The sequence below is a fragment of the Periplaneta americana genome, chromosome 11 (genome assembly GCF_040183065.1).
Source record: "Periplaneta americana isolate PAMFEO1 chromosome 11, P.americana_PAMFEO1_priV1, whole genome shotgun sequence".
In the NCBI taxonomy this organism is placed as follows: Eukaryota; Metazoa; Arthropoda; class Insecta; order Blattodea; family Blattidae; genus Periplaneta; species Periplaneta americana.
In genome coordinates, this window is record NC_091127.1 from 98,437,371 (window position 1) to 98,581,549 (window position 144,179).

Consider the following 144,179-nt stretch of genomic DNA (forward strand, 5'->3'; position numbering starts at 1 on the left):
CTCCAGTTTAACATGGGATAGGCACATCGAATACATATGCACAAAGCTATCAAGAGATTTATATTTGTTAAAGAAATTAACGACTTGCGTTTTTCAAAATTATTTAAGATGTGCCTACTTTTCTTTTTTTCAGTCGATAACCCGATTTGCCCTAATTGTCTGGGCAAATGGAACCAAAATTGGAAGCGTCTTGATTTTGCAAAAAAAAAAAAAAAAAAAGCCATTAGAATTTTATGTAAATCAAACTATCTGGAACATTATCGGCCACTTTTCAGACCATCACGGACTTTAACAGTCATAAATTTGTATATATATGATCTAGTACTTTACACTCGACAAAATATCGACAATTACTCATTAGTGGCCTATATATAGGATCATGAAATTAGAAATAATGAACAAATTAATATTCCATATTGTAGATTACACAAAGTTTCAATTATGGGGATGAAATTGTATAATAAGCTCCCCAGACAATATTATAAATTACCAATCAATAGCTTCAAAACTATATTTTACAATTGGTTATTAAATAATCCTTTTCGATTCTGTTGCTGAGTTTTTCAACACAAACTTGTATGAAATTGTTTTTTAATAAATAAGTTGAATTGCAATTTAGTTAGTTTTCTTTAATTTAAATGTTTCTAATTATTTCATGTTTTCATTGTATTATTTAAATGTTAGTATTTCTTTTATTAGTGTTTTTATTAATTTAGTTATTTGTTTTTCAATGTATTCTAACGAAGCCTGAAACTGTATGTCTAATGGCCAAAATAAATTGAATTGAATTGAATTGACTTCATAGAATTCATTCATAGTTCTCTGTCTATAATATTGCTAACATAAACCTTTGGGGAAGCCGAGACGTAGATGGGAGGACAACATTAAAATTGATTTGAGGAAGGTGGGATATGATAATAGAGACTGGATTAATCTTGCTCAGGATAGGAAGCGATGACAGGCTTATGGAGGGCGGCAATAAACCTCCGGGTTCTTTAAAAGCCATAAGTAAGTAAGTAAGTAAATATTGCTTATATAATACGACAAATATATTAGAGATTGCAACTGAATCATTCCAAAATTACTTTGAGTTGTCAGCGTATAACTTTTTATTGTCCTAAATTAATAGTTCATTATGTGAAATTGAAACTGGTTAATTATATCTATCTTAAACGATAAATTGCTTCCAGTGAAGAATGCTTACAAATTTTCATGTCAATATAAATCAAATGTAGGAATCAAAATGATTAACGAATAATGATCGACTTTCTCTTTGGAATATTAGTAACTTATAAGCTGAGTTTGCAATGAAATACCTACCCTTGGGCAGAACACTACGAATGAATTAGAGGGAAGGCTAATTGGTGAATTATTTAACAATTAATTACTACACCAGTTTTGTCAATATTGTTACAACAGGAAACGGGAGATTTAGCATTAATAGTTTAGAGTACGTGATATCAATACGGTATTTGACTGACTGTCTTTTTTTTAAGCTGCATGTTAACAGTATCCGCGTCCAAGTGAATTTAAAAATGAATAATTTTATAGTAAAAAATTAGACTTAGCTGACCAGTGATTTAGTATTGCCATGTTAGCAGTTTTCCCGCTAGATTTATTTTTGTTTGTCGGGATTTCAAGAATGGACATGACAACACTGAAAGTGAAAGAGAACCCGAAAGTAAAGAATAGGGTTCGGATATCTAGGAGTTTTAAAGGTCCATTTTAGCCTTTCTGTATACAGACATTATCCTTTCTTATTAGTTCGTTTATAAAAATGGTAGTACATGGTATTAAAAAAATAATGAAACCATTATTAATGAAAATGATGACAACTTACTTTTTTACTAGTGCTGTTGATCGATCAAAATATTTAATCGATTAACTATTTGAATTTGATCGGTTTGAAAATTGTTTTAATATACTGTAATACACAATTATTGTTAAATTTAACTTGTGTTCGGTGATATTAAATTTTGTATATCTGTATATATTCTATCGTTATATTATAAACAACTATTTTAATTATTTACTAAAAGATTTATTATGAGGCTTATAATTTATTGTGTCAAATTCTCCGGGAATTTTTTAGACAAACATAAATAACAAAAAGTATGAAGATTCCTTTAGTTAATACTGCTTCATCCATGATTTCAAACATGTGAGTGGATTCGCATGCTCCGAATTAAGTGCCGCTCTACGCTTAGTAACAATGTTTGCTGCATCACTAAACACGAAAAAACTTTTTTTCTTTCAAGCACTTTTCCACGATCGTTTATTTTAAATCAAAACCATTCACCGAGTTTAGCTCTCAAATTCTCATATGACATAATGGAGTTTACACTTTTCACAGACCACAGAACTGATTTTTTTCTTTATCAAACTAAACACACATCTTCGTATACAAACTCAGTACAGAAACTGCAACTGCAAAAGTACAGCAGCCGAAACAGAAGACTGGCCCCTATTGTAATCGAATTACCAGATTTTAGAAAGCGAAGAAGATAGTAACGCTCTCACTTCGACACAGTGGCTATTTTATAAGGAATAAGGGGGACAAATCCCAGAAAAGTATGTATTTCATATACTAGGAAGATGAGCTGACAACAAGGTGGAAGTTTTCTTGGAAAACCATAAAACTTAATAAGAATTTCGCTTTGTATTTCAATTTCTAATAGAGGTAGACTACATAACTGTCCTCATATCTCCATCTCTTTCTGAAGTGATTGTGCAAAGATTTTCCCTGCGCTACCTACTTTGCAGTTAGAAAATAACAGTACTATTGTGCTTTTAAGTAAGCAATTTCCGAGAGAGGAAAATTTTCGGAATTTTTAGTATGGGTTTGCGTTAACAAAATAATAATTAATACTACTACAACCGATTAATGTTAATCGACTCAATTATTAGATTAAATATTTTTGATCGATTAATCTTACAACAGAAATTGATCGATTAATCGATTAGATTAATGAATTAAATCCCACAACACTATTTTTTTGCTAACAGTGAACTGAAATACATGACACTTTTATATGTGTGTTGATTACAATATAAGAAAAGACACATGTCTAAATTTTCTATATTGTGTGTCAACAGTGCTTTGTATGTTTAAAATGTCCTTTAAACAATACACAACGTCAAGGGAGAAAATTTCATCGCTGCCACGGTGAAACCCGATATTAGACTCTCAATTAAATAAAACATAAAAAGGGAAAAAAATCGTCTCGAAAATATGCTCAACTCCAAAATAATTGTGGATATAAGTAAAATCGGATGATCAGCATAAATATTGAATAATTCAATTTGAAGAAGAAAGTTCTACTGTGGACTGGAATTTCAACTCGAGTCTGCTAGCTTCAAGTGGTGGTGTTTTAACCATTGCGCTATCCGGGTTTAACTCTCAGTCCATGATAAAGATTCTCTCTTTCAGTTATTGAAACGATCCAACAGAAGACCATGTTCGATAGCTGATATTTACTCGACTGCTTGTTATAATAAGCCCCACCTTATATAATTATGTAAGGTGGGGTAAAATGAACTCATGATTTTGAAATCTTTATTGGTACGCAGTAACCCGCCATTAACATTTATTGAAATACCTATCAATTATCAGGCACAAGTTTTCCATTTTTACAGAGCACAAATTCAAAGTTAATTCGTGAAAATAACGCCCGCCAGGTGTCGACACTGACGCACAATCTCACCCGAGTCGTGATACTTTCCATGTACATGCAGTGGCATGTCTGGAGGAATTTCATAAATTTGTTCCCTAATTCTCTGCTTCATGATATTTAAATATGCTGGACGATTTTCGTACACATTGCTCTTTAGATAACACTACAAAAAAGTCACAAGCACTCATATCAGGTTAACGAGCTAGCCAAGAGATAACACCAAAGCTGGAGGTGATCCTGTGTCCAAACACGGTTCGTAGAGTCTACATCGAATTCCGAGCCGTGTGTGATGTCGCCCCTTCGCACAGTGTGCAATAATGCAAATCTAGGTGCACAAAAATCTCCTCTGCAATCTGGTGAATTTCAGTGAAACTTTATACAGACCCTATAGGTAGCACATAGTTTTTGTCTACAAACTCTGACTACGTTTGTGTAAGAGGAACTACCCCTTTATAGAAGGTGGTTTTAGACAAAAATAATAGCTTCTCTCCTATCTAACAGATTTTTATGAAACATTGTGCGGAAGTTACCGGTAGAATATATTTTTGTTTACAAACTATATTTACGGTTTCATAAGAGGAAGTACATCTTTACAGGAGATGCATTTACACAAATTTAACTTCTCTCCTACATAACAGATATTTATCAAACTTTGTACAGGAGTAACAGGTAGCATATATTTTTGTGTAAAAATTCTGATTACATTTGTATGCTACCTGAAAGCCTAATTGTTGTACAGAGTTTCATAAAAATATATTATATAGGAGAGAAGTTATTAACCCTGCTGTTCTGTTACATTTTACTATACGAATGTGCTGTTCGGGTCAATATGACCCGACCTCTTATAATTGCATATAAAATTACAAAATCATGTTTGTGAACATTTTCATGACTACAGTAACATAGTTTATCATTATTGTTATTATTAATTAATATTACTGTTATTAATTTTTTATTTTATTGCAATCTTACATTATTTTGCTTTTTTTACTATTATTCGTTTGTGATATTTTATTTTGCTATATTATTAATTTGCTTTTTTCTACATTCTTATTAAAAATTAATAACAACAAAGTGAAGAAACATACTTCTTTGAATGAAATGTTTAACTTATAACAATAGGCCTTGAAAAATAATAGATTGAACTAAATGCTTGTGCTATGTTATAATGCTTAATTCTGTCTTATGTTCTGTGTAACGCACATGATATACATAATCACAATTATTTCTCATTGCTTACAATTATGTGACACAAATATATGACATGACCTTTACAATATGTTTGCTGTAGTTTCCATACAACATGTTCGTTTTATTGTCATTGCTTGATGGACAGAACGTACAGAGTACACGTTTTTCAGTTTTTCCTCTTGTAGACTCTGATACCGGTACTGATCCACACCTATGGAGTAACGGCTAGCGCGTCTGGCTGCGAAACCAGGTGGCCCGGGTTCGATTCCCGGTCGGGACAAGTTACCTGGTTGAGGTTTTTTCCAGGGTTTTCTCGGTTTTCCCTCAACCCAATATGACTGGGTAACTTTCGGTGTTGGACCACGGACTCATTTCACCGGAATTATCACCTTCATCTCATTCAGACGCTAAATAACCTTAGATGTTGATAAAGCGTCGTAAAATAACCTACTAAAAATAATAACCTACTACCGGTACTGTAGTCACAATTTTAGGTTTTTGAATGTTCTTGATAATTCTGATTGCTTCCTCTGTTCTTAAAAGTGCTTTTTTGATGAAATCTGTTCCTTTATCAGTGATTTTTCAAGCTCCTCTTAAGAATAATCTGCTTCCAGTCAATTTATTTGCATTCCAATTTGGGTCTATCGAAGTCCACAAGACATACGCATTGTAAGCAGATACATTAAGAATGTTGTAGAAAAATATCACTGGCCATCTGTTTGTTTTTCTTTTGCAAGTATATGTATATGTTACTTGGTCGTGTGTCTACAGCCTCCTTGGATGCATTATAATCTAAAATCATTTGAGGTTTCTTATCATTCCTGTTGCTGACTTAATTGACATGATGCAGTGTACTCATTAGTACAACATTTTTGTTTTTCTTTGGGACACAATTCACCACAGTAGTATCATTTGTGAAGTAGAATGAAGAACTATGTATTTCCTTTTTGTTCATTTGCTGTGGAAGTTCTGACTTATTTTTCCGTATAGTCCCCAACATTGTCATTTTTTTTTTTCAAAAGTATTGTTCCAAATTGTAAGAATTGAAAAATTTGTCACAGTTACATTTTGACCCCTTAGGTTACTGGAAAGATCACACACTACCCTCATACCCTGACTTTTTTCTGATAGTCCATATTCTTTCCCTGCATAAACTTGTGCTACCAATGTATATGAAATTTTGCTGTCACAAAGCGTCCATATTTTTATTCCGTATTTCGAAGGTTTGCTTGGAATATACACCTTGAATTGACAGCGACTTCAAAATCCTACTAACTGTTTGACAGTTATATTTTCTCTAGGATTGAAGAATTTAGGAAGGACCTCCAGACATTTCTCCCAAATGCAACGAATAGCAGCAAGTTTATCAGTGCATGTTCGTTATTCTCTATTAGATTTCTTATTAAATCGAAAGACACGCGATATCTTGCAAAAGGTTTCAAGTGACATAGTTGCCCGCAAAATGTTTCTGCCCGTTTTCTGATCCCACAAACTTTATGTTGACTCCCCATGAGATCGAGTAACACCAGCAAGAAGCAAGAGTCCTACGTAAGCCTGGTAAACAATACAGTCGATATTTGTCCATTGCTGGCCATAAACTTGCCGTCCTTCTATGTTGGCATCTACATTATTTCATTATGGTGGCATACCTTGTAAATCCTGGTGTAATCTTGATGAGGTTCGAGGCAGAAAGATGGCCCTGTTGTGGAGGTGGATTCAACTTCCATTCTATCTGTTAGGAAGGAAGTTATTAATTCTGTCTCAATGCACCCGCTATAAAGCTGCAGTTTTTCTTTGCAAACGTAATCAGAGTTTGTACAGAAAACATATGTGATACCTGTAAGGCATGTACGAAGTTTCACAACAATTCGTTAGGATGCAGAGAAGTTTTTTTTAATTTTGTCCAGCTAGTGATTTGCGTTCTGATTCGCTGCGCGTTTGTTCAGTTAGATAAAAATGTTCCAATGTATTTTTAACCTGATATTCGATGTCATGTGAGTAATTTCGCAGTCCTAAAACACTCAAAGTGATTAAAAACTTTCTTATTCCATGATCCTTTTCTGCTGTTATCCTAACGTGGAACAGATACCGTAAGCCCCACCAATGAAAAAATTAATTACTGATAAATGCGCAACAGCGCCAAAACATTAAAACAATTGGCTCTTTTTCACCCACATAGTAAGCCTCTCTTTCTACAACTCAACAGGAGTGAGAAGTGTTAGGAAGAACTCATTATTTATACGCTTTTAAATATAGCTTGCTTGCAGCTGATAAAATAGTGAAAGCTATTACTCACGACATTCTTCATATTGATCTAGGCCTAACTATACAAGTCGTCGAGTTGATACCAAATTTTGGCGATGTCAGTATTACGACGACGTAAAAATGGAAAGAAGAATCGGTCAGCATAGTAAAGTATCGATCAGATGTGAAAGTGATCACATGACCATTTGTATCCTCAAAGAAATAAGGACCAATTATATGTCAATATCCCGCACAAAACTTTCACCTTCTGGCTATGAAGTGGTTTCATATGCAATTCACGAGAATTCTTAGCGCGCCTCTATCGCATTTTGTGTTTATTTACACTACCGAACAATTCAAAGTGTGCTTCGTCTGAGATTATTAAATGACGAATATCCTCTGTATCTTCGTTCATAAATTGCAAAATTCCATTCTTGAGATCAAGTGAAGGTCCGAAAACTCTTGCACTATTTGAATTTTTTACGAATGGTAATTTAAGTCTATGTGCAATATCCGAAGAAGAGAGCTGTTGGATATGTTAAGAGCAACGGCTTGTCGACGTTCAGATCGTTTTGGACTGCTAATGACAGCAGCACTCACTCTTTCGATATTCTTCGGTGTACACTTGGTCAACATGAAAGTGGCCGGTCTCTTGAGCAGCGAAAATTTTCTAAGTCCCTTTGGGTGAGCGCGCAGTTCACTACCGTTAACCTCCGTGCGCCGCTTTAGTTAACTCCATAATACAAGGCGCTGATTTGTGCTTCCTCCACAGCATGCTTCGAGTTGCCGTAGTGAAGTTTTTGTTTTCTCCTTTCTATTATTTTTACAACTCCTTTTAGTAAAATATAATCAAATAAATTTGCTTATGTTAATTCATGTTACCTACAGATAATTACAAATTGTTGAAAATTTATGGTTATAATTTCACCAAATCTGAATATAGTGTGTCACCAGAATTATGTTTTTCCTTTTTTTTTTTACAATTACTACGTTTAGGCCTTGGTGATCACGCAATCATATTTCCTGTAGCACAACTTGCAAATTAATCATTGTGAATTATTTAACCGTCAAAATATTTACTGAATGTTACATAGGCAATAGAGTGCAAAGCAACAGGGATTAAGAAAATAATTAACACAGCATTTAATATGAAAGTCCCTAATTGTCGTCTTTAGTGTTACTTCCATCTAGCGTCAAAACTTTCTATTGACACGAAAAAAAATAATAAAACGAAAAGTATTCTAAGGATAAAAAAATGACGAAAACCTGTTATATTTTCACTGATGCATTTAAAAGGCAACAAAAAAGAGGTTCGTAACTCCACGAAGATTTGAACTAGCAACCTCACTAAATCTTAGCTATCACTCTAAAAACTACGCGAAGAGTTTTACTGCATACAGAATGGCATTGTAAAGAGCAATAGTAGTACTCCACTTGAGAACCTGTTATACAGTATATACTGTTTGTGTTACAATATTCACTGTTTAAACACTCTGAACGATCTGTCTGTTTTAAATCTCGTGTATGAATTATTTTCTCGGAAGATTTTAGTGATTAATAGTTGTGTTCCCCATTATAACTACTAGAAGAATATACGCAATCTTTTGAACAAAGGCTGGCTGTCCCGAGCACTTACGGAAATACCCGATTCGAACTTTGTCTCTCAGACGCGAGCCCTTTCATTTTGACCAAATGTACGCACAGTTCGAGCTCTGCCTGCTGGTTTGACATCTCTTGCAGGAACTGTCGTTCGTAGTTTTTCAGTCCGACTACTGATTGTGTTGCGACCCAGAACTCTTCCATGTCTTGCTGTGATGATAATGAAGACAATGAATGTGGATTACTGGAATGGTATAATAAGCTCAATAACAGAGTAAGTGGAAAGAATGTTTCAAAGTTCTTGATAATCATTAAGGCAAATTGCCTACATGTGATTAGTCAGTATCAGTGTGTGCAGATAGTGTTCCAAGAATTGTTGGCTCAAAGATTGATGTGGCATTTTATAAAGGCCGAAAATTCAGAGACGCGGAACTACTGCATCAGACACAGGCAAGCACTCATAATGAAACGAATGGCTGACGATTTGAACGATGTATTACAAACTGATGTTAAAGTGTGAACGTAATTAAAAGCCTTGCTCTGAACTCGCGCTTGTTTCCTGAATTGTGCCGTGACAAGGGATCATAGCATATCACTTTGATACTGCACGCTGAGGTACATTGGCTGTCCCGGGGTAACATGCTAACACGACTGTTTGAATTCTGTAATGAATTGGCAATTTTTATATACTGTAGACGTAATGTCAGAATTTGCAGTGTATTTTCAAGACAAACGTTGAACATACTTGAATCATATTTTAGATAAAATAAATATGGATTTGAACTTCAGACAAGAAACAACAAAGAAAATATATTTAGGATAAAATTGTGTTCTTTCAAGGCATCCTTTCAGATAACTACATTTCCTTTTCCCCAATTTATGCAGTTCACATACAAAAACGACATTACCTTGCCTGAATCCACATGAAATATTGTGGAATAGCTCGACCATAAGAAATAAAAATTTGATAATGCATTCATTAACAGTGTTCTTCCCAAGAGCATATCTTTCACTGCAAAACCCAGCATTCTCCAATCTTTCCTCTTCTGCATATGATTCATATATCTTAATTTTGCCCATCGTTTGATATCTTCTTCAGCCACGAACTTTCCTCCCGTTCGCCATGCCTTCCAGTGCACATTTCAGAAGGCAGTTTTTTCTCAACCAGTGACCCACCAATTTCTTTTTCTCTTCTTGAGCAGTTTCAGCATCTTTCTTTTTTCACCTACTCTTTCCAACACAACTTCGTTTTTATTTTGTCTTTTCATTTCACACGCTCCATCCTTCTCCATATCAAAATTTCAAATACTTACAGTTGGTTCTTTCCATTTCGTCGTAATTCTAAGTTTCTACCCCATGCAGTGCCGCACTAAAGCACTTAGTTTTTTTTTTTTCAGAGATCCGCGGAAGATGCCTTTTTTCTCTATTAAAAGCCTCCTTTGATATTCCTGTGCTCCTTTTGACTTCCAGACAACAGCTCATGTTACTCGTACTATACCTGAAGTATTTGAAGCTGTCGACTTGTACTTTCTGATTTCGAATTCGAACGTATACTTTCTTTTATTCTTCTTCCGATAGTCATGGTCTTTGTCTAGTTTATATGTGTTTTCATTCCGTACTGCTCACAATTGTCATTTAGCTCCAGTATTATATCCCTTAAGGGATTAAGTACAGCTCACAGCAGTAAAATTTTGGAAGTATTAAACATTTTTTTCCTCCATTACTGTATCTTGTACAATAATAGCAATTATTATGTGCAAAACACTGTCCTTCTGCTATACGAAAAAAAATTACATTAAAAAAAAATATGTAACTTTTTTTTTCAAAATTCAATTCACTAGGCAGTGATGAAGCGTTTCCCACATAACTAAAAAACTATCCAACATTCTGTGATGAAATTTTTTGTGTGTATTTATGCATGTCATATCTACAATATGATGCAAGATCACTTATCTACCGTCCACACCTATGGAGTAACGGTCAGCGCGTTTGGCCGGGAAACCAGGTGGCCCGGGTTCGAATCCCGGTCGGGGCAAGTTACCTCGTTGAGGTTTTTTCCAGGGTTTTTCCTCAACCCAATACGAGCAAATGCTGGGTAACTTTCGGTGCTGGACCCCGGACTCATTTCACCGGCATTATCACCTTCATTTCATTCAAACGCTAAATAATCTAGATGTTGATACAGCGTCGTAAAATGACCCAATTAAATAAAAATCACTCATCTGCCTTTGATAGATTCTGTGATAAAAATTAAATTCATTTAAAATTGGTCAAATATCAGTATTTTCTTCTAACACAAAATAATAAAATTATAATTTATTAAGGAATGTAGTTGAAAGAGCATGATATTATGAACATGAGTTTCAGCAATAAAGTAAAAGATAGAGAACATGAAAAAGTTAACAAGTGTATGATATAAATATTTTTTTTAAATCGTAAAATATTTTTTTCATGTAACAGAAGGATAGTGCTTTACACATATCAATTTTCATTATTGTACAAGATGCAGTAATGGAGGGAAAAAATGTTGAATATTTCCAAATATTGTACTGCTGTAAGCTGTACCTAACCCCTTAATATCAACTCCTCTTCTGCTAACAACTCCGTATCATCAAAAAATCTTATACACTTTATTTTTCTTTCTCGTATTATCACCTCGTCTATATTCTGAAAACTGTTCTTCACTAAATTCTCCAAGTTGAGTAGGGTAGGTGATAAAGATCATCCTTGTAACACTTCTCCCCTTATTCGACTTTCTTGTGGAATTTCTTTTCATATTCTGACTTTCATTATATATTTCGTAAAAATGAAAATCGAGGATGCGAATAAAACATTTGGCTAAAAAACCCATTTTCAGGAAGGACAATTGAAAAGCCAATGTTTAGGTCTGTCTGAAAGGATAACACCTCGCAATATTCGGCGATCCTACTGTAGAGAGAGTAGCAGAGTGGAAGTCTAAAATATGTCTACCTTCTGGCAAAACGATACAAGTGAATATTTAATCTCTCCGGATATATAACTTTGACTAAACTTCTTCCCTTTAAACCTACATACTCGTATTTGTGTCAGCCCGGTATTTTACATGTAACTGAAGTAAAAATAATGTATTAAACCGCGTGTGTATGTGAATCTAATGCCTACGCACATCACTTACGTGATTCAGGTTCCGCATATTGGCGATAGATGGCATAACTGTGGCCCATTTTTAAGTTGCACACCACTTCAGCGGACCACGCTATGCATGCTGTGTATTTGTGGAGAGTTATGTCGTGTACTAGGATGAGATGAGGAAGGGAGAAGGGGAAACCCGGTGCCGGCACGTAGCCTGCTCCTGTCGAATATCACCAAAGGGGCTGCCTGGCTCAACGTCCCCGTCCGACGGACGAATTACTATCAACAGTGACATACACCTTTCCTTCATATGCATTGCGAAGAGATTTGTTATTTAACTGAGGTGTATTGGTTCACATACTGCCAGGACTCGCGTTACGGAATGCGCGCTGGTTACAGTTCTAATGGGGAAAGAAATTTTCTCAAATTTCGGCCAGTGTATGGGACCGGTGCCTACCCAGCATCCTGATGTACTTGGGGAGCTACAATATGTAGTAAAATCCGGTTAAGAAAGCCAGCTATAACGGCTGGGGGATCATCGTCCTAACCACATGATACCTCCATTCTGGTTGGATGATCGTCCACCTCTACTTCGGCATGTGAATGCGAGTCCAGCAACCGGCTGGTCGGTCATGGTCCATCATGAGCTGTCGTTCCTCGGATTATTATTATTTACATTGGTGCACAATCTAGTGATCAGAAGATATGCAACGCCACCTATCCTAGTCCCGAGATAGAAAATTACACGAAATGCTCAGACCCCGCCGGGAATCGAACCCGGGCCGGCTAGTGTGAAGGCAGACACACTATCACGGCGGACATGTGTGAAACCGTTTAATCAAATTTACGCTATAAGGACACACAGTTAAGCCAAAAAATTCAAATTTAGATTTCCTATTAAGGCAACATCGAATATTGTACAGTCTTCCGTGGTTGGATTATACTTTCTTTCTTTTTGCTTTGTAATTGGTTATTTTACGACTCTTTATCAACTGCTGTCGTTATCTAGCGTTTGAATGAAATGAAGCAGATAATGCTAGCGAAATGAGTCCAGGGTCCAGAGCCGAACGTTACCCAGCATTTCTTCATGATGGGTTGAGAGAAAACTCGGGAAAAACCTCTAATAGTTAACTTTTCCTAACCAGAATTTGAACCCGGGCCCGCTTGTTTCATGTTCAGACGTGCTAACCGTTACTCTACAGCGCTGTATTGATAATGTTTTGAGGATTTAAATTTGAATTAGTTTCTTGGAGAAATATGAATGATTTAGTTTTTAATTCTTATTTATTTTGTGTTGTTTCAGCAGCATGTAAACTTTGTTAGTATTCATTGCGTTGATTCCTGCTGTACTAGAACATAAGTAACATAAGCACAGTAATTATTATTATACAATTATTTTGATAATGGTTATTCTAGGGCGCGGATTTTGATGATATGTAATCTTCTTTTTTCTTTACATCCCACAGTGTTATCGATCACCTCAAAACCTGGCCAAAAATATTTAATGCTAACATGCATTCTTTAATTTTTTATACTACATTGGCTTATGTAAGTCACAAAAAACAAAAAGACTTCATTACATTATTTATAGATAGCATTTAATTTAAAATTATGAATTTTGACGTTTTCATTTTAAAATATTACATATAACTTACATGAAGGTCACATTCTACTTACAGGAAATTACGACGGGTTGGTGTTTTAAAATCCATCCGTTTCTTAACTGCTTCTTTATTTTGATTTTCTCTTACTTGCCATTGTTTAACTTTCAGTATATGAAGCAAGCATTCGAAAAACGAATCCAAGCGTATAATGACGAAAGACCAACTCAAAATGCTGATGTATCTATAGGTTTCGCAACCAAAGCCTCCAGTTGGTTCATAATTTGCGGGTTAGCTCCACAAACATAAAAGTTCTATGAAGAAGTTGAGCTTATAGCGTTACACACTGTGCCATCACCATAGTGAAGGTTAATTGTTGAGTCACTTGTGCCTGTTTTGCCTTGATGTTACATTAATTTTATCTCAGATGTTTTATTTGACTATCCACATTGAAAACTTCTTCTTTTACAAGGTCTTTTGTTTTTTTAACCGAAATTTTATTGGTCGACAAAATAGAGTAGAAGAAGGTTTAGAATTCTGCCACAACACTACTTTTTCAGTTTTTCATGAGTAAAGTAAAGTTTTAGTGGTACGAAGAACGTGAACATTATATCTCAGTCAGAAAAATACTCTCCTTTTGCTCATTGTTTATATTGTGACTGTCCACTGATTCCATCGAATTTCCATTTAGACATAGTATTAAAAATTATAGGTGGTTTTCATCTATCATGGACAATACTGGTTCTTGCAGATGCATCAATCCCACTGCTGTTTGTTCTACTAAATCTTGAAGTTTAACTTCCACATTATCTTGTGATACAACATTTTACGGGTAAAACTTTTTTAGCAGTTAAATTTTTTTTATATGATGGGTTATGTTGGCAATAAGCTGTTCTGCTCCATGTCTACGCAAAAGCTAAGAATTTTTGGCATCACCAGATTCTTGAAAGAGAGCTAAAGCATTATCATTGATATATCTGTCAACGAAATTAGTGATAGTTGATGCTGACGGCCAGGTTTTTCGTATATTTGTTGGTCATGTTTGTTTTTTTTTGCATTTCAGCTAGCGATTGTGCCGAATCAGTGTTCCCAGTTTCCCTGTATATCATTTCCGCTGCGAAAGTTAATGATTCCACAAATTCCTGACTTATTAGTGTTTCTGCTTTCCTTCGCTTTGTCCTCACACTACTCTTTTCAACAAAATCCGTGTCTGGTCTTCCCCTCTTTTAAGTTGAAGGAAGACTGGCATCAATGTCGGAAATTAATTCACTGCTAGGCCAGATTTTGTTATCTTGAAAAAAATTTATCTTCTTCTCTACCAGCTGTCTTATTGTTCAAAAACTCGCTAGAAAATCGGAAAACAGACCGTTTTAATATTTTCGATTTTTCTTCAGAGCTTTCTATTCCCGCTTCTGCTATCATACAGTATGATTCAACAAACTGTCTATTGTTCCTTTCTGGGAACGGATTTTTGTTGCAATATCGCAAATAATGTTTCTCGTCTCCGTCTAAATGCTATCTTGGACCCTATCATTAAACAAAACATCCTAAAAAGACGGCTTTTTAAACAATACAATACTAATTTTTAGTGATATTTCATAACGGTAGATTTAAATAATAATCATTATTTATAATCTAAAATCACAGTTCGATTTTTCGTTTAGTATAAACTAGTAATTGTAATTATCAAATTATCAGCATTTTTACGTTCTAACCTATTCCTTCAGTAGCAAGATTTACTTGATAATTCATCAAAAGGCGCAAGAAGACGCAATTTTATCTTTTAGAATCTAAAATTAGAACTGTCAGATAATATTTTACAACATAAATCAGAATCGGAGAGCTTCGGGAAAATTTTTTAGGTCTGCGTAAACATTTTTTCAATTACCGGCAGAACATATTTACTACGATATTAAATACTTAAAAATATAACTACTATTAACATAATATGATTAAAACATTACTGTGTCAGAATAATATAGACATAAACAAAATCATAAAATACATTACTCGTCATGTAACAAAAGAATAAAGTCCCAGAAACTTGTCTTGAAATAAACTTAGCGGGAAGAGATCAAGCACACACTCAAACTCTCACTGTCAACTCTCACCACTAACTGAGAAGGGTGTAAGTGTAGTCATCGTCTGCGGTTTTATGACCCACAAACATAATAGAATAATAATATTTGGGGTACATCCTGTCATTCGCACTTTGAGAAATCGATTTTTGGCCGGGTTTTGAGGTGATCGGTACCACTGTGCATCCTTTGAAACGCCAGTAAATACATAAATCCTAGATACGAGCTGCTGGTCGCTATTTTAATCTTTGAAGCCGTTTTTTAAATTAGAGGCCATTTTTTAAATTTCAATGTGATTTTTTAGTAATTTTAATTCAATGACGAACTCAAATTTCCCAATATAAGAAAACTCGCAAAATTAATACTGATGCTACCCGATTCAAATGCGAAATCTGAAAGGATTCTCTCGATAGCAAATGATGTCAAAAGGAAGAAGAGAAATAGGTAGGAGATAAAGTTGTCGGCTGAGTTGTTCTACGCTCTGCCTTCCAAACAAAAGAATTGAACTGCAGCTCCTTTGAAGTTACCAACGTCCATTTTAATCTCCACTAGTGAGATACACTATGCTAGATATGGAAGAGATTTGGTGAGTAATACATCTACTCACGCGGTCGCGTGTATATAGGTGATACGAGCACAAGTACAATTTCAAACAATGCCTAATAGATAAATCAAGAATAGTACGACACAGCTTTGAATACGGACACAAAATAAAGTGGGAAAATACTTCAATTCTACAAACTGAGCGTTCTCTGACACAGAGGAAATACAAAGAAGCCGCTCATATAAGTTTCTCGGACAATGCCATTAGTCATCCTAGTCTAATTCTTCCGGATATTTGGTTACCCATAGTTGAACAAGACGTCAGAAATATTCAATGCAAGGGGAAGAATGCTATCACCAACATCACATAGACCATCTGGGGTCATCTCCACCATCAGACAACGGCAACCTAGTGTTGCAGCTTAGTAGTTAGTAGTAGTGTCTGCTACCGCTAGGTGGCAGTAGTAGTTTTTATAATGTCCTTTGTCACTAGTTTTTTCCTTTTTATCTTTCTTTTATTTTCTACCGCGGTATCATAACACTTGTTCTTTTTTTTTTTAGTTCCCCACCCCCTTTTTTGTTTGCCTTTCATCAAATTTTTAGCCATTTCACGCCCATCTTCTTCATTCCGTTAGGTTTACTGCCAACATACTGCTAATGACTTCGGGTCTTTCTTAATTATAATCTGCACCGAAGCCAGGAATCAACGATCAGTCATACAGAATAGCCGTACGTAACCATACCAAGAGTAGGTTTTTTTCCTCTTCTCTTCTCTCCTTCCTTCCTTCCTTCCTTCCACCTGAAGACGAAGGGAGAACCATCCTTTGAAACGTTGTGTCTTAATTTTTGATTGTGACAACCAGCAATGGAAAAAGTCCAAACCCCTCACCTAAACAATACATTTACCCTTATCTTTTATTGTAGTTAAACATTTCATTATTACCTAATAGAGATGGGAAAAGTTATTTTCTTGTAACAGTTCCAACTGTTCCAGTTCCATGAAAATACTAGGTTCCAAATAACAGTTCCAAAATAACAGTACCACTATATATTATATAGCCTACGCCGAAGTTCGCTCCACAACACCGGATCGAATCCCTCCTCCAGTGTTTTTCCCTTTGTGGCCTAACTCCATGTTGTTACCATAACAGATAAATTCTGTAGGATCAGAAATTAATTTTTACATTTTATATATATATATATATATATATATATATATATATATATATATATATAGTCCAGAAGTCATACTGACAGTATTGACACCACGAAACCAGTTACGTTATATTTATGCACGACGCCAGTTCAGGATTAAAAGTTGGTATTGATTTTGTCCCTGAAAATTGTTAAAAGTAACCAGATCTAGTGACAAAGTCGCTAAATTAATAACTAGACATCGGATTTTTAGGCACTAAAAATTGCAGTTTTAGGCGCCTAAAATAAGCTCAAAATTTGTAAAATTAGGCTCTATTTTAATGAAAATAGGCATTTTAGGCACATCAAGGTATCATACTTATTTCTTTCACTGAAAATTTTAGTTATACACTAAAATACGCACAAAAAAGTATGTTTAAACATTAAAAAAGAATACTATATTATATTTATCAACAGAGCTGCACAAATTTAATATATTGAAACTAATGAAATAATGATTATTGATATCAAGATTACTCATTTTAAGTTATTGAAATTCAGTTCCATGCTCAGACTTTATTATAATTATCTGCACAGTACACCACCAGAATTTTTTCTAAATTCTCCACAGTTAACCTTTGCCTTTTGTCACTGAGAATCATTTTGAAAGCAGAAAAACTTATTTCAACCGAAACTGATGTGAGAGGCGCAAATTTTAAATTAGGTACAATAGAAACATCAATACTTACTGGAACATTTACACTTTCCCCCGATATCACTCTTAATACTTTTTCCAACAATGAAAATCCTACATTCTTATTTAATACGTTGTCCCACTTATTTTTAACTTTTTTCCCAGTTTCGCCCAAAGCAGAATGTATGTTCACTTGAGCTTCCTTTACTATTGCTATTTGGCTACAAAGAGATTGTTTTTCACGTTCTAATTGTTCAATGCTTGCAGGTATGAAAGAAAAGTTTGATGTTATGTAGGCAATATCGTTTTTCACTCGTGAGTCATTCAGACAATCTTTCACTGCTTTCACACACGCTGCACTATCAGTTTCAGGTAATTTATCAATAACTGTGACCACTTCTTTAAAATACTTAGAATAATACACCACTGACTGAATCCAGGTTCCCCATCGTCTAACAACCGGCTGACGTGGGAGTGGGATATCTGGAAAGTTCTCTCTGAATATTGAAATCCTGGATGGGGCTTTACAAAAACATTTTTTTGTGTTAGAAATAAACGAATTGACAAGAGGAAATTCATTCCGGATTGTTTCAGAAACCCTGTGAAGGCCATGTGCTAGACAGGTTACATGCGTGAGGTTAGGATAAAATGTTTTAAGAAGTGGAGCTGCAGCAACCATGTATGAGGCAGCATCAGTACAAAACAACAGAACTTTAGAATCGTCTATATTACCTGAGTATAAAGACTGTAGGCCTTTATTTACAAAATAAGCAATGGCTTGGCTATTCACTTTCGAAAGTTCCTTAACACATACGAGGTGTGGAATCGAAGGTCCATCAGGACTAATTTTCCTACTACCATATTTGCTATATACCTATTCATAGGATCTGAGGTTTCATCCACAGAGACCCATGTGTAAGAATCACCTATATCCTCCCGAATGGAAGCTAAAGTTTCATTTTATATTCTGTCTAAGTAATTTTTTCTTAGGGTCGACTCAGATGGGATATTTTGTTTGCAGTATTTTTTGTAAAAACTGTCTTAAAACCGGATTTTCAATTGCATTCCAGGGAATGTTAGCAGCAACAAACGCTCTGGTTAAATCAGCATAGAAATTGCTGCTGAGATTGGATGAAGTAGGCTGTGTTAGTAAAGTTTGTTGCAGTTGATTTTTCTGCTGAGCTTTAGCCTTATGAGCCGCTCCTTGCACATGCTGCTTTAGGTGGCACTTCTTTTCTTGCGAAATCTAAAAATGTAAAGTAAACTGAATTAAAATAAAATCCTAATTGTTGTATCGCCATATTTCTATCACAAAGTTAGTGGGTTCGAACAATCAAAATTTTAATGACCTGCAAATACTTTAACTATCAGAATTTAAAAGGTTAAAGTGTAGTGGTCTTAAAAAGAATTATACCTCAGGATAGCTCAGTCAATTTATAAATATTATAGACCTACTCATTAAAATTAATAGAATTTATATATTTCAACTATTGTTACATACCTGTTTGCTACAAATCTTGCAGAATATTATTTTTCCATCATAAGTGAATTCTGAATATTCCGTTAGCCATTGCCGGATCAATGTAGATTTTGCACTTATATTTTTCGGCATTATCGCGTTAAACTTCACAGGAAAACACAAATAAGGTGAGGGAAAGAGCAACTGTTAACGAGCATTCAAATGAACCGTTGTTATTGAGATTCAATTGGACAAAAATACAAAGTTCCACTTATTGTTGCATTTCCTGGTAGTGTTAACACTAGGAGGGCCATTCTTTTAAATATTTTGTAACGGTTTACCCTACTAATTCGCAGTTTTACGACTTTTCATAAATATTTCAAAAACACTCTTTCTCCAAAAATTGTGATTTTATGACACTCTGAAGGGCAGTACAGCTAATCGGTTTCAGACCGAAAACAGTCATTTTTATAGTATAGTATATCTCTGAATCGGTAGCAGCACATGTTGTGATTGTTGCCTGCTTCAAAACTAAGGTTGGTTCTTTGTCGGCATTTATGCCTCCAAACATGTTAAATTCGGTGAAATCTATTGCGAGTGTCGTGAGATTCAAAACATTTTGTTTCCTTTATCAATGGTTTCATGGCCGGTGTGAAGCAAACTTTCCACTTTTTAATGCCTTAAATTTCGCAGTGAATGCATGTATAAATTATAAAAAGTAAGAGTAAAATGCGAAACTTTACAGTGAGTTAGGCATTTTTAGGCGAATATTAACAAATTAGGCTCTAATAACCGTTTTAGGGCATTTTAGGGCACTATAAAACTCTTTGAATACCTTTCAATTTCCATGAAACACAAATATTAATAATTATTTTTACTTTTCTCTTAAAGAAACAAAATAGGCATTTGCCCTAGAATCCGATGTCTGTCACAGCAGCAACGGTTGTCAACGTCTTTGGTTGTCATATTGTAGTTCCATACACGGCTAACTTGATGCTAGCTTCGCCTACCTTTGAAAGCGAAGGGAGCATCAAGTCGGCCGTGTTCCATAACATCGAGTATATTGTAACATGTAACAGCAAGTATTTTGTATAACAGGTACAGTACTACTAGTATGTAATGTAACAGTGATGGTTTGGAACAGGCCTGACTCATAATGCAGTTCCATAATAGCGAGTATTTTTTGTAACAGCGAGTTATTTTTTGTAACAGCAAGTATTTTTTGTAACAGGAGTATTTAATTTAACAGTGGAAGAGCCACGTACTACTAGTACGTAACGTAACAGTGGTATTTAGGAACATGTACGGACGCTAAATGATCACATACTTCCCTGTATGGCATGTGATGCAGTACGATGTCATAATGAGTCGAAGATGTGAATTCCTGGAAATGAAATCTTTTCTAATGCTAAATTGAATTCGTAGATCAGGTTTGTTCGAAGCAGGATATGTAATGTAATTTTAAATTATTTGTAAATTGGTCACGAAATCGAAATGGATCCCAGTGGTAAATAAAACCTAACCTATTCTTCCTCTTCTGCTTAGCTGAAGGTCACAGTAGTGTTCAATTTCTCCAAAAATGCGTAAATAAAAGCTATAATCATTTCGGCCGTGCTAAAATTCATATTAATAATGTTCCGTCATGAAGAATAATTATCTCATTGTAATGAAATATGAAAATTTACCGTTGTACTCTTTTTTAAACAAAAGAACTTCAATAATAGTCATGTTTCAACAGATTTTAATTTAATTTCAAGAATTGGTAATGAAACTAAAACTGTAAAATATTTGGAAATAAAACATAACCTATATATTTACATCTCCCTTGATAAAATTCACAATGTAGTTACTATAATACAGGCATTATATTATTTGATAGAATCCTATACTTAATTAACATAAGTTCCAAGATAATGTGTACATTTTTTAAAAACTATCTTCGTATCTTTACTATTTATCTTTTACTTCAGTTTCCAACATTTTTTTCAGTACGACGAAAGGATTCGCAATTCTGATTTCAAACAGTGGCGCCAACTTATATGGGCTCGTGGAAGCCGAGCCCACCCAATAATTTATCGTGTTGTGACACGTTGTGAGATTTATTTAACTTAAGGCTCGTCAAATGTTTGAGCCCACGCACTGTTTTCCAAAAGTTGGCGTCACTGCTTTGAATAGTACCAAACATGTTCCGTTCTGTGGAACAGGCGTTGTCATAATGTAGTTCCAAAGTGAAACGAGTATTTGTAACCGCAAGTATTTCGTACTAGCTCAGAGCAACACTGTTATTTTGGAACATAGTGTTCCAAGGTGCTGTTACTTTTTGGAACAGTTCCAAACAAGGAACGGTTCCAAAATAACTGTTACGTTATTTTTCCCCCACCTCTATTACCTAATTAATTATTATTAATTGTAGCATAATATTAAAATGGATTTGAGGGAGTGGGATATGATGATAGAGACTGGATTAATCTTGCTTAGGATAGGGACCAATGGCGGGCTTATGTGAGGGCGGCAATGAACCCGCGGGTTCCTTAAAAGCCAGTAAGTAAGTAAGCTCATACTGTAGGTTGTGAGATAATTTGTATTCGTATGGGAAATATTAGCTATACTTTTATATGGGAATACCATACTAGACAGTCTGGAGAATTGTTAATTTAAGGTAGGATTTTTACTACTTATGCAGGGTAAAGTTGCCTAATTCCGTGATACGTTTTTTTCACTGACTGTCACGGGATTGGGTATCTTGCTAGGAAGTTCACCGATGTCTCCAAAGTAGGCAAAAGATGCATTCTTTCGAGAAAGATGTCTGGCGCTATGGTCGAACCGCAAAGCTTTGACTGACTTTCAATTTTAAAAAAGTATCGCGGGATTAGGGGTATCACGCAAATAGGCAACTTTACCCTATAGCATTGTTTAATTTTTTATCATTTTTTCAGGATTTGAGGTCATTTTCTAAAATTTTTTCGTCATTTTATAGGTCATTTTAAGAGCTTTTTAAGGTCATCATAATCTGCGTCCTGGTTATTACATATTACAATTAGCTTATATCAGAGAGTCCAACTGCAAAACTCACATTCTCTACGTTGGAGTAAAATGAGTTGCTGGCATACAGTTCCCAAAAAAGGAATGAGACCACTCTTGGTCGTCGAAAGTTGAAGTTCTACAGCGCGGTTCACGCGATATCGACGTAGCCGGGAAAACATCTGGTCGTGCATGCGTAGTCCTATTTTCATCCTACTCCAAAGTACACACAGTGCAAAATGTTATAAGTTAGATGTCTTTTCTGGTGTAGGTATTTTTTACGTCCTTCATCGTTTACCTTTTATGAAAGTTTTAAATATACCGTGTAACACGAAAGTCATTCGCCAAAGTGGAAGAACAATATTAATTTTGAAATGACAAATGTAGACCACGGCAAACACAACAAGGACTAAGTACCGTCTTAAAATAACTGTGTGACGCGCTCATTCCATCTGATCCCAGCCACTTAGTCACTCGTAATAAGTGCACCTCCACATATTAGTATGTTGTACATTGAGCCAAGGTCACACATCTGTGACACAGTGCATGAGGGTTGGTCAGTAAAGGGAAGCTAAGAGGTGGAGATTAAACTTAGAAGATTCAATCCAACATCGAAATTGGAATCCGGCGTGGCTTAGTGGATAGAGAGTCAGTACGTAGGATAGAGCGTCAGCACGTAGAGCTAAAACCCGGGTTCGGATCCCGATGCCAGAGAGAGAATTTTTCTCCGCTCAACCGATCCTTCATCATATGATAACGCAGAATTTCAGCACGGAAATATCATATGTACTTCGGTACATCGCAATAATAAGAAATTGAAGTCTTAAAAAAATGTTGAACCCAATAAAAAAAACTCACACGCCACATAAATATTTTTAGTCATCATACTTACCTCATGTGGTCTCGAAAAAGCTGAAAGTTATAATTTATAAAACAGTTATATTACCAGTAGTTCTGTATAGTTTGAAACTTGGACTCTCACTTTGAGAGAGGAACAGAGATTAAAGATTTTCGAGAATAAGATGCTTAGGAAATATTTGGAGCTAAGTGGGATGAAGTTACAGTAGATTGGAGAAAGTTACACCACGCAGATCTGCATGCATTGTATTCTTCACCTAACATAATGAGGAACATTAAATCCAGACGTTTCAGATGGTTACGGCATGTAAGAACGTATGGGCGAATCCAGAAATGCATATAGAGTACTAGTTGGAAGGCCGGGGGAAAAAGATTTTTGGGGAGGCCTAGATTTAGACAGGAGGATAATATTTAAATGAATTTGAGGGAAATGGGATATGATGGTAGGGACTGCATTAATCTTGTTGAGGATGGGACCGGTGACGGGCTTATGTGAGAGAGGCAATGAACCTCCGTGATCTTTAAAAGCCTATGTTAGTAACTAGGTATTATTATTATTATTGTTATTATTATTATTATTATTATTATTATTATTATTGTTATTATTATTATTATTATTATTATATAGGGGCCTAAGTTACTACAGAAGGCTCTGTCTGGAAAAGATGCCTAAGAGATCCCTCTCTTGTACAGACTCAGCAGAATGCTTGGATCTATACATGTAGCCTACATGTCATACTACATTTCCGGATAAAGCATCAATACCCGGAGCTATTCTATAATTTTGTTGCCTTGCAAGAAAGTATTTCAACTTCCAACTCACTGAATGGGATGTCATCTGGAGTGTTGGGGAACTTAGCAACATTTGGCGTATTTCGGCTCTGTTGAAGTTGTCAGGCGTTTCAGACAGAAAAAGAAAGAATCAACTGCAGTGTTCACAGTCGCCACTGGTGATTTAGTAAACCATTTCCCGGTGTCAATTTTAGTTATGGTTTGGTTAAGATTTTCTTCCTTACTGCATATTGTATAGACCACAATTCATGCGTATATTCTTTTAATGATAACACATTTGTATTAATCCTTCAAATAGCTGCATATAATTTCATGGATTTGGCATATGCTAAACATTTAGTTTTTCTACTGCTTCTAACTCAACGAGTACAGACCGATTATTATTTAGTCAGCTGACAGCTCGACGACGCGAAAGAGGGGAATTAATACGAGTACTGGGGAGAGCTCCAGAGTAGAGATAAGGGCGAGCGTTCAGTAAAGGAATACAATACAGCTTAACTTAATGGATACATACAGCTCTACCTCACGCATGACATCCGATCGCTCTGAAGGCAAGCGACTGACAAACCCAAACACCCCTTGGCGTAACTAAATGGACTCGCCTGATCCAGGCGCACATTGCCAGTGACTGTCAGGAGTAAATAATAGGGTATGTACTGGAATTCTAATAGAGTATGTTTATTCAGAAGAATTAATATTGTAATAAATTCATACAGTAACTACTATGCATCGCACTGATTTCTGTTTTTGATCCATTCCAACTTTGTATCACGAGAATTGCAAATTAATTAGTAATTCTTAAGTTGTATAATATCAGTTAACTTTACTTGGTTATTAGCGACATTTTATCATCTATTGGGTTTATTTAGCGTCGATTTAATTGATGATAGCGAGATTGTATTTGACGAGATGAGGCCGAAGATCAACATACATTAGCTTTACGGTTGGAGAAAACCTAGGAAAAACCCAAGCCAGTTAATCTGCCAAAGCGTGAATGGAACCCACACAGGAGTGAAACTCTGGATTAGTAACGCGCCACAACCTGAGCTACGCCGATGGCTCGGATAACTTGGATAGGATGGGAAGTTGTTAGAGAGAAATCAAGTCACAAAATATCAATACAAGTATTCTAGTACGAATAGGAGGAAAGAAAATTTCCACTGTCATATGAAGAATATATCCTGAATCAATTAATTATTTAACTAGGACTACTTTTACTAAAGCCAAATAAATTATTTGTACACATTGATTACTTCATTACAATATTTAATTTTGAATTCCTTTTATATTTCTATGCAAATCCATTTTGAAACTTATTCATCAATATTAAGAAATGTGAAATGTAAACTATTATTTCAATCAACTAAACTATAATTGTGAAATAAATTTACTCGATTAAATGGCGGTTATTAGAAACATTAAATCCAGACATTTGAGATGGGCAGGGCATGTACCACGTATGGGTAAATCCAGACATGCATATACAGTGTTAGTTTGGAGACCTAGTGAAAAAAGACTTTTAGGGAGGCCGAGACGTAGATGAGAGGGTAATAATAAAATGAATTTTAAGGAGGTGAAATATTATGCTAGATATTATATTAATCTTACTCATAATAGGGACCGATGGCGGGCTTACGTGAGGGCGGCAATGAAAGCCTTTTGTAAATAAGTAAGTAATGGCGGTTATACTTAGCGAATGCTGTTTGATTTACGTGTTCTGCTGCTAAGCTGTTGCCAAAATGTAGCCTAAATTGGAAATGTTTCGAAAATATAACTAAGTTAATTTTATTGTTTAATCTCAGATAAACTACAATACTTTGTTCACTAAAATATTGGATGCAATTGTGTAAAAGCCAGTAAAATAGTTCTTCTGGATTTTAAAATATGAAGTAGGAAGCAAAATAATATATTTTTTCACCAACACTGTGACGTGCGATCTGAGTTATTCATTACATAAACAACTAACTTATACGTATATAAGGGAAATTCTATTAAATGAATGAGACCTTTCGTGCATACGTATTAAATATGTATAAAGAGACAAGGAGAGTGAATGAAAAACAAACCAGTAAAGAACAACTAAGAAGGCAGAAGTGAGGAGCTATTTCTGCACCTTAGTGATGTCTTTGGAATAGGTCTCGATCAAGCTTCTGAACTTGCATGCCAGTGAGGTTACCGGGGAAATTCACCACTTGCTGAGGCTTTGATTCTACGTGTGACCACGCATACCAATGAGTACTGAGCATAAATTGTGGTGATAATTCAATATCGGAGGAAGGGGGTGGGGGGCCACAAGAAGTTCCAGCACATTCTCTGGAGCTTCAGGATAGAGAATTTAAATCCGATAGAACCTTAAAGAACTGAATAGATGCAATCAACTGAAGCAGCCGCCAGTGAATTCCAAAGTTTGTAGTCACGAAATATTTTATGTACTAGTATATAGTCCTAAACGCCTGAACAAATAAGCTCCATTGGGGGCAGACACGCGCGGAGCTCGATGTACGTGATGTCATGCAAGCAATTAACGAAAGGAACATTTTTATTTTATTAATAAACCAAAAACATTAGGAAAAACTTTATACAAACAATTTTACGGCACAAAACTACGTTTTCATATTCCAAATTCATTTCACAAAAATAAAATCCTTCTTTCTTTCTACCTTCGCAGTATTTTTTTCTTTTCATTATGTATGTATGTATGTATGTATGTATGTATGTATGTATGTATGTATGTATGTATGTATGTATGTATGTATGTATGTATGTATGTATGTATGTATGTGTGTATGCATGCATGCATGTATGTATGTAATGTAATGTTATGTATGTATGTACAGGGACATCATTTTATTTTTACTTCAATTTTTATTGTACCTGAGTTTTTAATGTACAGTAGTGGCAAAAAAAACTGGACCGTCCCTTGTAGCTGATTTCAGAGTCTTGTTCATAGTGACAGCACGATAGACTGGATAGACTGGTAACTAAGACTTTTGTGTTTCGAATCCAGCCTAGGAAGGAGACTTTTTTTTGTTCCTTATTCAAATTTATTCCCAATACTTTTTTTTGCAGCGATATTTTACTATTTAATTAACTTATTATTCCCAGAAAATGATTTTTACCAGCTTATTTTCTAATAGCTTTCGAAATGGGCTACGTCAGCAGTTGAAACTGCAAACATTTTAATAGATTACTCGCTATCTTGTGAATGCAGGCGTTGCATGCCCAGTGGCTCATTTCGGGGACTTTGATTATTCCGTCGGTCCGGTTTTTTTTCCACTACTGTACTTCACTCCCACCCCTTCTACTCATGATGTTCCAACCGTCCTCCACACAGAACCAAGTCCGTATATGCAGTCAAAGTCGCCTTACGGCCTTAGTAAACAGTATTGAGTTAGTGAGTATAGTACGTTCCAGAAATATGGTTCCGTTTTGCAGTGAAGAAAGAACTTTCAATTCTGAATCATATTTTCGCACAGATACTGTGCGTCTGTTTGCTTACGTCGTATCTCGGTTTCCCCCATCTGCTTCTGCTCGTCTCTCTGTAAAGGCTGATGGTTGGGCTGTCTTAGCGCTTTTCTAAAAACATTTTCTGCTACGAATTGGACGTCTATGTAATATTATGCAACTGTTTCAAATAACTTAAATAAAAGGACTTCGTTAAGTATTTAACTGTCTTGTGATTTCCCACCTTTCTACGATCCTGCGACATAACCACTTGGACGGACAGTTGATAGCATGTCTGAGTAATTTTATCTTTTCCGACGGATAGAAGTGAAGATTGAATTTACAATATATAAGGTACGTGCTCTTTTATAGAATAGGTACACAAATAATTCAATATGAGTTACTGGTACGAAGGACGAAACTGGTAATTGGAATTTGGTATAATAGGCTACAGTGCGATAACATGTACAACAGAACTGAAGCCTGTATCGAAATGAACAGCCATAATTTTCAAAACTGTGTTTAAATATTCACATTATAATTATTTTCAATTTAAATTCACTCTCTATATTGTATGCCAGTGTGCTGTAGATGGTATAATATACACTGCATAATGAATACGTCCGCATAGGTAGCTCAGTTCGTGAGTAAAAACACTTATTGTTAATACTGTACTGTATTTTCATTAAAGAAAAACCTAAAGAAATTTATCAAACTCAAAATCGCGGTTTTTCCTAGTTTACTAGTGAACTACTTTTCTTCCCTCCTACACGCAGTAAAGTGATTTGTTTGTATTTGAAGCCAGTATAATCGAACTCCAGTCTTGGAAGTGAGTAGCAAACGGAATTTTCGGTTCTCAACCGTTAATCCAAAGGTATAGCCAGGTTAATATTAGAAATTTTAGTAAAAATAAAATGATGTCCCTGTATGTGGTATCCCAGAAGTGCGCGCATTATTAAATTTAGGGGATGGTCGGCATCGCGCCCTTTGATCGTTAGACAACGTTAGATTTGAGAGCTCTATTTTTGCTTGTAACTTTCCACTCAGTCATTTCCGGACCAGGGTTCCTTATCTCAAATTGATACATGTGCCCTTCCCCATCATCCCAGAAAGTTTGTAAATTAGCCCGGAAACACCCTGTAGACCTATATACCGGATGTCCGAGAATTCCATATAGGGCCTACCAGTACATTCTAATTATATTTTTTAATCCTTTCCAATGAAACACAGGTTTATGGGGGGGGCAGATGAATATTTACTTACCTATGGCTTTTAAGGTACCCGGAGGTTCATTTCCGCCCTCACATAAGCCCGCCATCGATCTCTGTCCTGTGCAAGATTAATCCAGTCTCTACCATCATATTCCACCTCCCTCAAATCCATTTTAATATTATCCTCCCATTTACGTCTCGGCATCCCCAAAAATCTTTTACTCTTCGGCTCCCAAGCTAACACTCTATAGGGATTTCTTGATTCGCCCATACATACTACATACCCTGCCCATCTCAAACGTCTGGTTTTAATGTTCCTCATTATGTCAGGTGAAGAATGCAATGCGTGCAGTTCTGCATTGTGTACCTTTCTCCATTCTCCTCTAACTTCATATCTCTTAGCTTCTAATATTTTCCTAAGAACCTCATTCTCAAACATCCTTAATCTCTGTTCCTCTCTGAAAGTGAGAGTCCAAATTTCACGACCATACAGCACAACTGGTAGGTAATATAACTGTTTTATAAATTGTAACTTTCAAATTTGATGACAGCAGACTAGATGACAGAAGCTTCTCAACCGAATAATAATAGGTATTTTGAATGCCACTTGTAGCTGTAGTCGGGTGGTCCGGCGATAGTAAGATATTTTTTCTCCTATATAAGTTATAGTATAGTTTCAGTTTAGATATTTCTTTATTTCTTTGAGATGTTTGTTTAACCTACGCCACGGGGATCAGTGAAGCGCGTAATAGGCTCTTTATTCACTCAGTCTGACAGGCGCCTAACGCATTTAAAACCAGTAGACGCGAGGTAGGTTACTGAACTTTAGTATAGCATAAAGGGGTTTTTCCTGTCTAGGAACGCGCTGGTAGCGTTGTTTGAATCTGGCAAACAATAGTAGCGTCTGGTGAGCGCGTCACCTTAGTGAGTATTTAAAAGGACGTGAGCCGAGAGAGAACTTACGTCAGATGACATTAATGCATCCACGACAATTCGGGAAGCACGCCCGATACCAAACTCCACCAACCGCCACTCTCCTCGGACCTTGGGAATTACCAGGCCACCCATCCCATCCCTCCTCCACCCCACCCCACTCTCTATTGAACAGTGAACCTTCTTCTTCTTCTTCTTCTTCTGAGGAAGAAGTAGAGGCCACTTCCAATCCACAAGAGGGGCCCTCAGAAGGGCCGACTCCAAAACCTAGAGCAGAGAGGTCTCCTGTCACAGCAGAGAAGTCCCCCAACGGACCACCTCCCAGCTCTGAGGCGTCGTCTCACGATTCCTCAGAAGGGAAGCGGTCCAAAAGGCGCAATCCTATTCCCACAAATGTATCCGGTTCGACTCCGGCAAGCCCCACTTCTCCCACTCCCTCTAATACCGCACAAGGACCCAAGACAAGGACTGTACTGAAAATACTCAATCACACAAAAAACGGCAACAACCCACTATACATAGAGCGACTAATGAAACAGTACCGACTCGACATCCAAACCCCACGACAGTTCTGGGCACACACTACCAAGACAACAACACTCACATTCCCCACGATTGACGACGCGGAGAAGTTCGCTAGGGCAATTCCCCTGTACAACTTCGGCCCGTCCGCAGAAATCAACATTACGTCGCCCAGTGAAACAAGACAGAAACAGACGAGAAATAAAGAGATCAGTGTCGTCATGAAAAATGTCGACACGCTGATCTCTGAGGACGAACTAATGCAGATCCTGGCTGTAATACATCCAGGCATCACACGCATTAAGAGAATTATCTCCGCACAGACAGACAAACCCACCAACTTAGTTAGAATTTTCACAAATGACATCACCACAGCAGACAAATTACTAGAAGGAATTAAACTTGCAGGACGGTACTACAGAGTAGAGCCATCACACGAGACAATCTTCCACCGACCGTGCCTTAACTGTGCACAATACGGCCACACAAGGACAAACTGTGACAAGCCCAAGACTTGTTTTAAGTGCGGCAAAAATCCCGACCTCTGCAACCACAACCGCCTATCCCAGATCAAGTACTGCGCCACGTGCAACAGCGACACCCATTATACGGGCCAAGCTCGCTGTCCAAAATATCCAAGGACTAATATCATTACATCCACCGATCCCACGCATGTCCCCATAGACACCCACAAACCAATACCGAAACCTATACCCAAACCATCACAGTCCGTCTTCAACCCAACACTTCCCAAACCCGAATTGTCTTATGCGGATGCAGCTAAGACTACGACAACCAAGACAACCACTACAGACGACCCACAGACAGACAAAACAACCACGGAACAGCTGGTCGAGGGGGTTCTACGTTCTGCTATGCAGAAAATAGAATCCTACATTGACCGGCAACTAAACAGACTACAGGACGAAATAGTGACATTCACTATTTCCCTACTCACTACTGACACAAACCCTACGAAACGACACACGACACTTGCCACAGCCAACCAGGCAGCCAGACGGCTTCTACGGAAACGAGTAGCCCACCACTTTGTTGGTAACAGGTTACGAGTTTCCCTAGCGCCACTACAAAAACGTGACTAGGACAGAACTGACCAGAGCACTGGACTCTCCACCTCTCATTAACATCTGCGAGGCATGGTGCTCACTTCACTTCATTCATTTCATTCACAATTCAACTGATAACGTGTACATGTTCATAAAATCATTCACAGGGGAAATACACTACTGTTAGATGAGAGGGCAAACGGCTTATAGCTGGGTACCTCGATCTAAAGTTAGCGAATTGCTTGTCGAGGAACCAATGGAGGCATGGGATGCTTACCCTGCCTGCCATTATAAACATCATTCATTCTTTCTTCGTCCCCATTCATTCGTTCGCGTGTGCCCCCCAGACGATTACCGGCCTGTGAGCCGAGCGTGTATTTTCTCAGAATATTACCGGCCAGTGTGTTTGGTCAGAAGACTGCCGGCCAGTGGCGTGTTTACTCACTTATATAGTCTACGGCCTGTGAGCCGATCGCGGGAGTATTAATAATATCTCCGGTACTTGTTCCGATCGTGTATATCTTATCATTCTCCGTTTTCCAGCCGATCGAAGTGATAAAGTGTAGATTTCGCACTTTTTAGCTTTGTGTTTTACTCAAAAAGTGACAGCAGCGATTTTAAACTGGCGTTAGACGAGAAGCCGAAATCACACGGAAGACAACAGCCAGTATTCCGTCGCTTGGACTCAAGCAAGGGAAGTGAGCCGAATAAATACACTTAGTGGAACTCTACTCCTTGGTTTCTTTTCGTGAGAACGACGAACATCACATTATATCCTACGCCCACAAAACCACAAGGTCCCTGAGAAGAGATCTCCTCTACCGGGGGACAAGATCTTCCAGCATCCGTCCATCGACTTCTCCTCTGCCGGCGGCGCGACAGAGAGGAAGATAAACAACAACAACGTGTGCCACCAGGTAAAACCCGTCGCACACTGATAATTGCTTATCTCTTTCATTTTCTACCATAGAAGTCTTACTATTATTTATATATTACATTTACCATAGCACGCAGTTCTAACAAAAAATTCTTTGTTCAGAATAATAAATTATTTCATATAAAATATCAGAAGTAATGAGGGAATTAGACATCACTGCGGAAAGAGTTCAGTTTTTGGTAATTTTGCCTCTAGTGAAATGAGGTGCGTTCTTTTTGAATGAAGGAAAAAATTTATTTAATTCGTAGCACAGGCAGGCATTATGAGTTTTGCAAAACAAAACATACTCTGTGATTGCCGTGAAGTCAGGCTACCCCCAAGCGAAAAACAAAACCAACCGTAGACAACAGTGCTGTATTTCTTGTTCTCCCTACCTTATTTTGTTTGTACGCTGCATCAATTTCCCCTTACATATTGCTCGCCTCTGATTTACAGGATAGGCAGACTCGTGTAAAAACTCATTCATAGTTAATTTAACCACGAGTATCCGTATGTGATCTGTGATTAATTTAGAACAAATGCGAAGCGATATCTGATCATTAATTCTGATACACTTGCGTTATACACAGTTTTTACAAAATGGTCAAATATAGAAATAGTTTATAAATTATTGAATCCGTCTTCACATATGTTACTAGTCAGCGATGTATGCAATGGAGATGGAAAGGAACTGGCCACCTTACCCCATTGCTTCCTGGCTTAATTCCCTCATGTGTCATGCCTTATTGGTGTCACTTATGAGTAGAGCTAGGAACTCCGTACCGATCTCGTTATTCAGGGAGCGAGCAGCCAGGAAATGGGCATACAAAACAAGCGGCCTGCGCGACCAGCGGCCGCCTTGGAGTGCATCATGTTTATGTTAACAACCTTTACTGCATGCAATAGGGCCACATCGGCAGCATGGAAGACGTTTGAGTAGCAACATATTGTTCAATTGCAAATGTGAGTGAGATTCATTCCCTGTATAAACACAGTAAGTTTCCTAGCACTGTGTGTGTCTGTGTGTATACAGTTTATTTCCTTCTTTGGGTTTTACTTAGTAAACGTTTCAAGATATTTACGAACTGTATTATTTTGTTATGAATCTATTGTTTTGCATGATTTCTGTAAATGTTACACCCTCTGTTACATTTTATAGGTGTAAATGATGTAAATATTCAAATAACGATATTGTATCAGTGTAAATCTATATATAGCCTATGTAACAATTTGTTTAGTTGTACATAAACATAATTATGTAACTAGCTGTGCATTTACGAATGTTCCATAGGTCTTTCTTTTCCTGAAACGGGAATATTGTCTTCACGAGAGTTTGTTTTCCTTTCCACTGTACCTTCCTATTTCTAAGTAGCTGTTTTGATGCGTTGATGACGTCGCATCTGGCTCACCGTACCCTGCGTAGGACGATAGAGATCGGTACGAAGTTCCTAGATATGCTTATGAGATTCAAAACTGTCTTCGAACAGTTGACTAAATAACAAAAACAATAACATATGAGAATATTTTCGAAATCGCTCCGAATATTTGTAATTGACTTTACTATATAATATGAAATAATTTTGTTATCAATTTTTTTTTCCATCTGTATTAAGCCTATATGAACATTTCATTGAGGAGACACCGTCCTACACATATAGACCAACATTTAGTTTTTTTGTGTTATGTTTAATATATCCGGCAATTACACAATGCCCCTTCCTTATGAAGGTCATTATTTTCAAATCTTTATTTATCTTTTAAATTAAGTTAGGACCAGTTAGCATTATTGTTATAATCTTATCTTCTTCGTAAACTTTATGGAAAAAACTGTATGTTTCAGTACGTTCATTCATCTTTTCTTTTCCGATGGACCACATTTACATACATACATATATACACATACATACATACATACATACACACGTACACACGTACATACGTACATACATACATACATTCACATTACATACATACATAAATACATACATACATAAATACATACATACATACATACATACATACATACATACATACATACATACATACATACATACATACATACATACATACATACATACGAGTATTCTGCCCATGGGCAAGTCTTTCCCTGCAAAACCAGAATTCTCCAATCTTTCCTATTTTCTGCCTTCCTCTTAGTCTCCGCACATGATCCACATATCTTAATGATGTCTATCATGTGATATCTTCTTCTGCCCCGAACTGTTCTCCCGTTCATCATTCCTTCTAGTGCATCCTTCAGTAGGTAGTTTCTTCTGAGCTAGTGACCCAACCAATTCGTTTTTCTCTTTCTGATCAGTTTCAGCATTATTCTTTCTTTACCCACTCTTTCCAACACAACTTCACACCTAATGTGATGAAAATGTATGAAAATCCTGTTTACGAATAATGAAATTAATGATACATTGGAAAGAAAGTTTTACATTATTTTTTAAGTTTCATATTCATACACATAACCGAAAAGGAGCTATGTCTAACCACCCAATGTGCTAATGAGAAATATCATCCTGTGCAACTCATAGGCCTAATGAAGTAGGCTACATAGATTCCTAGTGTAACATTCCTTCCTTTGCTTCCCATTAGCCCCATATAATTTTACCATAACTATTATTAAAAGTTCTTGTTAAATTAATTTTGCCCTTCACTTTTCGTGAAAGGTCTGGAATTCTCTGAATTTTCAGAATTTTTATTTTTATAATACGACTAATTTGCACACATATTTTGTGAATAAAGTAAGACCCTGTCACCTCGATGATTTCCACATTATCTCCTTTTCGATATCATTAACGTGTAAGAGAAGTTATTACTCGGTTCATCATTAACTTCTGGAGTTATTTTCAGATTGAAAGAGAACAGGAGATGAAAGGGGGAAGAAGAATAATAAGGGCTAGGACAACCATTACGCTCTGAAAAGGACGTAGATTATAAAGATGAATAGGAAAAGAGCTGTGGAAACTGGACGTTCCTAATCCGTGGTCCACGAGTCGTCAAAATTGTTTAATATCTCCTATTTGACTCCTTGTCTTTTACAGAGAATCTCCCCTCTCATTGTTCGAAGCTATGAGATATAGAGCATCACAAAATATCTCTGAGTACTCCACATTCACCAATGCCCAACTTGAATAACATAAAACGTTTTACGTTATAATAAACGCTTCAAAATTTAAGTTAATAAAGATATAAATAAACTGAATAGCATCAGTCTAAAATATATTCAGCTCAATCTATATTATGAGGGATCTAGAGCTGTGGTATTCAACCTTTCTTGTTTCGTGTAATCCCAGATAAAATTCCGTATCAACTTTGTATCCCCAAACTTTCGGTGCTTCATTTTATTTATAAATAATTATATATTAACTAAACAAATTCCATGCAAAATAACTAATTAAATTACAAATATTTAATGACAAAAATTATAATGAAGTTGCAAAAAAACAAATTTATTATTCTCTGTTATATATTAACAATACGACACCTATTATACGAAAACAGAGTTATTTGATTGAATAAATGTTATATATAGACCTGTATTATTAATTGATATAATTCTGATCTGTTAATACGATGATTGACTTTGTTTCCAGCATGCTAGAACCTAAATTTGTGGAATAATATTAATGAACACAACGATCACAACTGAATCTACATTAAAGCAATATCTGTGCTTTGAATTGATTGAATTTAGTGTGGAGAAATTCCGCTGACAATAATATACTTTGGCAAGAGTGATAGGTGTGTAATAAAATCAATGAGTTCCTCCAACTTTTTTCGAGTAGAAATCCAAAAGTCGCAGATCGACATATTTTCCAATTTTATTTCCTGTGAACCGTCAATGAAAATTTTCAGCCGGATTTATTTTTAATTTTAAGTTCAGAAAAATTTATGACGACGGTGCAAAGAAGAAATGTAATAATTGTTAGTTATGTTCTCTTTAATTGCCATTTGATTACTTACAAAAAAAAGGCAATTAATTTCTTACGTCCAGGTCTCTTGTGGCTAACCCCATGAATCTGGCCCTGATTATTCGGTGTTTATTATGAAGTAGCATATGTATCCTTTCAAAATTTTACGTACCCCCTAGCACAACTCTGCGAACCCCTGGTCGAATACCACTGGTCTAGAGCACAAGGGATATAAGATACATAAACCTAATGTGAAGGAAATGAATTTAAAGTTAAGTTCCAAAGAAAAATTGTACGCATATCTACGAGGTCTGCTTTGTGCTTAAATATTGATATTTGGTCTTTTTTTCTCTTGTACGGAGGAGGGACACGAAGTCTTGCACTGCAGCCTGAGGCTTATTGTGCTTACCATTCCTATTCTGTGAATCATTGGGTAGCCGAACGACCGCAATCTTGTACAAGTACAGTACGCTGTACCATGAACTTAATCCGGGCTAATGTATAGATGATGATGATGATGATGATGATGATGATGATGATGATGATGATGATGATGGTGACGATGATGTCTGAATTAATAATGGCGAAATTGAGTCCGAGGCCCAACACCGAAAGTTACCGAACAATTCTGCTTCAAATGGTTGAGGAAAATTCCAGGAAAATCCCAACCAGATAACTTGTGTCAACCAGGTTTTGAACCCGGGCTCTCTCGTTTAACAGTCAGACGCGCTGACCGCTATTCCACAGCGGTGGACAGGATTTGGTATTAATGTCAAATAGGTCACTGCAGATTTTGAACTTGTACTTCTTTTGTTCCAAACTATTTTGCAGACTGCATAAGGGTTCAAACTAAATGTAAAAAAATTTAATATGTAAATTACAAAATACATTCTAAATTCAAACAGTCTTATAAATACGTATGGAAAAAGTGAAGTCTTTGAAATAGACAGAATGTCACATTCATTTTTCTCACCAATGATAGTCTTTTCTGTTCAAGCCCCAAATGGAAAACTGTTTAAAAAAATTTGTTTAAATATAATGGGGAACTAATACCACAGTCTAGTATACTTATACAATCGCGAAGCTTGAGTTGTGAGGTTGCTAGAAACAATACACTATGCCGGTACTATTTCACATTGTCTGTAATGAGGCGATATTAGCGATCCTAGTGGTTAGCAACTACCTATGGATTCATATTTACTACGTATTGAGCTTCGTGACTGTATATACTTGTTTTTAGTAGATTATTTTACGACGCTTTATCAACATCTTAGATTACTTAGGTTCTGAATGAGATGAAGGTGATAATGCCGGTGAAATGAGTTCGATGTCCAGCACCGAAAGTAACCCAGAATTTGCTCTTATTTGGTTGAGGGAAAACCCTGAAAAAAATCTCAACTAGGTAACTTGCCCCAACCGGGAATCGAACCCGGTCACCAGGTTTCGCGGCCAGACGCGTTAGCCGTTACTCTACAGGTGTGGACCTGTATGTACTAGACTGTGTTAATACTATGGGTACATATTCATTTTATCCATGTTTATCAAGGAAATACGAGTAGGTTAATGATTCACTGTTTAAAGGCGCCAATGACTTTTTATTCGATTATTCATTTGAGCCTTTAAGGCCTGTCAAAAATGTATCACAATGTACCATTCTAATAAACAAAACACCGAGGGGTGCAAAAAATATGGAAGTCCGAAATAAAATGACACTTTGTAGGACTGTAATAGGCCTACAGTTATTCGGCCTTGTTTCATAAATCATACCCTAAATGGCAGGTGATATTTCAGATTCTTAAGAACCATTCTTCCCGATCTTTTGAAGGCCACACTGGTACCCTTGAGAAACAATTGTTATGTGGTACGAGCATGACGGATGCCCATCCCCTAGCGCGTTAAGAGCCCGACGTAATCTGGACCGAAAATAACGTAGTAAATGCATTTGACGTGGTTATTTTTTACTTAATTTCTTTACCTCAGTAATTTATGTAGAAGTGCTATGTGAACTATACACCTTAGTAAATACCAAACATATATATTAAACTTCATTGTTGTACCTTTGAATCGTTAATATAAAGTGTGTTAAAAAAAAAGTATCCAATATTTTAGGAGGTGATAGTATAAATCAAAACAAGAAAAAAGTCTAATAAACATGGGTCCTACAATTCATACTTTCTGACATTTGAACACTTGTTCATAGGAGGTACTCAATGTGACGTCCATTCATGGCAATGCATTTTTTGCCCTACAATGCAGCAAGGTACCAGATAATCATACCGTAGTTAACACCCCTAGCATGGAATACTGGTACGTCGCAAGAAATACTGAAAACAAAAGTTTGGTTGTGGATATGAGCGGGGATCAGCAGAGATGTTGTTGTGAATTTTCGTAATCAGCATTTGTGGGCTGATGAAAATTCCCATGCAGTTGAAGAAATAGGGCATCAGCACCGATTCTCAATCAACGTATTGACAGGCGTTCTTGGTGCTAGATTAATAGGGCCATACGTGCTACCACAGAGTTTCACTGGGGCTCGTTATCTGGACTTTCTTATTAACGTAGTGCCTACCTTGCTGGAGTATGTGCCATGTCAGCAAAGACTACAGATGTGGTTCATGCATGTTGGCACACCAGCACATTTTTTTCGCAATGAGCGTGAACACCTGACGCTGTCATTTCAGGACCGCTGGATTGATTGCGGAGCCCCACACCTTGTCCTGCTCGTTCCCCAAACCTAAATCCCCTAGACTTTCGGTTATCAAGAACAACCAGGACAATTTCAAAGAGTGCATGATTCCTTACGCCGAAGGACAGAGGAATGCATTACCATGAATGGACCTAACATTGAGCACCTCTTATGAACAAGTGTTCAGATCTCAGAAAGTATGTATTGTAGGACCCATGTTTATTATATCTTATTTTCTTGTTTTGATGCATACTAGCACCTCTTAAAAATTTGATTCTTTTTTTAACATCCTGTATTAACAGAATGATTGGTAAATGAATTTCTGTCTATTCCATAATTTTCTAGATAATATTTGCCTTAGATTGCAGTATTTTTTGCAATACTGCTTTCTAATATGTGTTGTAATTTAATAAAATAATAAAACTAATTAATAAAACAAAGCAGAATTACTTTCACTTACTGGCTCTTTTATGTACAATTTGAGATACACCTAATTTGCTAAGCATATCAATATCTGGAATAATTAATATTAATACTTAGTGAGTTAGACATATCTCAAATTGTACATAACATGTACGCTAATGAGTCTAAAAATTGTATTCTATATATTTTGAATATATTTCAATAATGAACATGTTGAAATTTCCAATAAATTAACTTTAAAAGCTTTGATCATTCACAAAATCCTCAATACTGAAAAATATACAAGTTTTCAGATACGCCCTTGTGGCTTAGGAGGGCAGTATAATAGTTCAATAGACTAACACATATCAGTGATACAGGATGTTTCAGAATTCAACCAAAGAAATTTATCTGGTTATATAGGGTTATATATTATGTAGGGGTTGAACACAAGGAATTTGATATAAGAGTTCCTGAGTCTCCGACGAAAAATATCTGACTTGTTAAAACTGTTCACATTTTTTAGTAGGTCATTTTACGACGCTGTCTCAACATTTCAGGTTATTTAGCGTCTCGATGAAGTGAAAGTGTGCCAGTGAAATGAGTCCGAAATCTAACACTGATAGTTGCTCAACAGTTACTTAAATTGGGTTGAGAGAAACCCCCGGAAAGAACTTCAACAGGTAACTTGTCCGGACCGGGATTCAAACCCGGGCCACTGGTTTCGCGGCCAGACGCGCTAGCAGTTACCCCACAGGTGTGAACTGTTTACATTTGATACTCATATTCCAGTATTAAAATGAAATAGATTTATGGAATGGTATGCGATGATTTCGGAACTTATTAGGGATTACACGAAGCCCAACTGTTAAGAATTAATCAACCGCGTTTTTTAAATTTAGGCTTCAGAAAATCTGTAAAATTGCCGTTAATGAGATAACACGCCACTACACTGTTTGTTTCATCCTCATTCGTTTCCGTTTTTGAACATGTTTTATAATAAAATTATCCAGATGAGGTTCTGGTGAAACAAACAATACATGACATCTAACTCTTAAAGGTAGTATGTTCGAGTCTGACCACGGTATTTATTTTTAAATCCCAATGCCTGTTATTTTATTGATGAGATATTTGAATTATTTCTTTTGAGCCACCAAAATAAGCATTGTAGTATTTATTTAATCTACTTTCAGCAAGAATATACTCGTACTGTATAGGCTAGTTCTAGCCATTGGTTCATTACAGTTAACTTGAGATGAAGTCAGTCGTATTGGGATCCTATGGCGCTCAGTTATTTGTTAGAAACGCTCTGGCCTTTGGTTGCAAATGTGACGAATGCATGACCTTTTTCTGTTCTGTATTATTATTTTAATGCATTTATGTCCCATTTTAATCTTTACGTTGTATGAAATTGGTTGTACGTAGTTTCTAATGGTTAAGCTAGAATAATTAATAAATTTCAAAAAAATATATTTAATTTGTTACAGGAAAATACTGTGTTTAAGGCGTAAATCGTTACTTCGAATAATTCCTGTAACTTGTTTTCCAAGTGACAGTGAGTAGTGAAAGAATAATTTGTTTTCCTTTATTTTCGTTTTTATTCATTTATTTAACTAGCTAGCCAGTCAGTACAAATTACATTTATAAAACAAAAAATTTTCTGGCCACTACCGTAAGAGCCAGGTTCGTGTACGGTGTGATCTTAGTCACTAATATAACATAAAATTTACAAGGACAGTTTACTAAATACAGTAGGTAACTTAATTCAAACCAATAAATACAACACAAGAGCAAGAATAAAGAAGAAAGCGAAAAACAGACAAAAATACACATTTAATATAAATTGACAATCCTACAGAAGCCAGTGATATTCAATAAAAACATGAATATAGTCGACAGAAATAAACGATAAAAAATATATTTGTTAATATTATATATCATGGATAATTTTACAAATCTCTTATTTAAAAGCTTCAATTTTAAAATATTTCAAATTTGGAAAATGGTTTCTAATTTTATTATAATGCCTTGGGGCGAAACAAGCACCATGTTTAAGAGCTACACTTGTATGAAATTTAGGCTAAATTAATGGGAAAGTAGACTTTTGTCTTCGAGTACGATATTCATGTGGATTAGATTTATGTTTATTTGATTTCTGTGGTAGTAAGTTAGTAAACTATATTTATAAATTTCTTCAATAAACAATATATTAAAATCTGTATACATTTAATTTGTTGCGTAATCCATATTTTTGGTCAGACAAATTTTTATTAATCTTAATAAAATAAAATTAATGGATTAAGTACAGATGATGCTACTCCACCGCAATTTATTATACCATATTGTATTAATGATTGTACCAAAGCTAAAAACATTATTCTCAATGCCTCCTTAGTGATAAATTTTCGAAGTATTATGAATTTATAAATTGTCTTTCTTATACTTGTACACATGAAATCAATTTGTTTATCCCAACGTAAATGCTGGTCTATAATAATTCCTAAATATTTAACTTTTGTGGAAGGTGTTAGATGTGGGTAATTGTACAAATACATACTGTACAGTAATTCCTGAATACTTCTAACTTTCTCCTCTAAGAACGACGAAAAGGGAAGATTCATTCTTTTCTCATTTATTCATTTTGTTAAGATATTTTCTATAAAACAGAATACTGGTATACACAACTTGTGTACACTACAAGTTAACTAATAAACGTACTGCGACTTGTCCAGAGTAATGGGTATGTATCCCTGAAACTACATTCCTTCTTCACTCTTCTAAACAATTATTGTCATTATTACATACATTACAAAAGAACTAGAACTGGTGTTTTTAATGATACAACACTAGGTTGAAGTTACATACCTTAAGTTAAAAAAAATACCTGCTGAATTTTTAACTGTCGACCTCATCCTCTGACAGAAACCGTTTATAATGTTAACCATTGTGCCACAGAGACATAATAATACTGTATCCCACACATTACCAAATATATCGCTTTGCCACTTGCAGGTTCAATCACTGACACTGGCCCAAAAACGTATTTCACGCCATTACATGTAAGCTTAAACACGTACACCCCTAGTTCCCCATCTAAAAATACTTACCTAGAACCCCTCTACAACTTCTTAAATTTCTGTGGTTGAGTTCTGAAACATTCTGTATATCGGACGAAGAAAAGTTTTAAATTCACTTGTCTGGCTTATCTACCTCTGAATATTTAGTCTTTCTGAGCTAGTAAATAATTTTCGGCAAGTAAATATGGATGGGACGGATAGAGGAAGGAGGGTAATCTCTTTATTTCTACATGATGTGTAAAATTCTTCTAACAGTTTACATCGATGATGTGTATCTGTAGGGAAAATAAAATTGAAAAATTAATTCCAATTCTTTCTTTAGCCTCATTTTTCTCATGTTATTGGTGAATGAATAAAAAGAAAAGACATGCTTCCGACTGCAGTTGACAAGACTTAACAGAGAGTTTTTATTGCACATGAAGTCGAGGAAACATGATCCCCTGCACATTTCAAGGCATTTTTACTGCTATCATGCAGTCTCATTTCATACAGGGCATAACTGTAGCGGCCCTGATATGACCACTTCTTGCTAAATCGACCCTTTTATCTACCATACACCGGTGCAGTTCCCTCACCCCAACAAACCACTCTTTGTTCGATAGAGAAATGGACAATGCTAGTGGATAGAGTATATAAAAGGAGGCACGGGGAGTCACTGAAACAAGCGGAAATGTAATGCGGTTTGCGTTACGCCACAATTCCTTCACGTCTAGAAGATTGTGTTGCTTTTTCTTTAGACGTCTTCATGTTTCTGTAGCAACAATTTAGCAGGAAACCCTTTAAGACTGGAGATGAAAGTAATATTGCTCTTGATCTGTGGCCAAATATCCCCTCACTTTGTTTAAAGCAAAAGCATTGACACTTAGGAAAATAAAGTAAATTTATCTTTCAATGAAAGTGGTAGTCATTTTTGGAAATGTGCTTCGTGACTGAAATCAAGGGGATTCAGACTCACTAATGTCGACCAAATGTAAGTATACCAAAAACTTAGCTAGAAAAAGTTAGTCACGGAGGAAAGAACTGGCCTTACTTACTTACATTCTTACTTACTTGCTTACTTACTTGCTTGCTTGCTTGCTTGCTTCCTTATTTGCTTACGTACTTACTTACTTATGGCTTTTAAGGAACCCGCAGGTTCATCGCCGCCTTCACATAAGCCTGCCATCAATCCCTACCTTGTGTAAGATTAATCAAATCTCTCCATCATACCCCACCTCCCTCAAATCCATTTTTACACTAAACTCCCATCCACGACTCGGCCTTCCCAAAGTCTTTTTCTCTCCGGCTTCCCAATTAACACTCTATATGCATTTATGGTTTCGCCCATACATACTACATGCCCTCCCCATCTCAAATGTCTGGATTTAATGTTCCTAATTATGTCAGGTGAAGAATACAATGCGTGCAATTCTATGTTCTGTAACTTTCTCCATTCTCCTGTAACTTCATCCCTCTTAGCTGCAAATATTTTCCTAAGCATCTTATTCTCAAATACCTTTAACCTCTGTTCCTCTCTCAAAGTGACAGTTCAAGTTTCACAACCATACAAAACAACAAGTAATATAACTGTTTTATAAATTCTAACTTTCATCATTTTTGAGAGCAGACTTGACGACAAAAGCTTCTGAACCGAATAATAACAGACATTTCCCATATTTGTTCTGCATTTAATTTCCTCCCGAGTGTCGTTTATATTTGTTACTGTTACTCTAAGATATTTGAATTTTTCCACCTCTTCAAACAAATTTACAATTCATATATTTCCATTTCCTACAATATTCTGATCATGATACATAATTATATACTTTGTCTTTTCGGGATTTACTTCCTAATCTATTGATTTACTTGCTTCAAGTGAAATTTCCGTGTTTTCTCTAATCGTTTGTGGATTTTACCCTAACATATTCACGTCAACCGCATAGACAATAAGCTGATGTAACCTGTTCAATTCCAAACCATTTCTGTTATCCTGAACTTTCCTAATGGCTATTCTAGAGCGAAGCTAAAAAGTAAAGTTGAGAGTGCATCTCCTTGCTTAGACCCGCACTGAATTGAAGAAACATTTGACAGAAGCTGACCTATACGGCCTCTGCTGTACGTTTCACTGAGACACATTTTAATAAATCAAACTAGTTTCTTCGGAATACCAACTTCTATAGGAATATCATATAAAACTTCCCTCTTAACAGAGTCGTATGCCTTTTTTTTTAATATAAGAATAACTTATGTACTGTACCTTTATACTTCTATTTTTTCCCAATGTATGTTTAATAGAAAAAAATCTTATCAATAGTCGATCTATTATGCCTGAGACCATACTGATAATCCCGAATAATTTCATCTACATACGGAGTTAATCTTCTCAAAAGAGTATTGGAATAAATAACGGATCTATAGGAAGAAAATATTACACTGAAATTTGGGAAGGAAAGAAAATGACAAAAGAAAGGTACAATAGACTTGAAGCAATAAATGTAGGAAAGAATGAATTGGGATATTAAATAAAGCAGAAAGAGTACTATATACAAAATAAAAGTAACGAGTTAATTAAATTAGCACGGGAAAAGGAAGTGATTAAAAATTAAAATAAAACCATTTGGATGGAATAAAATATAGATAGAAAGTGAGAGAATTAAACAAATATATTATATCAGATATAAGAAAGAAATAATATAAATTTGAAAACGAAAAAACATAATATCCTCAGGATAATATAAACTGTGAAAGAAAAAAAAGGTACAGTACAAGGATTAAGATTATACAAGCAATCAAAGATCATGAAATGAAATAATCAAAAGAAGGTGAAATAAAATAAAATATATAAGTGGAAATAAAGAGTAAGAATTACTAAAACTAGGACGAAGAGAGGAAAATGAATAGGAAATTGTAAGGAATAAAATCAGAATAGTATGTATAAATGCACCTTCAAAATGAAAGAAGAAAGGAAAAGTCCATTCTTGAAAAGAAATTATTAGAATGAATCAATTAGAAAGTGCGAGATCACATGTAAAGTAGGAATAAAACAATTAAAATAATCAACAATATAAAATTGGCGGAAAATAAGTGTGTATAAATAACTAAAAATAGAAAGAAAAGGAGAAAATAACGAAAAGGAACGTGGTAGGAAAAAAATTAATAGGAATAATATTGCAACCAAAACAAAGAAAAATCTCATAAATAAACAAAAGAAGAACCAAAAGGAAGAAAGTGAAAATATGAAAGACTAGTCTACACGAAAGTGAAACAAAGTAAGTGCCGATGTCGTACAAAATAAAAGAAAGGAATAAGAAGAATGAAGACTGAATGAGAATGAAAGAAATCAAAAAGGAAGATGTGAGAAATAAAAAATAAAAAGAGAGATGTAAAACTTTGAAGTACAGATAAACAGGAAGGATATGAAACGGCAGAAAAACAGAAAAAAAAATAATGCAACGAAATTAAACAGGATGGGGATTAAAAGAACGCAAGAAATAAATTAAAGAGAAAAAAGATCATAGGTTAAAGAGGAATATGGTGAAAATGAAATATAAATTCTGAATTCGTTGCATACTAGTCAATGATTTAAATGTCCTGATTGATAATAATGTACGAGAAAGAATTAACAGTCCAAACAAAAGCTGGTGGTGATGTCTTTTGTTTACAGAGGTTGGTATGACTGCGAGGGCAGTTGTAACCACTTGAACCTCAATGTACAATATGTTACTGTGGCAACCATTGTTTGCCTTCAGCTTGTGTTAATTACAAATACTTGTTCGGTACCGCAGCGAAATGTTAGGGGGCAGCTCTCGTTTGTAATATGCATTATGGAGTCCATTCTGCTCAGTCGAATAACAATAAAGAGATGGGGGCCGGCGCCCATAAATGATGTTCCTGCAGGTTGGGCAGTAATAATGTGACAGCGTGAATGAAAGATCGTCCCCAAAATGGGAAATCGCTCCAGAGTAAAATACACACTTCACTCCTAAATAAACAAGGCATACACCAGGTTGGAACGTGTCTTGTTTCTATTCACCTTTCCACCAAGATTTTCGAATACCAAGAAATTATAGCATGGCGTAAGTGTCTGTGTGAGTGTATATGTGTATGAGATAGTCTTCCAACATCCTATTGCCTGGGGAAAAAAAAAAAAAAAAAAAAAAAAAAAAAAAAAAAAAAAAAAAAAAAAAAAAAAAAAAAAAAAAATTCACTGGATAAAATTTTCAATAAAATTAGTCAATGAATTCCGTACGTCACAAATTTAATGTTACAATCTATTGGAAGGAACTGCACAAGATGACATAAAATTCAAAGAAGGAAAAATTTGTCGTAATAAAAATTTGGTGTCGTAAAGCCACATAGCCTACATCTTGTTATTACATGCAAAATGTAAATAATATAAAATATGTTACCAAATTATTCTTGATTACATTCATACTGATCTTTTATTATTTAAATATCGCAAATTCTCCTATTTCAGGGCTCTACGCACTCTAAATACTTTTCCAGGAAATATAACACAAAATAACGATAAAACGTTCCATGTTCCTGGACGTTCCCTGGAGAATAGCTTGTAAATACCGTTCATTTGGCGTATAATGTTTCAAATAGTTCAAAGTTAGTACGATGTGTACTGTCGAATGGCCAATTTTTGCGAGCATCCATTCTATATTATATTACCAGTACTTTGATATTACTACATTGGATAATGTTCGCCAAAACTGTAACTAAATAAGGTTGCTCCTAAATCTGTTTCTAACAATTTCAAGAATTTTCCGATACATTTCCTATACAGTACACTTCCTTAGTTACTTACTTAATTACTCACTTACTTACTTACTTACTTACTTACTTATAAATGGCTTTTAGAGAACCCGAGGGTTTATTATCGCCCTGACATAAGCCCGCCATCGGTTCCTCTCCTGTACAAGATTAATCCAGTATCTATTATCATATCCCATCTTCCTCATCCATTTTTATATTATTCTCCTTCTACGTCTCGGCCTCCCCAAAGGAATTTTTCCCTTTGTCCTCCCAAGTAACACTCTTTGCGCATTTCTGGATTCACCCTTACGTGCTACATACCCTGCCCATCAAATGTATGGATTTAATGTTTCTGATTAGGCCTATGTTAGGTGAAGAATACACTGCGTGCAGTTCTGCGTTCTGTAACTTTCTCCATTTTCCAGTAACTTCATTCATCTTACTCCAAAATATTTTCCTATCATCTTATTCTCAAATACCCTTAATCTCTCTTCCTCTCTCAAAGTGAGAGTCCAAGTTTCATAACCATACAGAACAATCGGTAATATAACTGTTTTATAACTTCTAACTTTCAGCCTTTTTGATAGTAGACAGGATGACAAAAATTTCTCAACGGAATAATAACAGTCATATTCCATATTTATTATGTGTTTAATTTCCTCCCAAGTGTCATTTATATTTCTTACTGTTGCTCCAAGATATTTGAATTTTTCTACCTCTTCAAAGGCTTAATTTTCAATTCATATATTTCCATTTCGTACAATATTTTGATCATGATACACAATCACATGCCTTGTCTTTACGGGATTTACTTGAAACCTATCGCTTTACTTGTTTCAAGTAAAATTTCCGTGTTGTCCCTAATCGTTTGAGGATTTTCTCCTAACATATTCACGTCATTCGCATAGACAAGAAGCTGATGTAACCCGTTCAATTCCAAACCCTCTCTGTTATCCTGAACATTCCTAATGGCATATTCTCGAGCGAATTAAGAAAGTAAAGGTGATAGTGCATCTCCTTGCTTTAGCCCCGGTGAATTGGAAAACCATCTGACAGAAACTACTGTACGTTTCACTGAGACATATGTAAATAAATCTAACTAGTTTCTTCGGAATTCCAAATACATTAAAACTATTTTATAACACTTCACTCTGAACATTAATTGCCTTTTTTAAATAAATGGATAACTCATGTATTGTGCCCTTATACTTCCATTTTTTTTCCAGTGTCTGTCGAATACAAGAAATCTGATCAATAATCGATCTATTACGTCTAGAACCACATTGATGATCTCCAATAATTTCATCTACATATGGAGTCAATCTTCTCAAAAGTATATTAGACAAAATTTGTAAACGTCAACAAAAGTTATATTTCTCGAACGTTACTACAATTAGTTTTCAATTTCCTTTTCGCAAATAGGAAGTACAAGCTTATAAATTTCGCTATAAAATGCGTTTACACCATCTTGCATTAATTCAGCTGGAATTTTGACTTACATTAATTTATTCATTACTTCTCACTGCCAGATTTTCTTTATAATGTATCTAGAGTGATAACATTATTTCCGGATATATCTTGATCTACTTCTCAGCCGATTTCGCAGTATCAATAATTGCTTACCGGTTTGACGAACGTTACTCTACATTAAATTACCTATTTATGTTTTAACATGTCCCTTTTTATGGTAGAGTACGAAGCTCATAGTTTCTATATAATATGCGTGCAGGTTTTATGCGTTTGCAAGCGTATGCAAAAGTCTGTGATAAGCAGAATCATAATAACATGAAATCATTGAATATTGATAATAATGAAATATAGAAGAAAAGAAACAACTGCAGCATATATGTTCTAAACCAGGACCTCATTTATATAAGTAAGTCTTTAAAATTATCAAGGGTTACAAATCAGCTGTTGGTATACAACAGCGATGACCAAAACTCGAACAGCAGTGATTACACGCGAGAGACAGTCCAGGAAGTAAAGAGACGGGGGAGAGGTACTTGGCATGAAAACTACAACCAGTGGTGGTTCGTGCACTGAGTTCATCAACCTGCTAATAAAAATCGCAAGCTTTGCTGTATCAGTAATGTCACTACTGTCATCAAAAGCCAATAATATATATATATATATATATATATATATATATATATATATATATATATATATATATATATGTGTGTGTGTGTGTGTGTGTGTGAATTTGCTTGCATTTTTTTTTTTTAATATTCCTCATGAATACAATTAGAAATCTCCTGAATTCTCTTCTGGATATTTAGTCGAGAAATGCGCTGTTTTAAAAATTAATTAACAACTTAAATTGGACAAATTATTTCAGCCACCTTTCTCATTACTAGGGCTAGGATTTTGATGACCTATAAATTATGAAAAAATGTCCTAAAACAATGCATTTATGACCTAAAAATCTTTCAAAATGCCCTTAAAAATGCCCTAAAAATTGATCTTACATATTTGGCTTAGTAGGAAAAGAGTTTTTGTACTACTTAATATCTAGACTAGTAATTAAATTAAATTCTTGTACCAACATTTAAGTTTATTTAATTTTACATAATTTTTTCTAAGTGGTACACTTTAATTATTTTACGTGATGTAGTTTCCATGTAGTCCACCACAAGGCCACTCTTATCCGAAATTAGCCGGTATAGAGGAGTCTAATGTATATTGAAGGGGTGGTTGGTGTGTATCACGTTAAAATGCCAATATTTCTGTAGAAAAACGATTAAAGTATTACACAAAATAACGAATATTAGCCACCGGCGTAGCTTGGTCGGTTAAGGCGTTTGCTTGCCTATCCGGAGTTGCGCTCGGGTGCGGGTTCGATTCCCGCTTGGGCTGATTATCTGGTTGGGTTTTTTCAGAGTTTTTTCCCAACCGTAAGACAAATGTCAAGTAATCTATGGCGTATCCTCGACCTCATCTTGCCAAATATATCGCTATCACCAATTCCATCAGCGCTAAATAATCTCGTAGTTGATATAGCGTCGTTAAATAACCAAGTAAAAAAATAATGGGGATTTATGGCCAAAATTAAATGACAATGCCTAAAAAATGTCCGAAAAAAGAAAAGATGCTCTTATGAGTTTAAACAGGCAAAAAATGCAAAAAAAAATGCACTAACAAATATGTCGTAAAACACACAGTTTATCACATAACATATAAATACTAAAGCAGCTATGTTTCTGGCTTACTGGAAAAAAGATGCAATTTCATCAAAATCCTAGCCCTACTCATTACTCTTTTAAAAAAACTCTCCTCCGTTGGCAGGCTTAAGAGAACGAGCTATTTTGTGCGCCACTAGATAGGTGGCTTCGTTACATTTTATTTATGTCATCTTTCTCTTCATGACGATGATTTATGGCTGATATCAATTATTCTTGGAGTTTAATAGCTCGTTTCAATATTGCACTAGCACTACATGTTCAATCTGTTTATATTATTATTATTATTATTATTATTATCATTATTATTATTATTATTAAATCAATAACTAGTAAATAACTGATAATAGTCATCTAAAGATTAAAAAAATATATATATTATTTTATCCTTCAAGGGAAGATATAGGCCTATACTACATTCAGGCACGTATATAAGAATTAAGGTAACACTTGCTGATAAATAATAATAATAATAATAATAATAATAATAATAATAATACCTGTTATGCCTGTGTATTCAGCATACTACCCTGTAATGTCGCTTCTACTACTAGTATTTGAATCGTTGAGCAAAGCAACATATTACATTTTCTCCGACAGAACAGCGAATCAATTCCTCTTCTCATTCTGTACGAAACCTTCTGTTCCTGCTCGTAGAGACAAAAGGTTTGTAGAGCGACATGGTACCGACACTCCTTACCTTCAGTAAGTGAGCAAGACAGAGAACAATGTACAGGACACTCCCCTTACCAGTATGAATGTCTTTGATTACAAGATGTAATCACGATACCCAGTTTGGCCACCGCTGGTGTACAATCTGCAAATGGTGCATAGTCGATAAACGAAGAACAGCACCGTTTTAAAATAATATTTTAGTCCTTAGGAAAACGGCTGCCCATTATGTACGCTTAGTCCCAGGTGAGTCGGGTTATACGCCAGACCTCGTTATGGTTTTACATTGAAATATGGCGGTTGCAGGTCGAAGCCTCCCTTCCTGCAATAATTTGTAGATAAATTCGGAAAATGTTGCTGAACCAATTTTACGACCGACTGATTAATTGAATAGTTCACGTAGCATAAAAATATCATTACTAGTGTCATTTACTCTTATATATATATATATATATATATATATATATATATATTTATATATATATATATATATATATTTAAGTTATTATTTTAATTTTGTTGTTCGTCTACAAATTCAATTTTTACTAAAGAAACTATGGTGTAATATAGGCTACCTAATTTTAAAATTCAAAAGGAGAACAGCGATTACTCTTAAAGTATATTACAAGTTTAATTCATTTATATTGACTATTACACTTTTACTACGTCATACTACTTTTGACCAATGAAACGGTAAGGAAGGACTTATTTCAATAAATCATGGGTGTTTATCGCTATAATTTTATCAGTTCCTCCAGCATTTGTTCGTTTTTATCACTTCCCTAGCATTCGTTTCTGTGTTTCTCAACATTTCAAACTGCAAATTCTTTACGGTATTATAAAATATGCTTTGTGATCGTCATTTGTTTCCTGCAAAGATAGTCAACTGAAAATGGCGGCTCCGTTCAAACGGTTTTGTGAAGCTAACATTAGTGAAATCGAATTTTAGTAAGTCAACTAATACTATTTCATTGCATTAGAGTAATTTACTTCTTCTAATCTTTATATACTTCTAATCATGTAATAGTCAATTAAATCCTACCCGAGTTTTGATCTTCTCTAGATAAATGAAAGCCACTACTGATTACTGTTGATAAACTTTAATTACTAATCCTAACAACTATGTTTTTTAAACTTCGCTTCATCGTCTCGGATTTATTTAAACTACGACGGCATATTTTGTAGTTTCTGCTTTCTAGCGATGCAGTCAGTTTTCATCTTCGAAATTAATTTGGTATCTCTCATCGTTCTTTCTACTAAGATTAACAAAATTACATATTTTAGTTTAATTGTCTACTTTTCACCTGTATTTTATTTTCCTTTCACAACAATTTTGTATTCTCAATAATTATTCCTTGTGTTTCAATTATTTATAAAATTACCTTATTATTATTATTATTATTATTATTATTATTATTATTATTATTATTATTTATTAATTCTTAAATTTTAGCTCCTAGTTCACATTTCAATTTGCCTCATCTATTTTACTGTAATCGTTACTATTCTTATATGTGTGTTATTCTGTGTTTTTGGCAACCCAGGATGCCTGGGCAGACTTAAAAAAAAGGAAGTTGATACATTACACAGGTGGTTCCTCATTATCCAATTTAAGAATTTTAATTATTTAAATTGACTCCTTAGTGAAGACACGTATACTCTGGGATGAGTCATGTGGCTGACAAGCTTGGATCCCACATAAATATTCTATCAGTTTCAAAACACCACGTGTACTATTAGGACTGTTAGAATTTTCACAATTAGAAATTCCTCCTCTTATTTCTATGACGATAATGTTTTTCGAGTTCCAGCTGTGGAGAACGTCTCTCACACCATCCTGGACAATTTTATTGTTAGAAATAGCCCTGTTAACAAATTAAGTCGCAGGAGGGCGATAAGCTATGCTTCTACACTAGAGTTTAAATATAGCGTTCTCCTAATAATACGTTAGTCATCTTTTTGTATCTTTTAACCTTGTGTTATTGTGGTGAATACAATTCACTTCGCTACTGTTATAGGTGTAACAAGGAGAGTTATTTGAGTATACAAATGTTTCAAAATGTTTAACATGTATGTTGTGAGCTGTATTTGTAACAAACTCATATAAATACCTATTATAGGAGAAAAATTCGTTTCGGCACCGGGAATCGAACCCAGGATCTCTCACCTAAGCGCGCTGAGCGCTCTTTCCATCTGAGCTATGCCGATACCCGATTCACGTCGCCGGCCGAACTCTCCTTTGTATCATCAATGGCCTTCTACCTGCATTTTAGACGTACTGTACAAGCCATGTATACAGGAGCGCATATTAAATGAGTTTATGGCCATTTTCAACAACAGTTTATTGAATACTATTAACATATATATATATATATATATATATATATATATGAGGCCTTGACAACCTCATTGAATAATCAAGACTACTTTCTATAAGTCGACATGTAGATACCTATTATTGGAGAAAAATTCGTTTCGGCACTGGGAATCGAATCCAGGACCTCTCTGCTATGCGCGCTGAGCAGTCTTTCCATCTGAGCTATGCTGAGAGCCGACTCATATATATATATATATATATATATATAACTTACTAATCTGTTTATTTTCTTTAAATGCATTATTCAGATTTGCAGTACAACTCCAAATATGTAAGAAATAGGCTATAGTAGTTTAAACAAATATTGTAGTATTGGAAAATAAATTAATATTCTCCGAAAGGGACAGATAATGAGAGAAGAAGTAGGTATAAAACGTTCGCTTACAAAATATAGGTACATCAGACGGCGCGCGGCCTACACGAAGGCCATACAACACGGGGCAAACCTCCTACCGTACGCTCCAGTTCAGTCTCTCTGTAAGAGTGGTTGTGTTGTCATTAGACTGCGAGTTATTCTTCTGACTGTGTTAGAGAGACTGAACTGTATTTCCGAGCGTTAGGGAGGCGGTTTGCCGCGTGTTGCTTGGCCATCGTGCCGATTGCGTGCCTCCCGATCGACCTAAATGATGTAAGCGAACACTCTGTTTGTCTTGTACGATGTATGGAAATCATTAGAATAATACAAATTTAGAAATAACTTAAATTAAAAAAAAAATAAAACTTGCACCGTTACTATGGTGGGGTGTGTGAAGCCGCAGAAAATAAAATGGCGTCTGCATTGTTCAACGGTTGAATTTCGACTAACGGCCCATAGGGAAAGAAAAACTAGAAGAATGTGAAATAATGTGAAGGTACACTGAGGCGTAATTTTCCATCGCAAACCTCCTAGTTAGAAATTGGTGGAACGTATGAGCTGGGGTTTCTAAAACCTTACCACAGCAACGCAGGGCTAAAAATCTGCAATTCCTTTTAACTCCGAAGTGAGACCAATGGAAAACAGATATGAAACTCAAACTACTATTCCAGTGAGTTCAAGAAGAGGGTTGGAGTATGTTCCAGATTTTCCTTGTTTCGATTTATTTTATTAACCTACTAAGAAATGATTCTGATTTCAGCTGCATCCGCTACAAAATTTCAATTCTTACTTCAGGTATCTTGCAGTCCAAATCCACAACTTCAATCGAAATGAACACCCATTCCCCCGGACTCTTGTTTCGTGAATATCATTACATCCAACTTCTACTTCAACTTGAGACGAGTCCCACGACTGTGTTCTAAAATCCTACAAACAAGCAGTAACTTCGCTCCCACTGGTGTGGGGTTCCCCTAACGGCTTTGAGGCACGAAAAACGAAACATTGCCGAGGCTGTTTTAATTTTGTCTTTAATTTTTATTATCTAACTTTTTGTACTTAAAACAGTTAACTATATAATCAACGTAAATATAACAGTCTGTTATTTTGCTCGAAATGTACGAAATAAGTTTTATGTTGTCTCTCTCTTCTCAATCTCATTTCAGCGATCCGGCATCAAGGTGCTTTTCTACGTCACTGGCTATATTATAGTCTAGTCGGGCAAGATCGAGTAATTTTCGTGTATTGGTGATAATAAGACGATAAATTGATAAGTTGATAATCGAAAAGGGACTGAATGATGACAAGGGAAGCGGGGATAACTTCAAGAAACTCTTAATACATTCTTCGCCCAATGGAATTACACTCGAACATGCATTCTTCAATACAGATATCAATTTACCTTATATACGGCATTTCAGCTTTGGCCATTAAGATAAATACAGAGTGTCTCAAGAGGAATGTAAAATATTTTAGGAAAATGTAGTTTGGGTTAATCTACATCGATTTAACCTGATATATCTATGTCCGAAATGTAACGGTAGAGAAGTGATTGATAGGCGAACTTTTAAATGAAGAGAGGCATTATAGGTGTATTTCTACATTTTATAACATTGTATTGTATTGTATTTATTAACATTCCATGGTATTCATACATTGCTTCACAGCTAGAATATGGAACAAGTAAAAAAACTTAATACTACTATAAAGTCTTAATTTATAGTCATAGTCTAGCTGAAATATTTACAGAAAGGTTTACAATATAGTCTACTAGTACAACAAAAAGTTTTATGGTCAATTTCAAAAAGCGTTGTTGAATGTCATAAATTCACCCACAGAATAGAAGGCGTGAGAAATTAGGTACTTCTTCAATTTGACCCTAAATAATCTTATGTTTTGAGTTTCATTTTTTATATCAAGTGGGGCTACTTCCGTCATTGACTTCTAGTAGAATATGGTGCCCACAAGTGGCGACGTAACACGTTAAAGTATAAAGTGTCCAACATGCCCGACTATCCAACAGACCCTAATTTACCCTATAAACAAATTTTGCGTTATTGAAAATTTTTAATGGAACCCATTTCTGTTTGAAAACAATTGTTTTGGATTCACAATAGACGTGAGAAAAAATAAGAAAGTACCTTTTATGTAGAAAAGGATAGGAAAAATCATTGCATATTTGTAATTTAATTCTACGTTCCAAGATCTTGTCTTAATAATTGGAAAGAAGTTTAAAGTTATCATAATAAATTCCTTCAACACAAGTTGAAACAGTGTTATACAATTTACAGGTCGGCCTGGTTGGCGCAGTTGGTATAGCGCTGGCCCGAGATTGTGGGTTCGATTCCGGGCCAGGTCGATGGCATTTAAGTGCGCTTAAATGCGATAGGCTCATGTCAGTAGATTTACTCTCATGTAAAAGAACTCCTGCGGGACAAAATTCTGGCACACGGGCGACGTTGATATAACCTGGGCAGTTGCGAGCGTCGTTAAATAAAACATAATATTTAACATTTAATGATTTACAGCTCGAACTTATTGATCTTCAGTATGACCTATGGGCTAAAGACCGTTTCAATAATACTGCTAACCTGGTTGAGTTTTATAAGATTAAACCTCAGCAATAATATCCACGACTACACAGGCTGGCTGTGAAAATTATTGCTATGTTTGGCTCAACATTTATATTTGTGAGCAACTTTGTTTTCTAAAATCAATTTTAATAAAAGCGACATCGAACATCTGTAACTGATGTTCCATTAGGAGCAGTACTGTTCCTTTCAGCTGCCAAAAACATAAAACTCCGTTTTCATGTACTGATAAATAAAAATATAACAAAGTGATATTGTGCATTTAAGTACCTATCTATAGAATTTCTATTATTTCTCTAAAATAAATAAATAAATAAATTGGGTGCCTTTCCGCTGCCGGATCAACTCGAAGAGCAGATATCATTGTTATAGACCGAAAAAAATTATGGACTCATTCTCGATCCCACAGTCCGTTTTGAGAACATCGAGGAACAATCTAGAGAAGTCTGCAAAGAAAAACGAGCAATTTATCTGCCATGCTGCAGTGATTTGGGGACCAAATATAACATCAAGACATGGGACGTTATAGGAATTATGATTGGGGCTAGAGGCACAATCCCACGGGAGTCCTTAGAAGTCTTCCGAAAATTAAATAGTTCCTGACAGCACCCTGGACATGATATACTCCACTGCACTCAAGTCATCGATTTGCATAATTAATCATCCTTTATATTCTTTATAAAATGTAATTTTTCTTGTAGCCTAAATTATTTGTTGCATTTCCAATAAATTTTTCAATGCTAGCCTATCTAACTGGGTTTCTATTGAAGAAAAAATTGAATTAAATATAAATATTCTTTTAGAATTGATTAGGAGACATATTTTTAAACCCCAGTTGGAACGGCTATTAAATATCTTAATAATAGTCCAAGATAGTTATGTAAACACTGAACGGGAATTCATTTCATCAACACGCTTACTACGACTTTCTTTTGTGTGCATTTTGTACGAGATCACCCCTTCTTCCAGTCCACTCTTAAAAAGAGCGCAGCCAGCTCAAACCTTGTGCAAACCTGCACTATATTCTTACAAACTAAATATATAACTATAAAAACTAAACGTATACAAACTAAACACACAGACTGTCCAAAACACACACACACACACAAAACTATACAAACTAAATACATAAATTACCAACTAAACTCACAAACAAACTATCCAAACTAAAGACATAAAAGAAACTCTAAAAAACTAAACACATAAATTACCTTTCCGTTATATCAATGAATTTACTGTGCAAGAATGTATAATAAATATATATGAAATTAAACTCAATAAATCCTATGACGTTATTTTTAGACGTGATATAAAAATAAATCTCGCGATAGTATACAGAGAAGTAAAAATATCAATATGGTGGTCTTGTTTTGTTGTATATTATAAATGTATTTGATAAGTACTTGAGTAGGTAAGAAGTGCAAAAGATGGAATCCAGAAATGTGGCGCAATTTGTCCCCAGAACTTCATTTCTTAAAATAACTGTTTCAATTGAGGAGTTCAGTGGAAAAGGGACCCATGCGAAATTCCTGTTGATTTTTAGTTTCTTTCATAAGCCTACAGATATTGTCATCTAGGATTTCTCTTAAGAACTTCAAGTCTTATAGCATGTATCTACCGGACATGCTAAGCATTTATAAATGCCTCTTCTTCTCTTGAATAGAGAATTTCAATGGAATAAATGCTTCTTATACAAAATCAGTTTTTATGGCATGGGTTCTTTTTCCACTGGGCCCTCAATTGTTTGTAACATACTCTATGAAAAATTGAAGGTAAGGGGAGTAAAAGGAATAAAAGCCCAATCTCAATGAAAATTAAACACAACCCTAACGTAAAAACAGAAGTTTGCGCCCAGGCTACAAAATGGGATCATTCACAATGATTCACATAATCAATTACATAAACATTACCGTAAGACGTTAACATGTAGGTTTGCAAACTCCAAACTTTCATGCTTATGCTTATGTGATTTGCAAACAGAACACAATTGTGGAGTGCTGAAGTATACGACAGAATATGAGGAAATGGCGTCATTATTATGTTTCCATGTTTACCAAGTATGTTTGCTGTTATGTTTATTGTAAATGTTATTACTGAACAACAATGTAATTTTATTATCTCAACAATAACTCTTCACTCTCTACAATTTAACTGCACTCCCGTCAACAATGGGATTTGCTCTCCGCACAGCAACACAGCGTTCGTTATTGCACTCCACAAACGACAATGGCAATTTACTTGGACTATTACTAACAACCATGAACTGTTAATCTTAACTAATATTCACAAAGCACTATTTACAACACAGAACTCTCAGTTCTCAGTTCACAGCTCGTTTGTCTTGGCTAGTTCTTCTAGCTCAGTCACTCGCGTTCACAGAATCTCGAACCTCAGATCCGCTGCACTTCGAACTCAGGTCCCCCAACTGCGGTCCACTGCACTCGAACTCCGGGCTTCAGGCTCCACAGTTACGGACACAACTCAAGTCGCGCTCTGGTCTCGAAGCTGGCTTCACTGCTACACAAGACTGTCTGGCTTGCTCTCCACTGACTTTAAAAACACTGCCTTACTGACTGACTGATTTTCACTTGCGTTTCTATTATAACTAAGCCATAGATACGAGAAATTTCTACGGATGTCCAGGGATAACTCTCTCGAATTATCTGAATATATCCACTTGGACGGACTTCTGGAAGTTTCGGGAGGGTCCGTTCCCCCCTTCACTCCGCACGTAGCAGTTGCGCGCGCAACCTCCCCTCGCCTCTCCAAGCCGCGCGCCCTCCCCCAGTGTTCTGTGGAGCCCGTGTCGACTCACACGCGACCTGCTCTCTTGCGGGAAGCGTGTTCGAGTCTCGACGTGGCTGTCACATTGCTCCCTCCTTACGGCTGGCCGTCCCGGATAGTCCCTAGGTAGACCGCTAGTCGGTCCAGATGCACCACCATCATCTTTCCTCGGGGTTGTCGCTGGATGCGGTACACCACGTCGTTGATCCGGGTCACCACGCGGTATGGTCCATCCCAGGCACGCTGCAGCTTTGGTGATTTCCCTTTGGTCCTGGTAGGTCGATACAGCCACACCAGGTCGCCCTCCTGGAATCCTGCAGAGTTGGCTAATCTGTCGTAGCGCACTTTCATCCTGTCGCTGGCCATCTTGAGGTGCTCTCTGGCCAGTTGGTGGACTCCATTCAACTTCTCGGTGAGTTCTGCCACATAGTCGCTGGCTGGTCGGCGCTGGGTGGCGTGCCGAACAGCAGATCACAGGGCAGGCGCAGCTCTCTCCCAAAGACCATGTTTGCCGGTGTCATTCCTGTTGTATCGTGGACCAAAGCACTTTAGGCCAAGAGGAACAGTGGGACTCTGACATCCCAGTCTCGTTGATGGTTGGACACCACCTTCCGCAGGTGCTCTTCCACGGTTTTAATGTAGCGTTCCACCATACTATCGGACTGTGGATGGAGGGGATTAGTCCTGGTTTTATGCACCCCCAGACGCTCGAGCAATTCTCCCATCAGTTTGGATTCGAAGTTGCGTCCCTGATCGCTATGCAATTCCCGGGGCACCCCGAATCGGCAGATGAAGTTGTCAAGCAGCGCGTCTGCCACCGTCGAAGCCTCTTGGTTGGGAATCGCGTACACCTATGCCCATTTTGGGAAGTAATCCAAGGCGAATAGCAGGTAACGGTTCCCTCGATCCGTGACCGGGAACGGTTCAGCAACACGATGGCGATCCTCTCAAAAGGAGCTTCCACGTTGTACTGCTGCATATCTCCCCTGCTGCTTGTCCTTGGTCCGCGACTGACTGCAAAGGTGTCGCATCTTCGGCACTATTGTTCCGTGTCGGTTCTCTGATGTAGCAAGTAGAACCTCTGTCTTAACTTGTCCAGCGTCTTGTTAGCTCCAGTCACTCCACCATGCGTCTCCTCCAGCACCTTCTTCACCTTATTCTTGGGCAGGGCAAGTTGTTCTATGCGGGTCTTTCCATCGGCCGACTCCCAAATCCTCTTCAGGATACCGTCCTTTACAGTGAAGGATTCCCACTGGGCCCCGTAGCTCTTGTAAGTGGTGCTACGGTTGGCGATATCGGCCCATACTGGTCTCCGGCCGGACTCCACATCACGCAGTAGCTGTCCAATGTTTGGGTCCTCCAGCTGCTCCCTCCTTATGGCGGCGTTATCCCATCCTGGGCTCGGCTGGGCGGCAATTGCTCGGACTGCGTGGGCGCCATTCAGCTCTTCTACTTTCAGGCACTGTTTGCAGCCATCCGGGCACGGGCGTCGTGATAAGTCATCAGCGTTGGAATGTTTCTTCCCTTGGTGGTGTTTGGAGGTGAAGTTGTACTCCTGCAGTCGTTGAACCCAACGGGTCTGCTCCTCCAGATTCTTGAAGCCCAATAGCCAGCAGGTGAGTGCAGAATGGTCTGTCCTCAGATGGAATTCCTGGCCATACAGATACTTGTGGAAATGCTTCAGGGCTTCCACAATGGCAAGAAGTTCTCTAAAGGGCACGCAGTAGTTTCTCTCAGCCCTGGATAATGTTCGGCTGAAGTAGGCAATCACCCTCTCTTGCCCGTCCTGTTCCTGAGAGAGTACTCCGCCGATGCCTACGTTGCTAGCGTCCGTGTCGAGTGTGAATTTCCTTCCAGGGATGGGGTATCCCAGTACAGGAGCAGTGCAGAGCGCCTCTTTCAGTGACTGGAAGGATGACTCCGCCTCGTCCGTCCATTGGAATTGTCGTTTCTCCTCGGTCACCTGGGTTAGAAGCTTAGCGATGTTGGCGTACCCAGCTACGAACCTTCTGTAATAAGTGCAGAGGCCGATAAAGCGGCGCAACTCCTGCTTGTCTCTCGGTCTCCGCCATCCTCTGACGGCTTGTAGCTTCTCCGGGTCCGTGGCTACTCCGTTGGTCCCTACTACGTGCCCCAGGTAGCTGACCTTCTTCTGGAACAGATGGCATTTCTTCGGGTTCAACTTCAGCCTGGCTTGTCGCAGTCTCTCGAACACTTTCCTCAGGTTCAACAGCTGTTTCTCCGAAAGTCTTGCCGACCACGATGACGTCAACAAGGTACAGCAAACAGGTGTCGTATGTCAGGCCTCTCATTACGGACTCCATTAGTCTCTGGAATGTGGCCGGGGCGTTGCAGAGGCCGAACAGCATAACGGTGATCTGCCATAGTCCGTGGCCTGTAGATAATGCCGTTTTCTCCTTGTCCTCAGGATGTAGAGCCACCTGCCAGTATCCTGAATTGAGATCCAACTTCGAGGAACCACTCTGCTCCGGCTAGGGTGTCCAAGGTGTCGTCAATTCGTGGAAGGGGAAAGCAGTCCTTCTTAGTGACGTCATTCAATCTTCTGTAGTCCACGCAGACACGCAACTCCCCATTCTTCTTCTTCACCAGCACCACAGGTGATGACCAAGGGCTGTCGGATTCCTCGATGACCCCTCGTGCTTTCATGCCCTCCAGTTGCCTGTCAATCCCCCTCTGTTTAGCTAGAGGGACGCGTCGAGGAGGTTGTCTGATTGGGCGAGCATTTCCGGTGTCGATGAGGTGCTGAACTCTCTCCGTTCTCCCCTAATCATTTTCAGACAGACTGAACACGTCCTGAAATTCTGTCAGTAGATCGTGGACTTGTCTTCTCTCACCTTTGCTTAAATTCTCTACTAATTCTCGAGCCAGCTCTTTCAGTGATGGGTCTAGATCTGGACGTGGTCGGTGATACTCGTTATCTGCCAGAAACGTCACAGACACCATTGGCTCGACGCAGCCTAGTACAGTTCCACTAGGCACCTCCTTGTCCCGATTGGTGACATTCAGGACCCTCACCGGTACCACCTTCTGATTCGGGAGTAGGGATCTGGCCACATAAACCCCATCTATCGGAGTTGTTTGCGAATCGAGGAGCAGGTTTCTCTTAGGTTGTCCGTCCAGTCTTGCCGTCACCACCATCTCGCAGCCTGCCGGGATTGTCACATGATTCTCCAAGGTAAGTCTGTTGGCCATGGGTTGGTCTTCGACATCCCTCAGGAACACTTCATCCTGACCAAAACGGGGGATACGGCGCCGGACGTCCACCGTTGCATCGAAAATCCGCATGGCTTCGAGTCCCAGGATGACGTCTTCAGTGATGTTGGCGACGAACACCCACATCTCCAGTCTCCTATTTCCCAGGGTCAAATCCAGGAAAACCTCTTTCTGGATGGGCAGGCTCTCGCCTGAGGCAGTACGTATCTCATATCGGCGCAGCGGCGACCTCCCAGGTAGGCCACGCACGACTTCCGGTCTGGCGATGGTGAGCGACGCCCCGATGTCTACAAGTACTCTGCATGGGCGGCCTCTTATCCATCCGTCAGCAATCAGCCCATCGTCGCATATTCTGTTAACCGTCTTCAAGCTTAGCCGAGGGGATGGTGATGACGGCGCCGACATCCCCTCATCGCATCGGCCCCTTTTAGTTTTCCTGTTTGTGACCAGATCGGTCACAGTCCCTGCTCAGGTGTCCAGGTCGCGCCGCAGGACCAGCAGGTGGGCACTCCTCGTCTTCGTCGCTCGGGTGATTTCGGTTGACGTTCCTCGACGTCGGCCGCCGCGACGCTCCTAATCCGGTGCGAAGCCGAGACGTTCGCCGTCATCTTGGCTGCCTCCATCCTGAGGGCCGCCGCCAGAGCTGCGTTGATGGTGCGATGCTCTGCCAAGAGTAGCTGTTGTCTGATTTCGGGGTCTCGAACTCCGCTGCCGAAGGTGGTAGGCCGCTTCTCCAGCGACGAAGTTAGGTGGTAGGCCCCTGAGGGCCTTATGGGCAAGTTGTTCCACCGCCATCGCAAATTCTTGTAGGGACTCGCCTGACTGTTGGACCCTCGTCTTCAGTTGGGTCCTGAATGCTGCCGCAAGTTGATGATCACCATAACGTCCCTCCAGGGCCGCCATTATCTCAGCGGCTGTCCCATCTTCTGGAACACTATGAAGAATCTCCGATGCCTGTCCCTGAAGCGCGGCCAGCAGCTGAGTGGTTTTCTCTGCCATCGTCCACCCATTCTGCTCAGATATGGCCTCGAACTGGCGACGGAATATAGCCCAAGAAGTCGTGCCGTCGAACTTCGGGGTCTTGACGTTGCAATGTCTGGCTGAAGGCGATGGTTCCACATGGCCACTACATGAGGTCCTCAATTCTGTCGTCGATCTTTCCACGGCCCGTTGAACTTCCTCGGCAATTATCTGTTTCTGGTCTCTAGCCTGGCGATCCACCAACGCGAGGATGTGCTTGTTTTCTACAGCATGTTGGTCCATCAGCACACTCGTTTCCTCTTGACGACGTTCGAGAGCGCGAATTTTGCCGTCAAAATGGTCTACATCCTGTCTCAACTCTGCTACTGTCTCGTTTATAGTTGTACAATTCTGTTTAGTTTATCCAAATCGGCCTTAAGTTCGTCTTTCACGATGGCGACAATTCCATCTACGTGGGCCGAAACGCTTTCAATTTGCGTAGTGACGTCATCTTTCACTGCGCTTATGTCGCCTTTCACTCCGCTTATGTCGCCTTTCATTTCACTTATGTCACTTTTCATCTCTGTTTTCACTTCACTTATATCGTTCTTCACCTCACTAATGTGTTTGTTCATGTTATCTTTCACTTCACTGATATCGTTCTTCATTTCTGCTTTTACTTCACTTATGTCGTTTTTCATTTCAGCTTTCATTTCCTCGATGGCTTGCAGGATTTGCTGTAGGTCCTCCATTGTCGATAATGTCCCGATTCTGACACCAATGTAAATTTTATTACTGAACAACAATGTAATTTTATTATCTCAACAATAACTCTTCACTCTCTACAATTTAACTGCACTCCCGTCAACAATGGGATTTGCTCTCCGCACAGCAACACAGCGTTCGTTATTTCACTCCACAAACGACAATGGCAATTTACTTGGACTATTACTAACAACCATGAACTGTTAATCTTAACTAATATTCACAAAGCACTATTTACAACACAGAACTCTCAGTTCTCAGTTCACAGCTCGTTTGTCTTGGCTAGTTCTTCTAGCTCAGTCACTCGCGTTCACAGAATCTCGAACCTCAGACCTTCAGAGACGATCCGCTGCACTTCGAACTCAGGTCCCCCAACTGCGGTCCACTGCACTCGAACTCCGGGCTTCAGGCTCCACAGTTACGGACACAACTCAAGTCGCGCTCTGGTCTCGAAGCTGGCTTCACTGCTACACAAGACTGTCTGGCTTGCTCTCCACTGACTTTAAAAACACTGCCTTACTGACTGACTGAATTTCACTTGCGTTTCTTTTATAACTAAGCCATAGTTACGAGAAATTTCTACGGGTGTTCAGGGATAGCTCTCTCGAATTATCTGAATATCTCCACTTGGACGGACTTCTGGAAGATTCGGGAGGGTCCGTCCCCCCTTTACTCCGCACGTAGCAGTTGCGCGCGCAACCTCCCCTCGCCTCTCCAAGGCGCGCGCCCTCCCCCAGTGCTCTGTGGAGCCCGTGTCGACTCACGCGCGACCTGCTCTCTTGCGGGCGGGAAGCGTGTTCGAGTCTCGAGGTGGCTGTCACATTATGTTCCCATCGTAAATGATGGTATGACTTCTTGATTTTACCGTAACGTTTATATTCTTAAGTTAATGCTTACGTTTTGTTTGAGTGCGCCTTTAGTCCACATTTGTTAATATTTGAGAAGATCGATTTTAAACATAACAAAACCTAATAGACTAACATTATATATTTTGCTTTTTTTTGTTTTTTTGTTTTTTTGTTTTTTTTTTTTTTTTGTTTCTCACTGTTTCAAAGTGTTATAAATGCTTCTCAAATTGCTAAATTTGTCTGTAAGCTTACTGTTCTATGGTTTGAATTATCAATTCTGCAGTGCTCGGGAAAAGTGACACAAGTCAATTTACACAAACCCTTTTTGATAATTTATTGACAACTTACGGAACATCTGCTCGCTTGGAAAAAGAGACATAAGTATTCCTCCCATTACAATAATTCATACAGAAAAAAATCAAATCGACATAAACCAGTGGAAGTTGTCAATAATTTATCAAAAATGGTTTGTGGTAACTATTTATGTCACTTTCCCCGAGCACTGCAGAATTGATCAAAACACATTCAGTCCATTTTTATGAAAGGACTGGGCTAGTTCTTTTTATCACCGGTCTACGGACTGAGTGAGTTTGCAAGTGACATGCACAATAAAGCAAACTTTCATGCAAGAAGAGAACAAGATTAATATATAATAATAGAAATGTCAGACATAATCATATATTAATAATAAAAATAGCCGAATGAACTGAGCGAGTTTTGGGGTCACACACTTCAATGTCTTGTTTTGTGGAAAATAGACATCCCATTTATTCTCCTTGAACTTAAAATATTATTTACTTACTGTAAATAGGCTTTCTGCCTTTCTTAGTAATGTATAAAATGAAATGTGAATTACTTAATGATACGGTTTATTTATTTGTTACGATTTCCAACATTATTTCTTTTATAGGTAACTTGTAAGTGAAATGTACGGAAGACTGCTTGTAGATTTCCTGTTTTTAATTTTGTGTATAAATTCTTTAAGTACAAAAGTTACAGTGGGTGCAAAATAAACATTTTCAAAACATTTTAAAAACTATAGACCTCCTTTTTATTTATAAAATTGGTGTCAATTTTTTTTTAATCGTAGCATGTAGACATATCCGTTTTTGGACTTCAGGTCTCAAAACGTACAAAGTCATATTTTTTATCATGTTTATAGCTGTTAATTTGTCAAAATTACTTCAATTTTTTGACCTCAAAGTATGTATACATAACAAAGAGAAATGCTTCAGTTAATATAAATGTATCACTATACAGAACAAAGGGGCCATGAATTAAATAATCACAGACAAAAGCTTAGTTTAATTTATGGCTCCCATATTCTCCAGAGTGATAAATTGTTATACTAAAACATTACTATTTGTTATGTACACATACAGTGGAATCATAAATTTGAGGTAATATTTACAAAATCATAGTTATAAAAGTTAAAATATATGATTTTGTACGTTTAGAAACCTCTAAGAACCCAACAATTAAAATATATGTAGGCATGATACATTTTTCAAGACATTGAATCCTTGAGTAATTTATAAATGAAAAGAATTGCTTTTTTACATGGATATTGAACGACGTTGTATCAATCATTGGGTTATTCAGCGTGCATGGAATTCATGATAGCGATTCGGTATTTGGCGATATGAGGCTGAAGATTCACCTTATATTACCTGACATTCGCCTTACAGTTGGGAAAGTCTTGGAAAAAAAAGAACGAGATAATTATCCCAAGCAGGAATCGAACCCACGAACGTGTGCAACTGCGGATCAACAGGCAAGCCCGCTACCGCCTGAGCTACGCCAGTGAATAGTTTATTTCAGAAAACAAATTCAAAATATTCTTTATTCACCCCGTATGACTTTTGTTATAGAGTTTCTTCATAAAATTATAACTGTAAAAGCCACAAGTAGTGTTCTATACTTTTAATTTACTGATATTTCAACATTTCATTCTATTTATTGATTCACAATCATAAGAATCCTTAAGCACACACGCCAATAATTCCATGAGAATTGCATATATTCCCCCACCCAAAAAAATTATTATTCCCTTCTATGGTGAGTCAAACTAAATCAATATTCGGCGATGTTTTGAATAAAATTTTACAGACTTTCCAAAGTCTCAATATCGAAGCGAAAGTAAATATTATTCTATGCAATGCATTCAGTCAAAATGATCGAGTATTCATAATTAAGGTTTCCACATTTAACAGCTTTCTGCCATTCTTATGTACGCCAGCGTTGGTTTCATGAAGCTGTGATAAAATTTATAACGTATATAAAAGCTTCCCTTCGCTCATAACCTGTCCTTTTGAATAGGTTTTGTAGCTCACAAATTAATATTAAAGTCTGATGTATTTTGCAGTCGTTTAATTCATTTCTTATCTCACGTAAGCCCGGAAGTAATTTATAACCGGTATATTCTTGGAATCATCAGAATTTCTAAAATCAATCCGAATGCTGAAGCCCAGCAGTCATAAAAAAACCATAACATGTCGCCACATCCTGCTACCGAAGTTGTCGTAGGAACAGAATATTTTATTAACTGTACACTCTTAGACAGAAAAAATGACGAATCTCCTGGAACGTCAATTTTTTATGTCCAACTTTTGACAGCGCCTGGTTCACACGAGTAAGAATCTGTTGTATTTATAGTAATATCAAGATAGACGATTTTTATGTTGTAATTAATGTACTCCTTATATAATATCATTTGTTACCAATTTGTAACACTTGATGTATGAACAGAGAGGAAACAAAACAAATAAAAAATAAGAAAGAATAGAGCGGAGTTTTGAACTCGAAACATTTCATTTATTACGCAGCCACGTTACCCCTAGATCATGGGTTCGAAACAACAGTATTTTTTTTGAGACATTAAAATAAATTATTGGTACTCTGCCGCTGCATAAGGAAATAGTTTACGTATAAACCTAATATCTCACGAATTCAACCGAAGTTTACCCAAGGGAACTTAGCGTATAGCAGCCTGTCATTTCACTGTCTAAGATGATACATATAGATGTCGTATAGGCTCTTTAACCACAGAGCTACGCCGAGGCTCAATCCACAGCACCGTATCGAATCCCTCTCCTTTCATATTTTCCTTAGTGGCCTTTTTTTAGTGGGTTATTTAACGACGCTGTATCAACTACTAGGTTATTTAGCGTCGATGTGATTGGTGATAGCGAGATGGTATTTGGAGAAATGAGGCCGAGGATTCGCCATAGATTATCAGGCATTCACCTTACGGTTGAGGAAAATCTCTGGAAAAACCCAACCAGGTAATCAGCCCAGCGGAGATCGAACCAACGCCCAAGCGTAACTTGAGGCCCGCAGGCAAGCCCCTTAACCGACTGAGCCACGCCGGTGACCCCTTATATATTGACACGTACTGTATATTAAGCAATTCTAATCACACAAAGAGCTCGCTCATTTGAGTAACTTGGTGGCTGGGACTCCACATTATATATGCACTGTTGGGCAACGTTGTTGTGGATTGAGCCTCGGCGTAGCTCAGTGGTTAGAGTGCCCACTGCGTAGAACTGAGAACCCGGGTTCGATATCCGGTGCCAGATCGGATTTTTCTCAATTTATATAATCAATGGTAACCATAACAGGTAATTCTGTAGGATCAAGAAGCAAAATAATACAGTGGAGCTCCACAAATAGACACTCCACAAATAGACGCTCACTCTCGTATACTTCACGATACAAGGTAAGTCAACGCATCCTGTCCCGTGCTGCACAGGGCTAACCAGTTGAACCAGTGCAGTAGTGTGCAGATACTCGTACATGTTGGCAGCAAGGCAGGGAACAAAAAATGTGCACTTATGTTGAAGCAGAAGTTACAAATATTGGAACGATTTAAAAAAGGTGAATCAATCAGAGCCATCCCTCAAGAATTTGACATTTCAATCAGAACAGTGCATAGGATAAAACAAAATTCATTTAATTACGATGTATTCTGTAGTGATTATAAGAAGCTTTGTTATTATCAGTTGATTGTAGGGTGAAAACACAGCTTATTTTGTATATTTCCTAAATTTAATCAATAGGGATGATTTATGTTCTATCTTGAAGAGTATACAAAATTTTAAAATAATTCAATACACAAACACAACTATTACAAGAAATGCTCAATAAGTTTTTGTAGCTTTATTCTCTTCGGCTCTAATCAACAATAATAAAAATGCAGGTTACCAGACGATAGAAAAGAAAAGAAGCGAAAACAAATTAATATGGTGTATAAATTATTGAATGCTCTTTCATATTCAAATATAAAAATATAGGGGTGCCATTTGAAATTTCAAAGTGGTAGTGGGAGGTGAAATCTAAAATGCAATTAAGCCTTGTTTAAGACTTCCCCCTTGATATCCAAATTTACGTGTTGTTTTGGTTTAAATTGAATTCAGTTAATTAACTAGTTATTTAGAGTGGGAAGTTTTGAAATGAAGGCCCCCGTATGTAGATATATTTAGAGAGTTTTTCCTCTAGAAGTTTGTTTTATGTTTCAGATGTATCACGTATAATATACATTATCAAGGAGGCCATGCCTCCAAGATTTCCAACATATTCTTTGACATCACAGTGTCATTAGGTCGATTTTCGCATATATTATACTTAATCACAAATATGTTTTGTTATATATTTTGCATATACTACAATATATTATTTAAAATTGTCTACGTTAATTATTTATGTTTCGATCCGCACGCCATAAAAATCATTGTACAGGACTTACGTTTACCAATGTCCGCAGTACTCCGTAGAAAGACAGCGTTCATACCTCGTGTCGCACACAGACCATTGCTGTGTCTATTTGTGGAGTTCCACTGTTTTTACGTAAAGTGAAAAAGCCACGTATCGACCTTCTGCACTAAAAACCATAGATTCAAGTTTATAAAAATGAAGGTAGTTTTATTCTACATAGTTAATATACCTAGAGAATCATTAGCCAAACAACTACATCCTTACACTGACTTTGCACTTCATATGCGACTTGAATTGAATAGCACAAATGCTCGAAATCCATAAATGGCCAGGTAACAAAACAAAGATTTTCAGAGAACCAGGAGAAACTGCACTGTGTTGTCATTGTTGTTGATTAAAAATTAACAAATTTGCTGTACTGCATCTTGGCACGTCTAACATTATGGAAGTTTTTATTTATATCTGTCGACTTTGCATTTTCGTAATATTATTTTAACTTCGTTTGCCTGGTCAGTTATTGTGCTATTGGTTTTTTCTTGTGTTAATTCTTCTATTTAATTGGATGATTTTTCTCACATGTTTGTTAAAAATTTTGCCTCTTTGTTCTTAGTTACTTTGTCGTATAGGTAGTTATATGAGTATTTCAGTTGTTTATTCACATCATATCAGACGGTTACGTTCCATAATTACCCCACTTTTTTATTGCTTATATAATTCAATTCCCAACGAAACCATGTTCGTAGGTTCCGTGACTGTTGACTTTACAGCATTATAGAACTTTCCTTTCACCAGAATTGAGGTGTTCATAAAGTTTTTATATATTCTCCAACATCTCTTTCTTTATGAAGGCAGTAAAGGGAGAAAGGTAAATCTGATTTGAGGCAGTACTAAATGTTTGAATGTAACACCACCTTTGAATTAAGTAACCATGCGCCACACATTCATAAAGACTACTGAGAAACTTCAAAAGAATTCTTACCTTTTGTGTAAACGAAGCTATTATATTCTGTGAAAGCAAATTTTTCCCTCTTTATATGATTGCTATCTACAAGAATGAGCGGGAGTGATTCACAAAGTGAAAACTTTTATTGTCTGGCAATAAAATATTGTGCATATTGCTAGAAAATATTTTATCCAATCCCCTGAACATTTGCTCTCCCCATCCTTCTCCTTATCCAGGGAGACTACCAATTGATTTCAAACACAACTCCCAAACTCACGGTAAGAAATGACGAAATATAATGTATTAGGTCAATTATTGTCTAGAGCCTAATTTTCTGCACTTTAAAAATATGGTCTAACAACTCGAACTTTGAATATTCAAGTTCCTGTAAGTTCTACGGGAATTTTTAGTTGATAAGTTTTAATGTACGATACATTTCGAAGGTGTACTCTCACTTCTCTGGTTTCACTCCATATTGTCTCCAAAATGAGGCGCCGTAGTAGCAATATCAAGAATGGCGGGAAGCTGATTGACACTTTCTGGCCTTCTTTGTCAAGGAACTAATATTACTAGTGATGTTGATAGATCAAAATATCTAATCGATTAACTATTTGAATTTAATCGATTAATCGATGGATTAATCGAGTATTGATCACATTGAAAAAATGTTTTAATATACTGTAATACGCAATTATTGTTCGATTTAACTTGAGTTTGGAGATAAGTAAAAGTATTAAATGTTGTATATCTGTATATATTGTATCGTTATATAAGAAAACTACTATTTTAATTACTTACTAATATATTTATTATGAGCCTTCTAATTTATTGTGTCACTTTCACCTGGAATTTTTTAGAAAAACATAAATAACAAAACGTATGAAGATTAGCCTAGTTAATACTGCTTCATCCATGATTTTAAGCATGTGAGTGCATTCACTTGCTCCGAATTAAATGCCGCTCTACGTTTAGTAACAATGTTTCCTGCATTACTAAACACGAAATAAAAACTTTTTTTCTCTCAAGCATTTCTCCACGATCGTTCAATTTAAATCAACGTTTCACCGAGTTTACCTCTCAAATTCTCATATGACATAATGGAGTTTACACTTTTCACAAACCACAGAAACTTGATTTTTTTTCTTTATCAAACTAAACACACAACCTTCATATATAAACTCAGTACAGAAACTGCAACTGCAGTCGAGACAGAAGACTGGCCCCTGTTGTAATCGAATTACCAGATTTTAGAAAGAGAAGAAAGTAATTACGCTCTTATTGCACACAATGTAGATATGGCTACTTTAGAAGGGATGAGGGGGATGAATTCCAGACAAGTATGTATTTCATATGCTAGAAAGATGAGCTGACAACAAAGTGAAAGTTGTCTTGGAAAATCATAAATTTAAAAAGGTCACTGTCCTCATATCTCCATCTGTTAGATTAATCGATTAAATCCCACACTGTCACTGTCCTCATATCTCCATCTGTTAGATTAATCGATTAAATCCCACAGCACTAAATATTACCAGCAGCAGAAGCATTGTGAAAATGATGTTTAGTGATGCTGCGGAAGAAGAAATATCCAAAATTCCTTTATCGGATAACAGTGTTAGTCGTAGAATGAAAGAAATATCTCATGACGTTGAAATTAATGTAAAAAGTAAATTAGTGGGTGATACTATCTTTGCTCTATAGCAGTGGCGGCTACTCCCTACGTGCTAACGTGCTGTAGCACGCAATAAAATTATCTTCGAAATAATATTGTTAAAAAAACGAACATAATACAAATTACACTTATAATAGTTCACTATTTTCGATAATTTGGTGCTATAGACTCAGTGGAATCCATCCTCACTCTACGTGCTAATTCCCAATTTAGCACGGCTAGCAGTGTCTGCTCATGCGCAGAACAGCACTTCACCTCGCCCCTCATTTATATTTTGTCCTGCTTTTTCACACAACGCCGTGCTCACTATTGTGCACTTAGTTTTGGTAAAACTTTCTCTTTTCCCTTCTATACTCTTTGGTTCGTAGCAGTCGACGGAACAGAGCTGCCTTGACACCGCTAAAGATGTAACTTTGAAATAAAGAAAATACGTTTTATATATGTAGTTTATTTTTGCTTTTTGTGTTTTTCATAAATATAATCATAGGCTATTGAAATACATTTTTGAACGTATGTGTAAACAGGTTTACTTTTATATAATCTCAGCAGATAATTTTGAGTTTATTATCTACGTGTTACGGCGGGGTCTATGTTGGCATACCTTTTCGCGGGAATCCGTTAAAATAGGGATTATTTTCCACTTTCAAAACAGTATGTGCAGGTTTGGGATTCATTATCTTTTATACTGCGGTCATTTTAAATGTTTAATATTGGGATTATAAACAGTTTCAAAAATATACTGTAGTTATATCATGATGAACTCCATCGATTCATTACTCAATACTACTTTCTCCAAGCAGCCATAGAAGATTAAATTAGAATTAAAAATCTAGGGCAGCCAACACCAACATTGTGCAGAATGTAAAGGATGGTAAAAATTATGTGTACGCTAGGAAATGTAACAGAAGAGTTTATGACAACAGTGACTGGATATATGGATGCGAAATACGAAATGCTCTGTTCTGCTTCCATTGCCTCCTATTTAGTAGCGGTGATCCATGTCTACGACAGGTGTTAAAGATCTTGGTCTCTGAATGAATATATAAAGAAACATTCACACAGCAAGAAACATAAACTCGTTTGATCTTTGTACGATTGGCACCGCAAATACTGCAGAGCTTATCAAGAATCAGCACAGAAAGATAATGAGAAAGTCGAAAAAATCGATATATTTTATCGAAAATAATTGATTTTATTACATTTTGTGGGAAATTTGAACTAGCGCTACGTGGCCAAGATGAGACGGAAACGTGAGATAATCTCGGTGTGTTCATAGGTCTTACTAATCTGATAAGCAGCGTGGACAGTGTAACGAGAGAATACATTGAAAATAGCGAAGTGTTTAAAGGCAATTCTAAGTCGATTCAAAATGTCGACGGATGGATTTCACCTTCAAAAATTAGGAGAGTCTAAAAATATTTTAGCAAGCTATTATTTTCAGGTACGAGCCGCCACTGCTCTACAGTTGGACGAAAGCCATGACACAAATGGTAAATGTCAATTAATTAGCTTTATTAGGTTCGAATATAATTTAGATATTATTGAACTACTTTTATTTTGCCAAGAACTCATAACCACCACTACTACAGGCAAAGATATTTATGATTGTGTTAGAGTAATTATTTTGTTGAACATATTTTCTTGGAAAATTGCATCTCTCTTTGCACGACGGAGAAGCATCATTAATGGGGAAAATTAAAGATTTTATAAGTTTCGTGAGATTAGTGAACCCGACTATTGTGAAAACTCATTGTTTCTTGCACAGGAAGGCGTTAATTATGAGAACCGTTGAAGGGGAACTTTTAGAATTTGTGTTAAGTACGACTATTAAAATGATAAATTATGTAAAAATAAGACCAATTATTTCTAGAGTGTTTGAAAAGATTTGCGAGTCTATGGGGGTCGAGCATATCAATTTATTGTTGCACACTGAAACCCGTTACCTTTCCAGGGGTAAATCAGTGACGCAAGTGGTAAAGCTTCTAGACGAATGTCATAATATTTTGAGGACGAAAATCCAGAGATGCAAACATGCAACACAAAACAGAAACTATTATTTCATCCAGAAAAAAATTCAAGGATTTTACAAAAAAACTGAAGTTTTGTTAGTCTTCGGTAATAGCAGGTAAATTATTGCCCTTTCTTTTAGTTAAGAGTTTTGAAAATCGACTTGCTGAAAATGAAAACGAATGTCCGAAGAAGTTAATAGCAGAACATCTAAATTTATTACAAACTTCATTAACAGAGTACTTCCCGTACTTATCCGTTTTTCAGAGTTAGAATGGGCAATTTCTCCTTTTGGTTCTTCTGGTGAGATCAACATTGAAAATGTCATCGACCTAACTGTCCACCAGGAAAATGAGTTGCTAGATTTCTCGTATGATTCTACTATGAAAATAAAATTTCTAGACAATTCAGTGCAGTCTTTTTTGGATTTACGCGTGATTTCAGTATCCCACAATTGCAAAGAGTGCCATAAAAATTTTGCTGCCGTTTTCAACATCATACTTGTGATGAATCAGCATTTTCTACCACAATAAAATGTAAACAAAGGGATAGACTGCTGCATCTTGAAGATGATTTACGTGTTGGCCTGCCAACCATAAGGCCACGTATAGAGAAACTCTGTGCAACCCACCAAGAGCAGACTTCACGTTAATTGAAATAGGTGAGTTTTCAAAAACGATAATAAAATTTTTTTATCGGACAACCAGCTTAGATAAATTAGGATTTTTTACACATACAGTAGGCCTACCTTTGTTTATTTCTAATGTCACTCAAGTTACTGCTTGTTTTTTTTAGAATTTTCGACTGTCTAATAACATCGACCTATCTACAACTGCACTGGATGTCCGACACTACATAGAAGATGTTATGAGTGCCTTTCTTGTGACAGAACGCGCTGGAACGGTGTTCCGACATCTTATTGTTGCATTTTTCATCATGAAACCGAGATATGTGTGAATAACTGTATTCTTAATACCATTTTTCTTTGAATTCCACTTGGACTTTGAAAGTCTTGGTTGGATGAAAAGGAGGTTCAAGTCAACAAAATTCCCGTCCGCTATAAAATATTCTACACAGAGTTCCACCACCTTTTTCTCCACAAGAAAACAACTGGTTACTATTGTTATAGTAATAATAATAATAATAATAATAATAATAATAATAATAATAATAATTATTATTATTATTATTATTATTATTATTATTAATAATGAAAACAAATGAAGAGTTCGCGGGAAAAACGATGAATGTCACAGTTTTGTTAAGGTTGATGTAATTATCTAATTCAATGGATCACTACAAAATTTAATGTTGTTCTTATGAAAAATGGTAAAAAGCAGTGGCGGCTCCTGCATATTTCTTAAGAGGAGGAAAGAAGTTAACAGCACGAAATGACACCTTCTTGAATGAAACATGCTACAAATTAGCCTACATGCAAACATGTAAGACCAGGTAGTGTTGGGGTTGGCCTTCCCTTCTGTATAGCAATAATCTGTTCTTGTAAACTGAGTTTCCTAAATTGTCCAAAATATATTATGTTTTCACTTCCATTCATTGTTGAATAATTGCGCAAATTAACAATTACAAGGAAATTCACAACCTCGTAGCATTTTTCGAGCACACTACAGCATCACAAGTGTTGGAAGAGACTAGCTACTAAATCGTAACCGGAACCGTTTTATGGAAATGGGAATGGGAAATAATCTGAGGAAAGCGAGAACACTGCACCCACCTACGTGGTCTGTGTTGCCACATGTACATTTTACAAGTTCAGTATCACATGGTTTAAAGAATGTCAGTTCTTGTAAAGTCATACTATCATTATTGTTCAAAGCTGCCGGTGGCCGATTAATTTTTTATGTTAAAAATGATGTAGTTTGGAGTACCTACTTTCAGTTTCAAATATATTTGTACAAAACTGACAACTTGGCTGTTGCCCTGTCTAGTAAACAATGAATAGAAGTGAATTTCAGGGGCCAACTACGTAGAACTACTTCCTCTTTGTTTTACATAAACCCGACTTTAACTTTCAAACCATGAATAGTAGCCTATATAAAGTGCAATGAATAATATTTTTGGTTTAAATTAAAAAAAAAAAGTTTACATGATGTCTTTCATAGCGTTGCGTTAAAACTGTTTTTGTTGTGTCTCGTCCTAGATGTGTTACAGTCCGGTTGAATGCAACATCGTTAGGTGGCAGCGGTAGCGAGCTTGCTGCACGACCAGTCAGTTTCTATTTCCCGCCCATGCGCTGATTCAGAGGAGGATCTCCTCCCTCTCCATTCATTTACTTGCTTTAAAACTCTGCTTCTTTCTCTGGCCGCTAGTGCGCTGTTGTCTATGTGTGTTAACTATAGCAGAGGAGGAATGGAGTGCCTTTCCTCCACACAGATAATCTCTCTTCTTTCTCACAGTTTTCTACAGCACATGAGCGCGCGTCGTTTAAAACTCGATCAACCGAGTTTTTCTTATAGCTGTGAACTTAAAAATTATCGAATCTTCCTCGAATTTCAAGGCACACATTTTATTTGGTATTTACGTTCAAAAGAAGAAAATGTGAGGAGGACGTTCCTCCCTTCCCTCTTCCGAGGAACCGCCACTGGTAAAAAGGAGAATTATCACCACGATTACAGTAATCTTTTCCTTTATTTTCTATATAAACAGTACTACATCTTGCAGTTATAGACTCAATTAGATCATTATCTAATCCTTAACAGTAATGTGACATTCATCGTTTTTCCCGCGAACTTTCAAATAAGTGTGTCGCGATACCTTAGGCGTTTAGTAAAGTGTGTCGTCAGTCAAAAAAGAGTAGGGAACCACCGCATTACTGGACGACATAGTGACATATACAATCTGTTTGGATTTATCTGAGTCTTTGCTTAGTACCCTCATTAGTTCATCACAAGGTGTAAGGCTCTCTAAGCTTTTCCCGCGGTATCAGTGACGTGTTCCCACTAGCCGAAATCGCTGCTGAATGTATTTTTTTCTCCCTCTCTTGTACGGAGGAGAGACCCGAAGGATTATACTGCAGCCTGGAGGCATATTGTGCTTACCACTCCTATTCTCTGAATGATTGGGTAGCCGAACGGCCGCGCTCAGTTGCTAAATGTTACTCCAAGATATTTGCATCTGTTTTTTTTTTCACCTCCTAAAGCAGTGATGTCAAAGCAAGCGTATTTTTCTAACATTGACGTCGTACGCGGGCATCAAGCGCTAGGTATGGAAGGAGGAAGAATTATGTATATGAATAAGCAGCCTGTTGGATTAAGAAAACAGTGGTGTGCAAACTTCAAACGGAACGTGAAATTTTATGTCGTTACTTTTATATAGCTTCTTTCTGTTTGATATTATCTATATTGTTTGCAAACAAAAGTACTAATACCAGTTTCTTAATATTGTAGTATTTTAAACGTTAATAACATAATAAAGAGTTAAGAAGGAATATTCACTTAAATTCCATAGTAGTACAAATATACTGCACTAAGTGACTGAAACACATCATTCATAAAGAAAGTGATATCCCAAAAAAGAGATTGAGTATGACATCATGAGTTGGAATTCGTGGTATCTTTAACCTTATAAAATTAATCAATAAACTAATCCAAATAATATATATTATTTTAATGTACCGAAGTACATATGATATTTCCATGCAGATATTCTGCGTCATCATACGACGAAAGAGTAATGGAACGGAGAAAAATTCTCTCCGGCGCCGGGATTTGAACCCGGGTTTTCAGCTCTACGTGCTGATGCTCTATCCACTAAGCCACACCGGATACAACTCCGATGCCGGTTAGAATCGTCTCAGATAAAGCTCCAACTCTTGGGTTCCCTCTACTGGCCGCCCTCTGCACTACGTCATAGATGTCTATGAACGCAGGACCGAAGTCCACACATGTGCTGAGGTGCACTCGATATGAGTGACTAGTTGGCCGGGATCCGACGGAATAAGCGCCGTCTTAAATCACAAAGTGATTTACGCATGTCATATATATTATTGTAATGTACCGAAGTACATATAATATTTCCATGCAGATATTCTGCGTCATCATACGATGAAAGAGTAATGGAACGGAGAAAAATTCACTCCGGCTCCGGGATTTGAACCCGGGTTTTCAGCTCTACGTGCTGATGCTTTATCCACAAAGCCACACTGGATACAACTCCGACCAACTAGTCACTCATATCGAGTGCACCTCAGCACATGTGTGGACTTCGGTCCTGCGTTCATAGACATCTATGACGTAGTGCAGAGGGCGGCCACTAGAGGGAACCCAAGAGTTGGAGCTTAATCTGAGACGATTCTAACCGGCGTCGGAGTTGTATCCGGTGTGGCTTAGTGGATAAGGCATCAGCACGTAGAGCTGAAAAACCGGGTTCAAATCCCGGCGCCGGAGAGAATTTTTCTCCGTTCCATTACTCTTTCATCGTAATCCAAGTAATATTTTAGTACAAAGCAAAGTTACGTAGGTACTGTATAGGCTATGTTTTAAGTGTAACTATTATTCCATAACAAAACTCTTATCGCATTATGCTTTTAAGGGAAGACACAGGTGAAATTTGACCAACAATTTGAAATAAATATGATTATTTTATTTTCATATATTTAATTAAGTGCAATCTCTTTATAATATTCCAAATCTAATTTAATTTTTGTCCTAGTGACCATTTAAACAATTTAAAGTATTCATAGGTATGCCTGAAGAAGAAAACATTAGTTATAATTTAAATTTTGTTTTTCTGGAAAGTATTTTTTCTTTTCAATATGTAAAACATTGCAGGTGATGGAGTTTTAAAGCACTTTCTTCAAATTTTGAACCTAATTATACTCAGAAAGTACAACTCAAAGCTTGTCATATGAATTTTTTTTACTCTTTATATTTCATAAGTTATTAACTATTAAATATGAATAAATTAAAAAAATAATAATAAAAATAGTATTCATCACATTTAAAAAAATTCATCTCTGAATTTAATAAAAACTGAGCAAAACCAATGTGACAAAATTTTCTTTAAACACAGAACGAGTAAAATGCTTGTTTTCAAAAAGTGAAATTCATCGTGTGGAACTATTTATATAAAATATTTCAAATTTTGTAAAAGAAATCTCAAAAATGTTTACACTGATAAAAATGAAAATTGTACCACTAAATATAAATTAGAAGAGGCACATCTAGTAAAAATTTCAGATCATTAGGGTCAAACCTGTAGAATTTAGAAATTTCACCTATGCATTCCATTAAGTTAATATTGGTTGCAAGTTCCTATTATAATAAATTATTTTCTCGAAATCTGTTGAAGCTATAGAACTGACATTTTTACAACCATCGGCACATATCTTTTGTTTATGATGTAACAGTAGTTGCTTTGTTAATTCATTTGCTTACAAACATTTTCCATGCGGATATTTTCAAAATTGTTAATACACTATCTCCAGTAAAACGTATTTTCGATATATTACATTTACGAAAACATTGTTTCAGTACCTGTAAGGCTACTAAATAAACATATATGAAAATCTGAGTTTTCTAAAAGGAGTTGAGAAAATATTCCTTTTGAATAAAAAGCAAATTTGTGAAAAATGAGCATTAAAATTAAAACTTACATTCTTGTAATGCATTTATACTTCTCAGAAAAATCTAAAAATTAACATGGATATAGATTTAATAAGCTCTCTTCCCTTTATCCTTTAAATCAGTGCTCATCAACCCTGTATATAGCTCGACCAAGCGGCATATACTACCTCGCCACAGAAAATTGGCCACAGAGGCAACTAGCCACATAATTGAAATTCATATCAAAGACAATTAGCCACATAATTGAAATTCGTATCAAAAACAATCAGCCACACATTAAAATTCGTATGAAAGGCAATTGGCCATATACTAAAATTCTCTACAACTTGTAATATATGAAGGCAATACTCAAATTCGCAACAATTTATAATATATTTCTGTGGTAACACAAGATAAATCCAGAAGCTGTAAACTAATTCGGAATTATGGCGAAAGAAATGTGCTTCATAAAATCAGAAAGAGGCTCTGACAAATTAATATATCTTGGCTACATGTACACGAGACTTAGAGAAAATAAGAATGGAGTTGTTTGGCGCTGTGACATGCGTGGCGGTTGTAATGCAACAGTCACGTTATGAGAAGATGGAAGCAGTGTCGTCAAAGAACCGTCTGAACACAAGAATCATTCTGCAGACTGGGGAAGGATTAAGGCAAAGGAATGTGTAGAGAACATGAATGCAAGGGCTGGGACTTCCCGAGAATCAACGTCTGTCATTATTCAAAATGAGTTACAGCGTATTACAAGCGAAGCCAATGTAAATCTACCGAAGAAACTACAGTATCTATTAAAAAAACTGTGCGCCGTGCCAGGAAGCTGCACCTACCACCTGAACCAAGGAATATTGACGAACTGAACGTTATAGCCGACAGATACACTAAGACCATAAAAGGAGAAAGTTGGTTGTTGTATTCTGAACCGGAGGACAACGTGAAAGTCATCATATTTGCCACTAATTCACATTTAAATAAATTGTTACGGTCCCATTTTTGGATAATGGACGGGACCTTTATGTCCGTTCCTTCAATCATGCTGCAACTTTACACTATACATGTCAACGTACAAGGGGAATGGATGCCTGTAGTAATGACGCTGATGGAACGGAAAACCAGGGAGGCGTATGAAACACTCTTTCGAGTATTGAAACGAGAAGTAGGGCGACGTTTTGAAAATCAATTAAACCCAAGATTCATATCTATTGATTACGAAATAACCGTTATAAACGTAATCAAAAGTGAATTTGACGGAGTTAAGTTAGCTGTTTGTTTTTTTTTTTCACTTACCCCAGTTTTTCTGGAGACGGCTTCAGACCGAAGGATTGGTGCAGCAATATAATGTTGAAGAAAATTCAGAATTGAGGCACAGTTCCACTCACTCGTGGCAAATTGTCTATTTGTGGCGAATTTCTATTTGTGGCGAATTGTCTATATGTGGCGAATTATCCCTATTACCAATTTTCTGTGGCCAATTGTCCCAGTTACCAATTGTCCGGAACCGCTCTTTCGTATGTCTCTTTCCTTTCCGCTGTAAAGCGCTCAGGCTCTCCTGAGCTCTAAAGCGCGCGCTTGCGCCTGTGGACATCAGTTGACATTACTGTCCTAACGTATAAAATTCGGTAATTTTATTTCTTTTCCTAGTAAAATTGATAGGTTTACTCTATGGAAATTTAGTTCATTTTGTTAGCCATTGTCTCATCCTTCATCCTACCGAGGTCATTCTGAAGCAGAGTGGTATCTTCATGACATGTCATTTTCCTGCCCATGATACAAAGATCCGAGAATAAGCGAACAATGGATAAGATGTTACTCGGCAGATCTCTTACTAAAGCGAAGAATAGAAGTGGTTCCAAAACATTGACATGGAGGGCCCATAAAGTAATGTCTTTTGGGCTTGATATTCCTCCCCCATGCGTACTGACTTCGACAAGTTAAGAATTTCTTAATCCACTAAATGAAGTCAACCCCCGTTGCTTGCATTTAACCATAATAGCCTACAATCCTACATAATGGTTGACTAGATGAAATGCGCGTGAATCATTGCATCAACTGTTGGCCTACTTTGCTATTTGAATATATTCTGTCTGCTAAATCTTCACATATCATGACTCTCACAATAGTAGCCCCTCACAAAACTCATGGTAACATTATGTATTCAATTTCAATCAATCCCACGCTGTGACATATACCCTGAAATAAAGTATTCCATTTCTTTGGAAGCTGCAGATGTGAGGCTGACAGGTCTATCATTTTTAGTCTCTGAGCAACACTCTGACTTATTAAATTGCCAGAAAAATTGCATCTTTCCAATCTCGCGGGACAATATAATTGTTATCGATATTTAAAATATAAGCTCTAGATATGAAATCATAGCTTCCTCTCGCAATTTAACATATCCCCGGCGACATCATCAAGTTCTACTCATCTATGAAGATATTGTTTACTTTCATATCTTTCACAGTTTCCTTTTTCGTATTTTCTGTGAATATTGTGGGATGTACTTCAGTCAATTTTGAACATATTTAGCACGTACATACCTGTACTACATATATCACAGTCAAAAAATCCAGTTAACAGCGTAACTCAGCGAGAACATATCAATGTTGAGGTAAAATATCCGGATTTTGGAATCACATAATGGGAGATATTCGTATTTACAAATTAATAATGGAGGATGATTTCAACTCAAAATGCAGAAAGGACAAGGAAACAAAAATGTCATACGAGTTTCACTTTAGCTAATATAATTATGTGTACACACATTTGACACTAACCACACTTCGCGTCAGTTTAGGTCTTTTTTAAAGGTGAAAATTAAACATTTAACTCGTTTGTGTCTCTTGTCAGAACATAGTATTTTTTCAATCGTTAACACCACTTCTGTTTTCATGGTAACATAAGTAGATAACTCTCTACCTTACTTAAGTTATTTAATAAGTTGTATTATCGGCTTCTTAATAAGTTACATCATTAAATCTCTGAGAATAGATGTATATATACAGTACACTATATATTACATACCTATCTTTCGGATTATGTAAAATATAATTCAACTGTGATATATTGGCTTGTCCATCGTGAATGGTGGTATATCCTTAGTAATGTTCGACAAAATATATGTACAAATGAAGCTATGTTTTTTATTATTAATGGTTGTTCTTTAGTCAACTGTCCGTAGACAGGTCTGATCTTCACAAGTGATACCAACATGGCACCACTTATGAGGCAACTAGGCCAGGAGATAATGGGGTAGAGTGGCCAGTTCCTTTCCCCCTCCATTTCATACATTTCAGATTAGTTACATATAATACTAATCAGATATTTTAATTATACTGTAACAATATTTATGTTGTATTCTTCATAACTTTAATGTTTAATTTACTAAAGATTTTTTTTCATCCTACAGAATATATCTGTTATTGTAACAATTAATATTAGAGGAGAAAAATTCGTTTCGGCGCCGGAGATCGAACCCGGGTCCTTGGTTCTACGTACCAAGCACTCTCAATAACAGATATATTCTGTAGGACCAAAAAAAAATATTTAGGAAATTCTTTTAGCAACAGTGGTAATTTCTGTACAGATTACTGTGCACATTATTGTGGAATCGCGGCCACCAAGTCACCCAACTGAGTGCGCTCCTTGCATAATGGAAGTTGACTTAATAAAATGTGAACATACATGCTCAACTGGGAGTTAGGCCACATAGGGAAAAACACTGGAGGAGTGGAGTTCGATCCGATGCTCTGGAGTACACTTCGGCGTAGCTCAATGGTGAGAGCGCTTGATACGTAGAACCAAGGACCCGGGTTCGATCCCCGGCGCCGGAGCGAATTTTTCTCCTCTAATATTAGTTTAATTTTTAATGTTCTGCGCAGTGTCGTATTATATGCGTTAAATACAGTATTTGTTTGTGTCATGTTAACGGTGTGACAAAACCAGGAACATATAATCATACAACATGCTTGTATTTTATTCTGCGCTTAAGCTATAGGATTATACCTAGCTACATTGATACGGGATAACACATTGTTTCTTCTTCTATCTCACTGACTAATTACTTTTTGGAAATATACAAATATTCGAACACAATTACCTACCAAAAGTGTCAACGGTGTGATATTGTTTTTCTTTTTCACATGATGGTTGCAAACGTTACAAATAAATTTAATTTTATTAAAAATTGATTTGCAGTTAATGAATACATACCACCACAAATGTTAGTCTACACCGTGTCCATAAAGTTCCAGTAACATTATAATTAATCATTGCTCACAAGGCATATGACAAAGAGCAATACGGTTTTTTGCAACATGTTCTACATGTCTCAAAGTTTTGTTTCCATTTAGAGTATTTCCACATGTGTCCCTCTCATTGACCTCATGATGTCTAGACAGTATTCCATCTCTATCCATACGCGCTGTAACATAGCAATATCAACTGTTTGTACAACTTCAAATGTCCATTTTCGAAGTGTGATAAAATCAGGAACAGGGGTTTCATAGACAGGATCCTTGATCCAAGGGGGTGATATCAGGATAACGCGGTAGTCAGGGATTGGTCCATCATGGCCAATCCATTTCCCAGGGGAATTCGTATCCAAAAGGCCCATAACATCATTAGACCAATGTGCAAGTGCTCTGTCTTGTTGGCTGCAACTCCAACAACTGAGGATGTAGGTACTCATGAATCATGTCGTAATAAATTGTCCCTATAATGTTATTCTCAGCAAAGGAAAAGGGACCGATTACTCTATCGTGCAAAAGAGCACACCAAACGTTCACTTTTGGACTATCACGAACATGATGTCGAATAATGCGAGAATTTTCGGAACCTCACATCCGGGCATTATGGCGGTTAAAATGTACAGGCACGTATAAATTGACTTCATCTGAAAACATCACTCTGTGTTTATTGTCTCCTTCGATTGTGTTTAGCATGAAAGCAGCCAATTCAAAGTGCAGAAGACAGTCATTTGGCTGCAAAGCTTGGGTAATTTGCAATTTATAGCTTTGAAGATGTAGCAGCATATGGAGGACCTTGTGGATGGTTGATTTGGGTAGATGCAGTTCTCGTGAAGCACTCTGGATCGACTTCTGAGGGCTGCGTTGTAATGCAATTTGCACATTGTCGACAGTTTTTTAGTCACAACTGGTCGTCCATTCCGTGGCAAGTCCTTAACACTACCAGTCTGTTGAAAGTTCGTGGCCCATCTCATTAAGGTGAATTTAGATGGACCATATTACTGAAGAAATTGTCGCTGAATGGTTATTGGGGATTTACACTCGGTATACCACCACAAACATTGGGCTCTCTTCACTAGTGTCGTCAATATCGTTTAATTAAAATCTGCAAAAATAATGGAAACAAAACTTTGAGAGATGTAGAACATGGAAATCAAGTTTTCAGGTAAGTTGATTTGAATAATTTCTATGGAAAAAATTGTTCCTGGGCCGAGTATCGAAGCCGGGACGTTTGGTTAAACGTTGCAACGCTCTACCAACTGAGCTACCCGAGAACTCTACCTGAAAACGATCCAATTTTTCCCTCTATATCCACAGACCTCAAAGTGGGCTGACAACCGTCAAGCAACCAACATTGAGTGCACACTAACTCTGTGTGACTTAAATTCACCAACAGATGGTCTAGTAGTAGTATTTTTTTTTCAAATAAAACTCTGAAATATCATCGGCAATTGTTCAGCAGGCCAAGCAAACACAACATTCTTGTTCGTTTATTTGTTCACACATGTTCTCAGCGTCATTTCTTATTTATATTTGTCACTGTCAACGATAGGATAAATTGTTGTTGGTAAAGATATAGCATTTCTCTGCCGGAAAAGAAAAAATAGCCTATATTTTTACTTAAATCTGATACAGTAAAATCATACATACATACATACATATATACATACAGTAGGATAGCATATATATATATATATATATATATATATATATATATATATATATACACACACACACACAAACACATACGTAGACAGGAGTTGTAAAGTCGGGATTTAGAAAGTTTCAAGTCTGTCAAGAAGTTGCAACTTTGCTATCTAATCAAGGATTTCAAACCCGGAATTGATGTTGCTATATCCCCTTTAACTTCCGGTTGCGGAATTAAAGTCTCCCGGTTCAACTGTGTGATTCTAACGCAGGTCGATACTTCGCCGCATTGCCGGCTGCATCTTATTCACTTGGCTCTGTCTTCGCCGTGTAATTGGAATTCGTTCCTTTGATTGGAAAATAAGTTGTCCGTCTTAGGAATAAGTGACCTACTGCCAGCGGATATCGGCTGTCTGGCTGGAATTCATCACGGTCTTTATAACTGTCTCGACGATCGAATTGTTTAAACATACCACTATATACACCACTATATATTAGATCTACTACCACCATGTTCAACCGTTCGATCCTCCCCGTGCTGTTCATGATTAGAAGGTGTACCACAGTCTAGTATATACAGTCGCGAAGCTTGAGTTGTGAGGGTGCTAGGAACAATAGACTGTGCCGGTACTATTTCGCATTGTTTGTAATGAGACGATTATATCGATCCTAGTGGTTAGCAACTATCTATGGATGCATATTTACTACGTAATGAGCTTCGTGACTCTATATACCAGACTGTGGTTATACCAAGTTTTACGAGCAGCAAGATAACTTGTCTATGTGGTCAGTCTTGTACAGAGTTGCACAGCAGTATATTACAAGACATTCCCAAGAGTTCGAAATCAAATCTACACGTCTAATCACAAAATATATAGTAGGTCCATTAAATTGTTAGCCACAGAACAAGCGAAAACCTCACATCTTCTTCGTAAATAGTAATGAGACTGAGTGGCTTTCAACAGCAAATTGAGATTAATCTCCAACTCTCTTACCGACGCTAAGGCGATTCGCTCATATTTGCATTATAGAAGGAGACGATTATTAAACATATCTCAGGAAATAAATCATCCGGATAATTTATGATCATGAAAAAGAAGAATGTATTTCCTTTTTTTTTTTTTTTTTTTTTTTGCGAACTAGACATGAAGTCAGCTGGAAGTATGATATGAGTAAAAGTAAAGTTACATTTTTTATAATTTATTTTTTTAAAAAAGCACGTACTGCTTGAGAAATATTCAATGTTATTTTTATTTAAAAGTTTTATCAAAAAAAATATACGCCAAACAAATCTATACTCACGAAAATAATATACAGCGTGATTCAAGACCTCTGCAACAAACTTTGATAATCGATAGATCTGGCAATAAGGATCATTCTTCGTCAAACAACCCAAGTTCTCCGATGCCTCGTATAGGAGCTATGCGACATCGAAAAAAAAGACAGGTTTTAGTGACATTTACAGTTAACTATGAAATGAATTATTTATTTATTTCTTCAAGTACCCTTGCGGACAGGATACAAGTGTCCTGTCATTTTGCTGTCCCGTTTGAATGGAGCGCTCTTCGGAACACGCTTCCGCTGCTCATGGAGGATGTACCCTTCACGAGGTGAGGGGCCATGTGATTCAACATAACGTCCCAACGCACTTCAACTTGGTTGTACGAGCACATCTGAACAACATCTACTGGGAGGAATGGATAGGGAGAACCGGAGCTGTTGCGTGGCCAGCGTGATCACCCGACTACACGCCCTTAATTTTTTTTTTCTTTTAGGACATGTGAAGTAATACACCTCTCGAATTGACACCAGAGACGAACCGACTATGCGAGTATTAGCTACTTTTCATCAAATTCAACACAAGCCGATAACTACTGCTATGACTGTGTAATGAAGTAATCAGGTTCAGAGTAGACATTTTAAACATCTGTAACTTGTCGGCAAACATTTTTAAAAATGTCCACACCTGTGGAGTAACGGTCAGCGCGTCTGGCTGCGAAACCAGGTGGCCCGGGTTCGAATCCCGGTCGGGGTAAGTTACCTGGTTGAGGTTTTTTCCGGGGTTTTCCCTCAACCCAATACCAGCAAATGCTGGGTAACTTTCGGTGCTGGACCGCGGACTCATTTCACCAGCATTATCACCTTCATATCATTCAGACGCTAAATAACCTAGATGTTGATACAGCGTCGTAAAATAATCAAATAAAATAAAATATTTAAAAATAATTATTTTCATAATTGTTAATGTCACTAAAACCTGTCTTTGTTTTCGATGTCGCTTAGGTCCAAAACGAGGTATCGGAGAACATGGGTTGTTTTACAAAAAAAAAATCTCATTGCGAGATCTATCGATTCCCAGAGTTTGTTGCAGAGGTTCTGAATCACCCTGTGCTTAAGAAAATGAATAAGTTGTTAAATAACAACTAAATATGTTAATATAAAGCTGCAGTAGTATATAGCCAGGTAAAGAATGATTAGAATTGTAGGTTTATAAATATGTGATTAATAAAGTTGTAACCATGTATTGTGGGTCCCTATCACCACGGCATGGCGCGTCCTCAGGTTGCGGATAGAGGAGACGGCCTCCAGATATGGAGGGTAGCTGCGAATATATTGAATAAGCAGTAGTGGACAGCCGGTAAGGGGTGGTCCTTCAGCTTAGGGGTTGGGCGAAGGACAAACAACCCATCACCGTAAAAAACATCTTGTTACAAAACCTAACAGTAAACCTCGGAATGGGACTGATTCTCCGGCACGACCACAGCAAAGGAAAAAGGTTATAAGATTTGGTACATGGAACGTAACTAGTCTTTATAGAACAGGAGGGGTAACACTAGTAGCAAGAAAGACGGGAAGCAAGTCGTACAATTATGAATAAAAAGAGAGATTACTTGAAGGAAAAACTGAATGAGGTAGAAAGAGTAAGAATAAAAACATTCGAGATTTATATAAGGGTGTAAAGGAATTTAAAAACGGATATCAGCCAAGGGTAAACGTGATCAAGGATGAGAATAGTGACTTTCTTGCAGACTCTCATTCAATCCTGAACAGATGTAAAAACTATTTTGGGCAACTACTAAATATACATAGGCCAAATAGAAATGATCGGGACGAAATTCAAATACAAACTGCTGAGCCATTCTTACCGGAACCCAAACTTTCTGAAGTAGAAATTGCGATAGAAAATCTGAAAAAAGTACAAGTCTCGAGATATTGATCAAATTCCAGCAGAATTAATACAAGAGGGTGGAAAGGCATTAAATAACGAAATTTATAAACTTGTACTTGCAATTAGGGAAAAGGAAATTGTACCAGAACAATGGAAGAAGTCCATAATCGTACCTATTTTAAGAAGTGGGACAAGACTAAGTGTAGTAACTTTCGAGGAATATCACTTTTCTTGACGTCGTACAAAATTTTGTCGAATATCCTTTTGAGAAGATTAACTCCATATGTAGATGAAATTATTGGGGATCATCAGTGTGGTTTTAGGCGTAATAGATCGACTATTGATCAGATTTTTTGTATTCGACAGATAATGGAGAAAAAACGGGAGTATAAGGGTACAGTACATCAGCCATTCATAGATTTCAAAAAGGCGTATGACTCGGTTAATATAGAATTTTTATACGATATTCTTATTGAATTTGGTATTCCCAAGAAACTAGTTCGATTAATTAAAATGTGTCTTAGTGAAACTTACAGCAGATTCCGTATAGGTCAGTTTCTATCTGATGCTTTTCCAATTCACTGCGGGCTAAAGCAGGGAGATGCACTATCACCTTTACTTTTCACCTTCGCTCTAGAATATGCCATTAGGAAAGTTCAGGATAACACAGAGGGTTTGGAGTTGAATGGGTTACATCAGCTTCTTGTCTATGCGGATGACGTGAATATGCTAGGAAAAAATTCACAAACGATTAGGGAAAACACGAAAATTCTAGTTGAAGCAAGTAAAGTGATAGTGTTGGAAGTAAATCCCGAAAAGACAAAGTATATGATTATGTCTCGTAACCAGAATATTGTACGAAATGGAAATATAAAAATTGGAGATTTATCCTTCGAAGAGGTGGAAAAATGAAAATATCTTGGAGCAACAGTAACAAACATAAATGACACTCGGGAGGAAATTAAACGCAGAATAAATATGGGAAATGTCTGTTATTATTCGGTTGAGAAGCTTTTGTCATCTATTCTTCTGTCAAAAAATCCGAAAGTTAGAATTTATAAAAAAGTTATATTACCGGTTGTTCTGTATGATTGTGAAACTTGGACTCTCACTTAGAGAGGGGAACAGAGATTAAGGGTGTTTGAGAATAAGGTTCTTAGGAAAATATTTGGGGCTAAAGGGGATGAAGTTACAGGAGAATGGAGAAAGTTACGCAACGCAGAGCTGCACGCATTGTATTCTTCACCTGACATAATTAGGAACATAAAATCGAGACGTTTGAGATGGGCAGGGCATGTAGCACGTATGGGCGAATCCAGAAATGCATATAGAGTGTTAGTTGGGAGGCCGGAGGGCAAAAGACCTTTGGGGAGGCCGAGACGTAGGTGGGAATATAATATTGAAATGGATCTGAGGGAGGTGGGATATGATGGTAGAGACTGGATTAATCTTGCTCAGGATAGGGACCAATGGTGGGCTTATGTGAGGGCGGCAATGAACCTCCGGGTACCTTAGAAGCCAGTAATTAAGTAATAAAGTTGTAAATAAATATATAGCTATAAAAATATAGTATAATATTAAGACGAAGAAGTGAATTGTTCGATAATTGCTGTACCCATTCATATCATTTCGAAATTGGTGCTTTATTTGTTGACACGACACTAGGCATATTTGATAATAGGTTGCGATGGTAAAAAATTTAGGAATGAGAAGTAAAATACGAAGAAAAACAAAATTGTTCTAGTAAACATGTGTCCGTAAATTAACCATTTACGAGATAATGCCATTTTGTGCTGGTTCGGTCCCGCTGATTACTATGTAATAACTCCAACAAAAGCAGTAACAATTTAATTTACTTTATCAATTATTAGACAGTGAAATTCATAATTTTGGATTCAATACCACAGAAATGAGATTCAACATAGGCTACACAAAAGAAACGTTTTGGTTTCAATAGCAGTAAAGTTTGTGGATTAACAAGGCAGGCTTACAGTACGGTATCAACATGTTAACTGAAGGTTTTCACAGCAGGTGTTCAAAATTCTGACAAAGCACTTCAATGCACGTGTCTAGCCTTCTCCACAAAGACCCAAGAATGCGCTCGAGCAATTCTGGGTCATTCTTCATTTGCTGGAAAGTATCTACAATTCGATGCTACAATTCTTCATATTATTACACAATTCGGAAATTATATTACAGAAGAAGTGGGAAACCAGGATAAAAGTTGCATAATGATTTTAATTTAAGGTAAACTTTCACTGTCAGAACGCCTTAAGTTGAAGATACAAATGATGATGAGAGTGGTGGTGATAATGTTTTAGTTAAGGTTTTCATGATTACTGTAGTGATCATGATATTAGTACACTGAAAATAAAACGAAGTAACAAAAACAGAGATGGAAAGTTCACCCATATTTCAATATTAGATAGACCCTACGTGGAGAGAGGAAAGGCTTGTCATAGAAAGTTCAAACTTAGGGTTGCCATATTTAAAAAGTAAAAATACCGAAGAATTGATATCTCTTTAAAGTGCGTGAAATGGAAAAGAGACAAAATGCAGTAATTAACTTCTTTGAATTCATGGTGTAGTAAATAAGAGTATATTTAAAAAATGGAAGTGTTTTTACGTTTTTACTAACCAAAATAGACCTACGAATTTGCAAGTAGAATTATTATTATTATTATTATTATTATTATTATTATTATTATTATTATTATTATTATTATTATTATTATAACCTTCGATTCCCGGTCGGGGCAAGTTACCTGGTTGAGGTTTTACTCAGGGTTTTCCCTCAACCCAATATGAGCAAATGCTGGGTAACTTTCGGTGCTGGACTCCGGATTCATTTCACCGGTATTATGATCTTCATCTCATTCAAACGCTAAATAACCTAAGATGTTGATAAAGCGTCGTAAAATAACCTATTAAAATTATTATAAGCTACGAAAGCTTTTGTCTGCTGTGTATACGATATGGTACCACTGTACCACTGTAGCATATAATACAAAATACATTTTTACCTCACAATTTTGTATTATAAATCTTTTCAACATTTTCCATTATATCGAATCCGATATATTTGATAATCTAATAACAAGTCTTGTCAGCAAGAAACGCACAATATTAGAAAAAAGTTTTGTCGCACAGATACTTCGCAAGTCCCAGAAAGGAGGCAGTGCGCATGATCAGAGGACGAGCGACCTGGTTCACAAGAGGACTAGTTGAGGTAATAAAATTAGTTTTGTTTCGTTGTATGTCTCATAATGCGCACTCCCTCCTTTCTGGGACTTATGGACTATCTGTACCACAAAACATTTTCTAATACTGTGCGTTTTTTTTCTTGGAATTATGGACAGCGTTTCTGAAATTACCAAGAAATTTAATAGAATGCACTATTGTTAGGGTTATTTTTTTCTTTTCTTTCCTGTTGCCTCTAAACAGGGTCATTTATATGTCCCATTATTTTCGGGACACCAGGACATGGATCTCAATTCCGGCACAGTCCCTGAAAGTCTGTGACGTACGGTAATCCTACTTAAGCCTGGTTTACAATAAACCGGGAACGGGAACGAGAACGGAAATAATGATAAAATAAATGTATTTAAATGTTAGCATTCACAGTAGTGAACCAGCCTTTAAACTATAAATATGTATGATTAGTCACTTGTCCGAAGACATGTCTGAACTCCACAAATGACGCCAAGAAGGCACCACCCATGAGGCAACTAGGTCAGGAGACAATGGGGTAGGGTGGCCAGTTCCTTTCCCCTGCCATCGCATATATCGCCAACTAGCTACATATTGCACTAATCAGATTTCAGATGCATACAAACAGTTGTTCTTCCTCTGACACATACTGTATCGTCAAGTGAGATATACTGCCTGATAATGCATTTACATATCAGCCAGAAACTCAATCAGAGGGCACTATAAACTTGTTTGTAATAAATTCCATTGAAATTAAAATTTTAGTGGTTGTGTTTGTTAATAGCAATATTTTTTTCACTCAAACGTCCTCAAGAGGAACCAAAATGACTTTATAATGTGTTATGAATGGGTTGAATCTATGAAGTAAGAACTTATTGAAAGTTTGAGTGACAGTACAGTAATCAAGTTTGTTCTCATTCGCTTATTTATTGAGCAAACAGTCTGATATACATCAATACTGTCGTCTTCTTTTCAGAGTCTGTATGGTTGTGACAGCTTCCTGTTCTTCCTTTGCTACATTATTTTGGCCTAGTCTTTATTGTGCACCGTTTCAAGTTGCCAAAAGTAAACTTTTCTTTTAACGTTACTGAAAAAAGATGTCATACTAGTGACTGCTTTCAGCATTCATTGTTTTGTCTTCTTTACAAAAAGTAATTTCAACACAAATGAGAGACAGTTGAAGGCAAACAACTGTCACCTCTCGGTTAAATTGAATAAGATATGACGCAAAGGATATTTACCGTCGACGCATTGAGATAATAATTCAAGAAATACAACGACGTCTCTATACGTTACGGTATTCACTGAATTACAGGCTTAAAATTTGGTTACTTTAGAATCTATGTCAAAGTGGTATTTGAAACATAAAGATGTTAGTATATACATTTTCATATAAACAATTTCCATGTAAAAATATCGCTTAACGACATGTAAACAAACGACATGAAACGTAGAATTTTATAGATAAAAGTTTCTTACAATAATAAATGTAATAATAAATAATAACATTAATAAATAATGATATAAAATATGACATTAAAGTAGGTACATAAATTCCATTACCTAACTTACACTAGTCGCCTGCAATCTGAAAGCATAGCGGCCGTTAGTTTCGTCTGTAAAACAGAGAGTGGGCATGCGCGAGCATATACTACAGTACTGCTTCTACCCACCGCATGACGTCACTCATGCTTGCAGATCCTAGACGGGAAAGTGTACATTAATTATTCAAACAATATAAAATAAGAGGAGAATTTTTTTAAGTTAATTATTAGAAATTTAGATAATGGAATCCAAAACAGAACAGTAACAAAGCGTACTTTTTGAGAGAACATTTTATGAGATCATAAACGCAAAAGAGATATCAGTGAAGAGCTACAGGAACCAAATGCATCATTCTAGACCATAGGAAAATGTGAAGGTCCATAACAATTATTTCTGGTGGTGTTGGTCTTAAAATATCTTTTAGCATGTAATAATAATAATAATAATAATAATAATAATAATAATAATAATAATAATAATAATAATAATAATAATAATAATCCGAGGCACTACAGCCCATGAAGAACCATGACCTATCAGCCGGCTGTTGGCCTCAGGTCCACATGCCGAAGTAGAGGTGGATGATCATCCAACCAGAATGGAGGTATCGTGTGGTTAACACGATGGTGGATGATCATCCAACCAGAATGGAGGAATCGTGTGGTTAACACGATCCCAGCCGTTACTGCTGGCTTTCGTAAACGAAATTCCCTACCTATCGTAGCTCCCGAAGTACATCACGATGCTAGGTGGGCACCGGTCCCATATACTGGCCGAAATTTCATGAGGATAATTCTTCCCCATGATTAGCATGTAATGACATAACATAGTAATATTGTATTATATTATAATATAACATAGTATAACGTACCAAGATGCAATATAATATGACGTGTCATAACTAGAGTTCTGCGTTTGGTTACCTAGTCACCAAGCAACACTCAACTATATAGTTGCGTATGAGGTGTAGTCCGTAAAGGTCAGTAACATTGAACTAAGAACAGTTCAGGTCTACTGCCAAACAAAACAAGAAGCAAGTAGTCTGAGTAAATAATATTTTTGTTACTGTGATTATTATATATTAAAATTTCCCCAGTTATTATATATATATATATATATATATATATATATATATATATATATATATATATATACACTTACTTACTGGCTTTTAAGGAACCCGGAGGTTCAATGCCGCCTTCACATAAGCCCACCATTGGTCCCTATCCTGAGCAAAATTAATCCATTCTCTATCATCATATCCCAGCTCCCTCAAATCCAATTTATATTATCTTCCCATCTACGTCTCGGCCTCCCTAAAGCTCTTTTTCCTTCCGGCCTCCAAACTAACACTCTATATCCATTTCTGGATTCGCCCATTCGTGCTACATGCCCTGCCCATCTCAAACGTCTGGATTTTATGTTCCTAATTATGTCAGATGAAGAATACAATGCATGCAGTTCTGTGTTGCGTAACTTTCTCCATTCTCCTGTAATATCATCCCTCTTAGCCCCAAATATATTCATAAGAACCTTACTCTCAAACACCCGTAATCTTTGTTCCTCTCTCAAAGTGAGAGTCCAAGTTTCACAACCATACAGAACAACCGGCAATATAACTTTTTTATACATTCTAACATTCAGATTTTTCCACAGCAGACTGGATGATAAAAGTTTCTCAACCGAATAATAACAGGCATTTCCCATGTTAATTCTGTGTTTAATTTCCTCCCGAGTATCGTTTATGTTTGTTACTGTTGCTCCCAGATATTTGAACTTCTCCACCTCTTCAAAAGATAAATTTCAAATTTTTATATTTCCATTTCGTACAATATTCTGGTCACGGGACATAATCATATACTTTGTCTTTTCGGGAGTTACTTCCATACCTATCTCTTTACTTGCTTCCAGTAAAATTCCCGTGTTTTCCCTAATCGTTTGTGGATTTTCTCCTAACATATTCACATCATCCGCATAGACAAGCAGCTGATGTAACCCGTTCAATTCTAAACCCTCTCTGTTATCCTGAACTTTCCTAGTGGCATATTCTAGAGCGAAGTTGAAAAGTAAAGGTGAAAGTGCATCTCCTTGCTTTAGCCCACAGTGAATTGGAAACGCATCTGACAGAAACTGACCTATACGCACTCTGCTGTACTTTTCACCGAGACACATTTTAATTAATCGAACTAGTTTCTTGGGAATACCAAATTCAATAAGAATATCGTATAAAACTTCTATTATTAACCGAGTCATATGCCTTTTTGAAATCTATGAATAGCTGATGTACTCTACTCTTATACTCCCATTTTTTCTCCATCATCTGTCGAATACAAAATATCTGGTCAATAGTTGATCTATTACGCCTGAAACCACACTGATGATCCCCAATAATTTCATCGACATATGCAGTTAATCTTCTCAAAGGAATATTGGACAAAATTTTGTACGACGTCAACAAAAGTGATATTGCTCGAAAGTTACTATAGTTAGTCTTGTCCCCCTTCTTAAAGATAGGTACGATAATTGACTCCTTCCATTGTTCTGATACAATTACCTTTTCCCAAATAGCAAGTACAAGCTTATAAATTTCGTTAGATAATGCGCTTCCACCCTCTTATATTAATTCTGCTGGAATTTGTTCGATACCTGGAGACTTATAATTTTTCAGATTTTCTATCGCAATTTCGACTTCAGAAAGTGTGGGTTCCGGTATAAATGGCTCAGCAGTTTGTATTTCAATTTCGTCCCGATCATTTCTATTTGGCCTATATATTTAGTAGTTGTCCAAAATAGTTTTTCCATCTGATCAGGATCGAATGAGCGTCTGTAAGCAAGTCACCATTCTCATCCGTGATCACGTTTACCCTTGCCTGATATCCATTCCTGAATTCCTTTATGCCCTTACACAGGGACATAATTTCAGATATGTATTTCCCACATGTAGACAATCAAAATAGTTCATTACAACATGTGTTCGGAAATGCTTTATTTCCGAGTTATGGCCTTCATAACATTGAAATTCACCGGAACGTTTTTCTTTCCGCAGGTCGTTGCCGTCAAAGAAGACATTAAGAGGGCCCTCTGACAGTTTATTCCGAGGCGAAGGTTACATTCAGTGCTGTGTAGGCGTTAGACTGTGCGACATTTATTCAAATCAAGAGCTGGCAGAGATACACTTCATGTACGGTAAGGCGGACGGCAATGCTGCGCTGGCTCGTCGTTTGTACCAGGAGAGGTACTCACAGCGACAATGTCCAGATCGGAAGACATTTGTACGTCTCCATTACCGTCTGTGCGAGCGATTATGGAAAATTTAACTCTCCTGGTTTGAGAAGGGGTCGACCAAGATCTACAACTCCAGAAGTACAGGAGGAGATTCTGGAGGCTGTGAACATGACTCCTTTTATCAGCGCACGAAGGGTAGCGATGCAAGTCAATGTTCCTCATACGACTGTCTGGAGACTGTTGAAAGAGTATCAATTGTATCCTTATCATTTGCAACGTGTACAGGCCCTATCAACAGCAGATTACCCTGCACGAGTTAGGTTCTGTCAGTGGTTCTTGCAGCAGTGTGGTGTAAATCCGAACTTTCCTGCATTAGTATTATTTACAGATGAAGCACATTTCACACGATATGGCATAACAAATTTCCATAATCAGCATTTATGGGCGTATGAAACCTCACGTGCAACTGTTCCATCTCATCACCAGGTGCGGTTCTCCCTCAACATGTGGGCCGGTATCATTCGTGATCGATTAGTTGGACCCCATGAACCTGTAAACAGACTTACGGGGTAGGCGTACACAAACTCCCTGTAAAACTCCATACCTCATGTTTTGAAGACACTCCACTGATCAATCTGCAACACATTCACTTCTTGCATGATGGCGCTCCTGCACACTTCAGTCGTACGGCTCGCCGGTACTAGGATCGAAGGTTTCCTGATCGATGGATAGGTAGAGGTCGCCCAATTGCTTGGCCTCCACGCTCGCCTGATCTGAAGCCTTTCGATTTCTACTTGTGGGGCCATTTAAAATCATTGGTTTATTCGTCTCCGGTGCCTGATTTGGAATCCCTTCGGAATCGAGTTGTGGCATGTTCTGAGGACATACGCAATACTCCTGGAGTTTGGGATCGTGTTCGCAGGTCCATGAGACATCGATGTGAGGTTTGTATTCAAGCAAGAGGTGGATATTTTGAACATCTTCTGTAATGACAACGACCTGCGGAAAGAAAAACGTTCCGGTGAATTTCAATGTTGTGAAGGCCATAAGTCGGAAATGAAGCATTTCCGGACACATGTTGTAATGAACTATTTTGATTGTATACATGTGGGAAATATATACCTGAAATTATGCCCCGTATTTTTTAAACACCCTGTATAAATCTCCAATGTTTTTATTCTTACTATTTTTTTCTACCTCATTCAGTTTTTCCTTCAAGTATTCTCTCTTTTTATTCCTAAGCGTACGATTTGCTTCCCGTCTTATATTGAAATAATTATCTCTATTCACCTCAACTGGATCCTGTAAGAATTTCAATTTTGCCTGGTTCCTTCTTTCTACTACCATGCAACAATCTTCATCAAACCACGGTTTCTTTTTCTTTGTTTCATAATAACCTATGCTCCGTTCAGCTGCAATTTTGATATTATCTCGGATATTTTCCCACATGCTATTCACATCTAACTCTTCCTCAACATCGTCGGGACTTGCTAATACGGCAAACCTATTTGTAATTTCGACCTGATAATGCTGCTTAGTTTCCTCGTCCTTTAATTTCGGTATAATGAATCTTCTAATAATAACTTGTTGCTCTTCTCGCTTGGCTACTGATAGTGTTTCTCTTAGTTCTCCAATTACCAAATAATGGTCAGAATTATAGTCTGCCCCTATGAAGGTTCGAATGTCTACTATACTATATGTCTTCTTTTATCTATCAAGATGTGATCTATCTGGTTATGTGACAATCCATCTTGAGAAGTCCAAGTATAATTATGTATATCCTTATGGGGAAATGTTGTACTTTTAACAATTAAATTTTTCGATGTGGCAAAGTTGACTAACCTAACTCCATTGTCATTACAAGATATGTGTAGGCTCTCTTTTCCAATAGTGGGTATAAAAATATCCTCCCGTCCTACTTTAGCATTGAAATCCCACAATAAAATTTTCATGTGATATCTAGGTAACTGATCAAAAGTCTGTTCCAATTCCTCATAGAAGCTATGGTCGCCTTTCTCTTCTGTAGGGGCATGAGCATTTATAACTACGATATCGCACCACCTACCCTTAAGTACTAAATATGATAACCTATCACTCATAAATTCGACCTTTTTTACTGCTTATTTAATTCTTTTATGAATAAAGAATCCTGTTCCTAATTGGTGATGATCGTTTCCTTCCTCATAATACAACAAATAATCTCCTATTTGTGTTATGCCATTCCCATCTAACCTAACCTCCTGTACTCCCACAAAGTCTTTTGCTACTAATGTTACCCCTCCTGTTCTATATAGACTTGTAACATTCCATATACCAAATCTCAAAACCTTATTCCTTTGTTGTGGTCGTGCCAGAGAATCAGTGCCATTCCGAGGCTTATTTGAAGGATTCGTAACAAGCTGTTTTTTTACGATGAAGGGTTGTTAGCCCTTCGCCCAACCCCCAAGATGGAGGACCACCCCTCATCGGCTGTCCGTGACTGCTTATTCAATATATTCACAGCTATCCTCCATATCTGGAGGCCGTCTCCTTGATCCGCAACCTGAGGATGCGCCATGCCGTGGTGATAGGGACCCACATATATATATATATATATATATATATATATATATATATATATATATATAATTTAATAATTAAGCACCACTGATTATCTATTACAAAATAAAATCTTAGAAGATGACTTTAAAATTATACTTAGAAATAAAAGATTTTATTTAAAATTAGCATATCCTTAATTAAGGCCTTCTGAGTGGTATAAATGAAAGTGTATAATCTGCAGGGAATCTTTAAGAATTTGCGAGTTGATTTTTTTAAATTTCAAAAGATGATATTGATCATTGTTTTAAAAAATTATATGTAAATTTTGGTAAAGAACTCCGAGCACCAAAAAATAAACTTGTCACTGACCAATTGAAGAGAGAGATGTTATACTTGGCACTAAGGTAGGGAATACAAGGTTCATAAATGGCCCTCTTTAATGATCAACCTGATGAGCCTGGTTCAGATCTCTCTCCATGCGTATAGTTGGATCTATGATAATAGCCTTTTGTTGTTGTTTGTTTATTGGTATTATATGCGCTCTTCTGTGAGAGTCGTCTTCAGAAATACAGTGGACCTCTTCATGAACTTCTAATAATCACAGACATGCTTATGTTAAACCTCAACTGGTATTGCTTTTTAAACGTAGGTAAGGATATCTATCCATATGGGTCTATATTGACCCATAGATACCAGTTGAGGGTTAATAAGCATACATCTTCTCATTTTAGTTTTATGAACATATCTATTCTGAATAATTAAAAGTGCTGAAGCAGCGATTGCAGTTAAGTGCAAATATATCTCGATTTAATAATGCGGCGTGTAACATATATTCTCTGGTAGCCATGATTCACACTGTAACAAGATGTTAAGGATTTAACTGCGGGAATATGCTATATTAATTTAACAGTGGGTTTAACATATTAGCAGTAACAACAGTTGATTTTTTATTTTAGTAGGTTATTTTACGACGCTTTATCAATGTGTAATGAGATGAAGGTGATAATGCCGGTGAAATGAGTCCGGGGTCCAACACCGAAAGTTACCTAGCATTTGCTCATATTGGGTTGAGGGAAAACCTCGGAAAAAACCTCAACCAGGTAACTTGCCCCGACCGGGAATTGAACCCGGGCCACCTGGTTTCGCGGCCAGACGCGCTGACCGTTACTCCACAGGTGTGGACAACAACAGTTCATGAAACATAACTTACGTTAAGTTTACTGTTAAACTGCCTTAACGACATGTTAAATATCTAACAAATTGGTGAAAGTAGGATGCTATAATTTAATGGAACAACAGAAAAAAATTGTTAGGAAAATTTAAATTTTACATTACTATAATATTGTAAAACATATAAAATATGGACATTGCGATAGTTGTTTTCTTTAAAATCCGACACGTTTTAATAAACTAGTGTGAGAAATGAAGTTTTGCCAATTTAAGGGCTAACCAAATTGGGTGTATTTCCATATTGTCAAAGCGGGGAATACTCCTTGCCGGCCCTGGTTTATCCTCAATCTCTATATTAGGCTTAATATTATGTACATTAGTAATAAATATCTTTTAAAGGCTTTAATTTAATTTTAAACTAATATCTTTCAAAGCTATAAATAAAGATTAAATTTCTTTAAGCCTTAGTAATTAATTTACTCCTATACAATTGCATTCTATTATCATATAAATATGAATAGGCTGTACAGTATAGTGTACTCGTAAATTTATTTTAGTCCTTTCGAGTTGTTAATAGACGGAAACATGTAAGGACTTCCATAAATTAGGCTTAGCACGACTATTGGACTTCGCTTGACACAAAGCAATAAAACACGTGTCAAAGTTTAGTGTCCTTGACTTATTCCTTTGCCCAAACAAACAGGTTGGAAAGCTTGACGATGACTTCGACATTCCAGCTTATCAGGTTGCTTTAGTCTTCAGCCAGTAAACAGTGTGCAATTACATTATTTGAAAAGAGAAAAAATACATTAATTGGGAAACAAATACAACACCTACTATATGAGTGAATCGTACAATCGCTGTAACCAAATACGAGTACAATGCAGTAAAAGAGCTTCTGAACTAAATTCAAACTAAACATGCATTGACGAATACATTGCAACATTGAAATTCAGAAAGAAGATACTGGAAAAAGAGCAGTTTTTATACAGTAGAGTCAAATTAATACGTATGTTAATAATGCATGTACGAATTAAATTAATACAATTCTTTTAATATAAATTTCAATCTAATATTCGTTTTTAACTTACTATAACAGGGACGTACAAGCCTTTATTATTTTGTTGTTTTTTTTTTCGCGGCACATAAGCGAATCATATGCATCATACTTTCAAAATGGCTGAGTGAACCGTAAATAATGTCATTAATTTCAGGAGGTTAATATTTGAGATATTTCAAACAAAATTTTAATACAATGTTGTTCCATTTTTGCTTCATTTACGAGATAAAACGATCCTGTATTAAAAATTTCATAACGTGTTTTGAGAAAGCCATTGTTATAATTCCCAATATTGCTCAGTCATTTTAAGGGAGCAGTGTGTTATGATAATGAATTATTGAAACAAGTTTACTTTTGTCATTTAAATATGCAGAAATGTGATCCTCGGACATACTGTAGTTCATAGTGTAAGGAATTGTAAAAGCTAAAGAAGTCCTTGTCATTATACGTACTAAACATTTCAACAGTGCACTATATGAAATATCATTTAATTTTAGCTGCAACACTGGAGAGACATTTCGAGGATTTGCGAAATGGGGGCGACAGAAGAGTTCTAATTTGTGTTCAATCATTTCCATTTGACGTCCCTGAATATTCCAAATTTTAATAATGAAAAGTTTTCCACATATTTAGGACAGTATCTCTTCTTTTTGTATACGTCTCTGCTCTACTTTACATATGTGTGGACAAACTTTTTTTTCTTAGGAGGGAGAAAGGGAACATCCCACGCACTACGACCTGAGGTCTATTGTACACCCCCCCATATGGGATGAATTGCGTGCCCACCGATCCTCTATCCGCACCGACCTAACCACTTAACCCCTTAACGATCGATCCCTACAGCCAACAGAGTCCATATACCACTCTTGCTTCGGCAACCCCCCCAGGCTTCCTTAACGGTTCGAGGCGGAAGTTCTCCCCCGAGAAGGTCTGCTCCGGATTCCGTTGCAGAAGCTATCCATCATCACTTGAGTACAATCTACGGAGGCCGGTCGAGAGAGCCAGCAGCTTCGGAGGGCCGCCTGTAGAGCGATCTGAAAACCAGAAATAACGGCATGATGAATGAAAGGATGATAGGGGAGGAAAGGAAGTGGCGAAGATGATCGCCTGATAAAGTTACCTGATTTTCATCCATAGGAGTGAGAGAAAAACCCCTGAATAAACCTCACCCAGTCAACTCGTCCCGACCGGGAATCGAACCCGGGACTGGGTTCGGAGTTAGACTCGCTAACCCCTCAGCCACAACGGTGGACTGGACAACCTTTACACTACTATATCTTCTTCGGTGCGTCATAATTAAAGATAGGAATTTACCCATAGAGACTACAATAATATTATACATAATATTAATACTCGATTACAACGCGATAACACGCTAGAAATTCCACTTCACACATCATCTCTGTATTCCTCATCTTTCACTGTTGCTACCTCTCGTCACTGGAACTCTCTGCCGCCTGAAGTCAAGGGCTGCCGAACATTGAAATCTTTCAAATCCAAGTTAGAAAATTATCTTATGACGAGTTGCCAAACTAACTTACTATTACGACAAGTGTTGTATGGCATGTTTCCACGTATTCGCATTTTTTTATGTTCTAGTGATATTTAACTTATTTTATATTTTTGTTTTCATATTTTCCGATAATGGTATATCTCTAATGTGATAAGTTGAGCTATATATAATCATAATTTTCCTTACTGTGTGTACTTAAAAATATTGTATTCATTGTATGCTTTGTACTGCACTATGTTATTACTACTATTAATATTATTATTACTATTATGATTATTCTTATTATTATTATCATTATTATTACTATTCTTATTTATTATTATTATTATTATCAATAATTTTCTTATTTTTTATACTTTGTATGCCTCATTTATTTTGACCTGCTGTTCACATTTTATTACGCTTTTTTCTTTCTTTCTGTTATATATTATGTCCGATTTATTCTTGTTTGCATTTTATTAATATTATCTTATTCAGTTTTGTGTGTAAAATTGTAGTGTACTTTGTAAATTTGTAGTGTTTTTGGAACGCAGTTTTTACTCCTGGTTGAGTGTTAGAGAAGGCCGTATTGCCTTAGCTCTGCCTGGTTAAATAAATCATTATTATTGTTATTATTATTATTATTATTATTATTATTATTATTGTTATTATTATTATTATTATTATTATTATTATTATTATTATTATTATTATTATTATTATTATTATTATTATTATTATTATTACAAGGTTAGGTATGCATAGAGTGTTCTTTGTTGAAAGAGAGAGTGGGTGTAGCTAGCATTGCAGGTGCATAGGTACCTGTTAGGGAACTCAGTCGTGGTATAAGCAGGATGAGGTTGTAGCTTTATTTGGTTGACCAATCAATGAATCGTAGTGCAATGTAAAGAAAGCAATTGCCGGAGCACAACGCTGAACCCTACGCAGGCGAAACATGTCTCCATTCAATTGCTGCGATACACAACACATTTCAGTTGTAACCTGGCCATACCTCAGGCTTCACGTCATTCATGACATAACGATAGTCTAAGCACAACTAATCCAACATCCTCAAGTTGTGGTATAAATTCATACCTTTAGTTATAATACGGGAAGAAAGATAACCCGCGCTCACGAGCGTTTCAGCACGTACGGGCTTGACTGTGCACCGCTGCACTATAACCCCTGCGGTGGATGACAGGTAAGACTTTCAGTCTGCCACGCAGGGGATCCGGACTCGAATCCCGGTTAAGTCTGGAAGTTTTCATTGAAATATCCATAGTGAGAATTATGGTGGACAAGATCGCAGGTGGGTTATTTCTCGTGGTTCTCCCCCCACATTAGGGATGTACAGCAAACCGTCAACAATTCTCCATTCCGTCACCATTCCATAACATTCCCCCAACGCCAGCTGGCAACGCACTGAGGGGGCTGGTCTAGGGACGGATGTGTTTGCCTGGTCTAAACTTGAGTACGCAGCGAACGTTACTGTAGTCAACTAGTGTAGGTGTGGGAATGCGCCTAGTTTGAAGTTAGCACAATAGATCTTGGAATGTCGCAATGCTGGGTCGTAATGGCCCCTGTCCCGAAATTCCACTCCATTCCATTTAATATCTACTACTGTATACTGAGAGATAAAATAATAAAGTCTGAAGAAAGTGACGCATGGACAGTGCAATGTTGTACAGATCAGCTGATGCCCTCATTCTATTTTTCCTCTATTGCAAGGAAGGGGAACAACCTCTCTCACAGAATATAATATAACATAAATATTTATTTTGAGATTCAGTCTAAATGACTTATCAGTGTTTTAAAAAACATGAATAAAATTTATAAATGTAAATATTCATTGAAGTTAAGGTTAAAATAATGCTAAGGTTTTCGCCCATTGGCATCTTCGGGCACTTAATCAAACAATATCATGTAGTACATACATTTACAGTAAATGGAAAGACTGTTGAATATATACATTAATTAATCTTAAAACTAACATATTAAAATCATGTGTACAAATTAAATGATAAACTATATTTGAGTTACTTATTGTTTTGAAATTAGTTTAATTAATTATCCTCATCTCTACTTCAATTTATGACAGTAATTAAAACAACTATAGAACACAAATGTTAAATTGTAGACGTTAAAGTGGATTCCAATTATATAAAACTTGTGATAAAAATGATTACTTCTAAAAATGTCTCATTCATGTATATCTTTGATCATACATTTTTACCAGTTACTGGTTTGTTTCGTTATTATTGATACAATTATAAATGCATTAAAATGATAAAATCTTATGATTCTTATTGATTCCAATATTAAACTTCATATTGAGCAGACGTCGAAATAATTTCAGATGGTTCCAAACGTAGAATGCAGGTATGACTTTCAACAGGAAGTTGAATCGTTCATGGTGCAATTTGTTCTGTAATAAATGTTAAATGTTAGGCCTATGTTTTATTTAACTTCTCAACTGCAGAGGTTATATCAGCGTCGCCGGATGTGCCGGAATATTTTGTCCCGCAGGAGTTCTTTTACATGCCAGTAAATCTATTGACATGAGCCTGTCGCATTTAAGCACACTTAAATGCCATCGACCTGGCCCGGGATCAAACCCGCAATCTTGGGCATAGAAGGCCAGCGTTCTGTAATATATGTGCATCGTAACTAACTAATATAAAATATTGAAAAAAAATGTGGAATAGCCTATTCTTGAATAATTTCTTATGAATACTCACATTTGAATTCAAACTACTGACATTATATGTGGAACTTTGAGTTGCACAAACCTTAGGCCTATGTCTTCGGGGCTGAGTTGTGTATCCAGGAATTAATTTAGAATAGAATAAGTCTATCTCTAATGAAATATGTAGTATATTACAAGTGGGAATTTTATTTTAAAATCTATGACTGTTGTGTTAACGTACTTACGAAGTGCTGTGGATGACGTGATAACGGAGTATCATGCCGACTGTTTCAGTACGAGTGACCTGAGGTTATTTTCATCTATTTGTTACGCGGAAGAATATTACATGCTTTGTAACACGAACTATTTCTTTAGAGGTTGTATAGGGGGTTAAGTACCTGAAGATGCCAATGAGAGTAAACGTTAGTATTATTTTAACCGTAACTTCAATGAATATTTATATTTATACGTTTTATTGATGTTTTTAAAACACTGATAATTCCTTTAGACTGAATAAAAAAATAAATACATATATGTTATATTATATTGTATATTGACTTCTCTGAAAATTATTACTACAATGCTTACTAAGACTATCTCAGAGAGCTTAGCTTCTCCCGCTACAGTTGCTGTTGTACGTGGGCAGTCATGCTGACTGCTCTGTTTATAATACGAGTTCCCGTCCCTTCAAGGTATACTATAACACAGACATGTGCACATACAGTACATCTTAAAACAGGGCGGGGGAACTGGAACAAAGAAGAGCAGTGAGCATTATCGAGTCTAGCAGAGGCCGACGAAGCCTCATTTTGGCCTGTCCATAAGTGTTTACCTTTGTGAGTGGGCTTAGGCACGCTATCGTTCGCCTGCCGTCAACCTTCCCTCACAAGGAGCAAGCAGTGTTTTTATTGTACAGCTGTAAAAAAAATGGCCGCACTCGTGAACAGCGAATATTTTCTAAGTCCAATTCGGGTAATGGTGGTGTTACATGATGCATATGCTTGTTGAAGGAGTTTTAGAACTAAGAAGTTTAAGCAGGAGTCATTCACATCTGCGTCTTGTAGAGGAACGGTATTGTGTTCGCTAAATAATACCAAGGTTGTGAGTTCGAACTTTGTTCAAGTTATCATTTTATTTTGTTACCGTTCTTTAGCGATATAAATAATATTCAAGTTATTTTATTTTGATATCGATCTTTAGCCATATAAATAATAATAAAGTTATAATTTATATTCTTTTGTCGTTCTTTAGAGTTATAAATAATATTCACGTTATCATTTTATTTTGTTATCGTTCGTTAGCGATATATTTGTAATATTAAAGTTATCATTGTATTCTGTTATAGTTCTTTAGCGATATACATAATATTCAAGTTATCATTCATATTATGTTATCGCTCTTTAGCGATATAAGTAATATAAATTTAATGTTAGATTTGAAATGATACAGTTGCAGAATACTAGTGTAAGCCGAATTTGTCATTATACGTATATCGTCTGCTTAAGAGAAAAACATATTTATTAAAAACTATTAGACTACCTCTTAGATAAAGGCGTTTTGAAAGCTTATAAGAAAACTTTATATCCTAAATACTATTTTTAGCAAGTTTTCTCTGTATGTGTATTTAATTTTGCAATTCTAAGTTTATACATATACACTATATGCATAGAACAAGTTTTGTTGCACAGGTACTTTGAAAGTCCCAGAAAGGAGGTAGTGCGCATGATCAGAGGACAAAAGACTTGGTTCACAAGAGAATGACTAGTTGAGGTATTGAAATTAGTTTTGTTTCTTTGTATGTGTGATCACACGCACTGCCTCCTTTCTGAGACAAAGTATCTGTGCGACAAAACGTTTTTCTAAGCCTGTTCATTATAAACGTCTTTTTCTCAGAAGTAATATTTTTGTCTTAATGTGTTTTGCTTGTAAACCGATGATATATTGTTCATTTGTTAACATAATTACAATATCCAAAAAATTAGTTTAATACACACATCCAGCCCTAAGTTAAATCGCCGTGGAAGACATTAAAAAACCTTTCCAGTATTGCACACAGAGGATGATTGAATATATCTACTTTTAGATTTACCCGCATTAAACTCACATTTTTGTCTCTAACTTTGTTTAAGGCTAAATTTTAGACGAATTGCCATAATAATTTCTCAGCAGTGATCAATTTATTGAAATAGGAGAATTCAATGAAATGATAATTATGTCAAATATTAATAAAACCTTCATTGAATCTCTAAACATAATAATCTATTGACAACATATCTTTATTGTCGGTCTCGGTAAATGATTTATTTGCCATATTTTCTTCTAGATTCATCATAATGCTGGTTTAAACCAGACTGACAGTTAAAGACGGTTAGAATCGTCTCAGATTAAACTCCAACTCTTGGGTTCCCTCTAGTGGCCGCCCTCTGCACTACGTCATAGATGTCTATGAACGCAGGATCGAAGTCCATACCTGTGCTGAGGTGCACTCGATATGAGTGACTAGTTGGCCGGGATCCGAAGGAATGAGCGCCGTCTTAAATCACGAAGTGATTTTACGCATATCATATATATTATTTTAATGTACCGAAATACATATGATATTTCCATGCAGATATTCTGCGTCATCATACGATGAAAGAGTAATGGAACGGAGAAAAATTCTCTCCGACGCCGGGTTTTGAAACCGGGTTTTCAGCTCTACGTGCTGATGCTTTATCCACTAAGCCACACCGGCCACACCGGCGTCGGAGTTGTATCCGGTGTGGCTTAGTGGATAAAGCATCAGCACGTAGAGCTGAAAACCCGGGTTCAAATCCCGGCGCCGGAGAGAATTTTTCTCCGTTCCATTACTCTTTCTTCGTATGATGACGCAGAATATCTGCATGGAAATATCATATGTACTTCGGTACATTAGAATAATATATATGATATGCGTAAAATCACTTCATGATTTAAGACGGCGCTCATTCCGTCGGATCTCGGCCAACTAGTCACTCATATCGAGTGCACCTCAGCACAGGTATGGACTTCGATCCTGCGTTCATAGACATCTATGACGTAGTGCAGAGGGCGGCCACTAGAGGGAACACAAGAGTTGGAGCTTAATCTGAGACGATTCTAACCGGCGTCGGAGTTGTATCCGGCGTGGCTTAGTGGATAAAGCATCAGCACGTAGAGCTGATAACCCGGGTTCAAATCCCGGCGCCGGAGAGAATTTTTCTCCGTTCCATTACTCTTTCATCGTATGATGACGCAGAATATCTGCATGGAAATATCATATGTACTTCGGTAAATTAAAATTATATATATGATATGCGTAAAATCACTTCGTGATTTAAGACGGCGCTCATTCCGTCGGATCCCGGGCAACTAGTCACTCATATCGAGTGCACCTCAGCACAGGTATGTACTTCGGTACATTAAAGTAATATATATGATTCTTTTTTGCCAATGAGGTAGTTTTTGTGAATTACTTTAAGGATAAAGTCGTTTTTAATCTTTTTGCTGAACTCTCATTAAGGGGACACAAAACTGAAATTTTCAAGTTCCATATTTTTAAGAATTCACAATAATGAAATCAATAACTACCATATTTATTAAACTAGATAAACTAAATATTGATCACTGGTATATCTGATTATTAATGACAAATGTGGAAAATTTCATCTACCTATGACAAGTGGTTTGCATTTTATTAATATTTTATTAAAAACTGTATCGCTACATATAAAAAGTCCCTTGTAAAACAGTTGTATTATTCTTAACTGATATTCATTTATATGGATCCTTATATACATGGGATCAAAACTTGCTATAGGCTTTTGCTTTAAATTAATCATCAAATTACTAGAATTATTTTATTATAAAAGCATAAAAAATAAAAATATTAATAATCATCAAAAATTCTTAGTAGGTAATTTACCAATTCACTGTATAAAAATATTAATGATTGTTCCAATGTATTTAAAGAATCATATAAGTGATTATCAGTTACAAATTATGGAAATTGTGGAGCAAGAGACTTGTTATATAAAGCGATGTAATATTTTATTACGATATTAATAAAACGCAAACCACTTATCTTAGAAGGGTGCAATTTCGTACATGTGTTACTATTAACGAGATACACGAGTGACAAAAGTTTTGTCAATTTAGCTTTAAAAACATGGACGTTAAGAATTTTAGTATAGTATTCCCTTAACATATTAATTACCATGACATTGTGGAGACCTCTGGTAGAATGCAGTAGAACACGTGATTTCTATTTGTCACTAGTCCACATTTATTGTGTTAAAAATCGTCGAAATATGTGAAAACATAGAAATAAACATCAACTAAACTAAAACGAATAATTTTATTTTCGAAGTTTCGACATTGGAAACAAATGAAATATTATTCTCAAACAACTCATAATTCTGTGTTGTTTGGGTAAAGAGAGATAAGTCATAAAAATGAGTTTAGAGATAAGTGAAAATTAAGCTTCGGAACCTTATTGCAAATAATTTTCTACACAAATAAAACATATAAAATGCTAGTAATCTTTTGATTTTTGCACACTCACTTGTGTGTTCATCTGGGGAACAAAATTTCATCTGCACAAAAAAAAAAAAAAAAAAAAAAAGACTTATCCCTCTTTACCCGAACACCACATAATTACAGTTGTTGGGTTCTCATTAGGATGAAGCACATGCTTTGTTGGATCCCTTATGCTTGGACAACCCAATATCATTATTGTTATGATATAATCATCATTACCTCATTTTCTTCTTTTCCATTATTGGTCCTCTCTTAAAGCTACATTTCAACTCCTGTCTCTGTTATGAACTAACATTATATACTCACAGCTAATGTAGCATTTTAAGACAAAACGACAAAATCAAGACATAACACACAGTTCCTTCGGAAGAGAGACAAGTATCCATTTCCATACTGAGAATGAGACCCGCATCAGCTATATTTGCAACTTGAAATGCTGTTGCTTGAGTTATCGTGAAAACAAAAGTATTATTTACTTCATTTCTTATTTCTCTCTGACAAATGATTGAAGGAATTTAGTTTGCAATAATTGTATATTATTTATATGGTGTCACATTACTATAGCATTGAATTTTACATAATTTGATTTAGAAATTAATCATGGTCATGTTATGAATTGTATCTTTTGTTAGCTATGGTGTCTCTGTGAGCAATTATTTCCTTCCTGTGAGGAAATATAAATTGTATCCTGGACATGATATTAGCCAGTAAAAACAAATATATCAGTTCTAATCAAAGTCGATGCCTATCTGTTGATATTAATTTTGAATATATATACAGTCACTGATGAACGCTCTACAAACACTGTTTCCATACTTCAAAAATAAATAACAAGCACAAACAAAATATCAATTTCGTGTGAGAGATACATTTCGAAAGCTTTACATTTGCTGCTGTAGTTATGTATTCAATGACTTTATAGCATGGTCTAATAATATAATAACAATAATATTAAAGTGTGAATAATAGTATGACATATGATTTTTATATTCTTAACATGAAGGAAAATAAAATAGTACAAACATTCTTGGTGCTACAAAATGTAATAGCATTATTGATAGTTCAGAAATCGGAAAAAAATCTCATTTACTCGAATAATGTGCAATCTATAACCACTTTGAGTGAAACAAGACGTATAACTTAAGAAGTTCGTTCATGGTAAAGCTGGTTTCCACCTTTGTAAGGGTTCTGACCGCCTCCTGTGTGGCTCAAGCGCTGACGCGCTTGTCTTCCAATCGGGAGGCCCAGATTCGATTCACGGCATCATCTTAACAGTATTTATGGTGGACAAAACAGGCACTCCCGCTTCCCTATGTCATTCCACCAACACTCGCCATCTTCATCTATAATCTGCAACAGTTAAAAATAGGTTTCGGTGAAATCTTGGGTGACAGTACAGTTTTCGATATTATAGGAAGGATTTGGGGATCCAGGCTCTGGGGCATATCTGACTACTCGTCTAAAGATGGGACCTGTCTTTGTCAGGGCTGAGACAGGATGGCCCACTGTCAGCATTGGATTCACGAATGCCACCCGGGTCCCCTTTCAGACATGGACAATAATCACATATACATGGTGATTCACGAGAATTTACCATTCTTTACGGAGCTTATTTCTGAAGACATTTTGAACAATAAAGTCTTATAAACAGACTTTCTTTTCTCAATATTTTCAGACTTACATTAATTTAAAGTTGTTTGTAAAATACGTTTTTTCTTAGTTTGAAGATAAAAGGATAAAACAAATAGAGAATGAACCATTCATTTCTTTAATTGGCAAGTATTATGAAGCTAAAAAATTTGCTGTGAACTTCTTAGCTGCTTCGTACAGACATCCTTTTCTACTTTTAACTAGAAAATTACATTATTCTTATACACTTATCACAACAATTATTACAAATCACATCACTTCCACCAAATTAATTATTTGCAGTTCAATTTTGCATCATAATTTACAGTCTTGAAGAGTTTACAACACATTTAAAAAAATGTCGCCGTCCGCTTGAGTACACTAGGCCGCACACTTGTGAACGGCACTCGTCGCGCTACGTAACTGCATACGGCTATCTTTGATTTCCGTAGCGCTCGCGGTGGCTGCTAACTGCACAATGACCAATATCACGCGTTCACAGCAATGGATTTCAATAACGAAACGTAACTCTGTAAATATTGAGAATAGGACCCATGTTTATATGACATTTTTGCTCAGAATGTCTTCGGAAATAAGCTCCGTAAAGGACGGTAAATCCTCGTGAATCACTATGAATAAGGTTCACAATACACCAAAGGAATCCTTAGTGCAAGGATCAAAATCAAACCAACATTTCTAATTATTTGCAGCATGCTCATGTGTTCATGACCTCCAGTCACACCGCATGCATATGAGTAGTTCACCGACAGTGAAGGAAGTCATACGTTTAAACATAATTTATTTTAAAGATCTGAAGAGTTATTTCCTTGAAAGTAATTATATAATTTCTACATGACACGAACAATTCCACTAGTTCATAGACTCGATAAAAGATAAAAATACCACCGGCGTAGCGCAGTCGGCTAAGGCTCTTGCCTGCCGAACCGAGGTTGTGCTTGACAGCGATTTCTTTCCCCCCTTGGGCTGATTATTTGGTTGAATCCTCGGCCTTATCTCGCCAAATACCATGTCGCTATCACCAATCGTATCGACGCTAAATAACCTAGTAGTTGATACAGCGTCGCTACATAACCGACTAAAAAAAAAAAAGACAAAATATCTTAACTCGTAAATTATATAAGAATTATATTGTTTGAATCAGTTGTATGTTGTAAGTTCACCGTTGGATTAGGCAAGAAGCTTATCATTTGTGTTCCACAGGTCAGTCAAACGTAAGATAGTTTGTAGGGAACCACTAGACTTTGATGCGTTGCATCTGCATATCAGACGCAGTGGAGATCACAGGATGACAAACGAAGTTAAGTACAAAGAACATGTACACAGGAAATTACCAAGCTTTGTTTGAAATTTTGGGCCTACCTTTGATGAAAGAAAATTCTTTACTCACAAGATATAGAATTGGTAAGTTGTGAGGTCCATGCATTTTAATGAGATGTATAGCTACGGAATCCAGAAGGCTTATACATTGAATCGACAAAGAAAACGAATGCTCTAGTAATTATTAGTGATTGTGGTGGGAATATAGTGCACAACAAGCTTATAAATCACGAATTGAGAGAAGAAAGGACAAAGGATTAGGCACACATGTCAGGGAAGGTCAGTGTTTGTTCTTACTGCTAAAAAAGCAGACATAAATCTAGCAGGTTTACACATAGCATTACAAACGGGGAGAAGCGCCATTATTTCTGATATATATAGTGGAAAAATGGTAGCTTAAGCATCAGACATAAAAGAGTCTGACAAAACAGAAAAATATCCAACGAACAAGGCCCAAAATCATATTAACAAAGTGCAATTTTAGGTTCTGATCAAATTTATACAGGAGTAATGCCACACTATAAAAGTAGTCAAATCACGACCACCTAGATCCTCTGTAAACCAAAGCGGAGAGAAAAACAGCATCCTGCTCATCGGGAAGAAACCATTACCAAGCAGTCCGTATCACTGCATAGCAAGACGACTTCGGGAAGAAACCGTTCCCAAATAAGCAGAGAGTCAAACCTCATTCATGCAGAACGCCATGTAGCGTAACTAGAGGAGATCAACGAACGAAAGCAATTCCCCTCGACACAGTCATAATAATTATTTAACATAGTACAGCCTACAACGACACTCAATCTGAAAAGGAATTACAACAAGACAAACACAAACAGAAAACTAGAAGAAGACAAGGTAAGAAGCATAAAGAAGACAAAAAAGACTAAAACTGGCCGATTATAACAATCGAAACCCAAGACCACAACTCCAATCAAATGCTAAATTTTACCCACATTATTGTAAATCAAACAACAAAAAGAGAATCTAAATATTGAAATCAACGAAATCAAGAAGCAAAACCAAAGCTACCGCAAATAATCTATAAGAGATATAGAAAAACTTCGCAACGAAATAAAAAAGAGAGGCGATAAATAGGGTGAAGTCAGAGAATATTACAACAAAGAATTGAAAACACGGCGACCTCCGTCGACTCCAGAATGCTGTAGCTAGACAAAAAGGTTCACGAAACCGAGACAACGGAGAAAGAAGACGATGTGAAAGAAAGAAGAACATTATAATAAGGAAGTACCGAAATACAAGTACAGAAAGACAAAATCAACGAAATAGTCACAGATATTTTCAGTACTATAGAAATAGAAGCAGAACACGAACGAATTCAGTACATAGGAAAGGATTGGGCGGGAAGAGGTCTGTCTATCGTACGCTTGAAAAACTTGGAAGAGAAAATGAAAATCATGGGAAACAAGCGGAAGCTTCAGGGTATAGACTGTTATATCGTAGACGACATGTCCAGAAAGAAGAGAGAAATGCAAGCAGGAATAAGAAGAGCTAAGGAAGAAAGAGGAAAAGGCCACGAAGTGGAGATCGGGTACCAAAAAATCCAGATAAATTTAAACTTGGAGAACTGACCAACTATGACGACAGAAAACTAGCAGTAGAACCAAGCGGGGGAAGGTTAGACAAACCACATCGCTCACATTCCAGAGACTATAGGAACTCACAAGTCAAGAACGAACTTTCAGAAGCAACACAATGTCACAACATTAATGGCCGAGGAAAGACTAACGGAATTAGAAGAAACACTAAATAATATCAAAGTCGACGTCTTCAGGTTTTGCGAAACCAGAAGAGAAGACAATATCCTCTTAGAAACCTCCAGCGGGAAACTATTAAGCCTATCCAGCTGAACTAACGGCCAGAGAGATGTAGACTTCCTCTTCTCCAAAGAAATAAAAGACAAAGTCACAGAAGTAATAGGCATCTCGGAGAGAATCCCATTGGCCAAATTAAATATTGCAAGACTATCAATAATTATTATTCAAGTCTACGCTCCTACACTCAGAAGTACAGAAGAAGAATTTGAGGACTTCTACACAAAGCTTGACGACACCCTATATGAACTCCGCTCGATTGTAAACTCCGTAATCTGGGACTTTAACTGTAAGATTGGGAAAAGAAAAGACGCCACTGAATCCGAAGTTAGTAGCTACGGTCTAGGAGAAAGAAATCAAAGAGGAGACAAGCTAATATGTAGTTCGCGCAAGGACAGAGGTTAAGAATTGCCAATGCTTTTTTTTTTTAGAAAGAACCAGAAAGACAAATGGACATAGAGAAGCACCAACGGAATTATGAAAAAGGAAATTGACTATATTTGTGTGATAAGATATAACTAGTTTATGATGTAGACGTAGTAAAGAATTTGAAAATAGACACCGACCACAGTAGAGTACCCGCTTCAATAAACATTAAGAAGAAATTCATAAGGAGAAAAATACATCAACACCCTTCCCCAAAACCAAACTCATTGGACCAAATCGAATACAACAGGCTACTCGCTGAAAATCCCAACAAACTAAGTACAACGGACAACATACCAACAACTTATACCGACCTCGTAAAAACCATAAAAGACATCCAAACACTCGATCTCGAAAGATCCCTCAAGAAGAAAGAACGCCTAGTTAAGCCAGAATACCCTTCAGCTATTAGAGAAGAACTCAGACGATTAATGGACGTTATCGCCACACAAGACAGCTACGAAATTGTAAACAGACTCACCAAGCGAACACTAAGAGGAGACATTCGCAAATACAAAATAGAAGTAATTAAAAATCAATTGAGTAATAGGAAATCTATCAAAAGAAGCAAACAAAGACTGAGCGAAGGCAAACACTGGATCAAACAAATGAAAAATAATCAATGACAGAACAGTACAACCATGAGCAAAATAACAGAAATTGCAACTGACTCCTACAGCAAATTATATAGCAGCACGATCCAAAACGCAGCCAGCAAATTATCAACAACATCTCATCCCTGGAAAACGACAACTCGCCAGTCCCCCAATACTAAAAAGCGAACTCGAAACAATAATCCTAACCCAAAAGAAATCTCCTAGAGACGACATGAACAATTACCGACCCATTAGTTTGATGTCCCCAATCTACATACTTTACTCAATAATCATATTAGGCAAAATAACCCTAACTGTGGAAGAAAACAATCCAGTTGAGCAAGCACGATTCCCTTCTGGTTACTCTACAACGGACCATCTCCAAGCACTCTCGTAATTGATCGAAAAAGCAGAAGACTTTAACCTCAGCCTGTACCTAGCCTTTATCGACTATTTAAAGGCATTTGACTCAGTTGAACATATACCCATCATGAAAACACTGAAATGACATGATGTAGGTACGAAATACATAAGAATATTAACAAAAAATCTACCCCAACAGCACAGCAAAAGTCAGACTAGACAAGGATGGAAAAGAAGTCAGATTAGAAAGAGGAGTCAGACAGGTAGACCCTATTTCCCCTGAAATGTTCAACAGCCTTCTCGAAGAAGTGCTCAGGAAGAGAAAGCTCAATGACGGAATAACTATTGACGGGAAGAAGCTCTCTAATATACGGTTTGCAGACAACTTTGTACACATAGCCAAGTCGGCCAAAAAACTGGGAGCAATGAAAGCGGAGCTACAGAACCTCAGCACGGAAGTAGGATTACAACTAAACCCTCAGAAAACAAATTCATGACTAAAAACTTCAAAATACCAATTACAATAGGAAGCAGACAACTAGACTACGTGACTCAATACATTAACTCGGCCAACAAATGTCCTATCACAATAGACGACAGAACAAGATTCAGAAAAGAGTCGGAAACGTATGGAAGAAATTTTAGAGCCTCGGTTTCATTCTGACAGACAAAACTTACAATTTAAAATTAAGAAGCGGAGTCATGAACAGCTGCATCCTTCCAGTTCTTCTATACGGAGCACAGACATGGTTTCTAACGGAAAGAGAGCGGGACATGCTCAGAAAGTGACAAAATAATGGAGAGGGAGATGCTGAACATCACACTTAGACACAGACCACGTAACGAAGACATAAGGAGCCAAACACAACTCAAAGATGCAGCAGGAACGGGCGAAAAGCTGAAGAAGAAATGGGCAGGACTCAACACGAATCGGTTGACACATCCTTAGGACATGGGATTCAAGGATTGGCAAACGCAACGTTGGAAGACAGAAGACAATGTGGGCGGGCGAACTTGGATCGATATTCGGCCATCTATGGTCAAGAACAGCGAAAAACCGACAACAATGAAAGCTTATCATAAAGTCACTTGCAATCCAACAAGCAGTGATTAGTGAACAATGGACCCTTCAATGTTAACCCAGATAGCATCTTAAACATACTACTCCTATTACATTACAAAAATGACCATCATTCCCGGTGTGGCTAACCGGGAACTGCTTGACAAGTCACCCTGCATAGTCAGGAGGCCCTTGCCTTTCATGGGGTATCGTGGCTAATTCTTAATTCTTAATAGCTGCGGAAATCAAGATCTACAAGAAATGTAAACATTATGACAGATGCTATAAAATTTCTATAGTATACCGAGATCTTCTGACCAAATATGTGTAGTTGTATCTGTTAGAGTGAATAACTTACCAAGTGGTTACTGAGTATCTTATTGACATTTTTCAACAGTAATCTCACTAGAGGTTTTGATTTATCTAGAGAAAATCAAAACTCGAGTTGGATTTAATTGATCATTACATGATTAGAAGAAAGTATATGAAGATTAGAAAAAATAAAGGACTCTAATGCAATAAAATATTAATAGACGTACTAAAATTTTATTTCACTAATGTTAGCTTCACCAATACTTTTGAATGGAGTCGCCATTTTCAGTTGATCGAAAGCATGTTTTATAGTACCGTGAATAATATGCACTTTGAAATGTTGGCAATCGAAACAAATAGTAGGAAGGTGTTAAAGTTATATAAAAAAGAAGAAATAAAGTACTCTAATACTCGTACAGTAAAAAAGATATTAATTGATTTACTAAAATTCTATTTCGCCAAAACGTTTGAACGGAGCCGCCATTTTTAGTTGACTGTCTATGCGGAAAACAAATGACAATCGTAAAGCATGTTTTATAGTACCGTAAAAAATTTTCAGTACATTTACTTTTAGAACTGTCCAGATTTGTTTATGTGTACTTTTCATTCGTGTAATCGATCGCAGAACCAAGTCAATGTCCTCGTACTAGTTCACGTCCGGCCTATGTACCATGCTGTAGTCAACTCGTGAACTTGGTCCCCAACATTAAAACAATATCATTCATAACGTGGCCCGCCGAAGTGGTGTGCAACTTGATAATGGACCATAGTCATGCCATCTGTCCGAAATATGCGGAACCCAAATCACGCAAGTGAATTGGGTAGGCATTAGATACACACATACATATTTCTTAAAAATAAAGAAATGTCATAAAAATCTACCCGTGGATGCTGTTTTATCACTTCGGCAAAACAATTATTCAAAGATCCCTCTATGTTCCGTGATTTGATTTACATTAGTTCCCAATATATGTTTCTTGTGACAATCATTTCGAAATTAGAGAATCAAGGAAACGTATCTATGAAAACATGGGTTTGCTGGAGCATTTCAAACAAAAAGGCAAGGAAGCGCCAGAAGTTGTGGAAGAGAAAGTACGTACAAAAATTGAAAACGTTTTACAAAAAACAAGGGCCCCAATGACTGTGTGAAGCAGCAAATAATATTGTGGGGAAATCCGGTGTTCTTGGTTGCATTATTCCAGTTCAACATGTACCGAAATTGAAATATACCCCCGTCACGTCTGTTGATGTAAAAAGTTCTTTTTCTGCCCATAAACTGATTTTCATGGACAAACACCAAGCTTTTTCTCTATAACATTTAGAGAAGGTTTTAGTAATTTATTGCGAAGCCAACTATGGTTTGAACATTTGAAATAATTTTTATGAAGTTTTAAGTGCATTTAGGTGTACACATATCATTCCAAGTAACAGTGCCGACACTTTTGACAAAATGCAATCTCTTATTTATAAACACAGTTTGGATACTCAACTACTATTTCTTATAGTTTACAACTCTATGTATAGATCTAATATTGGTTTCTTTGCCTTCGTGAATAAATTTCATAATTGTTAACATTGTACTAATTTTTATTGTCTATAATGTTTTCGTATCCTTTACTTTTAGAGCCTATTTCATGTTTTATAAAATCTAAATGAGGTACTGAAAAAGCTTATTTTAGGGACCTAAACACTTTTTAGTACCTAAAAATCTGCGGTATAGTAATAAGTGAAAGACGTATTGAACGCATTGACATATACGAAGACACAACGTTAACCATAAGGAGCTAAACCTTGCAGGTATCTAGAAGATATAGACTGTAGTTATATTATAAGAATGTAAGTTCTAATTTGAATGCTCGTTTTTCACAAGTTTGCTTTTTTATGCAAAGTGAATATTTTCTCAACTTTTTTACAGAAAAGTGAAATTTCCAGACATGTTTATTTAGTACCCTTACAGCAGTGACGTGCAGTGGCCCAACAGATTACCCAAGCAGCCGTGTAGTCAAGTTTTCTTTTCCTTCTTACTATTCATATTTGATTCAAATACTTATAACTAGGGACCGTATTTTTATGTAATTACGTATTATAATCCTTTCAACTTAACCATATATATAACAAATCTTTGCGAATCTTGTAATTACCAGGGAAAGGATTTATATGTAAATACATATTTACTTATAAAGCTAATATAATTTATATTTTGCATTATCTTTATGTTTCACAATGTGTAGGGTTGAAAAATCCTACTTTTATTTTCCATATTTTTCCATATTTTAGAGTTTAGTACATATTTTCGTTAATTTCCATATATTTTCCATATTTCATATAAAACAGTCCATATTATATTAGGTTTAACAATAAAACAAAACAAAATTCCATTAACTTTTAAAAATACATTTCAACAATAGAGATTTAAACACATGTTCAGTAATCCCTTTAACATCAGAGTTATTTGAAAATTAGCAGTCCTATCAACAATGGGAAAGTAAGTTACAAAACTGTATTAATTTAATTTAAAATTTTTAACAGACTTCAGTTGTGCAGCTCAACAGTTAAATGCCAGTCAGAGTACACATAGGTTCAGTTTTGTAAATCATACTATAAAGACGGTAAATATGCCAAAAGTACGTCATTCAGTCAATTTAAAATCAAAACTAACAAGTTGCATTTCAGAATTTAAAGAAGATGGTTTATCAACTGACAATAAAATATTATTTTGTAATTTGTGTCAGTGTGCAGTATCATCTACACAAAAGTTCCTGGTGCAACAACACATTACAACTAGTAAACATCAGGCCAACAAACAACTAAATTCCAAGCAGAGACAATTGTTTTTAACACAACCAACAACATCGAATGTAAGATCTGAGTTTAACATCGACCTGTGCCGTTCTCTCATCTCTGCTGATATTCCTCTCTACAAACTAAAGAATAAGGTCTTCAGGGAATTCCTTGAAAAATATACTCAACATACAATCCCGGATGAGTCAACACTTAGGAAGACGTATGCTCCATCCATCTACGATGAGACAATACAGAAGATAAGAGATGAAATTAAAGATAGTTCAATTTGGGTTTCCATTGATGAGACTCCCGACAAAGAAGGTAGACTTGTTGGTAATGTAGTTATCGGTTTGTTAAGTGAACAATATTCTGAACGAATTCTTTTACATTGTGATGTTCTAGAAAAGTGCAATAACAAAACTATAGTTAAACTGTTCAACGAAGCTATGGGTATCCTGTGGCCAAAGGGTATTATGTACGATAATGTGTTATTCTTTATTAGCATGCTGCCCCTTATATGGTCAAAGCTGGACAAGCATTATCTGTTGTATATCCTAAATTGACTCATTTTACTTGTGTGGCGCATGCATTTCATCGTGTGGCAGAAGTGGTCAGAGACAATTTCCCTAAAGTAGATTTGTTGATTTCATCAGTGAAAAAAGTATTTCTCAAAGCTCCCAGTAGAGTTAACGTGTTGAAAGAAATGTACTCTGAAATTCCATTGCCACCAAAGCCAATTTTAACTAGATGGGGTACATGGCTAGAAGCAGTTGAATATTATGCCGAACATATAGACTATATTAACAATGTTCTCCTTGCATTGGACTCTGAAGATGCAGTCTCAATTGATACTGCGAAAACAGTTACCTGTGACATAAGTGTGAAGAATGACTTAGCTCACATTCAGCATACATTTTCATGCATCATAAAAACGCTCAAAAGTCTCCAAAATAGGCACCTTTCACTATCTGAAAGTTTTGAAATTATAAATAGTACTGTGGAACAACTGAATCGTGGTAGAGGTAAAGTTGCAGATGCAGTAAGAGCTAAGGTGGACACTGTACTTTCAAAAAACCCTGGATATGAAGAACTACAAAAGGTTGTTGCTGTGATGAGTGGTGAATCAACAGTGAAGATTAACTTGGACTTATCCCCAGCAGACATTGTGAAATTGAATTATGTACCAGTTACTTCTTGTGACGTCGAACGCTCTTTTAGTCAGTATAAATCTATCCTCTGAGACAATAGAAGAAGATTCACTTTTCAGCACTTGAAAGAAATGTTTGTAACCTATTGTTATGGTAACAGACAATAAAAATTGTGTTTTGTTGAAACTACATTGGAAGATAAGGTACGTCCATTATATTTTTTGTTTAGTTTGATTAAAATGTACCAATATTTAACGTACATAGTCATTTTTTTATAATTTTAAGTCCATATTTAATTCCATATTTTGGTAAAAATAACTACATATATATTTACATATTTCATATCTTTTTAGTCCATATAAATCCGTTCCCTGGTAATTACCATTAATATATTAAAATTTTGATACTACACATTTTTACATATTTACTCTACATTACATACTATGGCTTGGTATTACATAAATCTACATATTAAGGTATTTTATACATTTATAATTCTCTAAAAGGAAATATATATATATATATATATATAACAACTTCTGCTGGGGCAGTTTACAATTTGAAATACACAGCTTTAAAAAACCTTTTTACCTACCCAAGAAGGGACATATTTCGGGACGAAACATAACGTCCTTCGTTCCAGGAAGTAGTAGAGGCACTCACCCCATACCGCCCACTGTAAATATGAGTGAACTAAAGGCAACCTTTCTCATACAATTACCTTGTATTATAAAAGTCACTCAGAAAGCAGCGTTGCCTTCATGTGGTGGAGTGGGATGAGGACGACATGATTTGTCTCGAACTATAGTTGTTCTGGACACGTCTTAACGCGCCGTTCCCATACAATTTGCAACCTTACCCACCCTCTTTCTAATCCTTCCGGGGAAAACACGTGTCAAGTCTGGCATGAGCCGCAATAAAGTAGCCGAATTTTGAAAAGAACCTGAAGAAAAGGGACAAACTGGAAAGTTATTGAAAGATTATAATAAATAGCTTTTCAGATTATTGCTTGACCTCTTTACTTTAAATTTAGTAGTCCTATACGGAAATGGGATTTTCCGGGGAATTAGGGAGTATGGTTCTCGGCTGGAACAATCCTGCCCTTCTGAATAAGGTAGGAATGTCACATTTCAAACAACAGCTTGTAAATGCCTATCGTTTGAGGTTTTAGTAGGTACTTTGTTTCTTAAAGGGACCAACTAAAATGCATGTGTCCCACATCTCTTATTTTCTCCTAATCCAGTAAAGCGTTGTGACATTCATTTCACTTATTTCTCTAGTTTCAGTACTTACGGTATAAAGTGCAAGTGAGTATATCTACTGCTTTTAACTAACTAAAATGGCCGATGTATGTTCAACCATAACGACAAAAATAAAATCATGAATTGCGATGAAAGTTTCTTTCACTACAGATGGAAAAATAGTAATGTGTCGAGAGTGCGGTAAAAAATTGGGTGCTCTATGAAATCACAACTGAAATGTCTTACCTATCCTATACTTGCCAGATATTGATATTAAATATTTTCGTGATTATACATATTTTGGTACATATTCAGCTTCATTTTCTTACATAAATATGTACATATTTCATACATTGATATATAATAAAAATCCGGTCCCTATTTATATCATTACTAATTATAAAAATACGTTGGTGTTTGGTACCCATTTTTTTTTACAAAATCTATAAGATTAGGCCTACTGTGACTACTGCCTAAAATTAAAAATACTATTACAAAAGACTACGCTAAGTATTGGTAAGTCGTGACGAGCTATTCGATCTTGTTGGGGAAACATGTGGTAATAATCGTCGACTCAGAAATTTATCAAGAAATTTTGTGCTCTTTGATGATTTGGAGAAAAATGCTGCAAGCCCAGAAAGAGTAGCAAAAAATATACTGCGTTCAGGAATACTTGAAGCAATTTGGGACAGTGCTAAATTTAAATAGTGTGCATAACAGTGAACAAAGAAAGCTTGTGGAAAAGACGCCGTAAATAATTAGCTTGACACCATGCAATGAAGAGGCCATCACTGCACTTCCCTCTGTGCGACAAGTTTCTTACTGCAGTTTGAAAAGTCTTGAATATCTCTTAAAAATAAGATCAGAATGTGCCGCCGCTGTTTTGTTCTCACTTACATCACGGAGGCACACAAACCGCTCTACCACCCTTCCTTCAATCGTATATCGATAAACGAGAGAAAATTGTGATTTATTCGAGACGTCAGTTGTCTCATCAGCTAATATGGCAAAAAATCATATTTCTGTAATTGCTGTTTAATTTCCTTATTAAGCGCACTGGCAATAGATGCAATTAAATCATTTTGAATACTGTACAGGTCCCCAAGTGATTTTTAGAAGAGGGTCGTACTGGGCGGTGTAGTTCAAAAGTTCTAAATAATTACCGCGGTTGTTGGACATTTTCGACTTACCGTTTCCTCTAAATGAAAGTTCCAGTTCTGCAAGTAAACAAACGGCGTTTATAACCTTTTCAGAATGTCTCTATTGCGTGTTACCTTTTCATTATGTAGAATAGTACTTTGTTGTGTTTGGTCACTTAGCTCAGTTTCAATATGCACAGTTCCAAAAGTCGCGAGTGCGTTAAAAGCACAATATGTGCAATAGCAACATCATGATCCCGTATTGCTTTAGTTAAATTACTGTATTTAGCTTTTGTTGCTGAATTAAATTATTATTATCACCAGACATAATCAGAACTTTATATTGCACTTATATACACATACACAATGTAACTACAAAGTACCGGTACAAACAAACGCGAGAGAAACAGTATGTTTTACACTCATTCGATTTCGCGCACATAGCCAGCCCAGGCAGGCTACCGGCTCCTTGGGGCATATGCATCTACTACAGACTCGTGAGGCGTCCCTCATTGGTTAGAAGTTATGATGACGTGGGTTGTCATGTCAACTTCCATGCTAACCTGCATTCAGCACTGGGCATGCTGCTGCCAGCTCGGGAATGCAGTATGTGTATTGTATATGCACAATCACGCGACTTAAAATTGACAAAACGTATTTACAATCAATTTCATTTTTGTTTTGGTTTTCCGATAAGCTCACAATAATATAATGTATAATAAGTTTTAATTAAACCATCTATGCTTATCTTATGTTACAATAGTGAATTTTTACATTTATAAATTTTTCACATTAACGTTTTCGGTACGTAGGTGTACCATCTTCAGATGTATATATATGATACTAATTAGAAACCTTGCCAATTGGCGTGTGTATCGTGAACTTCAGTGATTTCTGTGAGTGCTTGATGCACTTATCCATGATATATTATAATTATTACCATGATTGCCTTGCGACACTTGATATGCTAATAAATAGTAAAAACTGAACTTTTAATTTTAAAAACTAAGTTTGTTTGAATCAATGTTTTTAAACCAATATTTAAAAACACAATTATTTAAAACAAATATTTAAAAGGCACATTGGTCGTTGCTATTCCTTCGTAGTCTTGCTTTCATTATTGTGGTATATTATGATGTTGAATAGGGCAATAATTTTGAGTTTTAAATATCACTATGTCTCACTTTTTAGTTCCACTATGTATTACTTTTACCTTAAAATCCTTGTCTTCTATGTCTATCACTTGCTGTTCGTATTTTCCACACGCTAAAGTTGAAGTTACTTATGGTGAAGTTCACTGATGTGAAAGTGTGCACGTAAATAAACTCAGTCGTCTTGCATATTTGATTTACAATTTGTTGTAATTAGATGTCAATCCCCGTGTTCCAGTGAAGCCTTGCATTTCTGTGAACAATATGGATTAAGTTGTATGATTTTATATTCTATTGCAGGAAGCGTTATAAATGATATGATAAACTTACAGTCGAACTGGTGGACGTGGTGTGTTCTCGGTGACTGCCTGGCTTATACTGGAATGCTGTTCAAGCTCACACTGCCATACTTAATGTACGTCATATGGGACCGGAAGTGGAATGAGGGGTGGGGGAACCTGTGTGGGGGCTGTTTGTCTTTTTTTATATGGGAGCAGTTTGAATAAGTTAAATAATGGATTGTTGGTGTTCGTGATTTGTTCATTGAGAAGGGGGTATCCTGAATTATAATCTCTGACAATATAAAATTGCTCTGCTGTGCCTATTGAAGGGTTATTTGTAATTTTTATTATTTTTAGTGTGTCATTTATGTTAGATAATTCGTGGTTTTCTTCAATAAGATGTTGAGCGAATTTTGATTTATTTCTATTGTATATGAAGTCTGTAGTGTGTTCGCGGTATCTTACTTTGAAATTCCGTCGGGTTTGTCCTATATATGTTTTCGTACAGTTCTTGCATTTTAATTGATAAATGCCGCTATTTAGAAAAGGCTCATTGTCCTTAGTTGTGTTAGGGATTATATTGTTCAATTTATTACTGGTTCTTGATGCTATATTAATATTTTGTTTTTTGAAAAAGTTACATAGTTGGTTTGAGATCTATCCAAAATATGTCATGCTTTTCCATTGTTTTTTGTTTTTTTTTTCTGATTGGAGTGTAGTGTATTATTTTTTGTATAATTTTGTTTTCCTTTTCTGGATCAGTCTATTGATTAGTTGTAAATTATATCCGTTTTCAATTGCTAGTTTTTGTGTGTAGTTGAATTCTTTATTATAGTGTTCTCTATTTAATGGGGTTGTGAGCAATCTGTCGATAAGTTATCGAAATTTGCTAATTTTGTGTATGGTGGGGTGAATTGAGTTTTTATTGATTGAGTATGTTGTTGCTGTTTGTTTCCTGTATATGTTGAAAATTATTGTTGGAGGTTTGACTATTATATTTTAGTCCAAAAAGTTTAAGCTGTTTTTATTACTTGGTTCTAAAGTATTTAGAATCGTTTCAGGACTTTTTGATTAAATAAACAGAAAGTTTAATCATGGATTTACGTACAGTTACCCTAAAAAGAATGAGACGGTTCTTGGTCGTCGGAAGTTAAAGTTCTACAGCGCGGTTCACTCGATATCGACGTAACGATACATACCACGACAAATAGTACAAGAATTGTTACAAAAACCACAAGAAGGACAAGGACCAGAATAAGGATCACGAAGAACACAGCCATTTAAGGCCAGGATTTCACAACATAGCTCGAGTCACAAAATATCATTGCTTCACTGTACCGAATGGCAAATGCCTGCTAAGGGATCTACATTCTGGACTGGTGCTGTCACTGTCTTGTCTCGATAGCTCATATAGTAGCGTGTCGGTTCCACTGCATAACCGAAACGTCTCGTGTTCGATCGCGGGTAAAACTTTTTTTTTATTGAGGTGTAATTAATTTGTTCAGAGTTCCTCGACTGTCTAATTTGTCGAAAAATATGGAATAATTTATGCCCAATTTCTGGGTCTTACAAATGGGCTGAACCTCGTCAAAAAAATAACTCTTTCTTGGAAGTTAAAAGTATTCTTCCTCAAACAAAAATCATAAGAAACAAAAAGAGACCTGTTAACTTAAAATCTTGTCCACATGTCATCAGCTTCTATTACAGCTCTAAGTCGATCCGGCATGGATGTCACGAGATTGTGGAATAACTTCTGATCCCCGGCGAGATCTTCCCAGGTGTCAACAACTTGATCCCACAATTCGTCTCGATTTCGAGGGCGTTGGTGGGCATAGGTGGCTATCCTTCTCTTTTTCAATTCCGTCCATAAATTTTCGATGACATTCAAATCAGGTGACTTCGGAGGCCAATTAATGATTTCGATCTCGGGTCTCCTTTGAAACCATCTTTGAATGCTTGCAGCATAGTGCAAGGGATGGTTATCCTACTCGAACAGCAATGTTCCTTCGGAAAAACGTTCTCGGGCGGAGGGAAGGAATATATTTTCCAGAATGTGCTCGTAAGTTCCCGCATTAAACCGGCCATCGATGCGTTCTATAACGCCAGGTCCATAGTAAGACATCCACCCCCAACACGATATGCTAAAGCGCCCCGATCTTTCACGTCGGTGCACATAGCGCTGATCATGTCGGAGACCATCCTCACGATAGACACGGACAGAACCTTCGTAATCACTCGAGATGGTTGTTTCGTCGGAGAAAATTACATTTCTCCAATCGAAATCCACTCGATTGGTAGCGAAGGCAAGACGGTCGACAGCTTGTGCGTCCCCCAATATTTCCATTTGCGCAACCTTCCGGCTCCTAACACCGCGGTTCCTCAACCTGCATGATCACAGTCTGTGAAGAGCCGGGAAAGTTAGATGCTGCTCTTATGTCGTTAGCAGTCAGAAAAGGGTCCTGTCGAACTATCTCGAATAAGACAGCATCCTCTTCCAATGAAGAAATCCGCGGACGCCCAGGAATAGGGCGATTTTCGACCTCCCCTAAATTTTGGTAACGATGAACCCACCTCGCGGCTGTACGTCCAGGAACACCGACCAAACGGCCAGCAGATCTAGTCCCATATCCAGCCTCAACTAGAGCTATAACTCGATGTCTCATGTCACGTCGGTTCGCCATTACGATGAGAAATGAGCGATGACGATAATACTTTAGTGGAGACAATAACTATTTAACGTGATATAGAATTATTGAAATAACAGGCATCTTGCATAGTAAGAGTTAATAAATCAACCCTAAATTAAATATCTAAATAACAGGATATAACAGGAAGTCCAATTGTTGCGAAACTAATCAAATTAAATCTAATTACGTTAATTAAACAAGCCCCAAGTTATGACACCACATTGCTACAGCTAAATTGTAGGTTATTAACATAAGCATTGAATAGGTCCGTGTTTATGCGTTGGACGACAAAACCATCATCGAAAGTTCGAATCTTGCGGAGGAATGTAACTTCTTGCTTTTTTAATGTAAATCAGACTTCTAACTGCAATCATTCATATATCTTACATTATTTATTAATATTTATAGCCAACATTGAATTTGTAAAAAAAATACTTTAGAAATCTCATATGGAATTTGTGATTTGTAATGACATAAACATAGATTATCTCTCGGAACTTTTCCGTAAAAGTAAATTAAATTCACTCCTTGAAACTGGAAAACTTCGTCCCAGAGTCATTTTCCCACAGCATACAAGCTGAAGTAGCACAGCCATTGATAAATATTTTGTACACAGAATTAGACTGAATTCCTATTCGACAGAACCTATAATTAATGGCTTGTCTGAACATGATAAACAAATCCTAAGTGTTTCCAATGTTACTGAACAATTTCAAAATATTAATTTAAAAACTAAGAAAGGATCGTAAATGCTGTATCTAGTGATTATTTACATTTATGTCTACAAAATGAATCTTGGAAAAACAGATATGATATTGGTACTACTGATAATAAGAGTAAATGTATTGAATTATTCACTTAATTTCATAATCATTTCAGTGGATGTTCTCCACTCAATGTTGTGAAAAAATTCAAAAGTAAAAACATGTAGATAGCGCAGGGACTTCAAAATCTCATGTATTAAAAAGAAGAATCTATATGTAATGAGTTGCAATGTAATGGTCCTCATGTTCTTAAATACCGCAAGAAGAACAGTGTATTTATCAAAAATTATGAAAGAGGGAAATAGAATATATTTGAATAGAAAAGTACAAAATTCAGATAATGCAAGTAATGCTATTCGGAATATTATTAAAATTAAACTTGTAGATATCCTAAGAAACAAAATATTTTTTCTTTAAAACCAATGATTATAAAGTAGAGGATCCCAAATCTATTGAAAATTCTTTCAACGTATTTTAGTATATAGTACAGAAATATTATTGACAACTTAAACATTCAAGATTCTGCAAAAGATACTGCAATTGGTTACTTAACAGATGCATTTAATAATTAGTATTAATATATGTAATTAGTCAATAACTGCAACAGTGCTTTTTCATTCAATCATAACGTGAATAAAATTGAATGCACATTAAATTAAACACTATTGGAAACATGGAGATAAAAAAAGTTAAAATTAACTGAAGGGGTGAGAATGAAATAATCCAAAGTCATACTTTTAACAAAAATTGTTTTGTGCGAGTGCATTTCTTACACATATGGGAAAGCTATTAATAAAATATTGTAATAATTACTCAACAAATGACATAGCCTAAGGAGTCTAAACCTTTGTAAAAGTTTGTCTATTATTATATACTTATATTTTTTAATGTCATATTAATTGTCAGTTGTTAATATATATGCATTTACATTGTATGTGTGTGTGTATAAATGCATTCATTAGATTAACGTTTATAATATTATAACTTGTAATTTTGTATTGTTTGCGATCATTAACACTTAATCTGAGGACTTTGTAAAACCCTATTTCAACGTTACTTAGCTATTTCAACGTTATTTAGACAAAAAACTCGTTTTGTAGACTAAGTATCGAACTCGCACTCTTCTGCACATCACGCAGAGATCTTACCGTCTGAGCTATTGAAACGACAAGAAGGCTTTACTTTCTGTGCGGAGTGTCGATCTAGTCTTGAAGGTCAATTGTCGATTTAACTACACGATTTATTTATAAATTTATCTTTTATTTACGTAATATTATCGTATTTTTTGCAGTTTTTGAAGTGAATTTCGGAACGATGCTAGTAACAAACCAAATAGCCTGAATTTAAGTAACTCAATATTCGTTATCTTGTGTATCAGTGATCTGGTCTCCGATCATGCGCAGTGTCTTACAACTGAGACTTAGGAATATTCAATCGTCTCATCCTTTTCCAGGGAAACTGTACATATCGTGATTCTTATAATCAATCAGGGCTGCCAAAACCTTGCTTGGGTTGCTTGGGTGGACTGCACGTCGCTGCCTTACAGGTACTGAAGCAATGTTTTCGTAAATCTAATATATCGTAAATACGTAATATTGAAGATAGTGTATTGAAAATGTTGAAAATATTCTCATGGAAAATGTTTGTAAGGAAATGAATTAACAAAGCTCCTACTGTTACATCATAAACAAAAGATATTGTGTCCATGTTTTGTACAAACGTCAGCTCTATAGCTTCAGCAGATTTCGAAAATAATTTAATATTCTGATGATAGGAATTTGCGCACCAATATCATCTCGAAAGCATAATGCAATAAGAGCTTTGTTATGGAATATTAGTTACACTTAAAATATATACAGCACATAGGTAAATTTGCTTTATACTATAATATTGTTTTGATTAGTTCATTGATTACATTTATAAGGATAAAGACCCCATCAATATCAATTCCAAACTATCATGTCATACTCCATCTCTTTCTTTGGAAAATCACTTTCTTTATGACTGATGTGTTTCATTCACTTAGTATTGTATAACTGTACTACAAGGGATTTTAGGTGAATATATCTTCTTAACTCTTTATTGTGTTGTTAACATTTAAAACACAAGTGGAATATTAAAAAAATTGGTGTTAGTGCTTTTGTTTTACAGACAATACATAAAATATCAAACAGACAGAACACATATAAAACTAATGACATAAAATTTCACTTTCTGATTGAAGTTTGTGCACCACTGTTTTCTTAATCCAACAGACTGCTTATTCATATACATAATTCTTCCTCCATCCATATCTAGCGCTTGATGCCCGCGCACGACGTCAAGGTCAGAAAAATGCGCTTGCTTTGACATCACTCCACTACACTATCAGAATTTTCTCTTAAGGTGTCACGTACAGCTTAAAGCAGTAAAGTTTGGAAATATTCAACTTTTTTTCCCCCCATTATTGTATCTTGTATAATAATAAAGATTAGTATGTGTAAAACAATGTCCTTCTGCTATATGACCAAAATATTTTATGATTTAAAAAATATATATTTACATTTTTGCTTTCAAAGTTAGGTTGCTGTGCAGTGATGAAGCGTGTCCCACATCCACAACATTCTGTGACGAAATTTTTTTGTATTTTTGCATGTCATATCTACAATATGTTACAAGATCACTTCTCTACCTTTGATAAATCATCTGATAAAAAATATAAATTCATTTAAAAATGGGCAATTATCAGTACTTTCTTCTAACACAAAATAAAAAAAATATATTATTTATTGAGGAATGTAGTTGAAAGAGCATGATATTGTAAACATGAGTTTCAGCAATAAAATAAAAGAGAGAGAAAATAAAAAAAACCGAACACGTTTATGAGTTGTGAGGGAAACGCTTCATCACTACACAATAAACTGCCTCCATTATGAATTTTGAAAAAATATACATAACTATTTTTTTTAAATCTTAAAAATATTTTTTCATATAGCAGAAGGATAGTGTTTAAACATACCCATTTTCCTTATTGTTCAAGATACAGTAATGGAGGAAAAATATGTTGAATATTTCCAAAACCTTTACTGCTGTAAACTATACCTAACCCCTTAAAAACAATGCACGGGTCTTTTGACCGTACGTGCTATATAAAACAAGTATTACTTTGTAGGTTTCACTCCCCCTCCCCCACGTACTGTTGTCACGCCAGGAGAAGGCGGCTGAAGTACTTAAACGGGGTGGAGGGGAAACATTCGCGCATGCGCACCGCGCTGTTCACTGCAATATTCCTGTTTCACAAACATCTACTGCACGTGTCTATTAATCTTTGCGACTTTGTGAAAATAATAGTGGGGTTTTTACTGTAGTGTTATATTAGTTTCAACAAGACAATTGTTTTCAGTATACCACAAATCTTGTATTGCTTTAGTTATCATGTGCTTTTCATGTCAATAGTGTTGATAATAATATAGTTAATAGAATTTATGTTATTGTATACTGTTATTTAGGTTTATAGCAGTTTTTTATTTATTGTAAATATGTCGACAAAGAGGAAACAAGGATTGACAATCTATAGCGAAGAAAGGAATATTATTAGAAGTGCAAAATAATTCTGTGATGAAGAAAAAGAACAACAGTGCCTTTGCATTCCTCTTACGAAACCTACACCAAAGGCAGAAAAGTACTCTAATCTATCCACAAGAACAATACAGCGTATAAGGAATGAAATGAAAGTCTGCACAGAAGAAAGTGCGTTGTCGACACCTGAGGGAGAAAAAAATGTAAACGTCCAGACTACCGAAACGCAAATGTAGAAGACTTCGACGGGAGATTGACAAAAAAGATATAATTGAGAATTTTTATTTGAAAAAGAAAGAGGGCCACCGGCGTAGCTCAGGAGGTAGCGCGTTTGCCTGCTGATCTGCAATTGTGCTCGGGAGTGAGTTCGATTCCCGTTTGCGCTGACTACCTGGTTGGGTTTTTTCCGAGGTTTTCCCAAGCGGAAGGCGAATGTCAGGTAATCTATGGCGAATCCTTGGTTTCATTTCGCCAAATACCATCTCGCCATCATCAATTCAATCGACACTGAAGAAGCTAGTAGTTATTACAGTGTCGTTAAATAACAAGTAAAAAAATAGTACCAAGCTGCAACAAACGTCTACCCTTTTATAAGAGAAAATTGATTTGAAATGAAAGCCAACATTAAGACGAATACTGAAGAAAGAGGATTTCAGGTGGAAGAAGTGTGCAGCAAAATATTGAGGAAAACACTGTAAATTATAATACGTGAAGATATCTACAGCAAATAAGAAAGCTTAGGAAAGTGGAAAAACTGATTTTGTATCTGGACGAAATGCGGATAGATAGGCCTACCAATTTAACGTTTCCCAAGTTCTGGCGCGATAAAAATGTTACGGGAGTTTTGACTACCGTAAATGTGTCCAGAACACTCATTGTTGTTCATCAGGATGGGGGCGGTGGGGCTAATGGCTTTGTTGAGAGATTCGAATTAATATACATGGCTGGAACATAAACAGACGATTATCATGGACAGATCATACTCCAGAAATTTTGAAAAATGTGATAATGATAGTCATAGCGACAGCACCGAAGATGCGGAATCTTTTATGTGTGACTCCGTTCCTGTGTAGCCAAGTAAGTGGACGAAGTTTTCAAGTCAGAGTGTAGTGTAAAGTTCCCCCGTCCCGCCTATCTACTCCCCGCGCCAACTCGTAGCGCGAAGACAGTATGATTAGATGCAACCACTCATCAAAAGAACACATAGATTAAAATAAAAATGATAAAACAAAACACATTATATAATATATATCCTAACCTAACATACAAACAAACATTCATTCATTTAGTGTTCTGCCCACGGACAGGTCCTTCACTGTAAACCCAGCTTTCTCCAATCGTTCCTATTTTCTGCCTTCCTCTTTGTCTCCTCCTATGATCAACATAACTTAATGTCGTCTAACATCTGATAATTTCTTCTCCCCCAAACTTTTCTTCCGTTCACCATTCCTTCCAGTGCATCCTTCAATAGGCAGTATCTTCTCAGCCTGTGACCAATTCCTTTTCCTCTTCCTGATCAGCTTCACTATCATTTTTTTCACCCACTCTTTCCAACACATAGAACAGGCATGGAAGTTTATAGGCCTAATTCAATAGTTACTACTATTAATGAAGGGCATGCAATATGTTTTCTCTTCATATGAAGTGATATTCTGAAATAATTCAAGTGCAGTACAAAACTTTCCACTATGTTTCACTCAAAGTATGTCATATTATAATATCAAATGAAGGTGTCACCAGCAAAAGGTGCTACCTATCGAAATCTGAGTTTGTGCCAAGGTGAACTTCCACTTTCGATCCTGTTATAAATATAATTCAATCTGAACAGTAGATTCGCATGTTGTTTCGGTTAATCCTTTCCGAAGAATTTTGCACACAAGACGAGAAAATCGACTGAAAATTATAGCTGATGCGAAAGCAGAAGTGAGCCTGTGCACCACATTTAGATTTTGTTAGATAGAACCTTTTGCTGGTGATCCCTTCAATTATCTTTTTGTAATATGAGTGCTAATAGTTTCTCGAAAATTTAATTGAGCTTGAAAAATTTATATTGCCATGATATTTTTTTCGAGACTGAAGGCTGAGAAAAATGATCTTATGGCAACGTAGATGAGTTTACAAGCCCATTTAAATTATCACAGGGAAAATATCAAGCACGAATTGTATTCAGTGAGATAATTCCGATGCGAGAAACATGCCATTTAACCATCATGTTCATGTTCATGGCAGTGACTTACCTCTTTCATCTTCGCAAAACATACAAATTTTATTAACTTTATTGCAAGGAGAACAACGCGTATACCTGAAATTTAATGTATTTAAAATAACTGAAAATTTGAGGTTATAGCAAAACAACGAACCTACATAATCAATAGCAGAATGCATGTTTTTTCTACAGTAATTGAATCAACCAGAGATGGTAGGAATAAAACAAATGAATAATGGAATAAAACTAAACATTTGAGGTTTTGCACATATGCTTGAGTATAGGTTTTTAAATTAAACTTAAGGTTATGGGCCTAACTCTTTTTCCATCAACTGTTATTTCGTAATAATTAATGGTATAATTGTTATAATTAATAACTCTTCAATGTTAAGAGTTAGATATTAGTGTTTGATTGTTGATATTTTCTTGATGTTTATATGCATGAGTGCAGGCTTACTGTCGAAGCAGATATGATGGTAAAAAAGAAGTGAACGTAAGATAAACAAATGAACGTAAGGGAAAAAAATGATTGATTATTCATTTTAGAGCACCATGCTATACACTATCAGTACGATTCTCACACACCAATCGAGTGGCAACGAGCTGGTTGATTGACTGTATGGCTCTGCTTGGAACTATCAATTTAATAGCGTAGAGCTCGAGATTAGAAATCAAATGATGGTTGCATAGTACTGTAGCTGCTCTCGATGCAAATATATTATTAAGAGCTGCGCAGCATGGTTAATTTTAAACGCAAATTAGGCGCCCTCATGACCGTGGCGAAGAGCTGTGGTGTGACTAGGCGTGGTGACACAAGTTACATTGGTTCATGGTCTAACTATTAATAACATTAGTATTCGGCTGTGACTAATAGTCGTATTGCAGTAAGAATTAGACATTTTGTTATTTTTTTGTTACGCCACGCATCCTGAAACAGGTGCCCACACTATGCGGTAAAAGGTGTAGCCTATTCTACGTCAAAAACAAACGTAAACCTAATAGGAAAGGCATGAAGTCGGTGGGCTGTAAGTAGGGAATATGATTATGACCAAAGCTGGGCTGTACTGACGTATCGCGCTTATCTGCTGTTCTGAAGTTGGACTCGGACGTGGCGTCGAATCCCGATCGGGCCGATTACTTGGTTGAGTTTTTTCGAGATCTTTCATACTGTAAGGCGAATGGTAAGTAATTATGAAGAATTTGCGGCCTCATCTCGCCATATACCACCATAACATCACGATGTTAAATAACGTAGTACAGTAGTTGATAAAGCGTCGTTACAGTCCGTGTCACCGTTTTTGGCGTATGAAATAAGTAATGGGAACGTTAAGTGCAAGTGTTTTACATTTGCCGTAGTCATTCTGACAACTGTGTTTGAAAACTGGCTGATGTGACGTGTATAGGAAATGGTACCATCCTCAGCTGCACTAGCAACATGCTTACAAACTGGGCACTAGGCCCTATATATCAAGGAGACACGCCAAAAACGCTGACGCCAGCTGTAAATAATCTCTTAATACTTTGTGCAGCGAAAATAGAATTTGGGAATTTAATGTAAGAGAGAATTCATCGCATCCAACAGATCTGAAGGCAAGGAGAGTTATGAAATAAAGAAAAAGGTCATTAAATGTCCTAAGTTCTCTTCAGATAAGTTTTGAGACGCAGTTGGAAGTCAAGTTCTGGATGCTGAGAGAGACAAAGGCTTTTTCAGCTTTCTTACTGTCATACTTGATGTGAAAGAAGAAAAGTTGTAGGCCTACATAGTACAGGAAAATGAATACGGAATAATCATTATCGGTATCGATCCTAAATTTGTTCAGAAATATTATATCTCAATTTGAAAAACGTGTTGACAAAATATATATATATATATATATATATATATATATATATATATATATATTTCTGCGTTGTAAATAGAAGTTTCCGACTTGCAACTAAAAAATCACAGTTACAAGCAATTATACACAACATTCTAAATATAATAATCTCAACCTGTTGATATAAGCAGTCTGAATAATTTTTAGTTGAAGTAAGTATTCCACCATAAACAGATTCCTAATTAAAAAAAAATACTTTTTTCATTAGTATTATGGTAAACGTTTCCCCTCTATAAGTTTTGTAAAATTAATATACATATTGAAATGCGTCAAGATAACAGAAGATTTATTTCTAACCAAACGTGGTCGAGAAAACCGCAAATAACGCCAGTAACGTTAGAAACATAATTAATTTTTTCTTTTCTCAGATCCATAGGATGATGCGCAATTAACTGGTTAAGGCTAGATTTGTCAAATTCTTTATTCTAACTGTAACATACATAAGTATCCTATATACCTATACGGACGAATTTAGAAGAGATCTGTATGAAATCATAGTGCATAACAACATTCAACAGAGTTCAGAACAACAACTTTAAAAATGTTATTGGGAAATATGCTTGTGTAGGGGAATATGGGGCAGGACGGGGTAGGGGGGCAGAACGGGGTATAGCCTCTATCTTCCCAACAAGTAGTGCAATCTACCAAATTTTTTTAGAACTTCGTCAACTCATGTAAATATATCATCACACAAAACTTACAGCCATTCCTTGCTTCTGTTATATGTTATTCGGTTGCTGCATCATATTGTATCATTCATTTGCAACTTTAAAGTGTTCTCTTGTCACACATAAGTGGAAATGAGATTTATTTAGATAATCTGTATAATGTCATATTATAGAGTGCTTACCTGGCTTTTAATTCCGAAACATTCTTAAATTTCGTGCGTTATTTTTCCTGCCAATACCTCATAACTTAGAAATTGTGACTGTGGGGCATAACAGGGCAGTACCCCCTCCTGCCCCACGTCATATTTAATTAAATTTCACCTCCTGTAATGCGTTGTTCGTTCTGTTGTTTGTCAGAAGAAGGTTGAATTAGATGCGTATCATGTCTGAAATGGGCTCACAATTGTTGCGTAGGAGTAGACAGTGAAGACGAGGATGCCACGCACATTTGCGTATTTTGCGAATGACTTTTCTCAAGTAAACTTGTAAAATGTTGTAGTATTCACACTTTCAGTATATAATTTTTGTCACATTTGCCATTTAATTATTACAAAATAATATACACCCCCATTTTGCCCCATCCGTGGGGCAGAACGGAGCAAAACACACATTTCGAAAAACTAATTTATTTTAATGTTATAATGACCGGATTTCATTCGAAGTGCATATTTTTTTACTTGTTTACAGTGTAATAAAAGCATATATGTCATACAACCCATAGATTTACATTATTTAATACCAAATAAAACCATTCAAACATTAACTACCCCGTCCTGTCCCATGTTCCCTTACTTATGTTATAGAAGCGCCTATATTTTAATTTAAATTTATACAGCAAAGATTATTGTGATATAGGTTTAAACTTTTCATTCAGGGCAGTAACTGTGTTACGATTGTACTGGTATTTTAAGTTAAAATCTTAAAATAAAGATTATGGTATATGGCCTTAAATTAAAATAAAAAAATATGGCATATTTAGCGACGCTCGCAACTGCCGAGGTTATATCAGCGTCGCCGGTGTGTAGGAATTTTGTCCCAGAGGAGTTCTTTTACATGTCAGTAAATCTACTCACATGAGCCTGTCGCATTTAAGCACACTTACAGATCGATTATTAGTCCTGACTGCTTAGCGACGAGAAAGAGGGGAAGTAATAGGAGGAGTGGGGAGAGTTCCGGAGTAGAAATAAGGGCGAGCGGTCGGTAAAGGAATTCAATACAGCTTAATTGTACTGGAAACATACCTCTCTACCGCACTCATGACATCCGAAAGATCCAAAGGCAAGCAAGTGAATAACCCGAACACTCCTTGGCGTAACTAAATGGACTCGCGTCCCAGGCGCAAATCTCCGGCGACTGTCAGGACTACATAATCGTACTGTACAGCTGTCAAAAAAAAAAAAGTGGCCGCACTCGTGAACAGCGAATATTTTCAAAGTCCACTTCGGGTCGCGGCGATGTTACATGATGCATGTGCTTGTACACGCAGTTCCGGAACTATGAAAGTGTTCCATATCTGCTCCTCGCAGACCAGCGGTAGAGTGCTTGTTTAATTTTATTTTATTTATTTATTTATTTAATAATAACATATACATAAAAACGTTCATTAAAATACCCCGAAAGAGCAAAGCTCGTGAATGATTCAAAGGTTCTGGGTTCGGGCCTTCTTCATGTTTTCATTTTATTTTTTAATCGTTCTTTAGCGATGTAAATGATTTTCAAATTATCATTTATATCCAGTTATCGTTCTTGATGGATATCACGTTATTTATATTTTGTTATCGTTCTTTAGAGATATGAATAAAATTCAAGTCATCATTTATATTCTGTTATCGTTTTATAACGATATGAATAATAATTATTACTATTGTAGCTACAGTATCTCCAATGGGGGTTAGCCCTATTTTACATATGTATGTTAGGGCTATAGTTTTATACACAAAAAAGATAAGCATAAAGAGAAAAGGAAAAGAAAGTTAAATTAGCTTACGCGATGTTAACAAAACATAAACAATCCGTAAATTATGCATTGCGATTGCAAAACAAATATCAGTTATCAATTTGAAACATACAAAAACATTAACAACACACATACGTAACACTTCCATAACACAAATATGCAGCTTTCCGTATCATACATCATAAATTAATACACAATAGTTACACAAACACAATCAAACTATAATTACGACATTGCGACGACATCAAGCATCCCATAACAGACTCACATACATAACAAATCAAGCATCCGTTGTAACACATACACTTCAACATAGTAACCACACTTTTAAAAGTTACAAATTTGGCTCCAAGAAGAATAAATAGGACACTGTTACTAATTACTATTCTTCTACAATTTCTTAAATACATCTGTAATAAATCTGTGAAATTCCGATATGAATAATATTCACGTTTTTTATATTGTTATCGTTCTTTAGCGATATAAATAATATTCAAGTTATCATTTATATTGTTTTCCTTCATTAGCATTATAAAATAATATTCAAGTTATTTATATTGTTATTGTTCTTTCGCAATATAAATAATCTGTATTTTATGTAGGTAATTATTATAACACAAATAAACATCTTTCTTTGTAAAATAGGTTATTTTATTTAGATAATTAAATACGTATTATATAATATCTTATATTAATTAAATAAACCGATATTTATCATTTATATTCTGTTATCGTTCTTTAGTGATACCGTATAAATAATATTCAAGTTATTTATATTGTAATCGTTCTTTAGCGATATAAATAACATACATTTAATATTAGGTTTGGAAAAATCCAGTTGCATAATACTGCTATTAGTTTTTCTTTTTGTATTATTACATTATACTATCTTGAACTACAATAAAATGAAAAGGAGTAACGAGGAATTGAACCTGAGACGCTGACATCTAAATTCCGACGTTCGTCCGCTGAGCTACGAGGGCAAAAGTGTGGAAACATTTTCGGAAAAATTGCCCCAATTACACTCTAAGATTTTCTGATGATTCGTAGAAGCTAGTACAGGATGCCGGGGGCAAAGGCTAATTGAGATTTCCCGATCTCTGATAGGGTCAAACATCCTGATAGAATTAATATTTAACCCTTGCCGTGACTTTCGGTGAAGTCCGGAGGGCCCAATTAGTCAAATCCACTCTCCTCATCTCCACGCCTGGGCCCCCTGGGCCCCCTGGAATTTAATAAGATGCGAAAGAGATAGTGGTGTGCGGAAAGCAACGGGATGTTACCGCATTTAGGCCTATCCTTCCCAAGAAAAACTGCAAACATGAACAAAGGAAGCTTTAAATAGAAGAAGAAGGATCTTCATGAAAAAGATATAGCAAATCTACAAATATTAGACTACAACTTATAGCTTGAATATTGTAAAAATTTATGGACTAATGAATATGAAGAAGAAGAAATAGAATTAGACACACCTGAGATAAGATTCAAAACTGAAATAGATAATTTAGAATTTTGGGAATTAGAACAAGCTATAAAGAACTCTAAAAATAAGAAAGCTCCGGGACAGGATGGAATAAATACAGAGCTATTGAAATATATACCTGGTGGAATGAAGTTTAGATTGCTAAACATTTTAAATCAATGCTGGCAACAAAAGTAAATACCAGAAGAATGGAAAACTTCATTAATTGTACCAATATTTAAAAAAGGTGATAAAACTAAACCGGAAAACTGCAGAGCGATTAGCTTGTTAAATAGTGTTTACAAGCTATATATATAAAAATTCTAAACCGAAGGCTTCCAAACATTATTGAAACAATTTTATTAGAAGAACAAACAGGTTTCCGAATAGGAAGGTCATGCACTGATAACATTTTCACTATAAAACAAATAATAGAAAAAAGGAGAGAATTTAATTGTCCAATATATATTATATTCATAGATTTCATAAAAGCCTTTGATAAAGTGAAAAGAAAAAATTATGGGAAATAATGGTTAACAGAGGTATACCAAATCATATTACTGAAACATTTAAAGAAATATACAAAGGTACAACTATATGTGTAAAAGAAAGAGGTGGAAATTTTAAAACAACAAGTATTAACACCGGACTAAAACAAGGGTGCTGTACATCACCCATTTTATTTAATTTATACCTAGACAACGCAATCCGAGAATGGAAACAGCGGCTAAACATTTTAAATATATCCTCTGATTATAATAGGAAGAATTTTATAATGACACTCCTGTATTCAGATGACCAAGTAATAATTTCTGACAATGAAGATACACTGCAAAGAGCATTATTTGAACTCCGTAAAATAATTATTAATTACAATTTTGATATATCAAAAAATAAAACCAAAGCTATGGCATTACAAGGAACTCATCCGCTAAGATGTAAACTTGTATTAGACAATAATATAATTGAACAAGTAAATACATTTAAATTTTTAGGATCATCAATATCATATATTAAAGAGGTAGATATTGGAAATAAAGTTGAAATGTTTTCAAAAATATGCGGAACAATTAAAAGAACTTTAAAAAATAAAGTAAGAAAAGATACGATGATAAAATTTTATAAAACTATGGCAGTTCCTGCCGCTCTATATAGTAGTGAAACTTGGACAATGACAAGTAGAGATAAAAGTAGACTACAGGCAGCAGAAATGAGGTTTTTAAGATCAGTTCTGGGAGTCACTAAAAGGGACAGAATCAGAAATGAAGACATAAGAAATCAATTACAGATTTTTAGCCTAAATGAAGGAATAGACCATCATAGACAAAAATGGCTAGATCACGTAGACAGAATGGATGAGAGAAGATACCCAAAGAAAATATTAAATTATATACCAGAAGGGAAACGAAACATAGGAAGACCAAAAAAACGATGGAAAGACCAATGAACTAATAATTTGGAGCGCGCAACAAGCCTTTGTAGGGCTTAATGCATGAAGAAGAAGAAGAAGAAGAAGAAGAAGAAGAAGAAGAAGAAGAAGAAGAAGAAGGATCTTCTGCGGATCTCTGGAAAAAGAACTAAGGAAGAGACTAGTGAAGTGCTTTGTGTGGAGTGTGGCATCGTATGGGGAAGGAACATGGACATTACGACGAAATGAAGAGAAACGAATTGAAGCATTTGAAATGTGCATGTGGAGAAGAACGGTGCGTGTGAAGTGGACAGATAGAATAAGAAATAAAATTGTGTTTGAAAAAGTGAATGAAGAAAGAATGATGCTGAAACTGATTAGAAAGATAAAAAGTAACTGGTTGGGTCTCTGGTTGAAAAGAATAATAGACGACATTAGGATATGTGGATCATATGCGGAGACTAAGAGGAAGGCAGAAAATAGGAAAGATTGGAGATTGCTGGGTTTCCAATGAAAGACCTGCCCATGGACAGAACACTTATGTATGTATGTTCAGAATGCCTGGAATATCGTGTCTAAAAACAGTCGCTATTTGCAAAGACTAGTCAATTCCATGCCCACTCGACTGCAAGATGATCGAGATAAGAGGAAGATGGACTAAATATTGAGTTGTGGCTTTTTGTTTTGTTTTTGAACGCTTAATTGTTTGAATGTTTTAAGGCCGACGCCAGTGAATTTGTTTTGTTTATGCCACGAAAGATATTTTTATTGAGAATAAAATCTTTTTTCTTTCCATTTGCAGCCACAATATCATAATGATAAAGTCATGGCATAATATATTAATGAACCTGATGTTAATTACTAAAATAATCGTAAAAGAGAAAGGAGCCATTATGTATAGTTTGTCTCTCTCAAAAACAGAACAAAAAAGAACATAAAAAGCACGTGGTTGTAGTCGAACGCAGGACCTCATGAATAAGAGGCCTGAACGCTACCATTATGCTATCGATAACACACAGAATACTTCAATTATAACTGTAGATATCAGTCAACGTAGTCCAACAACATGTAACATCGCCTGTCTCCGAATTGTAGCGAAGATACCCGAAGGGCACTTTGTTTCAGGAGAGCGGCCACTTTTTCTTTTGACAGCTGTACATGCCATCGACCTGGGCAGAGAACCCGCAACCTCGATCACAGAAGGCTCGACTACACTACCCAGGCCGATTCTTAAACTAAAATTTTAAGTTAAAATTGTAAATCAAAGATAATTGCAATAGGCTATAGGTTTAAACATGTTAAGAGGAATGCTTCTGATACAGTAACATTATATGTTTAAATTTTATATCAAATATTGTTGTAAAATAGGATAAAACACTTCATTAAGAGCTATGCCTGTGAAACAGTAACATTTTAATTTCAAAGTTTACAGAGAAAATTATGTTCATTTCTTTGTGACAATCTACACAACACAGCCTAATTCTTGAAATCATTATTTTATGTGTGTACTGTGAATGTTGACATTGATGCGGGAGTAGTCCCTTTGAATCGTACAGCACCACGCGCCACTACTCTTCGTCATTTGGCTCATTGCACAAACTCCGTACTCACTTAACTTCATGGAGTAAAGGCTAAGTTTCCTGTCTCTATTAATAATATTATGCGCAATAAACCAAGGAAGTCCTTCTGATACTGACAAGGAAAAAAAAAGGAGTGAATGAGTTAGTCGCTCTGCAGCTCCTGTAGATTCATTCACTTATTTTACTTGTGCAAGTGCGTAGTATACTAATTACTGTGAAAACATTAGTATCGTAGTGGATCCGATAAAGACATTGTAGTTTATTTTATTGTGATCGGAAAAGTGAAAAGAAAAGGCTGAATTGTGTTGAACACCGTCATTTCCCATAACTATGATCCCAGAAAACAACAATGTTGCACTGTACAAACATTCAAATTTTGTACTCCATAACGTAATACCTCATTTATCTATTATTTTGCTGTACTGTAATTTGAAGTCAAGTTACTGCAGCTATCTACGAACGGTGTATGTTACTTCTACAATGTTCTTTGAATGTTTGTACCCTAGACCATAGTTATATTCCAGAACCATAGTTATGTAAAATGACGGTACGTGTTTGGATAGCAGTAAGTGGAGAATCTGTGATCGCCCATGGTGT